The following is a 107789-nucleotide window of genomic DNA, read 5'->3' as shown; positions in this document are numbered from 1 at the left end:
CAACTCTCATTCCAAGCCTGGGGTGTGGGGGGGAGTCTCCTTGTCTTTTGGAGGTTCCTGTTGGGAGACTGGAGGGTGTGTGTGTGTGTGTGAGTGGGTGGGAAGCAGAGCCCAGGGGCCAGAGAGACACATGTCACTAATTTCAGTTCTGCCCTAGATGGCCCGAGATAGCTTTGGGACTTCCCAGAGTGGAAAGACAAGCTGGTGGATGGGGGGGCGGGGTGGGAATCGAGCAATCGGAGGCAGTTGTGGATCTTGAGGACCCCCTCTCTTCACCCCAGCAGGGCAGGGGGAGCTCTGGTAAGCCAGATTGAGCTATGTGTGCATGCCTGTAAACACTCCTCTCTCCCTGAATTCCACAATAGACCCATCCAGGACTTCCACTTAGCCAACCATAACCCAAAATCATGGCAATATAAGTACCTGGGTCCGTTCTGCCCTTCTCCCCCACCCCCAAAAAATAAAGCTTTTAAGGGTACAACTGAGAAAGATTTCCAAGATGGGAAGATTTCCAAGATGGCCAGGTGGATGGGCTTTCCTTTGTTTCCAGGCCATAGGATAAAACACAAGCTATAGAAACAGCGTTCCTCCAACAATAACTAACTAACTAGCTAAAAAAATAAATAAAGGGCTCCAAGCCAAGTGCTGGTTGCTCACACCTGTCAACCTAGCTACTCAGGAGGCTGAGATTTGAGGATCACGTTTCAAAGCCAGCCTGGATAGAAAAGTCTGTGAGACTCTTATCTCCAATGAATGACCCCAAAAAAAAAAAAAAAAACAGAAGTGGAGCTGTGGCTCAGAGTGGTAGAGTTCTAGCCTTGAGCAGAAAAGCTCAGGAATAGCACCCAGGCCTTGAGTTCAAGTCCCACGACTGACCAAAAAAAAAAAGGTTCCACCTTCACAGTTCCCCCAAGATTGTCTCCAGCAAAGAAGGGAAGCCGGGCAGAGAGTGGGCAGGCTGGCTAAGACCCTTTGCCTTGGCCCAGCCAGCAGGTTGTCAGGCCCAGGGCAAATAGGAAAACGGCCCCAAGCAGCGGGAACACATCTGACCGGACCCCGTGCTGGGGAGTTGTGAAACTCGCTTCAAACCCCCAAACCACAAAAACGGCCGATTTTTTTCCCAGCTCTGTTCTCATGAGCTCCACCTCAGCCGAAAGGTCCTCCCATGTTTCCATCTGAACCAAGCCGGGTCGGCCATCCACAGAGGGGGACAAGAAAATCCCAAGAGCCACCGAGAGCCTCCCCCACTCTTCCCCATCTCCTCCATTAGCTGCTTGACAAACACAGAAGATGGAGAGAGCATGCGTGCCAAGTCCTGGCCTTCTGGAGAAAGCCATGATCAGGATGCAAAGGGGAGAAGAAGCTACGTTGCTTCTAGCACATTTGCTGGGGAAGAGGGTGGCTGGAGGTATAAGGCCAGCAGGTGGCTATTAGGGAAAGGACTTTCCATTTTCAGAAACAGCCACAGCAGGGCTGGGAAGGTGGCTCAGTGGTAGAGCGCTTGCCTCGCATGCCTGAGGCCCTGGGTTCCATTCCTCAGCACCACATAAGCAGAAAAAGCTGGAAATGGCACTGTGGCTCAAGCAGTAGAATGCTTGCCTTGAGCTGAAGAGCTGAGGGACAGCACCCAGGCCCAGAGCTCAGGCCCCATGACAACAACAAAAAAAGAAAAAGTCACAGCAATGTTCCTTTATTTCCTCCCACCACAACCTGTATGGTACAGGGAAAGGATACCTAGCTCTGGGTTCTCCCTTGCTCCAGGCCAGGTTACAGCTGGAAAGTAGGCTCTCACCAAACAAGAGCTCTCCTGGCCCACTCAGAGATGAGCAGAGGCCAACTTACACCTATCATCTTAGCTAATGAGAGACTCTGAGATCCTGAGGATCGTGGTTCAAAGCTAGCCTGGGCAATAAAGTCCTTCAGACTCCATCTCCCAAGTAACCAGCAAAATCCCAGGCTAGAGGCATGGCTCTAGAAGTAGAATGTCAGTGCAGCCAGTAAGTGGAGCAAGTACATGTGGCCCCTGAGTTCAAACCCCAGTAATTGCCTGGCTCTGGTAGCTCACAACTGGGATCCAAGCTACTCAGGAGGCTGGGATCTGAGGATCGCTGTTTGAGGCCAGACGGGGCAGACATAATCCAAGAGATTCTTACATCCAGTGAACCAGTGAAAAGCTGCAAGTGGAGGTGTAGCTTAAGTGGTAGAATGCCAGCCTTAAATTAAAAAAAAAAAAAAAAAAAGCCACCCAAGAGAGTGAAGCCCCAAGTTCAAATCCTATTACTGGCAACAACAAAAAAATAAAACAACAACAAAATCCAGTAGTACAAAGAGGGGTAGGGGGGGGCTACCTCTGGGGAGTCCTCGGAGAGTCTTCAAACTGCATCTCCCTGCCATTGAGAATATGGCAGCCTCTCTGCTGGTCTGTCTCTGCGTTCCACCCTTCCTGCTTCCTCTCAACGACGCCCTGCCCAGCCCCCCCCATGCTGTCATCACCCCAACCCTCATGATGCTCCAATGGCCTGACCAACTCCCAGCCCTGCCATCCTGTTCCAGGCTGCAGAGCACCTAGCCATTCTCCCTTAGCAGTTTTTATTTTTGCTCCAGGTTGGCGCTCTACCACTGGAGCCATACCTCCACTGGTGGTTTTTGCGGCTTCATTGGAGACAAGAGTCTCACAGACTTGTCTCACCCTGGGATTGGCTTCAAATTGCGATCCTCACCCCTCAGCTTCCTGAGTAGCTGGGATTACAGGCATGAGCCACGGGTGTCAGGCCTCTTTTAACGCTCATAAAATGTCCCCTGTTTGAACTGTGGTGATGGGTAAGACAGATCTGATTGGCCTGGGGTCACTACTCGAAGTAGAACCTGGAATAAACACCACCACCAGGGTCCAGAGAATCCTGGGGCATGCAACCCAGTGGAGGATGTATTCCTGGATTCAGTTCACCATAATCTGATAAAGAAGGAAGTGACACAGGACCGCATGCTCTATGTGTGTGTGTGTGTGTGTGTGTGTGTGTGTGTGTGTGTGTGTGTTGGTGCGAGGATTTGAACCCCAGCCTGGGCACCTTCCCTTAGCTTTTCCACTCATGGCTGGAGCTCTACCACTTGAGCCACATCTCCATTTGCAGCTTTTTGCTGGTTCATGAGAGATAAGAGTCTCACAGACTTTCCGGTTGGGGCTAGCTTTGAACTGTGATCCTCAGCTCTCAAGCCTCCTGTGTAGCTAGCATGCCAGGCGTGAGCCGCAGGTGCCTGACTCAGGACACACACTTCGAAGGCAGAGCACAAAGCACGCTCTGAGCCCTGGTGGGGGGGGGGGGGAGTGTGTAGCTCAATACTCAGGCACACTGGAATGTTCTAAGGAAGAGACTGGAAAGCTGGGTGACCCCGGATGCGTGAGGGAGGGGCTCCAGTGAGTGATGGGCAAAAGGACACGCTTGTGGAAAGGTGGAGCACAGAGGAGTGGAGAGGCCCAGAGTGGCAAGGCTAAGAACCTTGACAGGTATGGGAGCCATGGGCAGGGCAGGCAGGCGCCCTGGGTGACAATGTTGGGGTGAACATGAGCACTGGAGGAAAGTTGGGGGGTGATGAAAATAGCCAGGCATAGCCTTGTGCCAGTGGCTCACGCCTGTCATCCTAGCTACTCAGGAGGCTGAGATCTGAGGATCCCAGTTCAAAGCCAGCCCCAACAGGAAAGTCCCTGAGACTCTTCTCTCCAATAAACCACCAAAAACAAAACCAGAAGCAGTGCTGTGGCTCAAGGGGTAGAGTGCTAGCTTTGAGCAACAGAAACTCAGGGAAAGCACCCAGTGCTCTGGGTTCAAACCCTAAGACTGGCACACAAAAAGAAAAGAAGAGAAAATAGCCAGTCTCGTGGCCATCAGCTAGGGTCACCCAAGAGCAGCCATCTGGTAAAGAATGGGGTGGGATTTTGAGGGGAAATGGCGACAGGCAGGAAAAGACAAGTTGAAAGAATGAAGTGGCCAGCTTGGTCAGATGAGCCAGGGCCAAAGAGACGTGGGCGTGTGTGTGTGTGTGTGTGTGTGAGAGAGAGAGAGAGAGAGAGAGAGAGAGAGCATTTACATAGGATGCACACATGTCAACATGGCTCCCGCCTGGCCCTCAACTCATCTCCAACCTCAGCCCCCCCCATCCTGTGTCCCCCACAGCCTCACCCCAAGCAGGACAGGGACGGTAAAAAAGACTTGGTGTTGCAATTGCATTTCCTCTCGAACCCAGGGCCGCCAGAGATTAGCTGGGAGCCCCCCATATGCACGGAGTGATAACCACCCCCCACAGACACACACACTCCCTCACCCCGTTTCCTAATCTCTGATTCATTTCTAACTGATAACAAGACAAGACACTGAGAAAACCAGAGCTGCAGGTCCTGGGCAGCTCCAGCCAGCCGCTTGGTGGGTCTCTGGACTACGGGATAGACAGACAGACAGACAAACCATGTCAGAGAGAGAAGAAGAGATTTCAAAAATAATAGATGGAGGATATGGAGAGTGAATACAGAGAGAAGGGAAAACAAACGTGAGAGGCAAGAGAGATAATAAGAACAGAGTGAGGGGACTGGGAAGGTGGCTCAGGGGTAGAGCGCTTGCCTTGCATGCATGAGGCCCTGGGTTCGATTCCTCAGCACCACATAAACAGAAAAAGCCAAAGTGGCGCTGTGGTTCAAATGGTAGAGTGCTAACCTTGAGCACAAAAACTTAGGAACAGCACCCAGGTCCTGAGTTCAAGCCCCACAACCAGCACACACACACACACACACACACACACACACACACACAGGCCTACCTACAGATGGATAAGGAGCCAGGGAACAGCACAAATTGACTGAGGTCAGGGCAAGAAATGCATGCCCAGTGGGTCTCAACCTCCCAGTGTCCAACGTATACACACACCCTTATTAATCAGGGGGAGCCCAGAGCCTCAGCACCCCAGGATGAGAGCCTGGGATGGGGTTGCACCTGGTTGACTGCTTCTCACCCATGGGTCCCCCAAAAGTGGGGTTCAACCAAGCCATCAAGGACAGAAAGCCACTGGGGTTCATTTGGACCCTGGCAGAGACTAGGGGTTGAGTTGAAGTGGGATCCGTCGGATGACAAGGAGTCCAGAGTCTGTTCTGTTCTGTTCTGGTAAGAACGCAGGGCACACCTTCAATGAGAGGGAGCTTGAAAGATGCACTCAGTCCCAGGCCTGGCACACTGAGGTCAAAGCCTGGTCCATGAGGGTGAAGAAAGGGGAGGGGGGTCCCTAGCCACCAGCCTGCCCTCTCCATCCCTGGATCACCCCAACAGCAAAGACAAGGGCTCAGACAGTTGCCTCCTGATGGTGTCAGACGCTGGGCAGGCTCCGACCTTTCTTGAGGAGAAAAGGAGGTTTCTAGAACAGCCAGGCCAGGGGTTGTGGGCTCACCCGGAGGGGAAGGGACCGAGCTCTCTGGGGAGACGTTGTCTGGATGTTCAGAGGAACTGGCAGCTCACAGAGGAAAAGCACCAGGCACATGCTGAAAGAGCAAGAAGGAATCAGCACATAGAGACTCACGCCTGACATCCCAGCTCCTCGGGAGGCTGAGATCTGAGGATCCATGTTCCAAGCCAGTCCATGAGACTCGGTCTTCAATTAACCAGTGCAAAGCCAGAATGGAGGTATGTGGTTCAAGTGGTAGAGTGCTAGCCTTGAATGAAAAAGCTAAAGGGGGGGGGGGGGAGGAAGGAAGGAAGAATGAAAGGGGGAGAGAGAGAGAGAGAGAAGAGAGAGAAAGAGAGAAAGGAAAGTGAGTGTTAGAAGGAAGAAAGGAAGGAGGAAGAAAAAGAAAGGGGAAAAAAAGGAAGGAATGGGCTGGGAATATGGCTTAGTGGTACAGTGCTTGCCTAACATGCATGAAGCCCTGGGTTCAATTTCCCAGTATCACAGAAAAAGCCAGAAGTGGTGCTGTGGCTCAAGTGGTAGAGTACTAGCCTTGAGAAAAAGAAGTTCAGAGGCAGTGCCCAGGCCCTGAGTACAAGCCCAGGACTGGCACAAAAGGAAAAAAAAATGAAGGAAAGTGAAGAAAGGAAGGAAGAAGGAAGAAAGGAAAGGAGAAAAGGAAAACAAAGGAAGGAAGAAAAGAAGGAAAGAAAGAAAGAGAGAGAGAGAGAGAGAGAGAGAAAGAAAGAAAGACAGACAGGAAGAAAGAAGAAAATAAAGAAAGACCAAAAAGGTTGGAGGGAATCACAGATTCTCAGATCCTGGGAGACCTCACCCAGGCATCAAGTTCTGGGGGGTCCTAAGCAGGGGATGGGAAGTTCTATTAACAACCCGCACATACACCAGGGCCCAGTCCCCAGCCCTTGCCTTGCCTGGCAGGGACTTCTCTGCCCCAGGCCTCATGCCCAGGTCTGCTCCCCTCTCCCCCTCCGGGGCAGGGGCGCCGCCCCGCTGATTTGTCATGCCCTCCCCAATGCCCTGACTGCCAGCAACCACAGGAAGCGCTGCCCAGGTCAGCACTTCCCTTTTCTGAAATCTGCCCCCAGCAGTCTGGTGGCCGGGCAGCCAGACTTCCCATGCATCCCCCCCACCACCACCGGGGCTTCTTCCCACCCGTCACAAGTGGTTTTGTTCCTGAGCTTCCCTGGGCAGAGGTGACCTTCTTACCACAACCACAGATCAGTTATTTATCAGAACAGGAAAGATGGCACCCGAGATACGTCCTCACCCCACCCCAAGAGGGCCTGACCTGCTCTAACGACCACGCGCCCGGGTCCCCACATCACACAGGACCTGGCAGCCAATCACAAGGGGCAGGGGTGTGGCTGGCACGTGCCAGCAGGGCTGCCCTGGTGTGGTGGGCTAGGGGAACCAAGCAGGAGGCCTCGTGGGCAGGTAGGGAGCATGTAAGGGAGTCAGGAGAAGGGGGGGGGGGCTCAGATGAAGCTCTATGGGCCACTGGAAACAGTCAGGGCATCTAGTAGCCTTTGGTTGAATAAAAGCTACCCTCGCTGGGAGTTAAGGGTAAGGAGGGCAGCTAGAGGCTCATGCCTGTCATCCTAGCTACTCAGGAGACTGAGAGCCGAGGATGACAGTTCGAAGCCAGCCTGGGTAGGAAAATCTGAGAGATTTTTTTTTTTTAAATCTCCCATGAATCACCAGAAAGCTGGCAGTAGAGCTGTGGCTCAAGTGGTAAAATGCCAATTTTGAGTGAAAAAGCCAAGGGACGGTGCCTAGGCCCTGAGTTCAAGCCCCAGGATGGGCACAAGGAAATGAAAAGAAAGGAAGAGAAAAGAAAGAAGGAAGGGAAGGAGGAAAGGAGAAGATTGTATTGGGCTAGACAGAAGAATCCTAATGAGCCCCTTACATCTCAATAAACCTGCTGTAAACTACAAATAGGTGTTATGGTCTAAATGTGTCCCTCAAAAACTCCTACACTGGAAACTTAATCCCCAGATTCCCGGTGCTGATATGAGAGTGAGCTCCTTGGGGAATTTTAGATGAGTTCATGAGTTCGAAACCCCCCTGGAAGACATTAGTCCAGAGTTGGCAGGTTGGCAGGAAAGCCAAGACCATGCTCTTCTTGAACTGGGCAAGCCTCCAGAACTGAGAGCCGAAGAAACTTCTGGTTTGTCTGTTTCTGAGACAGGGGATCTTGCTAACTTGCCCAGGCTTTCAATCCTCTTGTCTCAGCCTCTTGAGGAGATTAGAATTACAAACAGTGCACCACTGGTGCCTGGCTTCAACCTTCCACTTTATCAAAATACCTCATCTCTGACACTTCATAAGAGAACGTGCACTAAAACAATACTGTAAGCAGAGATCACATTCAATACACCTCACCTGCAAATCTATCATCGCTTTTCCGAATGGGACACGGGAAAGGCTCGATTCTTTGCCCTCAGAATCCTAGGATTTGTCGGGAATGGGGGAGTATTACAAGGGAGCAAACACACCTCATCCTGCGAGCCCAAGAAAAGATCCAAATTCAAAATTGTGAGAATGATTGCTACTAGGTACACATCACTCTGTTGTAAAGTAGAAGTAAAAAAAGACACATTGCAAGTCATACCATGGTAAGCCTGAATGTGTGTGTGTGTGTGTGTGTGTGTGTGCGTGTGCTCTGGCACTTGGGTTTGAACTCGGGGCCTGAGTGCTGTCCCTTAGCTTTTTCACTCAAGGAGGAACTCCACCACTTGAGCCACACCTCTAATTCTGGCTTTTTGCTGGTTCATTGGAGATGCCTGGAACTCTGCCCCCAGCCGCTGGGAAATGTCACACACCTCTTCACCTGGACCCCAGCCCCTCCCCACCAGCCACAGGTCCTTCTTCAAGCAAGTTGCTGGGGACAGGCCAGGCAAGCCCCATATCATGTGCCTACTTCTTTTCCAGGCTCAGGAAGGAGCCTCGAGGGGGTGCTCCGAGTCCTCTACCCACATCCCAACCTCTAGAAAGCCTGAGCCACATCCCCCAACCCCTCTGTAAGCAGGCCAAGGATCTGACCTGTGCACAGGCCTGCTCTAAAGCCAAGGGCAGGCCCAGGCCAAAACTACCCGCAGTGGGCTGAGCTCCCCCCGCCCCTTATTCTGGGAAACTATGGGGAAACCCTTCCATCTGAAGTCCTCTGTGCCAAGGGGGCAGATGGATGTACTTTTCTGTTTCCTCTCAAAGCCTGGGCTAGAGCCAGCCTCCCCCCCTCCAGACCAAGTCAAGGATTGGGGGAAACTCTGATAGGTTCAGAGGTCATGGTGCATGGCCAGGTCAGAGGTCAAAGGTTGGCTGACAGCAGCCAGGGAGATATTGATTGGATGGGGGGAAGAGGGGGTTGACAGAATTTTGTCCCCTGTCAAGGACATAGGTGGGTGGTCAGCACCCGCCCACACAGAGCGGGCTCCATGAGATGAGAAGATGAGGATTCAGAGCCCCAGATCCCTACGACAGTAGAAAACCAATGGTCATACAACTATGTCACCCTTGAGGCTGATACACTGGAGAGTCAGGGCCTGCCTGGTCTGAGACTCCGGCAGCCCAAAGACAGAACTGGGACAGGAGTATCCTCCCCCTACATCCCGCCCCCCCTGCCCAAATCACCCCAGAGAACCTAGGCCTCAGAGATATCTTCTACCTATTCCTGCCTGGAAGAGAGAGAGGGAGATCTGTATCTAAGTGTATTTGTGTTTGCTTATGTTGCATGTGTGTGTGTGTACTTGCGTGTTTACTGCTTATATTATCTATGTATGTATGCATATATATATATATATATATAATTTATATATTTGGGGGGGGGGGTAATGTGCCAGTACTGGGACTTGAACTCAGGGCCTTATCTCTACTTCTAGCTTTTTCTTTTTCTTTTTGGTGGCTTACTGGAGATAAGAGTCTCCAAGACTTTCTTGCCTCGAGTTGTCTTTGAACCTTGATCCTTAGGTCAAGCCTCCTAAGGAACTAGAATGACAGGCGTGAGCCAGCAGCACCTGGCTGTGTTTATGTTAGTTCTGTGCACCAAACAGGTGAGCGTGTTTGTTGGTGTGTGTTTGTGGGTCCACTTGTAGACTTACCTGCATTTGTGGGAGGTGATGTGTCTATTTGCATGCATTGGCATGTGCTTGGACCCCTCCAATTCTGACCTGGCCCCCCTCCAAGTACTAACTACAGAGACATTGCAGCTGTCTGTTGGAAAGGCTTGGTTTAGACTTAGCCAGAAATCCTTACCAAGTCCCTGTAGCCCTGGCCCTGGCAGCTGTCCTGGAGTTAAGGGCTTCGAACCAGTGTTGGCCAACTGGCAGCATGGCCAGAGGGCAGCTCTGTTCCCCTGGGAAGACGTGGCGGCTCCTGGCTCAAAGCGTACCCAGGCTGGAGGTCACCAGCCTCAAGACAAAGGAATGTGGGTTCACTTGATTTGGCCAAGCCTGGCTGGGATGTCTCCTAGCACTGACCCCTACTGGCCATATCAGGTACTGCAGACCAATTCTATTAGCCCTAGAGAAAAATGGCTGCCTTCTTTGCTCTTCTCCCTACAGGGAGCAGAAGATGGAGCTGCGTCTGTGTTTCTCAAACTATGTTCCAAGGAACCTCTGAGGGTTCCCTCAGGTCCTTTCAATGTGAGTCTCAAAATTGAGGCTCATGACCCTAACCCTCCATCTTTAAAAAAAGGTGTTGAGGGGCTGGGAAGGTGGCTCAGTGGTAGAGCACTTGCCTTGCATGCTCGAGGCCCTGGGTTCGATTCCTCAGCCCCACATAAGCAAAAAGGAACAAAAAAGCCGGAAGTGGCACTGTGGCTCAAGTGGTAGAGCGCTAGCCTTGAGCTGAAGAGCTGAGGGACAGCGCCCAGGCCCAGAGTTCAGGCCCCACGACCGGAAAAAAAAAAAAAAAAATTAAGAAAAAAAAAGGTGTTGATTTTTATTATTATTATTATTTTTTTTTTTTTTTTGCTGGCTTTGAACAGTGATCTCAGATCTCAGCCTCCTGAGTAGCTAGGATTACAGGTGAACTTTTAACTCTTACGAGTCTGTTTCTCCCAGTCAAGTCTCTTATTTTCCAAGTAATTAAATGGGGTTTTAGTGCACTAGTAACATAATAATCTTGTAAAAGGTATACAAAGTCATTTGAGGGGATACTGAATAAACCAAAAGGAGGTGAGTTCTGATTTAAATCCTGTTTGGATCTCTGTCCCCTAGCTATTCCTGAGGTAGAGAAGAGGAAGGATCAGAGTTCCATGCCAGTTTAGCCAAAAATAAATAGGTACATAATTAGATAGATAAGTTAATGAATGAGATTCCATCTTGTCAAACCAGTGAGGCAGAGTTGTATATAGTTGTCATCCCAGCTATGGGAAATGAAGATGAGTGGGTAGAAAGATAACAATGCAGGCCAGCCCAGGACAAAAATGACAAGACCCTGTACAAAAGTAAGTAAAACAAGAAAATCCTGGGCTCAAGTGGGAGAGCATCTGCTTAACAAGAACAAAGCCTTAAGTTCAAAATTGAGTACTAGTCAGGTTCTCAATTACAGCTCATGCCTATAATCCCAGCTACCCAAAAGACTGAGATCTGAAGATCATGGTTCAAATCCAGTCTGGACAGAAAAGTCTACAAGACACTTATCTCTAATGAACCACCAAAAAGCCAGAAGTGGAGTTGTGGCTCAAGTGCTAGAGCACTAGCCTGGAGCAAAACAAAGCTAAGGGACAGTGCCCAGGTCCTGAGTTCAAGTCCCAGTATTAGCACACGCACAAACACACATACACATACACACCCCAATTTAATTAACCAGTTCCTCTTGGAGACCAGAAGAGGCAAGAAGGAGAGACAAGGCGGTCCCCAGAGCTGGATAGGAGAGGCAGGAGAGGCCTGGCCTGGCCTTGCAGTCCCTCCTGCAGTGTCCCCAGTGCTACACGTGGACCAGACCACAATGCCCGTATCCCATACCTAGAAGTGTCTGCCTATGACCATTAGCAAACTGTTTTAGATGTATCCATGGCTTCAGGGTCATGAGGCCAGACAGATCTGCCTTGGTCGGTCAGTGGCTCTCAAGGTCAGCCACTCTCAAGGTCAACCTAAATTGGCTGAAGAATTTCCCCTGGGAACGGCTGGGGGTGGCTGGCTCTATGGGAGATGGAGGGATGGTTGAGACCAACTTGTGCCCTGTGCTGCCCTGGTCAGTGAGGTCAGAAGGGATGGGCAAGTCTTCTCTTTCATCTCACTCATTCATTCATTCACTCACTCATTCATTTATTGCTCTGAACCCGGGGGGAAGTGTGTCTCGGTAAAACACAGCAGACCGGTTTGTGTACAGCTCCGTGTGGGCAGGGGCAGAGATGACAATCCACATAAAGAAATGACTTTCCAGTGGCAATTGAGAAGAAAAGCAAGACAGAGAAAGCTCTCCGGTGGGGACGGGGTGGTTTTCAGTGAGAAAGCACCTTCAGATGATGACCTTGGTTTGACAAGTCCCCTGGAGGGAACCACCCCTTGAGGATGTCTGAGGGAAGATTTCAGGCACTGGGACTAGCAAGTTCAAAGGCCCTGAGGCAGAATCCTGCTGGTGTGTGGGGTCAGGTGGCTGGAGCCAAGCAGGTGACAGGGAAAGCCACTGAGGCCGTGAGCAAGGCTCCCAGGGGACTGCATGAGCTCCAAAAGGTCGTTGATGATATTTGGACTTGCTCTCAGATGGGGTATGGAAACACACCCCTGGGGCAGGGGGGTGGTGGTGGTGGTATGTGCTGACCTTGGGAAACTGAGGCAGACAGCCCTCCCTGACTACAAATTTTTTTCTGTGTGTGGGGGTGGAGGGGGGGTGGACTTGAACTCAGGGCCTAGGTACTGTCTCTTCACTTTTCTGTTGAGCTACAGCTCCACTTCTGGCTTTAATGGTGATCCATTGAAGCTGCTAAGAATCTCACAGACTTTCCCACCAGGCTGGCTTGGAACCGTGATCTTCAGATCTCAGCCTCCTATATAGCTAGATAACAGCTGTGAACCTCCAACTCCCAGCTCTTAGTTTTCAATTGTTCCTCAGGGCCAAGGAGTTCTTAGGACCCTGGGGCAGGTGAGGGACTGGGGAGGGGGGTGTGGGGGTGCTACTTTCCCACCCCTTCTGTCCTCTGCCTGGCTCTTGTGTGGGCAGGGGCTGGGGACATTGCTGTCAGATGCCCCGCAGACTCACAAGCACCCTCTAATCAGTAAGGAGTGAGATTATACAGGTAATGCACAATTCTGGCCCCTCACCTGGTGGGGGGGGGGAAGGGGGGGCGCGGTCCCTTTCTTGGTATATGGTCCTCTGGTGACATCTAGTGGTAAGATTTACTACTGCATTCTCTGTTCCTCCTCCTCCGCCCCCACCCCCACCTCAGTCTGCAAACTGGGGAATGTCCCTAGAATGCAAAGGCACCCTCTGCCCTAGGTCTCCAAACCCACAGCCTCGTTCTCACGATCCTCCTCCTCCTCCTCCTCCTTGAGGCTGATTCTGAGGTGCCTGCTCCCACAGGCACACTCTTACAATCTGGCCTGTCTTGGCCCACCTACACATGCGCACACACAGTAAGGGTTATTTGGGGGAGGGGGTGTCCTCAGGATCTGAAGAGAGGGGCTCTGTACTCCCAGGCCTGCTGTAGCCGTCCTAGAACTCAGCCCAGCCCCAAAGGGAGAGGGGAGGGTGATTTTACAAGACTAGCTGGTCCTGGGAAGAAAGGCTAGAACAGAAGGGCCCGTGGGTCATCTTAGGTTTTTGTTGTTCTTTTCTTTCTCATCCATCTCCTTCTAGCCAGGCTTCTCAGCTACTGTTAAAAATCAAACCCAAGCAGAATCAGGAGTTCAAGGTTAACACTCCAGATAAAGGTTGCGCCGGTCATCCTAGCTACATAGGAGGCTGAGATCTGAGGATCATGGTTCAAAGCCAGCCTGGGCAGGAAAGTCCATGAGACTCTTATCTCCAATGAACCACCAGAAAACCGGAAGTGGAGTGGTGGTTCAATTTTAGTAGAGCGCTCGCCTTGAGCTGAAGAGTGCCGGGATAGCACCTAGGTCCAGAGTTCAAGCCCCACAACCAACCAAAAGAAAACCAAAAAGATGAAGGTTGCCAAGCCTGAGTGAAGTGGAGGAGGAATCAGCCGGGCTTATGCAAATGAAGGGCCCCCCTTCCCACCCATTTTTCCTTTTCCAGGGCTAGCCAAGCTCAGAGCCTCAATCCATATATTGGCCAAGAACAGATTGAGCCAAGGCCAGGCTGCCTGCATCACAGAGAAGAGCCTGAGGAACTAGGGGAAAGGCCAGGTAGGGCGACTGTGCCCAGAGCCCTGCCAACTGAGGCACAGGGCACCCATGGCCAGCAGTTGGTGACAATGCTGGCAGGCTTGAGCCCAAAGTACCACTGGCTTGAGGAGCACCCTGAGTTCTGCCGCAGGCTTTTCAACATCTGCCCTCACAGACACGAAAAAACGGTGAGAATCACTGCCCCTGTTAAACTTCAGCTGGGCTGGGTGTGCTGGTGGCTCACGCCTGTCATCTCTAGCTACTCAGGAGGCTGAGATCTGAAGATTCCACGGTTCAAAGCCAGCCCAAGCAGGAAAAATCCATGAGACTCTTATCTCCAATGAACCAAATGAAAACCAGAAGTGGAGCCGTGCCTCAAAGTGGTTAGAGGGCTCACCTTGAGTAGAAGAGCTCAGGGACAGGGTCCAGGCCCTGAGTTCAAGCCCCACAACTGACCAAAAACATAAAGCTCAGTTGGAATCACAAAAGCAGGAAGACCTGAGTGTATTGCTTCTCAGTTCTGAGGGACAAGCCTCTCAAGTCTCAAGTTCACCCTCCACCTTGTCTACTATAGATTCTACGGTGCCAGTTTGGAGGGGGTTCATTCACTGATGCCCCCTTTTCCTGTCCCCTGCCCCCTACCATCCTCAATCCTGAGCTATGCAGAGGAGGTATGCCCAACACCGCAGGTCAGAACAGGTTGCGGTCTCTGCCCAAGGGTGCAGCAAAGCAAAGTAGGCTGAGAAATGGCCTGGCACCAGCAGTTCCTTACCTATGAACTCTAGCTTGACTGCCTGGTCAGCCTGCTAGGCAGGCTTAAGGGTGGATGAAGAAGGTGGCAGCCATGTAGCCTTAAAGGCTCACGATATGACCATCCCGGCTCCCTTATGAAAATATTGACTGAGTTCAGTGTGTGTGTGTGTGTGTGTGTGTGTGTGTGTGTGTGTGTGTGTGTCCTGGGGCTTGAACTCAGGACCTAAGCTCCATCCCTGAGCTTCTTTTACTCAAGGCCAGCACTCTACCACTTGAGCCACAGCACCACTTCTGGCATTTTTTGTGGTTGATTGGAGATAAGCATCTCATGGACTTTCCTGCTTGGGCTGTCTCCAACCTAGATCCACAGATCTCAGCCACCTGGGTAGCTAGGATTACAGGCATGAGCCACTGGCACCTGGCATTTGTCCCTGAGCTCTTTTTTCCCCCCTCAAAACAAGCACTCTACCACTTGAGCCATACCTCTACTTCCAGCTTTTTGGTGGTTCATTGAAGAAGAGTCTCTGAGACTGTTCTGCCCTGGTTGGCTTTGAACCATGATCCTTGGATCTCAACCTCCTGAGTAGCTACGATGACAAGGTATGAGCCACTTGTAGCTGGTTTGGGGTTTATTTATTTATTTATTTTTACCTCACTCTATCCTTCAGTTTTCCCTCCTTTGAAATGGGCAGATAGCTGGCCTAGCATCTGGCCTCCCTCCTCCCTCCCTCCCCTCCACCCTACCCCACAGCCTTACTCGGGGCAGGATCCAAATTACTGGAGCCCCACCCATCAGCAGGGAGCAGGCAGGCCTGGATTCCTGCAGCCTGCCCTATAAAATGGCAGAGATGACACCATCTGCTCCAGAAAGACCTTCCAGAACACTCGACTCTAGGGACCCAAACAGAGCAGGGTGGCCCACTGACTCATGGGGTGGAGAGAGCAGATTCAGCCCTCCCCCCTCCCCAAAGAACAGAAGACACCCTGGACCCAGAGAGGGGTGGGCCAGGAGAGAGCCAGGGACTGCTGGGTGGGTCTCTTCATTCATTCATTCATTCATATTTAGAAGTACTAAAATTTGAACATGGGACTTCAATCAAGCACTCTACTACTTATTAATTGTTTGTTTGTGCTGGTTCTAGGGCTTAAACTCAGGGCCTGAAAGCTATCCCTGAGTTTGTTTTTTGTTTTTTTTTTTTTTGCTGGTCGTAGGGCCTGAACTCTAAGCCTGGGCGCTGTCCCTCAGCTCTTCAGCTCAAGGTAAGCGCTCTACCACTTGAGCCACAGCACCACTTCTGGCTTTTTCTGCTTATGTGGTGCTGAGGAATCGAACCCAGCGCCTCATGAAAGCAAGGCAAGCACTCTACCGCTGAGCCACCTTCTGAGTCCCTCCCTGAGCTTTTTTATTCAAGGCTAGTACTCTACCACTTTGAGCCACAGCACCACTTATGGGTTCTTTGCTGGTGAATCCTGCCCAGTCTGGCTTTGAACCTCAATCCTCACATCTCAGCCTCCTGAGTAACTAGGATGATAAGTATGAAGCACTGATGCTTGGATCCCCTTTTGCTTTTAGTTTGTTTCAAACAAGGTCATATGCTTTTGCCCAAGGCTGGTCTCAGACAAGGGGTTCTGTTACCTCCACCTCCTGAATAGCTGAGATGGTTTGAAGCCAGCCTAGGCAGGATAAGTCCCTGAGACTCTTATCAAAACTTAACCACTGGGAGTAGGAATGTGGCTCGGTGGTAGAGGGCTTGCCTAGCATGCATGAAGCCCTGAGTTCGATTCCTCAGTACCACATAAAGAGAAAAAGCCTGAAGAGATGCTGTGGCTCAAGTGGTAGCCTTGAGCAAAAGAAGCTCAGGGACAGCACCCAGACCCTGAGTTCAAGCCCAAAATGAAAGCCAGGAGTGGAGATGTGGCTCTAGTGGTAGAGTAATAGCCTTGAGCAAAAAAAATAAAAACAAAGCAAACAGCTCAGGGACAGCACCAGGCCCTGAGTTCAAGCTCTGGAACTGGCACAAAACAAAACAAAAGCTGGGTACCGGTGGCTCATACCTGAAATCCTAGCTACATCAAGAGGCTGAGACCTGAGGATCGTGGTTCAAAACCAGCCAGGGCAGGAAAGTATGTGAGACTCTTATCTCCACCAGAGATAAGAACCACCAGAAAACTGGAAGTAGAGCTGTGGGCTCAAAATGGTAGGGTGCTACCCTTGAACAAAAGAGTTCAGGGACAGTGCCCAGGACATGAGTTCAAGTCCCATAACAGACCGAGAAAGAGAGAAAGAAAAAAGAAAGAAAGAAAGAAAAAGAGAGAGAGGGGAAAAAAAGAAGGGAAGGAAGGAAGGAAGGAAGGAAGGGGGGGAGGGAGGGAGGGAGAAATGAATTCCCCAAGCTCTGTACCTAGCTGTGACATTTCTTCCATTCCCGCGGTGCTGCTGAGCCACTCAGCTGCCCCCGCGGTTCCCAAGCTCACCCAGGTGAGGATCTGAGCCCAAGGCCCTGTCAGAGCCCCTGCCCACCGGCTGGCTCTGACGGTCCTGGCAGGGCGTCTCCACTCAGTGAGAAAGGCTGGGCCATCAGATAAGGCCTTGGCCCTCCCCATCCTGTCACCCAGCCACCTCCCAAGTCCTCCCCAGCCCTGGCCCAGGGCAGGTGTGCAACAGGGAGTAAGTTTCACTCCGAGGTCTCTATGGTTTCACTATGAGTTGGCTGTCCCAGACCAGCGCCCACAGGCCGGGGCCTCTCCTTTATACCTGAGTCCCAGCGTCTGATTGCAAAAGCCAGCCTGGGCTCTGGCAAGGTGGCTCTCAGACTGGTTTCCCCAGCAGGGGCTGGATCCTGATTCCAGAAATCCCAGCTAACGCTTCTCTGAACCCTCTCCCAAACCCAGCAAAAGCCCAATTCTTTAACACCACCTCTCCTCCCCCTAAAGAGGCAGGCCGCTAAACTCTGGGCCCAGATACTGGGGGTTCCAAGTCTGAGGGGGTGTGCTTCCCCCTGGTGTCCATTTTTGGAATGGCAGGTGCCCTCTAGGTAATGGATGAAGACCCAGGGAGAGAATGTCCTGGTTTGAGACAGAGGCCTAAGCATGTGCTAACTTCTCCACGGAATGAATTCTCAGTCCCCAGCACCAATCATCAAGCAGCAGCATTGAACTGATCAGGATGAGCCTGGCCTACCCCAACCTGGCATCCCCTCCCCTCCATTTTCTCTATGAACACAGAGGTCTTAGGCTAAAAGCCAGACCACAGCCCGATGTCAGTCTATAAGCCATCAGAGCAGGGAAAGAGAGAGATTCAATTTTCTCAGACATCCTGTCATCCTAGGAGAGTAGTTAATGGGATCAGAGGGGCACTTGTGGCTCACACCTGTCATCCTAGCTACTCAGGAGGCTGAGATCTGAGGATCATGGTTCAAAGCTAACCTGGGTAGGAAAGTCCGTGAGAGTCTTATCTCTAATTTTTTTTTTTCAGCCATGGGGCTTGAACTCAGGGTCTGAGTGCTGTCCCTGAGCTTTGTATGTACCAATACTGGGGCTTGAACTCAAGGCCTGGGCACTGTCCCTCAGCTTTGTTTCCCCCCCCCCCCCCCCCAGGATGGTGCTATAGTGCTTTGAGCCATAGCTCTACTTCTGATTTTCTGGTGGTTCATTGGCAACAAGAATCTTACAGAGTTTCCTTCCCTGGGCTGGCTTCCAACTACAATCCTCAGATCTCAGCCTCCTGAGTAGCTAAGATTACAGGAGTAAGCCACCAGCACCCAGCTCTTATCTCCAATTTTAACCAGCAAAAATCCAGAAGTAGAGTTGTGGCTCAAGTAGTAGAACACTATCCCTGATGGAAAAAAAAAAAAAGCTGAGGGATGGTGTCCAGGCCTTGAGTTCAAGCCCCAGTACTGACATACAACAACAACAACAATAAATGGTATCTTCTTTCCTTTTTAAAATATCCCAGCTGGGCTGGGAAGGTGGCTCAGTGGTAGAGCACTTGCCTTGCATGCATGAGGCCCTGGGTTCGATTCCTCAGCACCACATAAGCAAAAAGAAAAAGCCAGAAGTGGCGCTGTGGCTCAAGTGGTAGAGCGCTAGCCTTGAGCTGAAGAGCTGAGGGACAGCGCCCAGGCCCAGAGTTCAGGCCCCACGACCGGACCCCCCAAAAAAAAATATCCCAGCTGGGCACTGGTAGCTCTCGCAAGTAATCCTAGCTAGTCAGGAGGCTGAGACCTGAGGATCATTGTTCAAAGCTAGGCAGAGCAAGAAAGTCCATGAGATTGTTTTTGCTGTCGTTGGTGGTGGTGGTGGTTGTGGTGGTGGTAGTGGTTGTGAGGCTTGAACTCAGGGCCTGGGCACTATACCTCAGCTCTTTTGTTCAAGGCTGGTGTTCTACCACTTTCAGCCACAGCTCTACTTCTGGTTTTTAAGGAGTTAATTGGAGATAAGAGTCTGAAGGGAACTTTTCTGCCAGAGCTGGCTTTGAACAGTGATCCTCAGATCTCAGCCTTCTGAGCACCTGGGATTATAGGCATGAGCATCAGCACCTGCCCCTGAGACTCTTATCTCCAATTAGCTACCAGAAAACTAGAAGTGGCATTGTGGCTCAAAGTGGTAGAGCACTAACCTTGAGCAAAAGAGGTCAGGGAGCCTGTAGTTCAGGCCTATAATCCTAACTAGTCAGGAGGCTGAGATCTGAGGATTGCAGTTTGAAGCCAGCGTGGGCAGAAAAGTCCCTGTGAGACTCTTATCTCCAATTAACCACTCAAAAAATAGAAGTGGCACTGTGGCTCAAGTGGTAGAGTACTAGCCTTGAGCACAAAGAGGCTCAAGGACGGTGCCCAGGCCCTGAGTTCAAGCCCTACAACTGACCAAAAAAAAAAGTCAGAGACAGTGCCCAGACCCAGAGTTCTAACCCTACAACTGGCAAAAATAAAATTAAAAATAAAAGTAAAGGCACTCTAGATATAGCCATTAATTAATTAGTCTTCCTGTGGGCACCTCACTTGACGCTGCAGTAGACCTGGACAGCTCTGGATGGAATCTAGAGGACAGCAGCGCTGGTTGGGGAGAAATCCGCTGTTAGCCTTAAGGGAAAACTGGGGTGTGCAATTCATTGGTGTACAGGTGTGTGCTGAAAGCAGTTGGGAGTCTGGAGACTATAATAATGTGCTCCACTAGAGGGAGCTGCTAGCGGTGGTATTGGGTAGCCCAGAAATCCATTCTACAAATAGCCATTCTACTGACACTGTCAGACCTGGACAAGGTTAGGTGTTTCCTGAGGTGGATGTCACACCGTGAAGAGCCAGAATGTCACCAGATTTTTTGGATGTGTGTGCCAGTCCTAGGGGCTTGAACTCAGAACCTGGGTACCATCCCTTAGCTTTCCCTCTCAAGGCTAGTGTTCTATCACTTGAGCAACACCTCCTCTTACAGTGTTTTGGAGATAAGAGTCTCATGAACTTTCCTGTCCAGGCTGGCTTTGAACCATTGATCCTCATTACAAGTGTGAGCCACCAGTGCAGGGCTCTTTTATTTATTTTTTTAATTTTATACTCAACTGTTTTGTTTGTCAATGACAGTGTTATGTCCTTTGTTTCTCAGCCTCAAACCTTCTGAATTCTTTTTCTTGCTTTATTACACTGGCTAGGACCTACAGTACAAGTGTAGGTACAGAATTGGGGTCAACTTCCTTTCTTGTTTCCAATCAGTGGCAAAGGATCACACATTCCACCATTAAGCAAAGACCACAGCTACAATGTTTCTGTCTGGTTCTGTTCCTTAGGGATTTGATTTTTTTTGTTTGTTTTTGTTTTTGTCAGTCATAGGGCTTGAACTCTGGGCCTGAGCACTGTCCCTCAGCTCTTCAGCTCAAGGCTAATGCTCTACCTCTGCACCACTTCTGGTTTTCTGGTGGTTTATTGGAGATAAGAGTCTCATGGACTTTCCTGCCCAGGCTGGCTTTGAACCTTGATCTTCAGATCTCAACCTCCTGATGACAAGTTTGAGGCCCCAGTGCTCCCAACTAAGTCTTTTAAGTACTGGATGATTGGTATTTTTGTTGTTGTTGTTGTTGTTTTGGGTTTTTTGTTTTGTTGGTTTTTTTTTCATCTATGGAGAAAGTCCTTTGTTGCTTTCTGTTCAGGGAAGGGAGGAGGGAATCGTACCAAACAGTGAGTTCTTTTTATTTAAATCATTTTTCTTTTGTGCCAGTACTGAGATTTGAACTCAGGGCCTGGGCTCTGTCCCTTCGCTTTATTTTCCCCCCTGTCATAGCTGGTGCTCTATCATTTGAGTCACAGTTCCACGTCCAGCTCTTTAGTGGTTCATTGGAGATGAGTCTCTCAGATTTGTTTGCTTAGGCTGGCTTTGAACATCAATCCTCAAATCCCAGCCTCCTGAGTAGCCAAGATTACAGGTGCTGCCCCCAGGACCCCCCAGCTCTACTTTGTGGCAATCTCAATAACCAGGGCCGGGGACTGCTCCCTCCCCAGCCTGAAGGAGGCTCCTTTAAGAAAACCCACAGCTCCCAGCGTCTCTGGGGCGGGAGGCGGAGGTCGCCAAGAATGTCCAGCTTTGACATTGAGAGCGCAATGCAAAGAGAAGCTTGGCCCAGTGGCCTCTCTCTCTCCCCCAGCGCGTCTACCCATGGGGGCCTCCACACCCCAGTTTCAAAGTCCTCTCCTGCGTGCAAAACTACAGGATCCCATTTCCAAAAGCTCCCGTTCCTGGATCTGACCTCAGCCTTCCTACCATCCCGAACCCCTCCCTTACCCCTGAGGTGGAGGGGGATCCCCCTCCCCAAAAAAATCAGGAAGCTGAGATCTGGGGGGGGGGGGGAGAAGAACCCGGCAGGGCCTCATCCACATGCAGGGGACAGCGTGTCTCGGTGGCCGCCAGGAAGAGACAAAGGCTGTTCCGCTGCCGGCCTTGCCAGCCTGCCATCCCTGGTGGCCCTGACGCTGCCCTCCCCCTTCTGTCCTTAAAGGTTGGGCAGCACAATCCTGGTGGCTTCCTGGAGGAGGCAGTGTATATACACACACACACACACATATAATATGTGTGTGTATACACACACACAAACACACACATACACACACATATATATTTATATGTCCTGGGACTTGAACTTGGGGCCTGGGCACTGTCCCTGAGCTCTTTTACTCAAGGCTAGCATTCTACCACATTGAGCCCCAGCGCCATGTCCGGTTTTCTGATGGTTCACTGGAAATCAGAGTCTCACAGACGTTCCTGCCTGGGCTGGCTTTGAACCACGATCTTCAGGTCTTAGCCTTCTGAGTAGCTGGGATGACAGGAACGAACTTGGTGCCCAGCCCAGGCATCTTCAAGTGTCCTTGGCCACCTGCAGTACAGCAGGGACCGAGCCCAAGCTCCAACTGTGACGTGTGGCCAGGAGTCTGCGGTTGGACCTAAGGGTAGCTTTAAATCAGAGCTGGGTGGGATTGGGGATGGTGGGTGGGGTGGGGGCTGGGTCCTACTTAAATTCATTCCCATGAGGCCCTGGGGCCTCTCTGGATGGGATGAAAAACTCCTAGGTCTTCATCTTGACCTGTCTCCTAGGCCCTTTTTTGTTGTTGTTCGATGCCAGTACTGAGGCTTGAACTCACAGCCCTGTTTTTGTTTTTGTTTTTTGCTCAAGGTTGGTGCTCTACCACTTGAGGCACAGCTCCATTTCTGGCTTTTTGCTGGTTATCTGGAGATAAAGAGTTTCACAGGGCTTTTCGGCCTGAGGGTTGACTTCAAACTGGGATTCTCAGATCTCAGCCTCCTGAGTAGCTGGGATTGCAGGCATGACCACCAGCACTGGGCCTTTGGGAATTGGTTCAGATGACCTCAAGTCAGAAGACTTGAGGGGAGGCCTCGGTGCCCCTCCTACAGCCACACCCCATCCTCACTCCTCACCAGCACCTGGGGACCAGAGAGCCTGGAGAAAGCTTTGTTGTGCTTTGTGTGGTTTGAGCCTGGGACTCCAACTCAGTTCCCCATGCTTTTGCTCCTGGGCTAGTGCTTCACCAACTGAGCCAGGCCTCCAGCCGCAAGAGGTGCTTTATTTCCCTCCTGTAGAACAGACCCAGTCTCCAAGTTCCCTTTCCCCAGCTCATCTGGGGGGCGGGGGGGGGGGGGGGGGGGGGGGGAGGGTCCTCAAAATGTAAGGAGTGTAAGAGCTGGAGCCTAGCGGACACCCCACACAGCTCCTCCTGCTTGAGGACAGGGAGGGAGTGGGGTGTTGGGCCCTGTCCATATCAGACGGGCTGGGGGCCTGGGTAAACCCCAACTCCCTTCCTTCTGGCAATTGGGAAGTTCTTCCTAGATCTGCCCTCTAGTCTTCCTTCCCTTTCCCCAGCCACGGGGAGGTGGGGGAAGTTCCCTTTAAGGGCAGAGAAGGGGGTGGAGGAGGGGGCGGCCGGCCCGCCCTCCTTCCGCCCCTCCCTGGCCCCTGGCCACCTGGGGAGTCCTGGGGGCCCCGGGGCTGGGTGCCAGCACGCATGCGCGCCGTCGGTGGGGCCCGGTCCCCCCCCTCCCTCCCCAGGCCGGGCTGCCAGGGCTCGGGACGAGCGAGGGCCCCGCAGACCGGCAGCCCGTGGGACGGGTCCAGCAGCTCGGGGAGCCGGGACGCGGTGGGACCGCGACATGACTGACCCCAGGAGCGGGCGCGGGACCCCGGGCCCGGGGCCCCGTCCGGGCAGCTCGGAGCGGGTGGCGCTCAAGAAGGAGATCGGGCTGCTGAGCGCCTGCACCATCATCATCGGTGAGCGGGGACCCCCCCCCCCCCCCGACGGGCCGGGCAGGGGGGCCAGGCCGGAGGAGCGGGCCTCCCCCTGGGAGACAGACTGACTGATGGACAGACACACTCACCTGCAGGGTCCCAGCCTGGAAATTAACCCCAGTTAATTTCTTTCTCCTCCATCCCTAGAGTTGAGCCTCAGGCAAAGCAATTGTATTTATTCCAGGGGTTCTGGGGAGCTGGGGCGCTGGGGTGCTGGGTTGATCAGGTGCTGGGGTGCTGGGGAGCTGGGGCGCTGGGGTGCTGGGGTGCTGGGGCGCTGGGGCGCTGGGGTGCTGGGTTGATCAGGTGCTGGGGCGCTGGGGTGCTGGGGTACTGGGGCACTGGGGTTCTGGGGTGCTGGGGTGCTGGGGTGCTGGGGCGCTGGGGTGCTGGGTTGATCAGGTGCTGGGGTGCTGGGGTGCTGGGGCGCTGGGGCGCTGGGGCGCTGGGTTGATCGGGTGCTGGGATGCTGGGGAGCTGGGGTGCTGGGGTGCTGGGGCACTGGGTTGATCGGGTGCTGGGACGCTGGGGCGCTGGGGTGCTGGGGTGCTGGGGCGCTGGGGCACTGGGGTGCTGGGGCGCTGGGTTGATCTGAGGTACTACTGTCACCTATGCCCCGTCCATGTCGCCTGGTACTTGAGCCCTGGTCTGTTTTTGAGAAAGCAGGAAGGATTGTGAGTAGACTGGCCCAGAGAAGGGAAATGGAGTCACAGCTTATAATTCTGGACAAGGAAAGAGGGGCATGAATGAATGACAGAGGATGATCTGTGTCCCCCCCCCACACACACACAGAGGGAGACTCAGCCTGCCCCCCCCCCCACTTCTTACTCAAGTAAAGGTCTCTTGAATCCTGCCTCCTCTCCCAGAAGGGCTTCTGGGTAAACTGAGAATTCAGGTAGCGGCTGGTGGAGGGGGGGGGAGTGGCTCAAGTGGTAGAGCGCCAGCCCAGAGTGGAAAAAGCCAAGTGTGAGGGTGAGGTCCTGACTCCAAGACCCAGTACAGGAGGGAAGGGTGAAAAGAAAGGAGAGAGAGGGCTGGGAAGGTGGCTCAGTGGTAGAGCGCTTGCCTTGCATGCCTGAGGCCCTGGGTTCGATTCCTCAGCACCACATAAGCCAAAAGAAAAAAAAGGAGAGAGAGGGAGAGAGAAACAAGCCCGTGCCAGGCACCAGTAGCTATATCTATAATCCAAGCTACTCAAGAGGCTGAGATCTGAGGATCACCGTTCAAAGTCAACTGGGCAAGAAAATCTGTAAGACTCATCACCATGTAAGCACCAAAAAAGCTGGAGGTGGAGCTGTGGCTCAAGTGGTAATATGCTGGCCTTGAGCACCCAGGCCTTGACTTCAAGCCCCAGGGGAGAAAGAGAGGAAGGGAAGAAGGAAGGAAGGAAGGAAGGAAGGTTGGTTTAGTGCAGGTAGCTCACGCCTGTCATCCTAGCTACTCAAGAAACTGAGATCCGAGCATCACAGTTTGAAGCCAGCTCCGGCAGGAAAACCTGTGAGATTTTTATCTCCAAATAACTACCGAAAAAGCCAGAAGTGGAGCTATGGCTCAAGTGGTAGAACGTTAGCCTTAAGCAGACAAAGCTCTGAGGCAGAGCTCAAGACCTGAACTCAAGCCCCAGCACCAACACACGCGTAAGAATGAATGAACCATAGTGAGAATTTTCTCCTTCTGCCCCAAGTTCATGAATACTGATTTGTGGGGAATTTGGATTAAGGGAAGGAGCCACAGGGCAGGCCTGGGGCTCCTCCTCTTTCTCTGCCTTCATCCTGGAAGCTCCTAGACCAACCCTGCAGTGTGGATCCTTCATTCCCGGGCAGACTTGAACACACCCACCTCAGATTTGCCCCTGAATGCCCTCCCCCCAGAAGAGCCTTCCTTCTCTGCTTCATTCCCTTCCCCTTGGCATGCCATCTCCCAGGAGTTCATCTCACTCTGGCTCTGGAAGCTTCCTGGCCTGGCTGTCTCTGCCTTAACTGGATTCTAGAAGGAAGGTCTGGCTGGAACTTCACTCTAGGCCCCACACTCTTCTCCAGAGAGTTGTCTCCCAGGAAGAAGAAGGAAGCTTCTGCATCATGAGTCAGCCAAGTAGTCAAGAGACTGACTGTAGCCCAGGCAGGTGCAGGAGAAGAAATAGCTCCTCTCCAGCTGCCTTAATGAAAACTAGTATGTTCACTCTCCCCCTCATCTTCCTCAGCTTACGCAGAGGCTGCCAGGCTTCCGGCCCTTTAGTAAAAGTCCCTGGTGGTGGTTTGCTTACAGTCCCGCCCCCCCCCCCGCCCCCCCCTCTGACTCTTCAGTCTCCTCTTGCTTCACCCTTTCCCCTTGGCCTCCAGAACTTGAAGGCTGAGCTAGGGTGAAGGGTGATTATGTCCACACAGAGAAGCAGAGTTCAAATGACACCCACCCTCCTCCCAGCTGCCCCCCTCCCTCCACAGGCTTAGGGAATGCTGAGGTTGGAGAACTGTGGGGGAGGTTACAGCAAGAAGAAGTTGGATTGGACAGTAGGGGAATGCGGGGGGGGGGGGGGGGTGATCTTCAATTAGGTGACAGAGATGGGAGCCAGATCTGTTCTGTCTCCCCATCCCCCCAAAACAACTCCTCCCAAATGAGCTCTGAGCTCATTTCCCCCTGCCCCTCCCCCGCCCCATGCCACCTTGGCAGTTAGTGCCTACAAAGTACAGTAATGTTCAGTGTGTGTGTGTGTGTGTGTGTGTGTGTGTGTGTGTGTGTGTGTGTGTGTGTGTGCTGGGACTTGAACTCAGGGCCTGGGATACTCTCCCTTACCTTTTCTCACTCAAGGCTGGTGCTCTACCTCTTGAGCCACTCCTCCAGGTTTTTTGGTGATTCGTTGGAGATAGGAGTTTTATGGACTTTCCTACCCAGGCTGGCTTTGAGCCAGGATCTTCAGATCTCAGCCTCCTGAGTGCTTAGGATGTCAGGTGTGAACCACCAGCACCTGGCCCTCTCATTACAAATTTTAAGAACAATTTCCCTGTAATCTAGCTTTGTGTCTTGCCACTTGCACTCGCTGGATTTGTTCTATCCAAAACTTCTAAGCACGTCCTCTCAGAAGCTTGTAATAATTTGTGCCTGTCCCATCTTAAGAAAGATGGAGCTTTCCAGAAAAGAGAGATGGCAGGGCAGGCTACAGGCAGGAATAAGACTCCATCCAAAATGCATTTACACAGTACTAGCTTCCAAAACAAGCAAGATTCTTTTTTTTTTTTTTTGCCAGTCCTGGGGCTTGAACTCAGGGCCTAGACACTGTCCCTGAGCTTCTTTTTGCTCAAGGCTAGCACTCTACCAGTTGAGCCACAGCGCCACTTCTGGCCTTTTCTGTTTTTGTGGTACTGAGGAATCGAACCCAGGGCTTCATGCATGCTAGGCAAGCATTCCACCACTAAGCCACATTCCCAGCCTGCAAGATTCTTTTATCTTCAATTAACCAGCCAAAAAATACCAAAAGTGGAGGTATGGCTCAAGTGGTAGAGCACCAGCCTTAAGTAGAAAAAGCTAAGGGACAGTGCCCAGGCCCTGAGTTCAAGTCCCAGTAGGAACATGAAAAAGAAGTCGGGTACCCATGGCTCACACCTGTAATCCTAGCTACTCAGGAGGCTGAGATCTGAGGGTTGAGGTTCAAAGCCAGCCCAGGCAGGAAAGTCCATGAGACTCTTATCTCCAGTTAACCACCAAAACACTGCTACTGTAGCTCAAAGTGGTAGAATGCTAGCTTTGAGCTGAAGAGCTTAGGCAGAGACAGCACCCAGGACCAAAGTTCAAGCCCCACGACCGACAGAGAGGGGGGGGATGGGGGGAGAGGAAGAGGGAGATAAAGAGCAGGATGCTGGTGGCTCATGCCTTGTGATTGATCCTAACTAATCACGAGACGGAGACTTGAGGATTGTGGTTCAAAGCCAGCCCAGACAGGAAAATCCATGAGACTCCTGTCTCCCGTGAACCACCTAAAAATCAGAAGTGGAGCTTGGTTTTATCTCATTTGATTCTCCGCTAGCACCTGGAAGATGGGAAAAATGTACCCATTACACAGGTGCAGCAACTAAGGTTGGAAGTTAAATAACACCCTTGGCAGTGGTGGGCTTACGATTTGGGACTCCATTCAGATTCAAGTTTCTGTGCAGTTCCCTTCACCCTGCTCTGATGCTGAACCAAATTGGGGCCCAATTCAGAGAGGCCTTGATTGGGGGGCGGGGGGAAAGGGGAGAGGATGGAAGGCTGAGGACCCCAGCCAACCGGAGTAGACTCCAATATGGGAGTATGAATAAACAGACAGCTAGAGACATGGACTTTGCAAGCCATGTAAATAGAAAGGTTTCTAGGGGTTGGAGGGTTGTCTGAGTTAGTAGAGCACCAGCCAATGAGCAAAAGGGTCAGGTACCAACTTTGAGTCCCCATCTCAAAACAATCCCAAAAAAGGCTTCTCAAACTGACTTGGGGCCTGGGGCCGGTGGCTCATGCCTGTAATCTGAGCTACTCAGGAGGCTGAGATCTGAGGATTGTAGCCCAGACAGAAAAGTCCCCATGAAACTCTTATCTCCAGTGAACCACTCAAAACATGGAAGTGGAACTGTGGCTCAAGTGGTAGAGCTTTAGCCTTGAGCACAAAGAGGCTCAGGGACAGCACCTAGGTCCTGAGGTCAACCAACAAAACCAAAAAAGAAACCTTGCCCGGCACCGGTGGCTCATACCTGTAATCCTAGCTACTGAGGAGGCTGAGATCTGAGGATCACAGTTCAAAGCCAGCCCAGGCAGGAAAGACTGTGAGACTCTTATCTCCAATAAACCACTCAGAAAACTGGAAGAGATACAGTGGTTAAAGTGGTAGAGCTCTAGGCTTGAGCTGAGGAGCTGAGGGACAGCGCCCAGGCCCAGAGTTCAGTCCCCACAAATGACAAAACAAAACAAAACAAAAACTGACTTGGGGATCTCAGCCATCTGCCACGCAGGCATCATAAGTAAGAGAGGGTGTCAGTGGGTCTGCTACCCAGGTTCTTCCTCCAGTCTTTTCTTTTCTTTTTTCTTTTTTTTTTTTGGTGTCAGTCCTGGGATTGAACTCATGGCCTAGGCACTGTCCCTGAGCTTTTTCACTCAAGGCTGGTGCTTTACCATGTGAGCCACAGAGCCACTTCCGGCTTTTTTCTTTTTTGCTTATGTGGTGCTGAGGAATTGAACCCAGGGCCTCATGCATGCAAGGTAAGCGCTCTACCACTGAGCCACCTTCCCAGCCCCTGAACCTCATCTTTCTAGGAGTGAATTGTTGCTCATCTAGCCTCAACCAGGTCCTTGCCTGGAGTCTCCAGCCCAGTCTGTCCTAACAGCATGGACCTCTGCAGACCCCTAGCCCACCTCACCAGGACCCCAAGGATGCATAAAACTACATAGCCTCAAACTCAGGTGCTGGTAGCTCACATTTATAATGCTAGCTAGTCAAGTAGCTGGGATCTGAGGATCACAGTTCGAAGCCAGCCCAGGCAAGAAGGTCTGTGAGACTCTGATCTCCAGTGAGCCACCAAAAATGCTGGAGGTAGAGCTGTGGCTCAAGTGGGAGAGTGCTAGCCTTGAGCAAAAGAAGCTTAAGGACAGTACCCTGAGTCCAATTTCCAGTACTGCCACACATGCAAATAAAAAAAGAAGGAGGAAGAGGAGGAAAAGGGAAAGAAAGAAAGGAAGGAAGGAAGAAAGAAAGAAAGAAAGAAAGAAAGAAAGAAAGAAAGAAAGAAAGAAAGAAAGAAAGAGGGAGGGAAGAAGGAAGGAAGGAAGGAAGGAAGGAGAAAAAAAATAGACAGTGGTAGCTCACGCCTGTCATCCTAGCAACTCAGGATGCTGAGATCTGAGGATCCTGATTCAAAGCCATCTTGGGCAGGAAAGTCAGCGACTCTTATCTCCAATGAATCACCAAAAAGCTCTAAGTGGAGGTGGTTTAAGTGGTAGAGTGCTAGTGTTGAGCAAGAAAGCTCAGGGACAGCAATTAGATCCCGAGTTCAAGTCCTAGGATTGACACATTAAAAAAACCACAAAACCCACCAAGTCTTCACCATTGCTTACAAAGATACACACACACACAGACACACACACACACACACACACACACACACACACACACCTCAAACCCACCCACTCTCTGGTCCCTCATACCCCCTTCTCCACACTGTGTCTGCCTTTGAGACTCAGTTGCCTGATTCGATGTCAGAGGAGGCAGGAGGGCCAGAAGAGGGTGGGGAAGGGGCTTGTCCTCCATTAGTCAGGAGGGGTGGGGTTCAGGGAAAGAGGGCAGGAAAGAGGAAGATTCTGTCTAGAACATGTTCACTATTATTTGTTGAGTAATTGCACTTGATTTTTTTTTTTTTTTTTTTGTCGGTCATGGGCCTTGAACTCTGGGTCTGGACGCTGTCCCTGAGCTCTTCAGCTCAAGGCGAGCGCTCTACCACTTAAGCCACAGCGCCACTTCTGGTTTCCTGATGGTTTATTGGAGATAAGAGTCTCACAGACTTTCCTGCCCAGGATGGCTTTAAACCGAGATCCTCAGATCTCAGCCTCCTGAGTAGCTAGGATGACAGGTGTGAACCACCAGCGCCCAGTTTTGTGTTTTGGTTTTTTTTTTGTTTGTTTTTTGGGTGTTTGATCATGGGGTTTGAACTCTGGGTCTGAGCACTGTCCCTGAACTCTTCAGCTCAAGGTAAATGCTCTACAACTTGAGCCACAGCGCTACTTCCGGTTTTCTGGTGGGTTTTCTTTTTTGGAGATAAGAGTCTCATGAACTTTACCTGCCCAGGCTGGCTTTGAACTGCAGTCCTCAGTTCTCAGCCTCCTGAGTAGCTAGGAGTACAGGTGTGAGCCACCAGTGCCTGATTGCACTTGATCTTAACCAAAAAAATAAAGATGGAGAAGCGACATCGGCTAGTCATTTTCTATAAGGGCTGAGTTTTACAGGAGAGGTTCATGTTAAAGATATAAGTTTGGAGACTTCCCTCAGAAGCCAGGAGCCAGATGATGTCCCCAAGCGGGTCATTGTAGGAAGAGAAGAAAAAAGGTCCCACACTGAGTTTGGAAGTCAGATGAGATGGAGCTATAGGCAATTATTAGGAGACTTAGACTAGAGATCAGGTACAGGAAGGAGTTTCCATATATCAGTTCTGCTTTTTTGGTTATGGGGCTTGAACTCAGGGCTTGGGAGCTGTCCCTGAGCTCTTTTTTTTTTCCTGCTAGTCCTGGGGCTTGAACGCAGGAACTGGGCCCTGTCCCTGTGTTTCTTTTGCTGAAGTCTAGCACTCTACCACTTGAGCCACAGCACCCCTTCCAGCTTTTTCTGTTTATGTGTTACTGAGGAATTGAACCCAGGTAGACAAACTACCACTAAGCCACATTCCCAGCCCTGACTCTGAGCTCTTTTGCTCAAGGCTAGTGCTCTACACTTTGAGCCACAGCCATTTCCGGTTTTATGGTGGTTCATTGGAGATAAGTCTCATGGACTTTGCTGCCTGGGCTGGCTTTGAACCTTGACCCTCAAGTCTTGGCCTCCTGAGTAGCTAGGATGACAGATGTCAGCCACCAGTACCTGGTTTGATTCCTGCCTTTCAAGCCAAAGAAAAGTGGGGACCTCCCAGACTCTGAAAGATTTTAGCTGTTCAAGCTAGGGTTCTTGGGTACCCTGGGAGGTGAGGTCAACAGAAGGAAGTCAGGGTAAGGGTGAGGATCAAAAGCCTCATGGCTTGTGATGCCAGACAGGGTCAAAACATGGCCACCTTCCAGGTACCACAGAAGTGGGCAGAGGCCAAGGCGATGTTCTTGCTTCTGGAAAACCAATGATCTGGGGAGAGGGAGGCCAGGACCCTATACCATATAAAGGGACTTCCCATCTACTAGAATCAGACCAGCTCTCTGAGGTGTTGAGCTCAGTGGTTCTCCCTAGCAAATGGGGAAACCGAGGCAGACGAGATGACCAGTGTTGCCAGGATCCTGGCCTCCCTGTCCCTCCCTCCCTCCCCCTCTCCCTCTCCTCCTCCTCTTCCCCTCCCCTCCCCCTCCCTCTCCCTCTCCCTCTCCCTCCCTCTCCCTCTCCTTCCCTCTCTCTCTCTCTCTCTCTCTCTCTCTCTCTCTCTCTCTCACACACACACACACACACACAGAGCTCAGGAACAGGTGGCTCACTCAGCAGACCAGCAGACTCAACCTCCATGGCCCACCTCCTTGACCTCCACAGTCTGCCTCTGCCTTCCAGAAATAGGTCAGCTGGCCCAACAGAGCCCCAGGACACAATAGCCCCTTTCTTTGTTTTTGCCTCTGAGGAACTGGGTAAGCTCCATCAGGCCAAACATCTTAATGTGATCAAAGTTATTCGGCAAAGGCTTAAGGAGAAGGGCAGGAGGAGGAGACTGGGGGAGGCCTGCAAATGGGGGAGACACACTTCCTATACCCTCCTTGCCTGGAAGAAGGAGATGGGGAAACTCTACAGGGAACAGAGAACAATTGGCCCATTGGGTGGATGAGAATGTGGAGGCCAGCTGGACACTGAACTTCCTGGCTGCCGTTTAGACATCCAATCAGTGGAGGCCTCTGGACCCTGAGCTTCCTGGCTGTCATTCAGACACCCAATCAATCAGGCAGAATCTCCTGGTTTGGCCCATCCTATATCCCCAACCCTGGGCTTGTCATGTTCATCCTTTTCTTCTAATTGAAGGAGTTCTTAAGGGATGAGCTGATTACTGCTGACCCCCATGGGGTCTGAGCCTCTCCCTGCCAAGCACTAAGAGGTATTAATGACAGCTCAGCAGGTGCCCGGGGTGGGGGGGGGCAGCTCTGTCCTCAGGAATCTCTCTGCGAAGCCTCAATTCATGCCACTCACCCCAGCCCACCACCCCAACCCTCTGTGGATGCCCACAGAGCCTCAGCCACCCACATCCAGAGTGGCCAGGGGACCATTAATGGCTTTCTTGAGATTTTTTTTTTGGTCGGTTATGTCTTGAACTCGGCCTGGGCGCTGTCCCTTAGGGCAAGCGCTCTACCACTTGGGCCACCAGCGCCACTTCCCTTTCCCGACATCTTTAGCCACAAACCTGGGGCAGCTGCTGGAGATGGTGCAGGTCCAGAAAGAGCGAGAGAGAGAGAGAAAGAGAGAGAGAGAGAGAGAAAGAGAGAGAGAGAGGGAACCTCAAAGGACCTCAGAGACACTGGCTAACACCCAGAGATCTTTGAGCCACGTGGGGAAAAAATTCTGAATGGAAGGCTGAAGTCACGTGTCTAAAACAATACCCAATCTCTCACCCTGTCTAAAGTCTCAAGACAGACAACCCGGCACATGGCTAGTGATTTGTCTTTTGGGATCCCAGTCCCGGAAGACTAACCTGTGATTCTCATACCTCTGAGAGCCCAACAGAGTGCATTATTTATAAGAATGGGGTCTCTCCAGAGTGGGTAGCTTGGGGCTCTCAATTTTCTCCTCTCTCCCCGCCCCGCCCAACCAATTCTAACATCCCAACTTCTTCTAAGGCCACCCAGCCCCCATCCTCACCCCCACCTCTCCCTTGTTGGCTTCCAACCTCACTGGCTGTGTGTGTGTGTGTGTGTGTGTGTGTGTGTGTGTGTGTGTGTGTTTTCCTTTCTTTTGGCAAATTGTGCTCTACCAGGTCCTGAGAACGGCTGTCTGCCGGACAGTCAAAGGCCCTTTAGCAATGCCAACAGCCCACCCAGGGTCCTGGGCTCCTCTTTGCTAGATCTTTCTCCAGGAGGGAAAAATAAACAGCCGAAGGACACAGTTTACCTTGGAGTATGGAGGCATAAGAATAATTTCCTTCTTATCTGAATGTATTTAGGACTCCTAGGATGTGACCAGAAAAACAAGTGGAATGCAATGGCTGTCTCCAGACTGGAAATCTGTGTCGGCTGGGGCTGGGGGGGGGGGGGGGAGGTCTGGGACAGGGACGGGGAAAGGGGGGGTGAGTTTGGTCGTCGACCAGGAGTGAATGCAAATTAGCAATGACAGTTGTACCCTTGTCCAACCCTGTCTGTAGCCTGGCAGGTGGAGGGGACAGGCTCTCCCAGAGCCTCTCCAGGTAGGGGGAGATTACTATTCTACCTATCTGTGTGTGTGTGTCTGTGTGTCTGTGTGTGTCTGTGCCTGTGTGTCTGTGCTGGTACCAGGACTTGAACTCAGGGCCTGGGCACTTGTCTCTTAACCTTTTCACTCAAGGCTCTACCACGTGAGCCATACCTCCACTTTGGCTTTTTTGGTGGTTCATTGCAGATAAGAGTCCCATGCAGTTTCCTGGGTTGGCTTTGAACTGCCGTCCTCCGGATCTCAGCCTCCTGAGGAGCTAGGATGACAAGCTGAACCACCAGTGCCAGGCTTCCTCCTCCCCTTCCTCCTCCTCCTCCTCCTCTTCTCCTTCTCCTATTTCTCCTTTTTGGTCTGAGACTAGGACTTGAACTCAGTACCTGACACTTTTGCTCATTGGCTGGCGCCCTACCAACTAAACCATGCCTCTAACCTCAAGGGTTGGTTATGTCTTTTCTTTCTATCTTTCTTTTTTATGGGGACACCATACTTTCTCCTGGGGTGGATATGGGGGTACTGAGGAACTCAGGACCCACTCCAGGCAGGAGGGCCTGGCTGGCTGGCTGAGGTGCCAATTTCCATGCCAAAGACTAAAGAGGGACCAAAGATGAGTCCAAAATGATCCTTTCACCCACTGGAGGGGCCTACAGGCCACCTTCCCCCCCCCTCTTCCCCCCCCCTCTTCCCCCCTCCTCCTCTCCCTCACTTTATGTCCTGACTGCCTCTGCACCCCCTCCCCAGCCCCAGGAGGCCGGGCCTGACATCTCCCATCTCTCTCCACAGGAAACATCATTGGCTCGGGTATCTTCATCTCCCCCAAGGGGGTCCTGGAGCACTCGGGCTCTGTGGGTCTGGCGCTCTTCGTCTGGGTCCTGGGAGGAGGTGTGACAGTGCTGGGATCCCTCTGCTATGCAGAGCTGGGGGTCGCCATCCCCAAGTCTGGAGGGGACTATGCCTATGTCACTGAGATCTTCGGGGGCTTAGCCGGGTGAGTGCGGGGTCCTGATGAGCCGCGGACCCCAGTTTCCTCTTCTGCTTCCCATGTCACTGGGAAGTTTTGGAGATAAGGGGAAAAGGGGGTGGAGTGGTGGAGTGGGTGCCATGACTGTCCCTGGCCCCCTGGTATCTCTCCCTCCCCCCTCTCTCTTCACCCGCCTCCACCTCCTACGGCCCTGGTGTCAGCTCAGGGGTTTAAATTCGGGGGCCTTGCCCTTGGTCTGGCTCATGGCTGGTGCTCTACCACTTAGACCACGACTCCAGTCCAGCATTTGGATGGCTAACTAAAGGTAGAGCCTCTCAAGACTTTTCTGGCATTGAACTGTGACTCTTCAGGTCTCAGCATCCTGAGTAGTGAGAGTGACAGGTTGAGTTATGGAAGTTACTGACACCTGGCCATCTCTATCTACTTTCATTTTTATTTTATTTATTTGTGCCAGTACTGGGGTGGAGTGGGGGTCAACTCAGGGCCAGAGTATGCTCCCTTAGTTTTTCAGTCAAGCCTGGTGCTCTACCACTTGAACCATGTCTCCCATACAGCATATTGCGGGTTAATTGGAGATAGAGTGTCCCAGATCTTAGCTTCCTGAGTAGCTAGGATTACAGATGTGAGCCACCTGTACCTGGCTTTGGTCTCCTTTTTTTTTTTTTTCCCCAGGCTTGTGTCTGGGCACTGTCCCTGAGCCTCTTTGACTCTACCACTTAAGCCACAGTGCCATTTCCAGCTTTTTCTGTTTATGTGGTACTGAGGACTTTGAACCCAGGGCTTCATGCATGGTAGGCAAGCATTGTGCCATTAAGCCACATTCCCAGTCTCACCAGTCTCCTTTAGAGATCCCTCAGCTCCACTCTCCAAAAAAGATCTGTCCCTTAGCCAAGTGCTGGCTAATCCTAGCTGCTCAGGAGGCTGAAATCTGAGGATGGCAGTTTGAAGTCAGCCTGGGCAGGAAAGTCTGTGAGACTCTTACCTCCAGTAAACCAAGAAAGAAAGAAAGCGAAGAAAGAAAGCAAGAAAGCAAGAACGAAAGAAAGAAAGAAAGAGAGAAAGAAAGAAAGAAAGAGAGAAAGGAAAAGGAAGGAAGGAAGGAAGGAAAGGAGAGAGAGAGAGAAAGAAAACCAGCCAGAAGTAGAGTTGTGGCTCAAATAGTAGAGTGCTAGTCTTGAACACAAAGCTCTGGGATAGCGCCAAGGCCCTGAGTTCAAGCCCCAGGACAGATACACACACACACACACACACACACACACACACACACACACACACACACACACACACACACACACACACACACACACGAGGGAAAAGATATTTGGGTCCCAGTCTTTCCCCAAACCTGTCCAGGATCTCCACTCTGCCTTCTGGAACTCTGCCAGTCCTGCCAGCCCTTGGCTGCTGATCTCAGTACAGCCCGGCTCCCAGGCCTAGGACAACAAAGCCAGCCACTGCCATTGCGACTCTTCTTTCCTTGCAGATTCCTGCTGCTCTGGAGCGCTGTCCTCATCATGTACCCTACCAGCCTGGCTGTCATCTCTATGACGTTTTCCAACTATGTGTTGCAGCCTGTATTCCCCAACTGTATCCCCCCTGCCACGGCCTCCCGCATGCTCTCCATGGCCTGCCTGAGTGAGTGCATGCTGCTCCCAGCTGGGCCTCTGTCCCCTTAGTCCCAAGGATCCTGTCCATGATGCCAAATGCCACAGGGTGTGGGGACAGCAGTGTGTGTGTGGGGGGGGGGGTGTTCACCAGCTACCAGTTGGGCGCTGGTGGCTCACACCTGTAATCCTAGCTACTCAGGAGGCTGAGATCTGAAGATCGTAGTTCAAAGCTAGCCTGGGCAGAAAAATCCATGAAACTCTTATCTCCAATAAACCATTCAGAAAAAGCCAGGAGTGGCGCTGTGGCTTAAGTGGTAGAGTGCTAGCCTTAAGCACAGCACCCGAGCCCAGAGTTCAAGCCCTAGGACCAGCACACATACACACAAAAAGACTGGGATTCATCATAGGGTCCCCCACTTCAGAGTCCTCCCCCCACCCCCCATTTTCCCTCCCCAGTGCTCCTGACATGGGTGAACAGCTCCAGCGTGCGCTGGGCCACTCGAATCCAAGACATTTTCACAGGAGGCAAGCTGCTGGCCCTGTCACTCATTATTGGTGTTGGCTTCATCCAGATCTTCCAAGGTAGGGCCGGGAGGCAGTGTGGGCAAGGGCTGAGTGTGGGAGACTGAGCTGACCTCTAACTTCTGGACTCCTCTTCCCCCCACCCCCTTCATCCTCCCAGGTCATTTCGAGGAACTGAGGCCCAGCCACGCCTTTGCCTTCTGGATGACACCTTCCGTGGGGCACCTGGCCTTGGCCTTCCTCCAGGGCTCCTTCGCTTTCAGTGGCTGGAATTTTCTCAACTATGTCACTGAGGAGTTGGTTGATCCTCGAAAGTGAGTAGGACATCCAGGAAGAGGCTGGGTGCCGGTGGCTGACGCCTGTCATCCTAGCTACTCAGGAGGCTGAGATGTGAGAATCACAGTTCAAAGCCAGCCCGGGCAGGAAACTCCGTGAAACTCTTATCTCCAATTAGCCACCAGTACACTGGACGTGGCGCTGTGGCTCAAGTGGTAGAGCACTAGCTTTGAGCTGAAAAGCTGAGGGACAGCGCCCAGGCCCAGAGTTCAGGCCCCATGACCGGCCAAAAAAAAAAAGAAAAGCCATCAATTAGATTTTACCCCTTGGGCTACAATCTGGTGTCTGTACCCGCATCTGAGGTTCTGAGAGGCAGAAAGCAGTGTCTGTGTCCCTCGGGCATCCATGCTGCACCCTCCATCCCTGGACCCCCTGCAAATCAGAGCATGACACTGACACACTGCGTTCACCATTCCCAGAAACCTACCTCGTGCCATCTTTATCTCCATCCCACTGGTGACCTTCGTGTACACCTTCACCAACGTCGCCTACTTCACTGCCATGTCTCCCCAGGAGCTGCTGTCCTCCAATGCAGTGGCAGTGGTGAGGGCCCTCCCCCTCCCCCGCCCCTCCCACCCCCGCCCTGTATCCCCCCCCCCCCCCAGTCCTTTGCCTTCACCTCCCACTCCAGCCTCACATCCGACCTCTCTTCTGTACCCTCTCAGACCTTCGGGGAGAAACTCCTGGGCTATTTCTCATGGGTCATGCCTGTGTCTGTGGCACTTTCTACTTTCGGAGGGATCAATGGCTATCTGTTCACCTCCTCCAGGTGCCTGGGCTTTGGGGGGGGAGGGGAGGCAGGTGGAATGCATGGGCTATACCAGGAACCACGGGAGGGAAATGTAGAATGATGAGTCCATTAGTCTGCTGCCAGTGTCTGATCCCAACTTTGAACAGAGGAAGCCAGAAGGCCAAGGAGGGCACCCCGGGGCTCACGCCTGTCATCCTAGCTACTCAGGATCGCGACTCAAAGCCAGTCCCCAACAGACATACACACACAAAGCAAGAGGGAAGCAGGCTAGATGAAGGGAAGGACTGCCCAGTAAGGCTGGTAGGACTTAGCGTAGGGGGGAGCTCAGAGGTGATAGCTGCAGAGGGACATCAGATAGAGACTTGAAACACAGGACTTAGCCACCAGGGAGCACTAAGGCCTAACTTCATGGCCTTTAACCGTTTCTGCCTCCATCCTTAGGCTGTGTTTCTCTGGAGCCCGAGAGGGCCACTTGCCCAGCTTGCTGGCCATGATCCATGTCAGACGTTGTACCCCTATCCCTGCCCTCCTTGTCTGTGTAAGTTGGGATGGAGTAGGGGGCAAGGGGGGGGGGGAATACCCAAGTCAGGCAGGATGTAAAGCCTGGACTGCCTGGCCTTAGGGTTGGGTTGGGACTTCCTGGGGGAGGGACTTCCTGGGGAATAATGGGCTACTGGGCCATGATGGATGGGGCCGGGTGGGGTGTGCCAGGCCAGCCATCAGCCCAGCTTCTCTCCCAGTGCGGGGCCACGGCAGTCATCATGCTTGTGGGAGACACGTACACCCTCATCAACTACGTGTCCTTCATCAACTACCTCTGCTACGGCGTCACCGTCCTGGGCCTGCTTGTACTACGTTGGAGGCGCCCTGCACTGCACAGACCCATCAAGGTAAGGCTTTGGGGGGGGGGGATCCCCAGCATGGCTGAGGTGTTGGAAACCGTCAGAGCTATTCTTTTTCTGAGCTGGGTACCAGGAGTGGGCATGAGTGACAATTCACATTTGTCACATGCAGGGCTTGCCATGTGCTGACATGATCACTCTTATGTTTAGGGAAGAGCTTGTGACACTCCAGATCTACAGATGAAGAGCACACAGGGTGCTGAGGATAAGAATTGGCACTCTCGTCCGGCTGAAAAAGCCAGAAGTGGTTCTGTGGCTCAAGTGGTAGGGCACTAGCCTTGAGCTGAAGAGCTGAGGGACAGTGCCCAGGCCCAGAGTTCAGGTCCCACGAAAACAAAACAACAAAAATGTGCCGGGCGCTGGTGGCTCACGCCTGTAATCCTAGCTACTCAGGAGGCTGAGATCTGAGGATCGAGGTTCAAAGCCAGCCCGGGCAGGAAAGACTGTGAGACTCCTATCTCCAATAAACCACCAGAAAACCGGAAGTGGCGCTGTAGCTCAAGTGGTAGAGCGCTCGCCTTGAGCTGAAGAGCTCAGGGACACCCCCCAGGCCCAGAGTTCAAGCCCCATGACCGACAAAAAAAAAGAAAGAATTGGCACTCTCAATCCCGCGGGAAAACGGAAAACAAATCCAGCCGGGCACTGGTGGCTTATGCCTGTTATCCTAGCTATTCCTGAGGCTGAGATCTGAGGATCACTGGTCGAAGCCAGCCTGGGCAGGAAAGTCCATGAGTCTTACCTCCAATAAACCACCAGAAAACTGGAAGTAGTGCTGTAACTCAAGTGGTAGGGCACTAGCCTTGAGCTGCAGAGCTGAGGGACAACGCCCAGGCCCAGAGTTCAAGCCCCATGACGGAAAGAAAGAAAGGAAGGAAGGAAGGAAGGAAGGAAGGAAGGAAGGAAGGAAGAAAGAAAGAAAGAAAGAAAGAAAGAAAGAAAGAAAGGAAGAAAGGAAGAAAGAAAGAAAAAAGCCAGATATCGTGCTGTGGCTCAAGTGGTAGAGTGGTAGTCTTGAACAAAAGAAACTCAGGGACAGTGCTCAGGCCCTGAGTTCAAGTCTCAGGACTGGCAAAAGAAAAACACCTCTATTTACATATAGTGTGTGTGTGAGTGTGTGTGTGTGTGTGTGTGTGTGTGTACGTACGTACATACATGTGCATGCATACATGTGCTGGCCTTGGGGCTTGAACTCAGGGCCTAGAGACCATCCTGTAGCTTTTCATTCAAGGCTGTTTGTCTGCCATTTGATTCACAGCTCTACCTGCTGGCTTTTAAAAAATAATTCATTGTTATTATAAAGGTGATGTACAGAAGGGTTACAGTTACATAAGTCAGGTAAAGAGTATATTTCTAGGGGCTGGGAAGGTGGCTCAGTGGTAGAGCGCTTGTCTTGCATGCTTGAGGCCTTGGGTTCGATTCCCCAGCACCACATAAGCAAAAAGAAAAAAGCCGGAAGTGGCACTGTGGCTCAGGTGGTAGAGCGCTAGCCTTGAGCTGAAGAGCTGAAGGACAGCGCCCAGGCCCAGAGTTCAGGCCCACTACTGGACCCAAAAAAAAAAAAAAGAGTGTATTTCTAGCCAGGTGCCGTGGCTTACACCTGTAATCCTAGCTACTAAGGAGGTTGAGATCTAAATATCACAGTTCAAAGTCAGCCCGGTCGGAACAGTCTATGAGACTCTTAACCTCCATTAAACCACTAGAAAACCAGAAGTGGTGCTATGGCTCAAGCAGTAGGGTGCTGGCCTTGAGCTGAAGAGTGCAAGGACAGCACCCAAGCCCAGAGTTCAAGCCCCACGACCAACAACAACAAACAAAGGATACATTTCTTTTTGTTGTTGTTGTTGTTGTTCCTGGGGCTTGAACTTTGGACCTGGGCGCCATCTCTGAGCTCTTCAGCTCAAGGCAAGCACTCTACTACTTGAGCCACCGGGCCACTTCTGGTTTTCTGGTGGTTAACTGGAGATAAGACTTTCCTGCCCATGCTGGCTGGTTTACAAGTGTGAGCCACCAGCACCTGGCCAAGAGTACATTTCTCTTTGGACAGTGTCACCCTTTCCTTTGTTGTCTCCCATCCCACTTAAAAGTAGTATAGTTCATTTTCAACACAGTATCCAGTGAGTACTACACTTACTGGCTTTTGGCTAATTAATTGGAGATAAGAGTCTCACGGACTTTCCTATCCAGGCTGGCTTTGAACTCTGATCCTCAAATTTCAGCTTCCTGAATAGCTAGGATTACATGCATGAGCCATTGGTGCCTGGCTTACATATATCTTCGTAGGCACACCGCATGTAGAGTTCAACACTGTAGAAATTACTGAACTCCCCAACCATTCAGACAACTGGTCAACCCATGATCTGGTGGCTACATACTCTTCTAGATTCGTGTCCAAAAGGCAGACCCCAGCTCCTAAGCAAGCAACTCAAAGAGACACGTTAAGGTAGGTATGCAGGAGAGATGGGATCTTGCCTGCATCATCCACACTCCTGTTTGCTATTTCCCCAGGTGAATCTCCTCATCCCCCTGGCGTATTTGGTATTCTGGGCCTTCCTGCTGGTCTTCAGCTTCATCTCAGAGCCCATGGTCTGTGGTGTCGGCATCATCATCATCCTCACAGGGGTACCCATTTTCTTCCTGGGTGTGTTCTGGAGAAGCAAACCAAAGTGTGTGCACAGACTCACAGGTGAGATGGGCAGCTAGGCCTCGGGGCCTAGGGCTTCAAGAGGGGATCTTCCCCCAAGTAGGTTCTCCCCCAAACTAAGTTGATAACATAGAACCCAACCCCACCCGCCACCCCCATCCTCCAATGCCTCTGAGATGTCACTGTAGTGTCATGAACCCACCAGCAGAGGGCGCTGATGATCTCCACCTAAGGGGATTCTCTCTCCCACATGGGGCCGCCCCTTTGCAGAAGCATCAGGCTCCTAAAGTCCACCTGTCTGTCTGTCTGTCTCTCTCCTCAGAGTCCATGACACACTGGGGCCAGGAGTTGTGTTTCGTGGTGTACCCCCAAGGCTTGCCAGAGGAGGAGGAAAATGGCCCCATGGGTCAGCCCTCCCCACTCCCTGCCACCAACAAACCCTCCAAAACACAATGAGACATTTATAGAGACGGGAGGCGGCTGTCTCTGTTTACACGTTGTTTATTGAGGCGATGTTTTTTTTTTTCCGTGTGTGTGTGTGTGTGTGTGTGTGTGTGTGTGTGCAAAAATCCCCCCTCCCAGAAGAACAAAACAACCAACAATAACAACAAAAAGAAAGATGCAGTTCTTTCTAGAGGCCCTGTTGTTTAGGAAGCCCGGCTGATATAAACAGGGATTCCTGCCTTAGCATTGTTACCCTGTTAGCTTTTTTTTTTTTTCCCCCTTGAAAAAGGCCTAGAAATAAAACAGGGCTAGTTGTTGCTTGTGCTCAGGGGGGTTGCTGGGGGGGGGATTCCCCTTGGGGATTCATCTGAGTGACAGGCAGTCCTATGAAGCCTTGGTTACTGGACAGGTGTCATGGAAGAATCAGCCCTGGGTGGGGGTGGGGGGATTAGAGGGGTAGATTTGTCACTTGACCTAAGGCTGACTCAAATCTCAAAAGAGACAGGATAGGAAGCAGTGTGGTCTGCTACTCCCCCATCCCTCCGTGCCAGCCTGACCTCAGGCCTCTCAGATTTCCCAGATTTCCATCGGGGACACAACAGCACCAATGCCCATGCCCAGCCTTGTCTGGGCCATGGGCTTACCACTGTCAGTTGGGACCTTGGTCTCTATGACCCAAGGACCTCACAGCTTGCAAGGAGACCCCCAAAGTCCTTTCCCCTGTTCACTCATTCCCTGCCCTGCCCATTAACATCTGAGATACACACACACACATACATACACACACACACACACACACCATCGTAGCCAAAGGGCAAAGGGCACCAGCTAGGTCAACCTATATTGGACAGAAGCCCTTCTTAGCCGAGATCTCTAGGGCTCAGTGTGCTCACTGCAAATGAGGGACCCCCCCAACTCCCATATGTTCCTGTCACAGCTCATGACCCAGTTCTGTGGGGGCCCCAACCCCACAGGTTGATTAAAATGGGCAGCATGTCTCTCTTCTCTCTCTAGAAATGGATTCCAAGATTTGATTTGGGGGGAGTCACACAATGTGAGACTTCTACGCACACACCCTCAGACCCCCAAAGTACACACGGGACTTCCTCCAAAGACAAGCTTGTCACCTTACATTCTTTCCCTGGCCAGCTCTGCAGACCTGCTCACCAGGCCGTGCCCCTTAACTTGGAGCTCAGCGCATACTGATCGTAGCTTTGCTGGCAGAGGGCAGCCAGCCCCTCCCTGGGCCACGGGGGGAGGACCCCTTCCCCCTCTCTCTGTAAGAAAGGACTCAGAGGCAGGGTAGAAATGACTGTGTATTCCCTGGTTCCAAAGCATGGCTGTGGCCGTCACCCACATGTCCGATGGGTCAGCAGACCAGGAGAGCATCATCGTCACTGGCCTCCGAAGTTGGGGAGCAGGGTGGTGGGGGGCTCCTGCAGACCCCCAGTGACTCTGGTGAATGGGTGCTGCTGCTGCTGCTGCTGCTTGTGGCAGTGGGAGCCTGGGGCTGGGGATCCCGGGCCAAGCAGGGCTCAGGAGATGTGTCCACGGGGCCTGGGCTGTCAGTGACAGACTCCCTGGGGGCCTTTATGTCCTTGTCTGCAGGTGTACGCTCTGAGTCTTGTAAGCCTGAGAGTGAGGAGGGCCCCGAAGAGCCCACCTCTGCTGTATGGCCAGGGCCAATGGAAGGTCCACCCCCAGCTACCTGGGGGCTGCCTGTGTCCGTCTGGGGTGCAGGGGGATCCGGGGCGACCCCTGATGCTGGCTGGAGGAAGCCATCGCCCAGTACTGTCTGGGAGGTGCGGGCAGCCGTCAGCAGCGGGATCTGACCCCGAGGCGCCCGAGGCCTGTGGAAGAGCCGATTCCAGAGGCGGCCCAGCCTGCGTCGGGAGGGCCCCCTCCGAGAGGCGTGCCTTCGCATCTGCCGCCTCATGGCGGTGCGCAGGTTCTGTAGCACGGAAGCCTGCGGGTGCGGGGTGGGGGGTGGGGAGGGTGGCAGCTAGAGTCACTCAGGGGTCTGAGGTCAACCTGTGCCTCCTTCATCTGGCACGGTAGCTCCCCACCCCCTCCCCCCAGATCACTGCAAATGAGGCTTTTTCCTCTCTCCCTCCCGGACCAGCCTAGCCTTTGAACTCTGGCAGGAAGCCTGGCCCTGCAAGAGGGGAGGGAGGTGTCACACACAGAGGCCCCTCGGGGCTTACCTGGGATGCGCTGTAGACAGGAAAGTCTTCCACGGGTGGAATGAGGCCCTGAGCGATGAGCTGACCGTAGGAGGGAGGTGCCTCACGCCGCACAAACTCCGCCTCTAAGCGTGTCATCTGGGTCTCAAATGCCCTGAGGACAATGGACAGAAGGGGAGGGTTGCTATGATAGAGCTGTCCAGAATGTACCACAGGAACAGGACTCAGGGAACTCCTCCCCACCCCTCCATCCATACATTAAGAGATGACCAAACCAGGTGCCTGTGGCTCACACCTGTCATCCTAGCTACTCAAGAGGCTGAGATCTGAGGATCGCCATTGGAAGCCAGCCTAGGCAGGAGAGTGTGTGAGACTCTTCAGGCCAATGAACCATCAAAAAGCTAGAAGGGGAGGTGTGGCTCAAGTGGTAGAGTGATAGCCTTGAGTGAAAAAAAAAAAAAAAAAAGCTAAGGGAGCCAGTACTGGTGACTCACACCTGTGATGCTCACCACTCAGGAGGCTGAGATCTGAGGGTCATGATTCAAAGCCAGCCCAGGCAGGAAAGTCCGTGAGACGCTTATCTCCAATGAACCACCAGAAAATACTAAATGGAGCTGTGGCTCAAGTGTTAAGAGTGCTAACTGTGAACACAAAAGCTTCAAGACAGACCTGCCTCCCCCCCAAAAAAAAAGAAAGCTGAGGGATAGGGCTCAGATCCTGAGTTCAAGCCATAGAACTGGCACGGACGTGCACATAAACACAAGATGCCTAGTCCTCCAACAGGCACAAAAGCAATTATTTAAGATTTACATTGGGCAGGGACTGTGGCTTAGTGGTAAGAGTGCTTGCCCAGCATGCATGAAGCCCTGGGTTCAATTCCTCAGCACCACATATACAGAAAAAGCCAGAAGTGACACTGTGGCTCAAGTGGCAGAGCAAAAAGAAGCTCAGGGACAATGCTCAGGCCCTGAGTTCAAGCCCTAGGAATGGCCAAAAAAAAAAAAAATTTGCTTGACCTAAGCCAGCCACTGGTAGTTCATGCCTGTCATCCTAGCTACTCAGAAGGCTGAGATCTGAGAATCCCAGTTCAAAACCATCCCAGGCAGGAAAGTCCATGAGACTCTTATCTCCAATGAATACAAAAGTGGAAGTGGAGCTGTGGCTCAAAGTGGTAGAGCACTAGCCTTGAGCCCAACAACTCAGGAACAGTACCTGGATCCTGAGTTCAAGACCCAGGCCTGCTCTGACTGGTGATTTTTGCAGACTACCGCTGGGCACACAATAAGCCCAGGGCCCTCTGCCAGGACAAAACCACCCCCACGTGGCTGGTCCCCACCTGTATTCTTGAGTCCGCAGGGAGTAGAGCTTGAAGGCGCAGCCCAGAGCGATCACAAGCAATAGGCCACACACCAGGCTGCCTATGAGAGCAGCTGTGATGACCTTCCGGGGGACGGCAGCCAGGCAGCCGTGCTCATCGCTGCCATCCTGGCAATCCTCCTGGCCGTCACAGCGCCATGTCTCAAAGATACACAGGTTGGTACCACAGTGAAAGGTACCTGGCTGGCAAGAGAAGCAGTTTTTCTCATCGGCACCATCGGGGCAGCTTTTCTGGTTATTACAGCGGTCGGCAGGTGCATAACACAGCCCACTGCCACCTTCACAGGGATACTGATCAGGTGGACAAGCCGGGCATCCCTGTTCATCCCGGCCGCTGGCACAGTGCCACCAGCCATCACAGCGTTGTGGTTCGGAGAAACAGCCCTGATCGCCGGAGCCATCCTCCGACTCACTGCTGCCCCCGCATGGCTGTTCCCAAGGCAGGCAATAGCCCTTGACTTGGTAGGTAGCGTTGAAGCCGTGGCCAGCGCTGCGGGCGCGGGCGTGGTAAGCCACAGTGAGGCGACCCTGCGCGGCCTCCAGGCTCACAGGCCGGTGGTTGCTACGGTAAGACAGGGTCTGAAGCAGGCGGTCCCCACGCTCACCCAGGCCTTCGTACACCTGCACGTAATCGTCATAGCCCAGCCGAAGCTCCAGCTGCAGCAACACGCGCCGTGGGTCCTGCGTGTCCACCAGCCAGGTGCAGTGTAAATCTGAGGGCCCGCGGGCGGCACCAAACAGGTCTGGCGAGGCAAAGGAGCCATAGAAACTACCCAGCCGCCGGCCACAGGCCAGGTCGGGACAGCCAGCCTCGTCAGAGCCGTCTCCGCAATCCTGAGTGCCGTCACAGCGTCGCTGGGCTGGCAGGCAGCGTGTGGAGCGGGCCCCGCTGCAGGGGAAGGTGCCCCCGGGGCACAGGCTGCCCGGGGGCTCAGAGGCGGGCGCCGAGCAGTTGCCTTCGTCTGAGCCATCTCCGCACTCGTCCACGGTGTTACACTGCCAAGGGCCCGGCAGGCATTTCCCATTGTCACAGCGGAACTCATCTGCCTGGCAGGTCACCTGACCCAGCTTCCCTGGGGGTGGAGATGACAGAAAGGGGGCAAGAAGCAGTCAGGAGGAGGGCAGCGCCTCCCTCTAGCACACAAGACCTGGAACCCCAGAGCTACCCCCACCCCATTCCACCCCTCCACCAACCCCAGCAGGGCCCTGGGCAATGGCAGGGCCATGGAGCTAATGGGATTTAGGGTCAGTTCTATCCTTGATCTGAGATTGGGGGGGGGGGGGGGGGAGGAGGTGGAGGGGAGGAGTCTTTACTAAAGCCACACCCACCCATGAAATGTGAAATGGGGCTCAATGACATAAGGAGGTTCTAATCTTGACAGTTCCACTGTCAGGCAAGGCTAGCACCAGTGGCTCATGCCTGTCATCCCAGCTACTCAGGAGACTGAGGATGGAGGTTCAAAGCCAGCCTAGGCAGGAAAGTCTGGGAGACTTATCTCCAATGAATCAGTAAGAAGCTGCAAGTGGCACTGTGGCTCAAGTGGTAGAGTGCTAGCCTGGAGCAAAAGCAGCTCTGGGACAGCGCCCAGGTAGCCTTAAGCCCCAGGACTGGCAAAAAAAAAAAAAAAATCCAGGCACTGGATGGCTCACACCTGTAATCCTAGCAACTCAGGAGGCTGAGATCTGAGGTCGTGGATCCAAGCCAGCCTGGGAAGAAAAGCCCATAAGACTCTTATCTCCAGTTAACTACCAGAAAACAAGAAGTGGAGCTATGGCTCAAAGTGGTAGAATGTTAGCCTGGAGCAAAAAGAAAAAGATGGGCCAGGCTGGTCAGGGAGCTCCTGCAGGGAGTAGAATCTTTTTTTTTTGGTCCAGTCATGGGGCCTGAACTCTGGGCCTGGGCCCTGTCCCTCAGGTCTTCAACTCAAGACTAGCACTCTACCACTTGAGCCACAGCGCCACTTCCAACTTTTTTCTTTTTGCTTATGTGGTGCTGAGGAATCGAACCCAGGGCCTCAGGCATGCAAGGCAAGCACTCTACCACTGAGCCACCTTCCCAGCCCCTCCTGCAGGGAGTAATAGAGGCAGTGAAGACTATTGCCTGGAAGGTCCCATCTTACCCCCTCAGCTCCACAAACCTCGAATGTAGGAGAGACGGAAGCCCTGGGCCTGGCCGGAGCTTGAGGCATCCGAATGGAAGAAGATCCACACATGATCACGGGCAGAGATGAAGGCGGGTGGGATGGCTGAGCCGCACAACCGGAAGGCCTCCTGGCGAGGGGAGGCTGCTGGGCCCAGCAGCAGCCAATCCAGGGAGCACTGGTGAGACTCCTCCACATCAAAGTTACGGAAACTGTAGGCGAGGGGCAAAGGCGGGACCATGGTACAGGTGTATGAATAATTCTGACATCGGTGGGTGACCAAGGTCCCTCTTCTAGTGGGTCAGCAGGGACAGGGCAGCCCAAGCTTCCAGCCTTAATTATGACATGGTAGCCAATGCTGAAGTTGTATAACCCTGGACCAGAGCCATGACCCAGCTTCTGTGGGGAAACTGAGGCACAGAAACTAGAACCTTGCTCCTGTTTGTTATACTGCCCGAACCATTGCGATGGCCCTATGGCAGAAGGGAAGAAACTTAGACACAAAAACTAGGTCAGGGGCTGGGAAGGTGGCTCAGCGGTAGAGCGCTTGCCTTGCACGCATGAGGCCCTGGGTTCGATTCCTGAGCACCACATAAATAAAAAGAAAACAAGCCGGAAGTGGTGCTATGGCTCAAGTGGTAGAGCGCTAGCCTTGAGCTGAAGAGCTGAGGGACGGCACCCAGGCCCAGAGTTCAGGCACCATGACCAGACCTCCCCCCCCCAAAAAAAAAAAAAAAAACTAGGTCATTATCTGCTCCTGTCTGTTGTTTCCTGGACTAGAGTCACGGCTTTGTGGCTCTGGGGGAAACCGAGGCACAGAAACAGGACATTGCTTCTGCTCATTGTACTCCCTGCACCATATCCATGGCCCTGTAGTGGTGGAGGAAACTGAGGCACAGAAATTAGGACATGGTTTGCTCCTACAAGTTATGCTCTCTGGACCATTAGCCATGGCCCTGGGGGGAAACTGAGGCACAGGAATGGAAACATCATTTGCTCGTGCCCGTCATGGCCCTGTCCTTTGGGACCGTGGAATAATTAGACCCGGGGGAACTTTCGGATGTTGGCATGTAGAGAAGGTACAGCTGCCAGAACCCATAGTGTGTTCTCAAAAACATGTTGCCATCTGGTCATTTCATCCTGCTTCCCTCTCTGCCTTCTTCTAGGGTTTGAACACCAGCTCCAGCCTGGATCCCTTCCTGGCTGAGATCCCACCCTCATGGTCCCTTGCGGGGAGCCCTGCTCAGGGCTCATGCCACCCAAGCCGGAAGCCACCTGCACAGCAGAGGATGCTACACAGAGCCACAGTCTTTAGGATGCCTTCCTAACAGAGTTGAATGCCTCTGACAACCCACTACCCCGAGAAAGAGGCTCAGGACAGAAAGAATCCAGTCAGGATGCCAGGCCATGGAGGCCCAGCGATCTGGGATACGGGGTGGGGTGGGGGGCGGGCCATACAATGCCATGGACATTCATCTCTCTACATACCTAGCCACACCCACACAACAGCCCTCCACACCTGCTGCACTCACTTCCACATCCCACATCCAGTATGTAGGATTCCCTCACTAGTTTTCCCCTCTCCTTCCTTCCTCTCCACCCTCCCCGTTCCCCCCCCCCCCCCCCCCCCCCCCCCCAGTCCTGAGGTTTTAACTCTGGGCCTGAGTGCTATCCCTGAGAGCCTTTTTGCTCAAGGCTAGCATCTACCACTTGAGGCACACCTGGATTTCCAGGTTTTTCTGTGATTAATTGGAGATAACAGTCTCATGGGGGCTGAGAATGTGGCTTAGTGGTAGAGTGCTTGCCTAGCATGCAGGAAGCCCTGGGTTTGATTCCTCAGTATCACATAAACAGAAAAAGCCGGAAGTGGCACTGTGGCTCACGCAGTAGAGTGCTAGCCTTGAGCAAAAGAAGCTCAGGGACAGTGCCTAGGACCTGAGTTCAAGCCCCAGGACTGGCAAAAAAAAAAAAAAAAAAATCCCAGACTTTCCTGCCTGGGCTGGCTTCGAACCGTGATCCTCAAATCTCAGTGACCTCCTGAATAGCTAGGATGACAGGCCTAGGTCACTAGTGCCTAGCCCTCCTACTATTTTTTTGGTGCAAGTCCTGTGACTTGAACTCAGGGCCTGGGCACTGTCTCTGAGCTTTCACACTCAAGGCTAGTGGTCTACCACTTGAGCCACAGCTCCACTGCTGGCTCTTTGATGGTTCACTGGAGATAAGAGTCTCTCATGGATGTTCTAGGCTGGGCTGGCTTTGAACTGTGATCCTCAGGTCTCAGCCTCCTGAGGAGCTAGGATGACAAGTGTGAGCTACCACACAGGTGTGGTGCTCAGCTATTCCCCCATACCCTGTTTACCTGATGGTGATCATGTCCCCTCGGTCACCCTGGATGTACCAGCTGCAGTTGGTGCCCGGTGGGTAGTTGAGAGGCCAGGCTGGGCTATAGATGACACCACGCCGTTCTGTGTGTTGTTCCAGCTTCCCGCTACAGGCAGCTAGGGGGGAAGAAGAGGCTGAGAGAAGCACAGCTCACCTTTGGGTAGGAAACAGGTTTGAGGGTACTGGAGCCCTCTCTTCCCTATACATGGTGTCTCCTATGCTGACATCCAGTCCAACCAGGGCTGGCCATGGCCTAGGGCAAGGCTGTGACTCAAGCGTTCATGGAGCTGAGCACTGGGAGCTCACTCCTATAATCCTAGTTACTCAGGAGGCTAAGATCTGAGGGTCTTGGTTTGAAGCCAGGCTAGGGTAGGAAAGATCCAGAGACTCTTAACTCCAATTAACCACCAAAAAAAAAAAAAGTGGGAAAGTGGAGCTGTGACTCAAGTGGTAGAGCACTAACCTTGAGCAGAAGGAAGGAAGGAAGGGAGGGAGGAATCTGATGACAGTGGGCATCTCATGCCAGTGACAGAGAAGAAGGGGACAGTGGCTTCCAGGGATTCCCCTCACGGGAAGTAAGAACTGTGGTACAGTATTAAGGCGGGCTGGGCAGGCAGAGACAGCAGGGCATGTATTTGGCTGTTTGGGACCACAGAGGTGTGCTGGTATCACGTGCAAGGGATGGGTGACAGATTGCTTCTGTCCTTAGTGACCAGCTCAAGTGGAAAAAAAAAAAAAAAAAGGATGAGTGGGCACTTTCATGAGCCTGTGTCCTTCTTCCCTGGCCCAAAGAATCATTAAATCCTCCTGAGAGAATGCAAGCAAAGCCTGATGAAGCACAATTTGTAGATCTGATTTCCCGACTACCTGCCAGTGTAACCTGACCACAACCAGCCTGAGCCTCACCTCAGGCATTCTGGGAAGTGGTCAGGCGATCCGGCAGCATAATCTTGCCCCACCCTAGGAGCCGAGGTAGTGGCCGAGATTAAGGGGGCAAAGCCTCAGAGATTGCTCAGCCATTAAGAGAATCTGAGGCCAGTGAAGGCCGAGAGGAAGGTGGAGGCCCATTCCTCATCACAACTCCTGTGTGAGGCACTAAAGAGAAATTCCTAGCCACAGAACCATGGTGGAGAGCCCCATGCCAGAGTGGGGAATCACAGTCCTGAGGGATGAGCCATGAATATACCCCACACTAGAGACGGTTTAAAAACAATCCAACAAGGGGCTGGGATGGTAGCTCAGTGGTAGAGTGCTTGCCTTGCATGCATGAGGCCCTGGGTTCGATTCCTCAGCACCACATAAGCAGAAAAAGCCAGGAGTGGCACTGTGGCTCAAGAGTGGTAGAGCGCTAGCCTTAAGCTGAAGAGCTGAGGGACAGTGCCCTGGCCCAGAGTCCGGGCCCCATGACCACAACAAAAAAAGAATCCAGCAAGCTGGGTGTTGGTGGCTCACGCCTGTCATCCTAGCTACTCAGGAAGCTGAGGTCTGAGGGTCACAGTTCAAAGCAGGGTAGCCCAGGGCAGGAAAGTCCATGAGACTCTTGTCTCCACTAAACTAAAAAAAAAAAAAGAAGAAGAAATGGCATTGTGACTAGTGGTAAAATGCTAGCCTTGAACAAAAGAAGTTCATGGACAGAGCCCAGGCCCTGAGTTCAAACCCCAGGACTGGCACATACATATACACACACATACAAAATCCAAAAAACTAGATGCCAGTGGATCATGCCTGTAATCTGAGCTACTCAGGAGGCCAAGATCTGGGGATTGCAATTTGAGGCTAGTCCAAGCAGGAAAGTCTTTAAGACTCTTATCTCTAAATAATCACCAAAAAAAAAAAGGCCAGAAGTAGAGTTGTGGCTCAAGTGGTAAAGAACTAGCTTTGAGCAAAAGAGCTCAGGAATAGTATCCAGGCCCTGAGTTCAAGCTCTAAGATCAGTACAAAAAAATAAAAACACCACAATCTGACATAGGCAATTTTCTCTCCCAGGCTCTATAGAAAGAAAGGCTGACTTAAGGCTCAGGTTTCAAAGATGTGAGCCCCTCATCTCCCTGACCTTACTCTATCCTGGCCACAGATACCTGAGCAGGGCAGAGCCAGTCTGTCCTGGATGGGAAGTTGGGCTGTCCTTTGTGGCTTGAAAAGGAAGAGTCCTAGGACCAGCCCAGCTCAGCACAGACTGGGTCAGAGGCCAACTGTGGAGAACTATGAAGGTGATTAAGACCTGGTATTCAGGACACTAGCACTGGGCCTTATCAGCTCCCCATCCTGTAACCATCATCAACCAGTATTGGCCCCTCCTAGGTCCCTGGTCCTGACACCTGAACTCAGACCCTAAGCAGAACCAGAAGCCCTAGAAAACGTGGCCAAACATCTTCTCACTTCACACTCACATCTTTTTATGAACTCAGGGCCTTGCATTCTTGCTTGGCTTTTTCACTCAGTGATGGTATTCTATTACTTAAACCACACGGCTCCACTTCCAGGTTTTTGCTGGTTAGTTGGAAATGAGGGTCTCTCAGATTTATCTGCCCTGACTTGTTTGGAACTGCAGTTCTCAAATTCCAGCCTTTTGAGTAGCAAGGATTACAGGCGTGAGCCACTGGTGCCTGGCACTAGGTATTATTTTAACTCAGACAAGGATTTGATGATATCTCATGGCCCTGAGGAACCCTGTAATCAGCAGCCCACAGGAGTCCCAGTCTGCCATTGGTACTTTGGGCCCTTTGGAGTTTCCATGGCTACCATGCTCTAGATACCACACTAAGACTTTTGCTTTAATAGCTCACTGAACTCTAACCAGCAGGCCTGAGAGTCTGGAATCTCACCCATTTTACAGAAGAGGAAACTTGAGGCCCAGGAAGTGGAAGCTCACAGAAGACCAAACAGCTTCCTTATAATGCAGAAAAGATGCTCAAGGTCTGATATACCCAACAAGGGGATGGAGCCAGAACCAGAAGGCAGGCTCTCAGAAGTCACTTAACAGAGAAGGGCCAATCAGCAGCAAGAGGGGGTGGGGAATTACTCACCTAGGGCGGGAACTGCGCTGCTGAGCCTCCCCGTGAGAAAAAAGTTCACTAGGAGAAACACAAAGAGAGATCAGAAGGATCCGGGTACGTGCCCTGGGTCAGAGGCAGACCTAACAGAGGCACAGGACAACACAGACAAATCTAAGGTCTGTCTCCTTCATCCCAGAAGGCAGAGCTCAGAGATCTGCCAGACACTCCCTGCCATCCCAAAATGGCTTGGATGAAAGAGGCTAGGATCCAAGGACAGTCACAGGACCCACCCTGCCATACCCACAGACCCCACTGTAACCTGGTCATAACACACCAGATCATCACACTCCTGCTCTACAACTTGGGAATGGGTGTTCCCACAGGCTTGGGGGCCACAGGCCAGGTGAGGAGGTCATATCTGTCAAGAGGCCATGCTGGTGGCTCACACCGGTAATCCCAGCTACTCAAGAGGCTGAGATCTGAGAATCTCCATTCAAAACCAGCCTAGATCAAAGCCAGCCTAGGCAGGAAAGTCCGGGGAGACTCTGTTCTCCAAGGAACTACCAAAAGGCCAGAAGTGGAGCTGTGGCTCCAGTGGTAGAAAGTTAGCCTTAAAGAAAAAAGAAAAAGCTAACAGACAGCACCCAGGCTCTGAGTTCAAGCTCCAGGACCAGCTCCAAAGGAAAAGGTGGTCCTTATCAGTGACATCGCAGGGTGTCCCCTAGTGACCCCAGCCCTTTCAGGGTCTCCCTCCTCCATCAAGGTAAATAAAGGAGCCATGTGAGTTGGGGATTTAACTCCTTCCTCTTCCCATACAGAGTCCTGGGAACCATGAACAAAAAAAAAAAGAAACTCCTGGGCAAAGAAGGAAGAACCTTTCCCACTCTGGAACCCCCCCCCCCAACACACACATGCACACACATACACACACACACACGCCTACCCTCTTGGGTCTAGGAAGACACAAAGGGAAAAATATGACTCCTTGTGACAGCTGTCTCCTTCCCTGGCATCCTCCTCTACCAGCCTCATCTTGAGACACCCCCCCCCTCCAACTCTGACTAGCCAGCACCCCACCCCTTGACTCCAACTCCAGGTCTTCAGGGTGGGAGACAGCCAGCTGGGCTTTGTGTGAAGCTCCAGAGGGGCCAAGCTGATCAGCGACAGGCCAGGTGGGAGCCACAGCCTTGGTGCATGGCACAAACGTGTAGCAATCACAAACCCCAGGGGGGAACCACTCTGCTTCTGGGGTCACCCCCCTTCCCCCAATACACATACACACACACCCCCCTCTTTGGTAGGCCTCAGGCCTGAGATCTCTGCCCAGACCCATTGTAGGAGCCAGGGCCCTGGGGGGGGGGGGGTAGGGTGGGAGGGAGACCCAGGCAAACTCTAGCATCTAGGTGGGAGAGGGGGAGGAGGTGTTCCAGCTTGGACGCGGTCTAAGAGCTGCAAAACCGGGGTCCCCGGACCTCGCCAGGCCTGTCTGGGCCCCACTCACCCAGGCAGACGACAGCGAGCTGCGCCCGGGGGCCCGGGGCTCCCTCCGGCCCCCCGGCTGCCGGCTTCTCCATGCCGGAGGATGGGGGGCGGGGGATGCACAATGCGGGCACCGCCTCCTGCTCTGGGGCTCGGGCTCCGCCGCTGGGGGCCGGCCCGGCGGGGGCGGCGATGGCCCGGGCGCCGGCGGCGTCTTTGTGCGGCGGCGGCGGCGATGGTGGTGATGGTGGTGCAGGCGCGCGCGCGCGCGCTCGCGGGGCCACATCGGCCGGCCACGGCGTCACGGGTCCCGCGGGGGACTCCGCGGTGACCACCAGGGATGGCCCCCGGCCTTCCAATGGCCCCGCTCCCCGGCTGCCACAGCGAGGCGGGCAGCCTGGGCCGGGGGGACCCTGGGCGCATCCATGTCCCCCCCCAACCCACCACCACCACCACCACCACGGCCTCCCCAAGCGCACTCGTGGACACCCAGCCCCTAGTGAGTCTGCCTGTCTGTCGGTCTGTCTTCCGTGTCTGTCGGTCCTCCCGTCCCTCCCCCACCCCACCCCCTGAGCGCGCCTGGGGACCACGTGATGCGCCTGGCGGAGCCGCAGTGGCGTCGGCCGGGCAGGGCGGAGTCGGCCGGGGGGCGGGGGGGGGGGGGTGCGCGCAGGCCCCGCCTCGCCTCGGGGTGCTGGACAGCTCCATCCATGGGGTCTGAAGGGCGCAGTGCCTTCTCCTAGACAGCCTGGAGGAGGGGGGAGGGAGAGGGGGTGCGGAGGGGGGCGGGGGGGGGGGAAGAGGTCCCTGGTCTGTGGATGGCATGGCTGCTCAGGAACTGGTGTCTTCCAAGAGCCAGAAGAAGAGGATAGAAAGGTGAGAGACTAGCACTATTTCAACATGCACACGTGTTGGGGCGCCTGTGGCTCAGGCCTGTCATCCTAGTTACTCTGGAAGTTGAGATCTGAGGATCAAGGTTCAAAACCAGTCCAGGCGGGAAAAGTACATGAGACTCATTTCTCTGGTGGAGAGAGCACCAGAAAACTTTGAGTGGTTGACTAGAAAGTTAACTATACATCCTGGGTGGGGGGGTGGGGGAATCCAGAAATCCCACATCTGGGTGTTAGCCTAGTGAAGGAAGAAACTATTTTCTGTCAGGCATGGGTGGCTCACCCCTGTAAATCCTAGCTACTCAGGAGGCTGAGATCTGAGGATCATGATTCAAAGCCAGCTCAGGGAGGAAAAGTCTGTGAGATTCTGTTAGATTATTTGGACTTTGCCAGAAAACCACACAGACGTCCAGGTAGAGAGAACAAAGAAAGGGTTATTGCCAGGAAAGGGGCCGGGAAGACCCCTTCTCACAAGGGAGAAGTGAGAACTGCCAGCTATTGTCTGGGGTGACCTAAATAACCTACTGAGGTGTAGGAGGGGCTAGAAGGGGTTAGGAGGCAGAGACCCTGGTGTGGATGTGAGGACCAGGAGCTTCATCATGGCAGACCAGGATTTATGGCTGCTGCCCAAGTAGTAGATACGTAGCTCTGCAGCTGCCCAAGGTCACTCTAAGGGGCTCTTGCTGCCTTATTTGGTGATAGCTGCCCCAGAGGAGTGCCATCCCAAGGCAAAGGGGGGTTGGGTTGGAGGCTGATTATGTACTGCCTTTACTAAATGGGCCTAGTGTTGCAGAAAGGGAGCATGCTAAGCTGTGGAAGGGGGAAGGAGAGGGCTAAGTTATTGGAAGGGAGCTCATTGGTCTAACAGATTCTCTCTCTCTCTCTCTCTGTTGGTCATGGGGCTTTAACTCTGGGTCTGGGCACAGTCCCTCAGCTCTTTAGCTCATGGCTAGCGCTCTACCACTTGAGCCAGAGCACCACTTCTGGTTTTCTGAGTGGTTTATTGGAGATAAGAGTCTCACAAAGTTCCCTGCATAGGCTGGCTTTGAACCACGATTCTCAGATCTTAGCCTCCTGAGTAGCTAAGATTATAGACTGTGAGCCACCGTTGCCCAACAGCTAACAGATTCTTATCTCCAACTAACCAATAAAAGGCTGGAGGTGTGGCTCAAATGCTAGAGTGTTAGTGTTCGCCTTGAGCACAAAAATTCAAGGACAGGGGCTGGGAAGGTGGCTCAGTGGTAGAGCACTTGCCTTGCATGCTTGAGGCCCTGGGTTCAATTCCTCAGCACCACATAAGAAAAAAGCCAGAAGTGGCGCTGTGGCTCAAGTGGTAGAGTGCTAGCCTTGAGCCGAAGCCCATGACCAAAAACAAACAAAAAAAGAAAAACAAAAAACCTCCCCTGAGGGAGAGGCCTTCATCCATGTTGAACCTTTATGCAACAAACTCCTACTTAAGGCTTTCATGCCGGTGCCTTGCTTCTGAGTTTCCATGTACAAGGCTAATGGCTCTCCCATTTTGAGCCACAACTCCACTTCCAGTTTCCTGGTGATTCACTGGAGATAAGAGTTTCATAGACTTTCCTCCCCAGCCTGGCTTTGAACCGTGATCCTCAGATCTCAGCCTCTTGAGTAGCTAGGATTGCAAGTGCGAACCACCAGCATCAGGCTCTGACTTTTTTTGTGTGTGTACCTATCCTGGGCTTGAACTCAAGACCTGGCACTGTCTCTGAGCTTTGATAGTCAAGGTTGGTGCTCTACTACTCGAACCTCAGTTCCACTTTTGGCTTTTTTAGTGCTTCATTGGAGATAAGCATCTCACTTTTTTTTTCTTTTTTTTTTTGGTCATGAGGCCTGAACTCTGGGCCTGGGCACTGTCCCTGAGCTCTTCAGCTCAAGCCTAGCACTCTACTACTTGAGCCACAGTGGCCACTTCCGGCTTTTTCTGCATATGTCATACTAAGGAATTGAACCCAGAGCTTCATGCATACAAGGCAAACACTCTACCACTGAGCCACCTTCCCAGCCCTCACAGATATTAACTTGGTGAGCCTGGGACTGCTATCCTCAGATCTCCGAGTAGCCAGGATTATAGGCATGAATCACAGTGCCAGCCTGAAATTCTAAACCATGTGCTTGTTTTTGAACAATCTAACTCAAGCCTGCTATTTCCCTTAACTTCGTTGCTGTTGTTTTCCCTCCTTCCTTTCTTCATACACACTGGTAACACCTCTGAACCTGTCTGGGAGGGTGTGTGTGTGTGTGCATGTGCGTGTGTGCGCACACGCACTGTTACTGGAGCTTAGATGCTTGTTCCTTAGCTTTTTCACTCAAGGATGAGCACTGTATTACTTGAGTCACAGCTCCACTTGTTTCCTTCTTTCCTTCCCTTCCATTCGCTCCTTCCCTCCCTTCCACTTTCCCTCCATCCCTCCTTTCCTTCCTTGTGGTTAATTGCTGATAAGAGTTTTATGGATTTCCCTGCCTGGGCTGGCTTAGAATCGCAATCCTCAGATGTCAGCCACTTAAGTAGCTAAGATGACAGGCGTGAGCCACTAGTGCTCCTGTTGGATTTGACCCATGGCTATCCTAGGGAAATACCTTGAAATCTCCACCTCCGCACCCTCAAAGTCTTGGGTATGATGGCTCTACAACAGGTCCCCTGCATGGTTGCAGCCACACACCCTGCCCAGGCCTTGCTGTCCACCCCACCCTGAACAGTTGAACAGAGCCTTCCAGGATCTTCCACAGTTGGGGTTCAACTGCATTGCCACACGGCCACACTGCACTCTTAGCTTTCCCTCTGGTCCGCACTTGACCTCTCAGGGCCTGCCATCCACCTGCAAAGAAGTCGAGGATTGAAGAAGGAATTCAGTATTATGTGGAAGGCTTGCCTGCATTCGACATCCCAGGAGACCCACGCCACGGGCAAAGGCAGGCGGGTATGTATGGCTGCAACCTCTCTGTTCCCTTTCAAGGTCCAGGTTCACGATCTGGAGATTCAAGGTGGGGGAACTGTGTAGCTTGCCAGGCCACGCAGAGATTTCGGGTTAAAAGTACTTTTCCGAGTTCACCTTCGCATCCCCAAAGTAAGGAACAGTTGGAATATATGGAAAGCAAAAGCAAAACGCAACGAGAAAGCTTGACGCTCAAGCCTAGGCACCGCTGGGATTCGAACCCAGGATCTCCTGTTTACTAGACAGGCGCTTTAACCAACTAAGCCACGGCGCCGCCCGCGTAAGTACCGCGAGAAACGATTCCCCATCTCTAGTTACCTCACGAATCGCACGCATGCGCACAGCTAGTCTGCCGCCTGTGACAGGCGCATGCGTGGGGGGGGGGGGGTCGTCTTTGACTCTTGAACACGCCAAGGGTGGGAGGAAACCCCAAACGCCGGAAGTTCTGTCGTGACGTCATGGTCCCGCGACAGCCTCCCGCGCACTGTCTCGTCGCGCCAGCATCTCTCAGGAGTCGTCTGAGCCGGGTGTGGACGTTTGTGTGTTGGTGCTGGGAGGTGAGATGAGGTGGGGGGGATTCCCCCCACCCGTCTTGGAAACACCCCGCTTCCCCCCAGCGCGGCTAGCCTTCAGGGGCGTCCTGCTCGCTCTCCGCAGGCCCTCGGCGGGATTTGGCGAACGACGGCGCAGCCCTGGGGAGCTCCAACTTCCATTCGGCCTCGACTCCTCGCGGCGAGTTTGCGTGTGTGTGTGTGTGGGGGGGTGCTGATGGGCCCCCAGCAACTACGGATTTCATGGGCCCAGGCTGCTGGCTTCGGGTAGCAGCACAGGACCAGCTTCCCTTCCTGCTTCCCACAGGGCCCCCTAACATCCGCACCCCGGCACCTACCCACTTCATCCCAATGCTGAGACCTCCGCAGGAATGTAAGGTCGATGCAAAACAAAGATGCATGGGAAGGGCGCCCCACTAGTATTTGTAGCTGCTCAGCCAGGGGGACAGAGGCTGTCATGTACAGTCTGTCCATTTTCTTTTTCTGTGTGTGTGTGTGTGTGTGTGTGTGTGTGTGTGTGTGTGTGTGTGTGTGTGTGTGTGTGTGTGTGTGTGTGTGTGTGTGTGTGTGTGTGTGTGTGTGTGTGTGTGTGTGTGTGTGTGTGTTGGTCCTGGGACTTGAACTCCGGCCCAAGCGCTGTCCTCTTTCGCTCAAGGCTAGGGCTCTACCACTTTGAACCCGTAGCTCCACTTCCGGTTTTCTGGCGGTTCACTGGAGATAAAAGGCTCACGGACTTTCCTGCCCGGGCTGGCTTTGAACCACGATCCTCAGATCTCAGCCTCCTGTGTAGCTAGGATGATCAGCTTGAGCCACTCATTCCTGGTGCCGTCCTTCTAGAGACGGGAAAGAGCACGGGGAAATGGCGCCTGGGAAATAGCGGCCAAAAATTCACAGAGACAAATATAGCATGAGTAGTTTGATTAAAAGCATGAAGAGAAAGAGGGAGTTAGGTTGATAGGGATACGTTGTCAACTTGGGAAATTGCACAATGAAACACACACACCCCCATACTGTATAACTAAGCAAATAAAAATACCACATAAGCACGTTTTTGCTTTAAGCTTTATACTTCAATCATAAACTGCAACGTTTTAGTAAAAGTAAAAAGAAAAGATCGCTCTCTCCCTTTGACCCTGTCTCCTTGCCCAAATATTTAATGTGCTCCAGAATCACAACAAATATATATACATACACATGTATGAATTGGCTTATATCAGATATATAAGGGAGCACAGATATACTTTTCCCTCCATAGAAAAAATCAAACTATTCATTTGTGGAGGTTTTCTTCCAAAAGTAAGTAATGAAGTTAATTTGGAAATACTACTTAATTCTATAGAGTTAATTTTATTTGTGGGTAGTACATACTGTGGTTGTAGTTGACTTTCTTCCATGAATGAGCAAGGCATAAATTTTACTTTGAAAATTGAATTGTGTAGCGTGTTTCCCATGGCTCACACCTGCAATCCTAGCTACTTCAGGAGGCTGAGAAGTGAGGATGAGGTTTACATCCAGCCCAAATAGGAAAACGTGAGAGATTTATCTTCAATAAACCAGCAAAAAGCTAGAAGTACAGCTGTAGCTCAAACTGTAGAGCTCTAGCCTTGAGCAGAAAACCTAAGGGATAGAGCACCATCCCTGAGTTCAAGCCCCAATATTGGTAAGGAAAACTGAGTAAGCCAACTTGAATGTTAGCTATCAACCATCTTTATTCCCACTGGGGGGATGGATCTGAGCATGGCACCTATCCAAATAATGAGCCCCCAGGTCATGGTGATTATTGGTACATGGCCAGTCTATTAGCAGACAACGGATACTTTACAAATAACTTTGAATCAAGTTTTAAAATGAATCGAAGGAGACAGGCACTGTGGCTCCTGCATCCAAGCTACTCAAGAGACTTAAGATCTGAGGATCCCAGTTCAAAGCCAGCCCAGGCAAGAAAGCCTGTGAGATACTTATCTCCAGTCAACCAGCAAAAAGCCACAAGTGGAGTTGTGGCTCAAGTGGTATCCCACTGACCTAGAGCAAAAAAGCTTATGAGGGCTGGGAATGTGGCTCAGAGGTAAAGTGCTTGCTTTAGCATGCATGAAACCCTAGGTTCCATTCTTCATTACTACATACACAGAAAAGCCAGAAGTGGCACTGTGGCTCACGTGGTAGAGTGCTAGCCTTGAGCAAAAAAAAAAAAAAAAGCTCAGGGACAGAGTCCAGGCCCTGAGTTCAAGCCCCAACACTAGCACTAAAATAAAAAAAAGCTATTTCAACGATTGACATGTAAGTTTGTTTACAGAGAAATCTATGTTTATTTCCATTTGAAAATTAAAGTAATTGACCTCAGCCAGGGGTGCTGTGGGCTGGTACAGCGCCACATGCCTGGAGAGCCCTCCAGGCGAACCCCAGAAGGCTTCCTGCAGCAGGACCCCTCCACCTGCACAACAAGTGGCCCATGCTCCAGTCACTCAGGACCCAGTGGCCATCAGTCGGCCTGGCAGTTATCTTGTGGTGAAAAAGAAACCTGGGCTTGGTCATCTTCTTCTTCCTCCTTCCGGCAGAACATACACTTGGTGAAAATCTCAGAGGGGCTGTCACTTTCACTGGAGAAAGGCTTGTCACATTGTTTGCACTGACATAAAAAAAATACATTTTTTGAAGTAGAGAACACATGCTGGTCAGGCAGGGGATTAGAATTCTCCCCTCTCCCACCTCTAATTACTTTTGACGTAAGCCCCCAGGGTGCACACAGTGGGTCCCCAAACAAAAACAACCCTGGTTTTCCCTCCCTCATCCCTGCCAAAGCAGGAATGCAGCCTGAGGATCCGAGGACCATGGTGGTAGCAAGCAGGGCCTGCTATGGCTCCCTTGACCAGAGCTGCCTGCCTCAGACCTGGGCTCTTCCATACACACACACACATACACACATACCTGGGCTCTTCCACACACACACACACATACACACACTCCACCTCAGACACCCACAGGCTGTTCCTGCTGCTGGGAAATCCCTTCCCTAAATATCTTTCTGTCTCACCCCATTCCTTATGTCTTCCAGTCTGTACATGTTTCCTCAATGAGGAGATATTTCCTAGACATCCTTTCAAATAGCTGGGGTGTGGCTCAGTGGCAGAGTCAGTGTCCAGCATGGATCCTTGGGTTCCTTTCCAACCACTAAGATAGATGATTGATAGATAGATAGATAGATAGGACCTTGGCCCTCTTGCTTTTCCTTTCTTGCACTTTTATTTTTTTGTCAGTTGTGAGGCTTGAACTCAGGGCCTAGACACTGTCCCTGAGCCTCTTTGTGCTCAAGGCTAGGGCTCTACCACTTGAGCCACAACACCACTTCTGGTTTTTGAGTGGTTTAATTGGAAATAAGAGTCTCACAAGGACTTTTCTGTCCAGGCTGCTTCGAACTGCAATCCTCAGATCTCAGCCTCCTGAGTAGCTAGGATTTACAGTCATAAACCACCAGCGCCCTGCGCCTTTGGATGGTCCTAGGGCCTGAACTTGGCCTGGGTACTGTTCCTGAACTTCTTTTTGCTCAAGGTGAGCACTCTACCACTTAAGCCACAGCATCACTTCTGACTTTTTTTTTTTTTTTGAGTAATTTATTGGAGATAAGAGTCTCAGGGAGTTTCCTGCCTAGGCTAGAATCACAGGTGTGAGCCACCAGTGCCCAGCTTTTCCTTAGCTTTTTTCCTCAAGGCTAACACTCTTAACATTTGAGCCACAGCTCCTCTTCTGGTGTTTTGCTGATCAATTGGAGATGAGTCTCATGGACTTTCCTGCCCAGATTGGCTTTGAACCTTGATCCTCAGGTCTCAGCTTCCTAAGTAATTAGAATTACAGGCATGAGCCACCGATACCTGGCCATCTTATGTCACCTTTATCCACAGCAGTGGTCTCCATGGGACTTCCTACACTCCCTTAGAATTGAAGCATCCATAGGATATGGTTATATTCTCAGTGATCAAAAAAGGTTTAGTCCCGTGAGTAGCTTAGAGAGGGTGACTGAAAACCTGCTCAGGCCTTCATTTTACCCAATACCAACCTGTTTCATCTTCAAGCCCATAGCTTTTTTGGAGTTTATCACCATAGGAATTTCATCAATATCTTCAATATTCCACAGTCTCATGGTCCTATCCTAAGACAAGGTCAGTGGTAAGGCCATGCTCCCAGTGAGGCTGTTGTACAGCTGTACATGGTGAAACATTCATGAGTAAAAGAAGCACATTGTTAAACCACAAAAAGACATGGACAAGCTGGGTGCCAGTGGCTCACAATTATAATCCTAGCTGTTCAGGAGGCTGAGACCTGGAGGATCATGGTTTGAGGCCAGCTCAGGCAGAAGAAGCTGATTTTTAAAAAAATCTCAAGTGAACCAGCAAAATTGCCTGACTGGAGGCACAACTCAGGTGGTAGAGCATCAGCCAGGAACAAGCATGGGAAGATAAAGCCTGAGTTCAAGTCCAAGTATGGACATAGGAACAGAAAAATTGGGAACATTGGGCTGGGAAGGTGGCTCAGTGGTAGAGTGTTTGCCTTGCATGCATGAGGCCCTGGGTTCGATTCCTCAGCACCACATAAGCAAAAAGAAAAAAGCCAGATGTGATGCTGTGGCCCAAGTGGTAGAGCGCTAGCCTTGAGCTGAAGAGCTGAGGGACAGCGCCCAGGCCCAGAGTTCAGGCCCCACAACCGGACCCCTCCCCCCCCCAAAGAAAGAAAAATTGGGAGCATGGTATTAGATGCTTGTAATCCCAGCTACTTAGGAGGCAGAGGCCAGGGAAAAAACAAGACCCTCTCAGGAAGATAAGTAAGCAAAAAGGATTGAGGGTGTAGCCCAAGTGGGTCTCCTTTCTCTCTACATGAGTAGCCCTTATAGTTCCCCAATTGTGTATAACAGCCAGACCCTGGGCCATTCTCCAGGTGGGTGGGTCACAGAAACCAGCTGGCCATCTTGGTCTCTGCACCTCCCATCTGAGCTGATGCTCATTCTCCGAAGCCCCTTGTTGGCCTCACTCCCCGACAAAGCTCAGTCTTCAGTGACACTCAGTCTTCAGTAACACAATTGTGGAAATAGGTGCTTCACACACAAGGGCTTACCTTCGTTGTCTTCCCCCTAGCTCCCAGGGGTACACATGAACTAAGCCCTCCTCGGAAGGTTTTGAGTTTTTGTTGTTTGTGTCAGTGCTGGGACTTGAACTCAGGGCCTGAGCACTTTCCCTTAGTTTTTTCACCCAAGGCTAGCACTCTGTCAACTTGAGTCACAATGCTCTACTTGTGGCTTTTTGGTGGTTAACTGCAGATAGGAATCCCACTGATTTTCCTGCCCTGGGCTGGCTTCCAACTGCAATCCTCAGATCTCAGCCTCCTGGGAAGCTAGGATGACCAGTGTGAGCCACCAAGTGCCTGTCTCCATCCTGCCACAGTCTCCAGAGTACTGGGATTACAGGCACCTGGTCTGCCAGGAGTTTTACACTTGGGAATAAACTTTAGCCGTTGTCAGTTCTGATCAGTGTGCCAAATGTTAGAAGTCACTTGGGGCTTGGCAGCTTTGTACCTTTGAAGCTGACAGGATCCATTTGTTGCTACTACTAACTGAAACATCCATCACCCAATCAGTATGACCCTGAAAAGATAAAAATAGAAATTTAACAAGGACCTAGGGGGAAAAAAAAATGCCTTCATGAAAACAGGATAACAAGCCAGGCGCAGTGGCTCACGCCTGTAATCCTAGCTACTCAGAAGGCTGAGATCTAAGGATCACCATTCAAAGCCAGGGCAGGAAAGTCCAGGAGACTTATCTCCAATAAAACCACTCAGAAAACCAGAAGTGGTACTGTGACTCAAGTGGTAGAGCGCTAGCCTTGAGCTGAAGGACAGGTCCCAGGCCCAGACTTCAAGCCCCACAACCGACAACAAACAAACAAACTCAGATGCTGAATTACAGTGGCCTTTGTACCTTCAGGGACAGCTTCCGGTAGCCTTCTCCCACATCCCAGATAGCCACGGTGTTGTCCAGCCCTCCAGAAATGAGATAAGAGTCTGCAATATAGAGTTTCAGATGAAGTTCGCCTCTGTGCTATGGGTGTGTGTGTGTGTGTGTGTGTGTGTGTGTGTGTGCACAGATCTGGGGCTTGAACTCATTCATGGCCTGAGCAGCACTGTCTGAGCTTTTTCACTCAAGGCTAACACTCTACCCCTTGAGTCACAGCTCTGTTTCTGACTTTTTTTTGTTGTTATTAGTTCATTGGAGATAAGAGTCTCCCTGACTTTCCTGTCTGGGCTTACTTCAAATTACTATCCTCAGAGCTCAGCCTCCTGAGTAGCTGGCACAAGCATGAGCCACCAGTGACTGGCTTATCTGTGGAATTTTTGTGTCTCTACCACTGATCACTGGGACCCCCACCCCCTTCCCTAGGTGGCCCAGCGAGTCCCAGCAGTGACCAGCAAAGTTGTGATTTACAGTAGTTAACCTTCATGAAGTTACTGCACACGCCGAATTGGCAAATACTGATGGATTGCTGACTGGGTTAGATTCATGCAAACATACGCTCAAACAGATCCTCAGATCTCAGCCTCCTCAGTAGCTGGGATTACAAGCATGAGCTATCGGCACCCACCTTGGAATTTTCCATCACAGGAGTTAGTACATTTCTTTCATTACTTAACCCATATTAAACTGAGTTTGTGCCACTTGGAAACTTGTGTCTCAGGATGCCCCACTTGAGTTTTTGGTCCTCATGTGGTTAAAAAAAAATCCACTATCACTGTTGGAATCATGGGAAATCCCATGATTGATTTCTTTTTCTTCCTTTCTTCCTTTCTTCCTTTCTTCCTTCCCTCCCTCCCTCCTTCCTTCCTTCCTTCCCTCCCTTCCTTCCTTCCTTCCTTCCTTCCTTCCTTCCTTCCTTCCTTCCTTCCTTCCTTCCTTCCTTCCTCCTTTCTTTCTGTTTCTCTCTCTCCCTTTCTCTCTCTCTCTCATTCTTTCTTTTTTTGCCGGTCATAGGGCCTGAACTCTGGTCCTGGGCACTGTCCCTCAGCTCTTCAGCTCAAGGCTAGCGCTTGAGCTATCACTGTCCATTCTTAGCTTGGTGTCTGTGGCTCATGCCTGTAATTCCAGCTACTTAGGAGGCTAAGGTCTGAGGATCAAAATTCAAAACCAGCCTAGGCAGGAAAGTCTGTGAAACTCTTTTTCTCCAATGAACCACCAAAACAAAACCGGAAAGTGGAGCTGTGGCACAAGTGGTAGAGCACCGGCCTTGACCAGAAGAGCTAAAGGGCAGCACCCAGGCCCTGAGTTCAAGCCCTCGGACTAGCACAAAAACAACAACAACAACAAAATATCAAGATGTCTTCTAGGTATTAGCTACTCACTGTCTGTGGCAAAGTGACAGCAGCTCACGGAACCTTCGTGGCCCTGCATCAGAGTGACACAAGCTCCCCGGTTCCGGAAGTCCCCTGTGTGCACATTCCATATTTTTAAGCTTTTGTCCCAGGAAGTGGTACATAGGAAATGACCACTGAAGGTGAAGCAGCAGTTTGAGATGGCATTTAAGTGTGCCCTGAAACACAGACAGGGGGAGGGGTCCATGCCTCAGGGAGGACCAGATGTTGAGAGCGGGGTGTGGGGGAGGGGATGTCATTCCATCAATCAGTCCAGATGTGAATTGCTCATGTGCTAATGGGAATATTGTGTGTGTGTGTGTGTGTGTGTGTGTGTGTGCGCGCGCGCCAGTATTGGGACTTGAACTCAGGGCCTGGGCATTGTCCTTTAGCTTTTTTTAAAGTACAAGGCTGATGGTCTACTATTTGAACCAGATCCAATTAAACTGGTTAATTGGAGTCAAGAGTCATGGACTTTCCTTCAGATCTCAACCTCCTGAGTAGCTAGGACTTACAGGTGTGAACCACTTGTGCCTGGCTCCTTTCCTCCTCCTCCTCCTCCCCCCCCCCCCTTTCCATTATGTGGAGTTCATTTTGATAAATATTATTTTCTATGATCAGAGGCACATAGGCATTGCACCTTTGTGTTCCTCTCTTAAGAGTATCCTCCTTTGGTCTCACTGTGTGACTGCCTACAGTCCTGTATAATTTATCATGTCCCAGTGTATGTTAGATCTGGCTTCCACATATGAGAAAAAAAAAAACAAAACATGCACCATTTGTATCTCTGAGTTTGTCTTACCTCACTTAACATGATTTGCTCTAGGTCCATCCATTTCCCTGCAAGTGACTTAGCATGATTCTTTCTAATGGCTGTGTAAAATTCCATTGTGTACCACACTTTTTGGCTCCACTCAGCTATTGTAGAGTTTCTGAGCTGTTTCCATAGCTTGGCTATTGTGAGTAGTGCAGCAAGGAACATGGATGTCCAAGTTACAAGTGTCTACAGTATCCTGGTTTGTGATGTTCTGGGTAGATGCTCAGGAGTGGTATGGCTGGCTCTTTTTTTGTTTTGTTTTTTGTTTATGGTGGGTCGTGGGGCTTGAACTCTGGGCCTGCACAGTGTCCCTGAGCTCTTCAGCTCAAAGCGCTCTACCACTTGAGCCACAGCACCACTTCCAGTTTTCTGGTGGTTAATTGGAGATAAGAGTCTAATGGACTTTGCTGCTGGGGCTGGCTTTGAACCGAAATCCTCAGATCTCAGCCTCCTGAGTAGCTAGGATTACAGGTGTGAGCCTGGCTCTGGCTCTTCTTCTTTTAAAGGAAAAAAAAGTTTTAATGCTTTTTCTTTTAATTTTACTTATTTTTGTTTGCTTTTTTTAAAAAAAATTGTCATTATAAAGCCGACAGAGGGATTTTTATTCTTTTTTTTTTTTTTTAATGTGGTACCAAGGAATTGAACCCACGCCCTCAAGCATGCTAGGCAAGCACTACCACTAAGCCACCTTCCCAGCCCTCCTCCTTCTTACTTCTGGATGGTGAACAGTGTGGACTGAGTTGTGACATCCCAGATCTTGATACATCTGTCCAAGGAGACAGATGCTATCCTGCGGCTCTCGGGGTCAAAGCAGCATGCTGTGATGGACCTTCTGTGGTGACCTGCGATACGGGGCAGGAACAGCGTAGGCGGCAGTGCGCACGCAGACATTGTTTTGTTTGTTACAAACCCCAGACTGAAGGGAAAGGACTAGCCAAAGAGATTCAGCCGTAGTGCTAACTATGCCTTTCTCAAGTCAGGCTCGGCTTTCATCCTGTAGTTGTTTTTATTTTTATTTATTTGAGGTAATGCCTCTATGCCCAGGCTGGCCTAGACCTAGAACTCCTGTTAATACTGTCTTGAGTAGCTAGGAAAACAAGTAAGTGCCACCAAGCCCAGGTTTGCCTCTTCTGATGGCTTCTCAAGCCAAGCTGGCCTGAATTGCAGCCTCCGGAATGACTAGGACTATAAGCCTGAGCTACTATGCCCAGCTACAATGTAGTTCTTATCATGATGGTTTTAAAAGTTGACAAGGGGCCATCCGGGTGATAGATGGGGCAGAGCAAGGGACAGGTGCACACTCACGTTTCACATGAATCACGGTGGTGATGTCTTTCGCATCCATGATGCAGATCCCATTATCCAAATCTAGGGCTGAGACCACGTATTTACCATCAGGTGAAAACTTACAGGACAGGACAAAGGTGTCGTATCTGACCTTCCACTGAAACAGGAAGGTCCAGTGAGTTCTCCTGGGATAAGCTCTCCACCCCATTAGAACTTACTGTTTTTTCATTCATGTGCTTGCCTCCGTGATGAACTTCGAATGAGATCAAAGGATCTCTCTTCCTGCCCAGGAATGGGTCTGGACTGAGATCCTATTTTTTTTAACCCTTCAATAGCTGGAATAACAGGAGTGCTCACAGTGGCTATTGGTTGAGATGGGATCTTCCAAACTTTTTTTTTTTTTTTTTTTGGCCACGCTGGCCTTGAACTGTGATCCTCCTGATCTCAGCCTCTCAAGTTTGATTAACTTCATTTAAATTTAAAAAAGGACAGAGGAACAGGAACAGAAAGAGTGCTGGAGAATAGGCAATAAGTTCATGGTAATGAACAATTTATTCCTGTGCAAGTACATGATTTTTTTTGTGTGTGAGGGTACTAGAACTCAGAACTAGGTGTTGTCCCTTAGCTTTTTCATTCAAGAATGGTTTTCTACTACTTGAGCCACAACTCTACTTGTGGCTTTTTTGGTGGTTAATTATAGATATGAGTCTCACAGGTTTTCTTGCCTGGGCTGGCTCCAAACTGTGATCCTCAGATTTCAGCCTCCTACGTAGATAGGATAAGAGGCATGGCCCACCGGTGCCCAGTATGACTCATTTCTAATGCTTACAAAATGTCAGGAAGGACAATCTGGGACTAGGTTAATAAAAAGAAATGACAGAAACTGGGTGGCGGGTGCTGATGACTCACACCTGTCTTCCTAGCCACTCAGGTGACTGAGATCTGAGGATCAAGGTTCAAAGCCAGCACAGGCAGGAAGGACCATGGGAATTCTGTCCAATGAACCAGTTAAGAAGCCAGAGTGGAGGTGTGACTCAAGTCATAGAATACCAGCCTTGAGAGAAAAGCTAAGGGACAGTGAGCAGGCCCTGAGTTTAAGCCCCAATACTGGTGCAGGCACGCGCGCGCGCGCACACACACACACACACACACACACACACACACACACACACACACACACACACACACACACACACACACACACACACACACACACACACACACACACACAGGAACAAATTAGGAAAGGCTCAGAACACTTTTTGTCCCGTTGTCTCAGCCCTATTTTCTGACTAATCTAATCCAAAAGACTCAAAGGAGAGCCTGGAATGTAAGTCCACCCACACCCTCAGCTTCTTCCTGTGGATCCAAACTTTTTATCTTTCTAGCAGCATCTTCAACCAGCAGCTTCTTCCCCAGCGGAGGGCAGAAGGGGCCCGTTTTTTGCAGGTATGGCCACTGGAGGGCGCCATCACACCCCTGTCTGAATGGCTGAGAAAACTGGAAGACCCAGGGCTTTCATAATGTTCCCTAATGCTAGGTGCAGCCCGAAGCTACACAGTCAGAATCCCTCGCTGCCGCCACAACCAGGCTGGGGCCAGCCATACCTACCAGCAGTTTGCCAGTTTCAGTGTCCCAAACCCTTACTGATTTGTCATAGGATGAGGCGACAACCCTGGAAATCAAATAATAAATACAGGGTCTTAAGCAACGATGGGACTTAAGGCTTCTTTCTCTTTCTTTCTTTCTTTCTGCTTTCTTTTCTTTCTCTCTCTCTTTTCTTCCTGCCCCCCCCTCCCTTTCTTTTCTTTTTTCTTGCCAGTCCTGGGGCTTGAACTCAGGGCCTGAGCACCATCCCCGATCTTCTTTTTGCTCAAGGCTAGCACTCTACCACTTGAGCCACAGCTCCACTTCCAGCTTTTTCTGTGTATGTGGTACTGAGGAATCGACCCAGGACTTTGTTCATGCTAGATAAGCACTCTACCACTAAGCTACACTCCCAGTCCTTTGAGTTTCTTTTTTTTTTGGGGGGGGGGGGGTCCGGTCGTGGGGCCTGAACTCTGGGCCTGGGCGCTGTCCCTCAGCTCTTCAGCTCAAGGCTAGTACTTGAGCCACAGTGCCACTTCCGGCTTTTTCTTTTTTGCTTATGTGGTGCTGAGGAATTGAACCCAGGGCCTCATGCATGCAAGGCAAGCGCTCTACCACTGAGCCACCTTCCCAGCCCCTTTGGGTTTCTTTTTATCTTCCCTTTTTCCTCCTTTTTTCAGTACTAGAGTTTGAACTTGGGGTCTTGTATTTGCTTGGCTTGCTTGACTGGCACCCTTAAGCAACATCTCTCTCCCCCTCTGGCCCCCTGCCAGATTTTTGCTGGTTATTTACTTGGCCAGTCGTGGGACTTGAACTCAGGCCTGGGCACTGTCCCTGAGCTCCTTTTGCTCAAGGCTAGCACTCTACCTCTTGAGCCACAGCACCACTTCTGGCTTTTTCTGTGTGATACTACTGAGGAATTGAACCCAGGGCTTCATGCATACTAGGCAAGCATTCTACCACTAAGCTACATTCCCAACCCTATTTATTTATTCTTTGTGCTGGTACTGGTGCTTGAACTCAGGGCCTGGAAAAGGTCCCTCAGCTTTTATCCACGCAAGGCTGGAGCCACAGCTCCACTTTCCAGTTTTGGTGGTTAATGGGAGATAAGAATCACATTTCCTGCTTGGGCTGACTTTGAACCACAACCCTCAGATCCCAGCCTCCTGAGTAGTGAGGATCACAGGCGTAAGCTGCAAGTATTGGGTTTTACTGTCCTCTTTGACAGCAATCTCTGTAAATCATTAGGGTTGTTCAGTCTCCTCCCTGTCTGGTTCACATCTGACTTCTTACAGGAAAATGTTTTCATAGACAGCTCATTCTATTCGGAAATGGTTTTCTGTGCAGTTAGTGAAAGATAAACAACTGTACTGGTGTGATTTGGATATGAAGTGTTCCCCAAAGAGGATCACATGTTGAGGTCTTGGCCTCTGGTTTAATAGGCTTCTTGAGATATGATTGGACCAGAGAACTCTATCATTATCAATGGTTTTAACCCAATGATAGACACATAATTTTTTTTTTTTTTTGACGGTTGTGGGGCTTGAACTCGGCCTGGGCACTGTCCCTCAGCTCTTCAGCTCAAGGTGAGTACTCTACCACCAGAGCCACAGCGCTGCTTCTGGTTTTCTGGTGGTTTATTGGAGATAAGAGATCTCATGGACTTTTTCTGCCCAGGCTGGCTTTGAACTACCATCCTCAAATCTCAGGCTCCTGAGTAGCTAGGATTACAGGCGTGAGCCACTGATGCCCGGCTTGGACACATAATTTTTGGGTGTGCTAGTATTGGAACTTGAACTCAAGTCCTTATGTTCTTACTTAGCTTTTTCATCCAAGGTGGGTACTCTACCATTTGAGCCACCCCTCCATTTCTGGCTTTTTGGTGGTTAATAGGAAATTAAGAGTCTCACGGATATTACTGCCCCAATCCTCAGATCTCAGCCTCCTAAGTAGCTAGGATTACTGGTATGAGCCACTGGTACCCAGCTTATATTTGCTTTTGTTTTGTGCCAGTCTTGGGGTTGAACTCAGAGCCTGGGGTGACACTGTTCCTGACATTTTTGTCCAAGGCCAGCACTCTACCACTTGGGCCACAGCTCTACTTTTGGCTTGTTTTGAGTAGTTTATTGGAGATGAAAGACTCATGGACTTTATTGTCAGGCTGGCTTCAAACCATGATCCTCAGATCTCAGCCTCCTGAATAACTAGGATTACAGGCGTGAGCCACCAGTGCCCAGCTCATATTTGCTTTAAACAAATATCTGTCACTGACACCTGAACTGCCCTCCTGCTGACTCACCCTTTCCTGGCCAAAGTAAAACGGAGGAAATGTTACCTTTTGCTGTCAGCTGTGACGCTGCACTCTATGACAGGAGCTTTGGGGCTTTGTTCAAAATTTCGAATCACAATTCCATCAAAAGCATCCTTAAGTGAATGGGGGAGAGAGGAGAGAGAGAGGGCAGTCAGGGCTATGCCCTTTCCCTTCATCCTTCCCCACCAGCCTTTCCTTCCCTTCCCGTGCCTTCAGAGCCAAGTTCATGAATCCCATGTCCTATGGCTCTCACTCAGCTCCAGAGAATGGATGGGCTTTCCGACACCCATCACCCCTCCCCACACCAAAGCTGGAAAGGCACCTCCAACACCCACGGTAACTGTGGCAAACTTTATGTACAGATCCATAGGAACGAGAGCAGAATAGCAATTCCCATTTTCCACTAGGCAAATAGTCTTTGGAGACTTGAGCAACATCTCTCAAGAACTCTGTGTGTGTGTGTGTGTGTGTGTGTGTGTGTGTGTGTGTGTTTGTGTGTGTGTGTGTGTGTGTGTGTATGCTGGTATTGGGGCTTGTGTGTGTGTGTGTGTGTGTGTGTGTGTGTATGCTGGTATTGGGGCGTGTGTGTGTGTGTGTGTGTGTGTGTGTGTGTGTGTGTGTGTGTGTGTGTGTATGCTGGTATTGGGGCTTGAACTCAGGGCCCCGTGTTCTCACTTGGCTTTTTCATTCAAGGCTGGTACTCTACTAGAGCCACACTTCCACTTCCAGTCCCAGCTTTTTGCTAGTTTTTGGAAATAGTATCACAGTTACAAAAAAAGAAATGTACTTTTTTTTTTTTGCCAGTCCTGGGGCTTGAACTCAGAGCCTGGGCACTGTCCCTGAGCTTCTTTTGCTCAAGGATAGCACTCTATCACTTGAGCCACAGCACCACTTCTGTTATTTTTTTTTTTTTCTTGTGAGTGTGGTACTGAGGAATTGAACCTAGGGCTTACTTGCATACTAGGCAAGCATTCCTACCACTAAGCCACATTCCCAGCCCAAAAATGTACTCTTTACCTGACTTATGTAACTGTAACCCCTGTATACATCACCTCTACAATAACTATATATATATATATATATATATATGTGTGTATATATATATATATATATTTATTTAAATCTCATGAAGTTTTCTATGAAGGCTAGCTTTGAATTGTGATCCTCAGATCTCAGCCTCCTTAAATAGCTAGAATTACAGGAGTGTTATTACAGTGGAGGACCATCCATTTATAAAGCCAAATTAGCCAAGGGAAAAGTGCTGGGGGCAACATCCCAAAGAGGGCAGGTATGGTGTTCAAGAACCGTCCTCTTAGCCAGGCACTGGTGGCTCACGCCTGTAATCCTAGCTACTCAGGAGGCTGAGATCTGAGGATCACAGTTCAAAACCAGCCTGGGCAGAAAAGTCTGTGAGACTCTTATCTCCAATGAACCACTCAAAAATGGGAAGTGGTGCTGTGACTCAAAGTAGTAGAGTGCTAGCCTTGAATTACTAGGCACAGTTCCTAGGATCTGAGTTCAAGTCTCATGACCAACAACAAAAAAGTCTTCCTCTTCATTGGGTACTGGAAAGACAGACTGGAATCCAGCCACCCCAGTTAGTAATGTTGCTCTATAGATAAAAAATGTAACTGTAAACTAAGATGTATTACCTGGAGGCCTGCGGCATATGCCTTGGGGCCAGCTAATGGAATTGACCAGCATCCATAGTGTTGGGTCTGGTTCAGTATACAACAGTGTCCTCATGTGGCCAAGAGAAGGAACAGCATCCATAGACAATTTCAGCCAGCACCTATGGACTCAATTTTAAGTAAGGATACTGGCCAGGCTCTGAATGAATGAGGACAGGGTTCCAATAAATAGTTAGAAAAATCTAGATGTAACCATATATAGTTCTGGGTTACAAATGCAGTATTTCTGCATGGTCCCTGATTCTGTAAATGAGTCACTATGTGGAAAAAAAAGATGCGACCCCCCTCAACATTTTTCACAGTCATTTACTCTGTGGTGGTAAAGGGACAATGAATTTTTCTTTGTTTGTCTGTTTGGCAGTACTGGGATCTGACCCAAAGAGACAGAAAACACATGAGTCCTATTGTTCAATCAAAAAGTTGAAAAGTAAAACTACTCAGGAGGCTCAGATCTGGGTATCATGGTTTGAAGCCAATCTGGGCTGGAAGTACATGAGATCTTTATCTCCAATGAACTACCAAAGAGCTGGAAGTGGAGGTGTTGCTCAAGTGGTAACATGCTAGCCTTGAGTGGAAAAGGCTAAGGGACAGCACCCAGGTCCTGAGTTTAAGCCTCAGTACTCAGTACTGTCACCAATACAAACAAGCAAACAAAAAAACACAAAAGACAAGCAAAACAAAAACCAAAGAAGTGTCTATAAGATGTCTATAAGACATTTTAACCCCAGAAACTAACCTACCCACAATTTAACAGTGCGGTCAAAGGAGGCACTAACGATCTTTGTGTCATCCATACAGAAGTGACAGGAACTCACAGCATGCTCATGCCCAGCCAGGATTTTATATGGGACCTGTAAACAAACCAACAAAACCAGTTCAAAACTAGGATACAAGGCTGTTACACAAAAGGCAATTCCTATTTCTTTTTGCAGAGCTGAGTATCAAACTCAGGGCTTTGAACTTGCTGGGCAAACACTCTTCCACTGAGCAAAATCCCCAACCCTAGCAATTGTGTAGGGAGAGGAAAAAAAAAAAAAAAAGCAGGTGTTGGTACCCATGCCTATAATCCTAGCTACTCAGGATGCTGAGATCTGAGGATCACAGTTGGCAGGAAAGTCTGTGAGACTCTCATCTCCAATTAACCACCAGAAAACCAGAAGTGGAGCTGTGGTTGGTGCTAGGCTTAAGCAAAAAGAATTCAGAGACAGTGCCAGGCCCCAAGTTCAAGCCCCACAACTGACAAAAGAGTGTGTGGGGGGATTAAAATATTCCATTTACAAAAGCATCCACAAGAACATGTAGGAATAAATCAAAGCAAGTGGAAAATTTGTACTTTGAATATTACAAAATACTGCTGAGAGAAAGACCACTGGGGTGGCTTATGTCAGTAATCCTCACTAATCAGGTAGCTGCTAACTGAGGATCTGGGTTGAACGCCAGCCAGGGAAGGCAAGTCTGTGGAACTCTTTATCTCCCACAAACCACCAATAAAGCTAGAACCATGGAGCTGTGATTCCAGTAGTAGAGTGCTAGCCTTGAGTGAAAAGTGAAGGGACAGCGGTCAGGCCCTGAGTTAAAACAAACACAAAAATAAAATGTAGCAGGGCACTGGTACCTCACACCTGAAATCCTAACTACTTAGGAGGCTGAGATCTTGAGGATCACTATTCAAAGCCATCGTGGGCAGAAAAGTATGTAAAAAGTATGTAAAACACACACACACACACACACACCAGCCGGGCCACAGCACTGTGGGCGTGGGGATGCAGTGCTGTCTGTCTGTCTGTCAGTCTGTCTGTGGGGGGTGCTGCGGGCTGGGGTAGGGGCACAGCATGGCCCCAGCATGCAGATAAAAGCCACATTGACACCCCTCCCCCCCTCCCCCCTCCCCCCGCCCCCGTCCCCGAATCCGATCAGTCACTCGTGGGCTCTGACCTTGGAGAGGGGCTGGTGGTCCCCCCAGTTTATCTCAGGCTCCTCCTCGTCCTGGTCCTCGGACAGCCGAGGGCACCTGTCCAGGGACACCGGGTCGTGGGTGTTCAGCATCCTCTCCCGATGGCGGATGTCCGGGAGGGACATCCTGAAGTGGCCCAAGGCCCTCACCAGGGGCCCCCAGGGCACCTTGTGGCCCCTGGGTGGCTCCTGGGTGGCGGCCTGGGTCCTCCAGCCCCAGGTTCGCTCAGGGAAGATTGGGATCTTCCTTCTGCGCGGGATGCGCTGGGGGCTTGGCGGTGGGCGAGCCATCTTGGACCCTGTCTGGCGATGCCTCTCTTCCCACACAGCTGGCAGGGGGAACGGTGGCCCCGCGCGCCCCACCTCGGCCTCCCTCCCTCCCCGCCCCCGCCCCCTCCCCAGCCCTTCAGGGCCACGAGCTACCCCGGGGACCTCCCCCCCTCCCCCCAGGGAAGATGATCTGAATCGCAGCCATCAGGCCACTTGAAGGAAAGTGGGTGTTTCCATAGCCTGGTGGGCTGTGCACCCCTGGAGGAGGATGAGCTTGAGGATTAGCAAGGATATGCAGCAAAACTGGGTGAAAATAAAAAAAGCCAGGCGCCAGAGGCTCACCCCTGTCATCCTAGCTACTCAGGAGGCTGAGATCTGAGGATCATGGTTCAAAGCCAACCCTGGCAGGAAAGTCTGTGAGACTCTTATCTCCAATAAACCAGTAGGAAACAAAGTGGTGTTGTGGCTCAAGCAGTAGAGTGCTTACCTTGAGCTGAAGAGCGCAGGATCAGCACCCAAGCCCAGAGTTCAAGCCCCACAACCGACAAAAATAAAATAAAAAATCAAGGTGCTGGGCTGGGAAGGTGGCTCAGTGGTAGAGTACTTGCCTTGCATGCATGAGGCCCTGGGTTCGATTCCTCAGCACCACATAAGCAAAAAGAAAAAAGCCGGAAGTGGCACTGTGGCTCAAGTGGTAGAGCGCTAGCCTTGAGCTGAAGAGCTGAGGGACAGTGCCCAGGCCCAGAGTTCAGGCCCCATGACCGGACCCCACCCCCCCCCCCAAAAAAAAAAAAATCAGGGTGCTTTGTGGCCTGTAGTTCTAGCTTCTCAGGCGGTTGAGATTTGAGGATTGAGGTTCAAAGCCAGGCAATACAGGGAAGTCAGACTTTTAACCAGCAAAAAGCTCTAATTAGAGCTGAGGCTCAAGAGGTAGAGTGCTAGCCTTGAGCACAAAAGTTCAGGGACAGGGGGGAGGGGGGGTTTGATTGGGTGGGGGGGGAGGGGGGAGGGTGGGAAGGGAGGTGAAGGGTAAACAAAGGAGGAGGCTGCAATGCTTGGTAAGAAATGTATGCATTATCCTGCCCATGTAATTGTAACCCCTCTGTACAGTATGTTCTCAAATAAAAATAAAATTAAAAAAAAAAAAAAAAGTTCAGGGACAGTGCCCTGGCGGAGTTCAAGCTCCAGAACCAACACACGCATGCACAAGCGCGTGCACACACACACACACACACACACACACGCACACATGCACACACACCCTGATGCATGGCCTCTTTTTCTTTTTTTCTGTAGGTCCTGGGGCTTGAGCTCAGGGCCTGGGCACTGTCCCTGAGCTTCTTTTGCTCAAGGCTAGCACTCTGCCACTTGGGCCACAGCACCACTTCCAGCTTGTTCTGTGTTTGTGGTACTGAGGAAATGAACCCAGGGCTTCATGCATGCTAGGCAAGCACTCTACTACTAAACCACATTCCCAACCCACATGGCTTCTTGGATGAGTTAGGACCCTCTGCCTTCTTTCCCCAGTGATGGGGATGTGACCCAGGGCCTAGCACACACTAGGCAAGCAACTCTTTGGTGTACACCACACTGTGTTTTGTTGTTTTATGCAGTTCTTGGGCCTTGAACTCAGGGCCTGGGCACAGTCCCCCAGCTCTTCAGCTCAAGGCTAGCACTCTACCACTTGAGCCACAGCGCCACTTCCAGCTTTTACTGCTTATGTAGTACTGAAGAATCGAACCCAGGGCCTCATGCATGTCCAAGGCAAGCACTCTACCACTGAGCCACCTTCCAAACCCACTTCTAGATTTCTGCTCTTTAACTAAAGATAAGATTTTCACAGACTTTCCTGTCCAGCCTGGCTTCCATCGTAAGCTTGCATCCTCCTGAGTAGTTCAGATTACAGGTATGAGCCATGGGAGCCTGTCTGAAAGCCTTCACTTTTAATTTATTTTTCAAATTTCCAGGAAATTAAAAATTCAAGAGGAAAGGAGAGAAAAAAAAAAAACCCATCGCAAACTCCAGTACTTTAATTAAACTGTTCAATCTGAATTTTTCACTCTGACATGAAGTGAAGTTAAAAATAGAAATCAATTTCCGCAACCTTTCAACGCAGCCTTTGAAAAGTCAAGATTTAAAAAAAATTATTTTACAGCAGGAATTTACATATAAATACAATCTGTACAGTGTATTAACTGAACAATCCATGGACTTCTATCAGTGACAAGATGGGTTCCGGAGAGAAGCTGGGGTAGAATTCAATTACTGTCTTCTTAGCGGGAGACATTTCAGCCTGAGAAAGGTAACAGAAGAGGGCTGGTAAGTAGATGGAAACTAAAAAGTCAAACAGCTCTGGGAGGGCTAAGTGTGCCCACTGAGTTACAGAGGAATGTCCCCACGTAGAAAGCCCAGGGGACAGCCACCCGCTATGACACAAAGCTTAATCTGGATTTTCAAGCTGAATAAAAGCATTCAGAGACCCACTAACCCACATCTCTCATGAGGACCATCTCTTGTGTGTATGCCAGTATTGGGGCTTGAACTCCAGGCCTAGGTACTGTCCCATAGCTTTTTACTTAAGCTTGATGCTCCACCACTTGAGCCACAGTTCCACTTCTGGCTTTTTGATGGTTAACTGGAGATAAGAGTCTCATGAGCTAGGTGCTGGTGGGTTCATGCCTATAATCCTAGCTACTTAGGAGGCTTGGACCACAGCTCTCCTGCCTTTGGTGGTTAATTGGAGATACGAGTCTCACAGGCTTTCCTGCCCAGGCTGACTTTGACCTGTGATCCTCAGATCTTAGCCTAATGAATAGCTAGGGTGACAAGTGTGATCCATAGGTGCCTAGCTGGAAGATTAAAACTCTGTAAATTCTGGGGGCTGGGAAGGTGGCTCAGTGGTAGAGCGCTTGCCTTGCATGCATGAGGCCCTGGGTTCGATTCCTCAGCACAACATAAGCAAAAAGAAAAAAGCCGGAAGTGGCTCTGTGGCTCAAGTGGTAGAGCGCTAGCCTTGCGCTGAAGAGCTGAGGGACAGCGCCCAGGCCCAGAGTTCAGGCCCCACGACCGGACCCAAAAAAAAAAACACAAAAAAAAACCCCCCCAAAACTCTGTAAATTCTGATCAATATACAGATTTCTTGTTTATGGTGTTATTTCTGTGGACACACACACATCCAGTATTCATTAAGTTTTCCAAGTCTCAGAGACCCCCCCCCAAATCTCCTGTGGCTTACCGTCTCAGCAGTTCTTGGGGTGACAGGTCTGAGGTCCCTTCTTCATCGCTCTGGCTGTCACTTGTGTCAGAACTCTCAGAGCCGCTATTTTTCTCTAATTTTTTATTCTTCTGTTTGCTTTTGTGTTTGTGCTTTTTATGTTTCTTTTTCTGGGAAAAAAAATTTTTAAAGGGAGGGGGAGATCGCAACGGGGAAAGAAACAGGTATTTTCCCAGCATCTTGGTTTGGCATAGTGGAAAGCCAACCCAGGTTCTAGGACTGTGGCTCAGGGGCAGAGAGCACTTGTGAAGCCAGCTCCGAGGAGGGGATGCTAACTCGGGCTTGCACTTAGTTGTTAAAGTCAATCAGAAACTAGGAAGGGCCAGCACTGGTGGCTCACACTTGTAATCCTAGCTACTCAGGAGGCTAAGATATAGGGATCCCAGTTTGAAGGCAGTTTTTTTTTTTTTTGTTTGGTTGGTTCATTGGAGATAAAGAGTCTTGTAGACTTTTCTGCACTAGGCTGGCTTCAAATCTGCATCCTCAGATCTCAGCTTCCTGAGTAGCTAGGATTACAGGTGTGAGTCACCAGTGCCTGGCTTGGAAATATTCAACCTTTAGGTGCCTTTTTTCAAATTATCACACACACAAATTTCCAAGTGCAACACACACACACGTTTATTTTAGTGCTTGAACTCAGGGCCTGGATGCTGTCCCTGAACTTTTTTGCTCAAAGCTAGCACTCAACCACTTGAGCCACAGCTCCAATTCTGACTTTTTTTGGGTAGTTAGTTGGAAATAAAAGTCTTATAGACTTTCCTGCCTAGGCTGGCTCCAAACTGTAATCCTCAGATCTCAGCCTCCTTAGTAACTAGGATTATAAGTGGGAGCCACTGGCACCCAGCTTTAGATGTATATTTTCCCAAAATAATTAAATTTCACAAACTAAAGTATACTGAGCTGAAAGATAAAAGCAAAGCTTGGGGGACCTAAATGCAGTACAAGACCTGTGGCCCTAACTTGGTGGGCAGCCCCTTTTCTGGGGCTCCCTTCACCCCCAACACCCCTCTCCTCTGACCCCCCTCCCCAACCACACCTGCAAACACTCACCTTCTCTTTCTTTCGTCTGTGTTCTTTCTGGGACTTGTGTTTATCTTTGTTCTTTTTCTGTTTCTCCTTCTGAGGTATCTCAAGTTTCTGACGTGCATCTGAAGAGCAAATGTGATAAACATGTGGCCCAATTATAAAAACAGGAATGTTTCATCCTGGGTTCAACTCCTACCTGGCTGATAAACCAAAAAGCTGAGTGAAACATCCCATAGTGCTTTACTTCAGAAAACACTAGAAACCTTACCATCAGACCTGTGCTACCCAGACCTGGGCTGCCCTAGGCTTATCTGCCAGAGCAGGTCAGTTTGGATGGTATCAGATCTTCTGGTCTCAACACCAGCTCAGACTTCAAAGCTGAATCTTGTCTCACCAGCCAAGGTTACATGATTAATCGCTCCAGACCTCATTTGCATAGCTATGAGATTCCTTTTGTTCTTGGGGACATACAGGATGGATCTGGGACCAGGCACAGTTCTACAACCCAGAGTCTGGAATATGTCACCTCTTCTGTGTATCTTTGTCTCTTTACAAAAAAAACTTTTTTTTCCCCCCAAGAATTTGTCTTTTTGGGGCTGGGAATGTAGCTCAGTGGTAGAGTTCTTGCCTTGCATGCATGAGGCCCTGGGTCCAACTCCTCATAAGCACCACATAAGCAGAAAAAAGCCACAAGTGGCACTGTGGCTCAAGCGGTAGAGTGCTGGCCTTGAGCTGAAGAGCTGAGGGACAGTGCCAAGGCCCACAGAGTTCAAGCCCCATGACCAACAACAACAAAAGACTTTATTTTTGTTGTTGTTGTGGGACCTGAACTCTGAGCCTGAGCGCTGTCCCTCAGCTCTTCAGCTCAAGACCAGTGCTCTATTGCTTGAGCCACAACACTTCTTCTGGTTTTCTGAGTGGCTTATTGGAGATAAGAGTTCCTCGGCCTTTCTTACCTAGGCTGGCTTTGAAATGCAATCCTCAGATCTCAGCCTCCTGAGTAGCTAGGATTACAGGCCTTGAGCCAGTGGCACTGGCAATGTCTTTTTTTTTTTTTTTTTTAAGAAATCGAAAGAATATAATGTGCCAGGTGCCGGTGGCTAACACCTGTTATCCTAGCTGCTCAGGAGGCTGAGATCTAACAATTGAGATTCAAAGCCAGCCCGTGCAGAAAAATCTCTGAGATACTTTTTTTTTTTTTTTTTTTTTTGGGGGGGGGGGGTCCAGTGGTGGGGCCTGAACTCTGGGCCTGGGCGCTGTCCCTCAACTCTTCAGCTCAAGGCTAGCGCTCTACCACTTGAGCCACAGCGCCACTTCCGGCTTTTTTCTTTTTTCTTATGTGGTGCTAGGGAATCGAACCCAGGGCCTCATGCATGCAAGGCAAGCGCTCTACCACTGAGTCACCTTCCCAGCCCTTCTCTAAGATTCTTATCTCCAGTTAATCACCAAAAAACCAGAAGTGGTAATGTGCCTCAAGTGGTAGAACACCAGCCTTGAATGAAAAAGCTAAAGGCCAAGCCCTGAGTTTGTCAATTCTGGGACTTGAATTCAGGGCCTGGGCATTATCCATTAGCTTTCCTGTTCAATGCTGGTGCTTTACCACTTGAGCTCCACTTCTAGTTGTTTGCTGGTTAATGGAAAATAAGCGTCTCATAGCTGGGTACTGGTGGCGCATGCCTGTAATCCTAGTTACTCAGGAGGCTGAGATCTGAGGATTGTGGTTCAAAGCCAGCTCGGGCAGAAAAGTCTGTGAGACTCTTATCTCCAATAAACCACCAGAAAACTGGAAGTGGTGCTGTGGCTCAAATGGTAGAGGACTAGCCTTGAGCTGAAGAGCTGAGGAACAGCGCTTAGGCCCAGAGTTCAAGCCCTACAACTAACCAAAAAAAAAAAAAAAAAAGAGAGAGAGAGACTCATAGGACTTTTCTACCCAGATAGTCTTTGAGTTGTGATCTTCAGATCTTAGCCTCCTGAGTAGCTAGGATTACAGGAATGAGCCACTGGCTTAGATTTGAATTTCTTTGTTTTTTGTTGGTCATGGGGCTTGAACTCTGGGCCTAAGTGCTATTCCTCAGCTCTTCAGCTCAAGGCTAGTGCTCTACCACTTGAGCCACAGCGCCACTTCTGGTTTTCTGGTAGTTTATTGGAGATAAAAATTTCATGGCCTTTCCTGCCCGGGCTGGCTTTGACCTGTAATTCTCAGACCTCAGCCTCCTGAATAGCTAGGATTACAGGTGTGAGCCACCAGTTCCTGGCATGACTTTTTTTTTAAGACAAGTGGTCCCAAACTCACGATCTTCCTGCCTCAACCTCTTGAGTGCTGGGATGACAGATGTGTACTAGCAAATCTGACTTTGTAGGTGACAAAATTTAAAGATGCTCAGGACCCTACCAGATATCCAGGAAAGATGTAAAAGAAACCAGTTGAGGAAGTGGCACTGTGGCTCAAGTGGTAGAGCACTAGCCGTGAGCACAAAAAGATTCAGGGACAGCAACCAGGCCCTGAGTTAAAAAGCCCCACGACTGACAGAAAAACAAAACAAAACCAATGTAAAATGTATATTGCCAGGTGCTGATGGTTCATGCCTATAATACTAGCTACTCAGGAAGCTGAGATCTGAGGATCACGGTTTGAAGCCAGCTGGGGCAGAAAATCCCCATGAGATTCCAATAAACTACCCCAAAAAGTTGGAAGTGGTGCTGTGGCTCAAGTGGTAGAGTGCTAGCCTTAAGCAAAAAGAGGCTCAGGGACAAGTGCCCAGGCCCTGAGTTCAAACCCCAGGACCAGAAAAAAAGTAGATAAAACCAGTTGAAAGATCTCTGAAGGTATAAAGCAATGATCATCATTCAGCCACCAGGAAGAAGTGATTAGTTTCAAAACAGAACATGTGGATAAATGCTGGTGTCTCACATCTGTAATCCTAGCTACTCAGGAGGCTGAGATCTGAGGATCATAGTTCAAAGCCATCCCAAGCAAACAAATCCGTGAGATTCTTATTTCCAGTTAATGAACAAAAAGCTAGAAGTGCAGCTGTGGCTCAATTGGTAGAGCACCAGCCTTGAGTGAAAAAGCTAAAGGAGAGCCAGTGGTCCCAAGTTCAAGTCCCAATGCCAGCAGAAAAACAAATAATGAAGGGACATACATGTGGGTGGCTTCAGGTTGGATTAGATGGGAGTGTAGACACGCTGTTAGACTGGCAGATGTATCAGGAGGTATGTGTGGTACAAGCAGGTGAACCAAGGGGATCTGGACTCACTGGGGCAGAAGACAGGGGGCAGCCGAGGGCCAAACTCTTCTCGTTCATCTATCTGCATCTTCTGTATCGGGAAGGGAAGTGTGAGCTCCTGGGGTTCCGGCTCGCTGGCTGAAAAACATAAGGATACTCATTCATCTGCTAGTCTTGATGTGTGTCAGAATCTACTTCAGGTTTTTTGCCAGCACCGGCAGGTGCGTGTACCAAGGGACATGTACGCCGGGTCTCTGCCAGCTGGAGAGACCATACACATCCCAGAGGAAGACTTAGCTGAGAACAGATACAAAGATACAGTCTTACATACAGACACACAGGACAGAAGACCCTGTCCTCTACCAGAAACTTGGATGGTTTTTGTTTTTTTTTGGGTCCCGTCGTGGGGCCTGAACTCTGGGCCTGGGCGCTGTCCCTCAGCTCTTCAGCTCAAGGCTAGCACTCTACCACTTGAGCCACAGCGCCACTTCCGGCTTTTTTCCTTTTGCTTATGTGGTGCTGAGGAATCGAACCCAGGGCCTCAGGCATGCAAGGCAAGCGCTCTACCACTGAGCCACCTTCCCAGCCCCTGGATGTTTATTTCATGAAAAATATTAACAATGAGGTATAGTGGAACAGGGCTGTCATCTCTGCCTGGACTACAGAAAAACACAATTGATGCAGGCCTATGACTATAATCCTAGCTACTCAGGAGGCTGAGGTTTGAGGATCTTAGTTCAGAGCCAGACAAGACTGGAAAGTCTGAGACATACAAATACATCCTCCCCCATATATCATATATGATATATAAAATATATATGAAATTCTTATAGATATGAATATGAATATGTGTCTCATGGGCTCATATATATCATATATATATCAGAATATGATAAACATATAAATATACATGAGGAGCTGGGAAGGTGGCTTGGTGGTAGAGTGCTTGCCTAGCATGCATGAAGCCCATGGTGCCCTCAGCACCACATAAACAGAAAAAGCCGGAAGTGGCACTTGGCTCAAAGTGGTAGAATGCTTGAGCAAAAGAAGCTCAGGGACAGTGCCCAGGCCCTGAGTTCAAGACCCCAGGCCTGACCTGACCAAAATATAAAATGAAAAAGAAAAATAAAAGCCAGAAATGGCACTGTGGCTCAAGTGGTAGGAAGAGCCCTAGCCTTGATCATAGAGACTCAGGGACAGAGTCCAGGCCCTAAGTTCAAGCCCCAGGACCAGTAAAACCAAAACAAAACAAAAAACCAACCAAAAAAAAAAAAATACATGGTAAGCATGCATATATATATATATGCATATATACGATAAACATATATATGTGTGTATGCATATATACTTATTTATATGTACACACACATACATATGTTTTTGTGCTCAAGGCTGAAGCTCTACCACTTGATCAAAATATCCATTTCTCGCTTTTTTTGCTGGTTATTTGGAGTCACAGGACTTTCCTTCCTGGGGCTGGCCTTGAACTGTGATCCTTAGATCTCAGCTTCCTGAGTAGCTAGGATTACAGGCTGAGCCATTGATGCCCACCTAATTCCCCTGATTTGTGAGGACAGATGAAGTGCCAGCAGCTGCCCCTTAGACCTTCAAGCCTGAGAGATGAACATACCCGGTGCTGTGGAAGAGGTTTCCTCCACGTGGGTTTCTTGGGGAAGTTGGAGGTTGGCCTCCACGGCCCCCTCCTGATTGTCCTCACTGTCACCTTGCTCGTCTTCGGAAGATGAGGACTTTTCATCTGAGGAGCTGGCAAAGATAGCCCTGAACAGGTCCATGGACGGGCGCTTGCCTTCCTCCTCAGCCTGCGACTCCACATCTGGATTTGTGGTCTGTGTTACATTGAAGAATAAGGAATGAGTAAGCAAGGGAGTGGGAGCCATGTGGGAACACACAGACACAGACATACACACTTAGAATTAGGCTCATGTGTGTGGGTTCCCAGAGCCACACACTGCCTACCTAAATGAAAACACTCATAAAACCGTGTGTGTGTGTGTGTGTGTGTGTGTGTGTGTGTGTGTGTGTGTGTGTGTGTGTGCGTGTGTGCGTGCGTGCGTGCGCGCGCGCGCCTTTCCTAGAGTCTTGCACCATCCCTAACCTTTTTTGGCCAAGGCTAGTGCTCTTACCATCCAAGACAAACCTCCACTTCTGGTTTTTCGGTGGTTCTTTCTTTCTTTCTTTCTTTATTTTTTGTTTTGTTTCGGTGGTTCTTTAGAGATAAGAGTCTCACAGACTTTCCTGCCCAGGCTGGCTTTAAATCATGATTCTAAGGTCTCAGCCTCCTGAGTAGTTAGGATGACAGGGGTGAGCCACTGGCACCCGGCTACAACTTTTATTATTTATTTATTTATGGTCAGTCTTGGGGCTTGAACTCTGGGCCTGAGTGCTGTCCCTCAGCTCTTCAGCTCAAGGCGAGCGTTCTACCACTTGAGTTATAGCGCCACTTCCAGTTTTCTGGTGGTTTTTATTGGAGATAAGAGTTTCATGGACTTTTCTGCCCAGGCTAGCTTTGAACCAAGATCCTCAGATCTCAGCCTCCTGAATAGCTAGGATTACAGGAGTGAGCCACTGACGCCCAGCACAACTTTTATTTTTTGTGGGGTTTTCCTCCAGTGGGATGAGGAGCCAGAGGCTACCCTTAGAAACTGGTCATTGGAGGCCCAGAAAAATGAAGTCGAGTGCAGTTGCCTCTGTGTTGTCTTCGAAAGCCTGCCCAAGTCTTCAGAGTCCAATACTAAGGGAGAGAGTCATGGTAGCGCATACCTGTAATCCCAGCATTTGGAAAGCTGAGGTGGGAAGATCTTGAGCACAAGGGCAACCTGGGCTACGTAGTGAGATCCTCTCTCAGTGGCTCACTTGACAACTATATTCAGTCATTTATATATTTGCCTGTGATTTCCTTTGCATTCAACAGCACAACTTAAGGACGGCGATCAAGTCCTATTGCAGTCCTTCAGCCCACCAAGAAATAGTACATTTTGCCTTCTTGCCCTTCATGCAAGGTTTGCTATTGTACCCCCCCCCCCCCCCCCCCCCCCCCCCCCCCCCCGAGTAAAGCCAAGGTCATGGCCAGCCAGGCAGAGACACAGGGAAGATCCAAGTACCTTCTCGGAAAGTGATGCTGGAGCCTGTTCTTCCTCTTTCTTTACAGGGGGACAGGATTCTTGTTTAGGAGGGCCCACTTTTGATCTAGCCAAACTTAAGAATTCACTAATGGAATCTTCTTTCTTTTCTGGCTTAGATGTGTCCCATCGGGATGGTTTCCTGGATTCTGAAAGGGCGGGCACAGATAAAACATTAGGATCAGCAAGTTTTCCACAATGGTGTTCTCAAGGGCTCAGATCTTCGGCGAAGGGCTGGGAAGGTGGCTTAGTGGTAGAGTGCTTGCCTAGCATGCATGAAGCCCTGGGTTTGATTCCTCAGTACCACATATACAAAAAAAGCTGGAAGTAGCACTGTGGCTCAAGTGGTAGAGTGCTAGCCTTGAGCACAGAAAGGCTCAGGGACAGTGCCCAGGTCTTGAGTTCAATCCCCACGACTGGCCAAGAAAGAAAGAAAGAAGGAAGGAAGGAAGGAAGGAAGGAAGGAAGGAAGGAAGGAAGGAAGGAAAACTGCTGAACCCTTGATGGGCCAGCATTGGGCAAAACACTAGAGATGAAGCGACACCAGAAACAGATCTCCCACCCCACATGGCATGCAGGGAGACTGTTAGCACAGGAGTAGTTTATGGATACTGAGTCATTTCCTTCTCAAAGGAAGAGTCAGCACTATGTATAAGATTAGAGTTCTACCACCTTCTACTTGTGTCTTTGTAACATATAAAGATTGAGGTCCCAGACAGCACAGATCCACGGAAGTCCTACTCACTGTCAGAAGCACAGTGTTCTGGCACTTTCCCAATTGGTTCTGGAGTGGAGGGCAAGGACGAGGTCTCTGGGAGTGTCAGAAAGTTGAAGACTGAGTATTTGTCACGTTTCACTCTTGGTAAGCCAACTAATGTGGAACTGGGGATTGCAAAGAAATAAAGAGGATTTTCTTTTTGGGTATGCTTGCACTAGGACTTGAACCTAGGACCTGGATATTATTTATTGGCTCAAGGCTAGTGCTCTACCACTTGGGCCACAGCTCCACTTTCAGCTTTTCCCTATCCAGGCTGGTTTCAAATGGTAATTCTCAGATCTCAGTCCCCTGAGTAGCTACAATGAGAGGCATGAACCACAAGTGCTGGAATAAAACTGGCTATCTGGATATAGGATTTGTAGCAATGAATTAGCCAAGGTTAAAAGAAATTTGCAAAACTGCCAAGTCCCATGTGTTACAAGAATATTCACAGAGGGAAAGGGAATTTATGAGAGTATCTAAGCAAAAAGTGAGCACTAGCCAGGTACCAGTGGCTCACACCTGTCATCCTAGTTACTGAGAAGGCTAAGGACTGAGGATCACAGTTCGAAGCCAGCTGGGGCAGGAAAAGCTCATGAGACTCTTATTTCCCACTAAGCACTACAAAGACAGAAGTGGATCAGTGGCTCAAGTGGTATATCAGCAGCCTTGAGCAAAGAAGCTCAGTGACAGTGCCCAGGCATTGAGTTCAAGCCTCAGGACGGACACCAAAAAAAAAGAAAGAAAGAAAGAAAAAAAAGTGAGCTTTATCTTGGAGAAATATGGCACATGTCACCATCGAGGTAGATTTATCTCACTTACTTGGGATAAGGGTCTGGGACGTTAAATCGTTTACACAGAAGCTTGTCAGGGTGCCACTCAAATGTGTCTCGGGTGAGCTTCCCAAACATCTTCATCTTCACAGCTGATTGTTTGTCATTGACATCATTCTAGGGAAAGACAGCATTGTTTTATCAAGTAGCCATGAAACCAATTGGATTGTAAATAAGTTACATAATAAAGTTACATAATAAAACTTCCAGCAGCTGCCTAGGTTGGTAAAAGAGATCCTCATGTACATTTTTTTCTTAAGTACTTTGGAAGCTAAAGCAGAGCAGTGTTCTTTTATTCTGTTATGCCATCTGTATTTTAATAATTTTTGGTGCTGGTACTGGGACTTGAACTCAGAACTTTGCATTCTTGCTCACCTATTTTTTTTTTTTTTTGGGGGGGGGGTTGGGTTGTGGGGCTTGAACTCTGGGCCTGGGCGCTGTCCTTCAGCTCTTTAGCTCAAGGCAAGCACTCTGCCACTTAAGCCACAGTGCTACTTCCAGCTTTTTCTGCTTATGTGGTGCTAAGGAATCGAACCTAGGGCCTCATGCATGTGAGGCAAGCACTTTACCACTGAGCCACCTTCCCAGCCCCTTGCTCAGCTTTTTCACTCAAGGCTACCTGGCATTCTACTATTGAGACACAGCTCTGCTTTCTGCATTTTGGTTGGTTCACTGGAGATAAAAAACAGAGTTGCCTGCCTGGGCTGACTTTGAATCTCAATCTTCAGATCTCAGTCTCCTGAGTAGCTATTATTATTAATTTTTTGTTCTTGTTGCTGGTCCTGGGTCTTGTACTCAGGGCCTGGGTGCTGTCCCTGAGCTTTTTTGCTCAAGGCTAGTGCTCTATCACTTTGTACTACAGCTCCATTTCCAGTTTGGGGGTGGTTAATTGGAGATAAGAGTCTCATGGATTTTTCTGCTTGGGCTGACTTCAAACTGTGGTCCTCAGATCCTAGCCTCCTGAGTAGCCAGAATTACAGGCAAGTAGCGAGAATTACAGGTGTGAGCCACTGGCACCCAGCTTAGCCGGTGTCTGGGAGGGAAGCCCAGTCATTAGAACACGTGCACTGCATGTGCAAAGTCTTGAGTTCAATTCCTAGCACTACACTAAAAAAAAAAACACAAGTAAAATGAAATTCACCAGGTACAACTAGGATGGTGACAGACCTCTTGGTCTCGAGGGACTTCCACTTGATCCGAGTCATCTTCTTCTTTGGCATGGGTGAACCTGGAGGATAAGGTGGAGTGGGAAGAGACATACAGCTGGGCTGCCCGGGCAAACTCTTCCCGCTCACGGCCCCGTTCCCACTCAGTCATGCTGGGGTCCAGGCAACGTTCCAGAGCATCTGGGGAAAGGGGAGAAAGACATTGTTTTACTTCTGTTGGGGGTGGGGGAAAGAAACATGAGTTGGGCACTGGTGGCTCACACCTGTCATCCTAGCTACTCAGGAGGCTGAGATCTGATGTTCGAGGCTGAGATCTGATGTTCGAGGTTTGAAGCCAGCCTGGGCAGGAAAGTCTATGAGACTCTTATCTCCAATGAACTACCAAAGAAGCAGAAGGGATGCTGTGGCTCAAATTGACAGAGTGTTAGCCTGGACCAAAATAGCTCAGGGATAGCACCATGGCCAACAACAACAAAAAACAAACTTGCAATCTTCCTGCCTCAGCCTTTGTGCTGAGAATACAGGCGTGTACCACACAACCCCACTGCTCTTGTTCTGTACAGTCTAGAGCCAGGGCCTGAAAACTTTGCAGCAATAAGCAAATCTGGAACTGGAGAGACAACAGGGAAGAGCCCCATTCCACCTAGATCTTGCACGCACCTTTTTGCCCCTTTTTCATATGCACTAAGTACTCTTCGTATCGCTTTTGCTTTTCTGGATCTTTAGCAAAAGGTTTGAAGTTGCTGGCTCTTGGGGCTGTCCCGCTGCCCCAGGCTGTGTGCCAAGATCGGTCTCCGCCGTCTGGTGAGGAGAGCTGGGCTCTGCTGCCTGAAGCATTCTGGGCCAGGCTCCTAGCTTTGAGTTGAGCTGCTTTCAAGTCAGTTGCCTGCTTCATCTCTTTGATTCTCTCTCTATCTTTTTGGGATAGAAACTCTAATACTGAAGTAGCAGAGCCTAAATAAAAACAGGAGTAAGACATGACAGGAGGATGAGACAAGTCTTTTTACATTTTTCTGAACATCCATATTCAACATTATAAACTTACATAATTAGAGACTAGGATGTTACGTGAAGTGTTTCATTACTAGCCTTGTATCTATTCCTGTGAAGTAGACAGTAATAAAATTATGAGACTCCTAGTATATAATTGAAAAAATAATAGAGGCTAAAATTTGGACATTTATAGGCTGGGGGTGTGGCTCAGTGTGGGGGCGTGCAAAGGCCTGAGTTTGATCTCCAGCACTGGAAAAAGATAGAAGTACTCGGGAAGTTGATAACTGAAGATTCCAGTTTGAAGCCATTTTGGGCAAACAAATCTGAAAAACTCTTACCTTTAACTAACCAGTAAAAACTGTAGGTGGAGCTGGGAATGTGGCCTAGTGGTAGAGTGTTTGCCTAGCATGCATGAAGCCCCAGGTTCGATTCCTCAGTACCACATAGACAGAAAAAGCTGGAAGTGGTGCTGTGGCTCAAGTGGTAGAGTGCTAGCCTTGAGCTGAAGAGCTGAGGGACAGCACCCAGGCCCAGAGTTCAAGCGCTATGACCAAAAAAAAAGCTGTAGGTAGAGGTGTGACTCAAGTGGAAGAGTGCCAGCCTTGAGTGAAAAGGCAAAAAAGAAAGAACGAGCCGGGCGCTGGTGGCTCACTCCTGTAATGCCAGCTACTCAGTAGGCTGAGATCTGAGGATCATGGCTCAAAGCCAGCTGGGCAGGACAGTACATGAGATTTTTTTTTTTTTTTTTGCCAGTTGTGGGGCTTGAACTTTGGGCCTGGGCACTGTCCTTCAGCTCTTCAGCTCAAGGCTAGCACTCTACCACTTGAGCCACAGCACCACTTCTGGCTTTTTTCTGCTTATGTGGTGCTGAGGAATCGAACCCAGGGCCTCATGCATGCAAGGCAAGCAATCTACCACTGAGCCACCTTCCTAGCCCCAGTACATGAGTTTATTTATTTTTTTTTGGGGTCTGGTCATGGGGCCTGAACTCTGGGCCTGGGCGCTGTCCCTCAGCTCTTCAGCTCAAGGCTAGTACTCTACCACTTGAGCCACAGCACCACTTCCGGCTTTTTTCTTATGTGGTGCTGAGGAATTGAACCCAGGGCCTTGAGCATGCAAGGCAAGTGCTCTACCACTGAGCCACCTTCCCAGCCCCCCCAGTACATGAGATTTTTAACCCCAATTAACCTTCAAAATGCTGGACATGGAGCATGGTAGAGCTCTAACCTTAAGAGAAAAAGGTAAGGGACAGTGCCTAGGCCCTGAGTTCAAGCCCCAGGACTGGCAGGAAAAAAGAAAAGAAAAGAAAACATGTAAAGAATCTTATTAGGAAATCCACACCTTTCTACTTCGACTTTGACAAGACAGATTATTCTAAATGTGATGAATTCAGTGTCACCCAGGGCACTTACCTTGGACAGGTGTCTCTCCCAGCAGTTCCCCCCGCTTGGAGGCATTCAGTTGGTGCCTACTATGTGTGCCTGGATCATGGACTGCCTTTCCTGATGAATCTGATAACACCTGAAGCAGGTGTGAGTTTTCAGAAGTTGCAACTACTACGGGTCTGAAATAATGCACCGGCCGATAGTCTCTTGGCAACTCAGGGGGTGCATAAATCTTAACAAAACAAAGTGAAACAAAACTCAGAAAACACTGGCTACAGGAAGATCATGTTAGATTTAACCCCTGAACAATGTAATCCCACCCCTTTCCAAGATGAGGCTCAGCGGGTAGAGAACCCTGGATCTACCTGGCCAGGTGTCTATTTGGGCCTAACAGGGTCACCAGAGACACACTGGTCCAATGGTCACACAGTTTGAACTTTGGCCCTATCACTTATCCTACAAATGCAACTATGTCTGTTTTATTATTAATTTATGTATAGATGTATGTATGTATATATGTATTTTTGCTAGCACTGGAGCTTGAACTCAGGGCCTGGGTACTGTTCCCTAGCTTTTTTTGCTCAAGGCTGGCACTCTACCACTTAAGCAATTCCTCTACTTCTAGCTTTTTGCTGGTTAATTTGAGGTAAGAATCTCAGATTTATCTGCCCAGGCTGTCTTTGAACTTCAATCCTCAGATTTCAGTCTCCTCAATACATAGGAGATTACAAGTGTGAGCTATCAGCTTCTTATCTTTTCCTCCCTCCTTCTTTCTTTCTGCCTCAGGTTCTTGCTTAGCTTTTCTTGCTCAAGGCTGGTGCTCTACCACTTGAGTCTATACCTCCACTTTCAGTTTTTCTGCTGGCTATTTGAAGTTAAGAATCTCTTGGATTTGTCTGCCTATGCTAGCTTTTTTCTTTTTTTCTTTTTCTTTTTTTTTGCCAGTCCTGGGGCTTGAACTCAGGACCTGGGCACTGTCCCTGAGCCTCTCTGTGCTTAAGGCTAGCACTCTACCACTTGAGCCACAGAGCCACTTCCAGCTTGTTCTGCTTATGTGGTACTGAGGAATCAAACCCAGGGCTTCATGCACACAAGGCAAGAACTCTAAGCCACATTCCCAGACCCTTATCTTTTCAATTAATATAGTAACTGACATTACATAGCAGCACATGTTTTAAGCCCCAAACTAGTTTAAAAGATTTTTTTTTTTTTGGGTCCGGTCGTGGGGCCTGAACTCTGGGCCTGGGCGCTGTCCCTCAGCTTTTCAGCTCAAGGCTAGCGCTCTACCACTTGAGCCACAGCGCCACTCCCAGCTTTTTTCTGTTTGCTTATGTGGTGCTGAGGAATCGAACCCAGGGCCTCAGGCATGCAAGGCAAGGCAAGCACTCTACCACTGAGCCAACATCCCAGCCCTAAAACATTTTTTTTTTTTGATCCGGTCGTGGGGCCTGAACTCTGGGCCTGGGCACTGTCCCTCAGCTCTTCAGCTCAAGGCTAGCGCTCTACCACTTGAGCCACAGCGCCACTTCCGGCTTTTTTCTCTTATGTGGTGCTGAGGAATCGAACCCAGGGCCTCAGGCATGCAAGGCAAGCAAGCACTCTACCACTGAGCTACCTTCCCAGCCCGTAAAACATTTAGTATAAAGGTTTTCTTACTTTCTTAGAAGATAAACGTTTAGAAGCCAAGGAAAATCCATCCAAAATTTTGCCAATGTAGCGAAGATCTTTCTCTGGTTCTATAAAATGATGTCACCGATTAATTGCCAACGTTGAGAACAATAAAGGTAAGACCAAAGATATAAATAGTACTTGACATGAGTGATGTCACTCCAAGGGCACAGTACCAGGGTGACAAAATGGTAGGCAAAGCCCTCACACCTCTATTGACACAATGACTTATTACCCTGCCCACAGCACTCTCCGCTGCTTAGCTGTCCAGACAGGAAGCCATGGCTGGCTTCCCAAGACAAGTACTTCCACAGTGTCTCTCTCTCCCTCTCTCTCTCTCCCTCTCCCTTTCTCTCTCTCTCAATCTCTCTCTCCCTTCCTCTCTCTCTCTCTCTCCTTTCTGGTTCTGGGGCATGAACTCTGGGCTTTGACACTGTCCTTGAACTTTTGTGTTCAAGGCTAGTGCTCTACCACTTGAGCCACAGCTCCACTTCCAACTTTTTTTTTTTTTTTTTTTGCTGGTCGTGGGGGCTGAACTTTGGGCCTGGACACTCTCCCTCAGCTCTTCAGCTCAAGGCTAGTGCCCAACCACTTGAGCCACAGCACCACTTCCGGCTTTTTTCTGCTTATGTGGTGCTGAGGAATCAAACCCAGGGCCTCATGAATGCAAGGCAAGCACTCTACCACTGAGCCACCTTCCCAGCCCCAAATTCCAGCTTTTTGTTGTTAACTGTAGATAAGAGTCTCACATTCTTTCCTGCCTAGGCTGGCTTTGAACTGTGATCCTTAGATCTCGGTCTCCTGAGTAGTTAAGATGATAGGTGGGAGCTAGCACCCAACTTCCTCAATGTATCATTATAAAAAAGGACCCCAGGTCCTGTGGCGTAAAAGCTTTCAAGAAAAACTACACAGAGGTTAAGTATGGACAAAAATAAAAACCATAGCTGTAAAAATCACTTCTCACACTTCATGAAAAGCCTCCTCAGGGAGGTCCCTCCGGTTGCTTAGCAACCATCCAAATAAAACACAAAAGATAACCCACAACCGGGGCAGCCCGTAATCTAATCCATGACAAATTAAATGTGCCTCTGTCTTTTACAAATGAAATTCTAGCAGGTGATAAAGATCACAAAGGTAGGAAACTGAATAACCAGTGCCCTCTGGCTGGCTCAAAGCAGGAAGACTGGGCACTGGCCATGGAGACAAACCCAAGAACAAAGGTCCTATAATCCAAGCACTTCCTGAACAGATGGCTATGTCAGCAGTCTATACAGGAAGCCTATAACAGGTTTTTGTTTTTGCTAAAAGCACTAATGCTCTACTTGGCCCATGAATTAATGAAAAGCAGGGTTGAAATTAGGCATCTCAGAGCTAGGCAATGGTGGCTCATGACTGTCATCCTGGCTACCTCAGGAGGCTGAGATTTGAGGATCAAGTTTTGAAGCCAGAAAAATCTAAGACACTCTTATTTCCAATGAACCAGCAAAAAGCTATAAGTGGAGCTGTGGCTCAAGAGGTAGAGTACCAGCCTCGAGTGAAAAACTTAAGGACATCACCCTGGCCCTGAGTTCAAGGCCTAACAAAGGTACAAAAGAAAAAAAAAGGAAAACTACATAGTTCAGACTACAGATGTGCTGGGTGCTGGTGACTCATGCCTGTAATCCTAGCTTCTCAGAAGGCTGAGATCTGAGGATCACAGTTCAAAGCCAGCCCAGGCAGGAAAAACCATGAAACTCTTACCTCCAATAAACTACCAGCACACCAGAAGTGGCCCTGTGGCTCTAGTGGTAGAGCGCTAGCCTTGAGCTGAAGAGCTGAGGGACAGTGCCCAGACCCAGAGTTCAAGTCCCATAACTAACAACAACAACAACAAAAGACTACAGATGTTTGGCCCTGGGGGCAGGAAGAAAGGCAGCTGCAGGAGATGGGCCACCACATGGCAGGACCAAGGGATGAAGGCTTACAGATAGCAAAGGAGGGAGTACTCAGACTTTATTGGGGAGAGGTAGGAGCCAGGATATAGATTATCATAGGGTCCAGGATATAGAATACCAGCAAGATTTAGCTTTAAAGGCAGATTTAAACTTCTCTGGTATTTTTTTTTTTTTTTTTTGGGGGGGGGTCCGGTGGTGGGGCCTGAACTCTGGGCCTGGGCACTGTCCCTCAGCTCTTCAGCTCAAGGCTAGCGCTCTACCACTTGAGCCACAGAGCCACTTCTAGCTTTTTTCTTTTTGCTTATATGGTGTTGAGGAATCGAACCCAGGGCCTCAGGCATGCAAGGCAAGTGCTCTACCACTGAGCCACCTTCCAAGCCCTAAACTTCTCTGTTTTTGTTGTTGCTGTTGTTGTTGTTGTTGTGTGTTTGGTCCTGGGGTTAGAGCTTTTTTGCTCAAGGCTAGTACTCTACCATTTGAGCCACAGCTCCACTTTCAGTTTTGGGTTTTTTTTTTGTTTGGTGCCTAATTGGAGATAAAGAGTCTCATGGGTTTTCCTGCCCTAGTTGGCTGAGATCTCAGCCTCTCAAGTAGCTAGAATTACAGGTGTGAGCTACCAGCACCTGGCCTAAACCTGTTATACACAGTATTAACTCTTTTTTTTCTTTTTCTTTTTTTTTTTTTTTTTGTCATGGGGCTTTAACTCTGGGCCTGGGCACTGTTCCTGAGCTCTTTAGCTCAAGGCAAGCACTCTACCGCTTGAGCCACAACACCACTCCTGGTTTTCTGGTGGCTTATTAAGAGATAAAAGTCTCACAGACTTTTCCTGCTCTGGCTAGCTTTGAACTGCAATCCTCAGATCTTAGCCTCCTGAATAGCTAGGATTATAGGCTCGAGCCACCAGCGTCCGGCACAGTATTAACTCTTATGAGATTGACCTATTGCCAGTCGTTTAGGTAATGAATTCAGGATGCTTTGCCGGTGATATAACTAATGTAATTAATGATTAACATGTACTAGTAGAGACATCAATCTTATCAGTTCTTTCTTCCTGAGATTCTGACACTTAGTACTACCACTCGGTACAGCCTTCTGGAATTACCTCTTTGATTTTTGTATTGCCTGGGCGCTGTCCAGCCATAAAGCCCATCACCAGGTTCCTCATCCTTCAAAACTGTGTCATACTTAGACAGAGTTTCTGTGGCATAGATATCATCATCTTCCTCTTCCAGGGCACCTACACCAAAAGCCTGCAAAAATAAAATAAAATAAGGGCACCAGTGAGTGGCTCACGCCTATAACCCTAACTAGTCAGAAGGCAGAGATCTAGGGATCGTGATTCAAAGCCAGCCCGAGCAAGAAAGTCTGTGAGACTCTTTTCTGCAAGTAAGCACCTAAAAAGCCAGAAGTGGAGCTGTGGCTCAAGTGGTAGAGGCCAGCCTTGGGTGAAAAAGCTCAGGGACAGCGCCTACGCTCTGAACTCAAGTGCCAAGACCAGCAGTAAATAAGTAAATCAAAATAAGGTTTCAGACTTAGTGATTACTGGATCTAGGGTATAAATCATTGAAAGATAAAGTTACTTTAAGAAGGTGACTGAAGGGCTAGGAAGGTGGCTTGGTGGTAGCGTGCTTGCCTAGCATGCATGAAGCCCTGGGTTCAATTCCTTAGTACCACATTAACAGAAAAAGCTGGAAGTGGTGCTGTGGTTCATGTGGTAGAGTGCTAGCCTTGAATCTAAGAAGCTCAGGGACAGTGCCTAGGCTGAGTTCAAGCCCCAGGACTGGCAAAAAGAAAAAAGAAAAAAAAGAATGAACGTGATTGAAGCAGGAAGATGGTGGCTCACACCATTAATTTTAGCTACTAAGGAGGCTGAGATCTGAGGATTGAGGTTCAAACCTAGCCTGGGTAAGAAAGTTTGTGACACTTATCTCCCATAAATCACCAAAAAGCCAGAAGAGGAAGTGTGGCTCAAGTGGTAGAGTGCCAGACTTCAGAGAAAAATCTAAGGGACCAGTGCCAAGGCCTGAGTTCAAGTCCCAGTGCTGGCATACATGTGTGCTCATACACACATACACATACACACACAGGCGTACACAAAAGAATGTGAAAGCAGTCCTCACACTGAGAACACACAAACTCCACCAAGAACATCCCCACAGAGTCTCTGCAGTTCATTCGTAAAATCAGGAGAGGGTGCTTTATGAGCCTTTCCAAATGACCCTAGGATTCATGCCCATATGTTCCCATATGGAACGCGCTAGTCGTTCCACATTCTGTGAATGCATTCCTAGAGGGGTCAGAGTGTACGTGGGAAGCACCATCATTTGTCAGGGACTCCAGCCTTAAAAAAACAGAAACACTTTTACCTGGCCTGAAATTCCCAATTTTCTTCCTTTATTCGGTTCAACGTCTCCAATAAGATGGCCGGCCCCCTCAGAGCCTCCACCAAAGAGATTAAAATGCTCCCTTGAACTTCCAAACAGTGCTTGGTGGGGATCCAGGCCCTTGTAAGCCAGTCCGTGGACATTATCTTTGGGTGTGAAATCCACAGGGGTGACGTCTTTAGGGGCAAAGGTCACATCATCAGGCAAGTAGTCATCGTCTTCGTCCTGTTTCCGGTGTGTAAAATGGGATTAAGGTGAGTGTATAGCACAGAGAGATAACCTGTGAGATTATTTTAAAATACGGTGATTAATCCCAAACAGAACAATTATCAAGCTTGCATCCATGCTGTTATAAATGACTAAACCACATCCCTGAACAAATGATACAAACACAAACAACTCCACTTTAAGAATCTGAATGAACAGGTGACTCATGCCTGAAATCCCAAGTTACTCAGGAGGCTGAGACCTGAGGATCATAGTTCCCAGCCCGTCGGGGCAGAGAAAGCCTGTGATACTCTTCTCTCCCATTAAAACCAACAAAAAAGTCTGAAGCAGCTGTAGCTCAAGTGATAAAGTGCTCATCTTTTTTTTTTTTTTTTTTTTTGGCAAGTCCTGGGGCTTGAACTCAGGGCCTGGGCTCTGTCCCTGAGCCTTTCTGTGCTTAAGGCTGGTGCTCTACCACTTGAGCCACAGCGCCACTTCTGGCATTTTCTGTTTATGTGGAACTGAGGAATGGAACTCAGGGCTTCATGCATGCAAGGCAAGCACTCTACCACTAAGCCACATTCCCAGCCCTAGAGTGCTAATCTTGAGTGAAAAAATACAAGAGAAGGGAAAAAAAAAAAAGAGAGAGAGAGAATCTGAGCAGGTTGAGGCTATAGCTCAGAGGCAGTACAATACGTGGCATGCATGAGGTACTTGGTTCAATTTGTGCGTCCACCCCCCCCTCCCTGACCTGATGCTGTTGCAGAAAAAAACATTAACTGACATAACATGGGCATGGGATCAATTGGTACCAATGGGCCCTCCTAACGTGTCACAATCACAAAGTAACAGGTTCTGCTGAAGTGATACCTCAGAGCCTTCAGAGTCTCCAGGGGGTAAGGCACAGCCGTAGATTTTTACTCCAGGATCTATAAAAGAGGTTGCAAAGGCATTAGTCATGAGTGACCAGACCTATGGACATTTTACAGGGACACAGGGCTGCAGAGGTCAGAGATGGGTCACCAGGAGACTCCCATCCCAGGCCCTGCCCCACCCACACTGACAACAATACTGTGTTGTTCTAATACCATGGAGAACTTCAAGGAAATCACACTGCCCTAAAATACTATACGCAGTTGGGCACTGGTGGCTCACACCTGTAATCCTGGCTATTCGGGATGCTGAGATCTGAGGATCACAGTTCAAAGCCATCTGAAGCAAGAAGAGTCTATGAGATTCTCTTATCTCCAACGAACCAGCAAAAAAAAAAGTTGGAAAAGGAGCTGTGGGTTGAGGGGTAGAAACATCTGCCTTGAGTGAAAAAACTAAGACAGAACTCAGGCCTACAGTACTAGCACCAAAAGTATATAAAGTTTTGAAACATACATATCTCATTGACCCAGCAATTCTGCCTCTAGAAACATGCAACCATTACAGAGTAGGCTATAAGCTGGGTATCATGACTGTAACCCTAGCTACTTGGGAGGCTGAAGTCAGAGCAGCCCAGAGAAGTCCCCATCTCTATGGAGGTAAGCTGGATGCAACAATGCACACCTGCAATCCCACTAACAATGAGAAGAAGTAGATAGCACATCCAGGCAAGACACGAGACCCTATATAAAAAACCATCAGCAAAAAACTAGGCTGGGCCAGGCGCGGTGGCATGCGCCTGTAATCCCAGCTACTCGGAAGGCTGAGTCCAGAGGATCGCTTGAGTCCAGGAATTCTGGGCTGCAGTGCACTATGCCGATTGGGTGTTGGCACTAAATTCGGCATCAATATGGTGACCTCCCAGGAGCAGGGGAACACCAGGTTACCTAAGGAGGGGTGAACCGGCCCAGGTCGGAAAAAACTAGGCTGGGAGCATTGTCATATCAAGGGGTAAAGTGCCAGTGTAGCAAGCATAAGGGCCTTGAGTTCAAATCCCAATACTGAAGAAAATTAAAAAAGAAAGAAACAAAAAGGAGAAGAAAGAGAACAAAGAGGAGGAGAAGAGGAGGAGGAGGAAGAGGAGGAGGAGGAGGAAGAGAAGGACTATAAGAGGGAGTTGTAGCCAGGCACATGTTAATCCCAGTACTTGGGAGGCAAAAGCAGGAGGATGAAAAAGTCCAAGTCAGCATGACCTACACAGAGAGACCTTATCTCACAAAACAAACACACAAACATGCTATAGAATTAAATTAGTAATGGTCTGTAGACATACCAGGTTTTTGTCTGCGTGGCCTTCTCTTGACTCGAGGACCAACTCCTTGTCCTTCCTTCCAACCCATTTTTCTTAGCAATTCAAACCCAACAGATAACCTAGGAGACCAAGGTAGGCATTGGACATGAACTTCTTTTACAAGGCCAGCAGTAGCAGCAGCAGGAAGCAAGCGGCATCTGCTTCTGGTCTCATCTTATCTGGGCTCACCCATCCCCCATGTCACACTGCTGTGACACAGCAGGTGTAGCCACAGCTCCCTGAGCTTGGGCACCGAAGAGCTGGGAAGTTCATCAAAAGTCTCTCCCTCTCTCTCCCAGGCCTTTGGACAGCCCCTGTCTAGCATATGTCTTGTGCCAATCTGAGGCTGCCACATCAAGCTACATCCTACCACAAGTCCCCTGGAAGAGAACAGAGAGGTGTGGGGAAAGAAAAGGTAGAATGAGATAGGGAACCTCAGCAGCTGGCCAGGCCAGAGGCTGGGGCTCCTAAGCCCTTTAATAAGGATACCTTAAGACCTCTTGGGCAAAAGCCCTTTATGTCAACTTCTAGTCTAGGAAAGATTCTCTTGGCTTGCTGTCAATCAACTCCAAGGTAAGACATTACACACACACACACACACACACACACACACACACACACACACACACACACACACACACACACACACACACAGCAAACTCTCCTCACTTTGCTGGTGTTACGAAGTCATCGAGCAGAGTGGCTCCAGGAATGGGGGCTGTTGCAGCTACCAGTTGCCTGGCTTTTTCTTGGATTCTGTCTTTGGTTTTGGAAGCAAAATCATCTGTGGTGACAATTGCTTTAGGTGCTATCCCAAATTCACTAAGATCCTTCAAAAGAAAGAATGCACACAGAATTCCATTATTTGGAGGGATGATGTGTCACATGGCTTTGTTTCTTTTTCTTTTCTTTTTTATTGGGGGGCGGGTGGCGGTGCCTAACCTGGGACTTGAACTTAGAGCCTGGGTGTCATCTCTGAGGTTGTTGTTTTTTTTCAAGGCTGGCCCTCTGCAACTTGGGCCACAGCTCCACTTCCAGGGTTTTGGTACTTAACTGGAGATAGGAGTTTTACAGACTTTCCTGCCTGGGCTGGATTTGAACCTATATCCTGACATCTCAGCTTCCTGAGTAGCTAGGTTTACAAGCATGAGCCACCGGCACCTGGCAAGTTTTGTTTTTTTAAAAAACAAATCAGCCGGGCACCGGTGGCTCACGCCTGTAATCCTAGCTACTCAGGAGGCTGAGATCTGAGGATCACGGTTCAAAGCCAGCCCAGGCAGGAAAGTCTGTGAGACTCTTATCTCCAATAAACCACTGGAAAACCAGAAGTGGCGATAGAGCGCTTTCCTTGAGCAGAAGAGCACAGGGGCAGCGCCCAGTCCCAGAGTTCAAGCACCACTACCGACCACAAAAAAAAAAAAAAATCAATGGCTGGGAATGTAGCTTAGTGGTAGAATGCTTGATTAGCATGCATAAAACCCTAGGTTTGATTCCTTAGTACCTTAGTACTTTACCACTTGACTGTGGGTCAAGTGGTAAAGTGCTAGCCCTGAGCAAAAGAAGCTCAGGGACAGTGCCTGAGCTGAAGAGCACAGGGACAGCACCCAGGCCCTGAGTTCAAGCCCCAGGATAGGCAAAAAAAAAAAAAAAAAATCAAGTCAGGCCCTGGTGGCTAACGCCTATAATCTTAGCTAGTCACAGGAAGCTGATCTAAGGATTGTGGTTCAAAGCCAGCCTGGGCAGGAAAGTCACTGAGCCTCTTATATCCAATGAACCATCAGAAAATTGGAAGTGGCACTGTGAATCAAAGTGATAGAGCACTAGCTAGCCTTGAAGGAAAAATGCTCAGGGATAGCACCCATGCTCTGAATTTAAGCCCCACAACCAAGAACAACAAAAATAAATAAATAAAATTTAAAAAAAAAATCAACAAGCCGGGTACCAGTGGCTCAGGAGGCTGAGATCTGAGGATTGCAGTTCAAAGCCAGCCTATGCAGAAAAGTTCCTATGAGACTCTCCACTTAACTACTCAAAAATGAGAAGTGGTGCTCTGGCTCAAGTAGTAGAATGCTAGCTCAGGGGCAGTGCTCAGGTTCTGAGTTCAAGCCCCACAACCAATAATAACAACAGGGGCTGGGAAGGTGGATCAGTGGTAGAGAGCTTGCCTTGCATGCATGAGGCCCTGAGTTCAATTCCTCAGCACCACATAAGCACAAAAAAAGCCGGAAGTGGTGCTGTGGCTCCAGTGGTAGAGTGCTAACCTTGAGCTGAAGTGCTGAGGGACAGTGCCCAGGCCCAGAGTTCAAGCCCCACAACTGACCAAAAAAAGGGCAAGTTTGATGGACGCTAGTGACTCATGCTTGTAATCCTAGCTACTCAGGAGACTGAGATCTGAGAATCAAGATTCAAAGCCAAGCCCTGGCAGGAAAGTCCATGAGACATTTATCTTTAATTAACCACTAGAAAACCAGAAGAGTCTGCTGTGACTCAAAGTGGTTAGAGCCCTAGCCTTGAGCAAAAGAACTCAAAGACAGAGCCTAGACCTTAAGTTCAAGCTCCATGACTGACCAAAAAAAAAAAAAAAAAAGGAGTCAAGTTTTACATATCTACCTCTTCATCCATAAAATCTTCAGGTCCAAGGACAGATTTGTCTGCTCTGTTCTGTCGCGAAGACACAAAAGTTGAGGGTGTCCATCCTAGAAAGAAAGTGGTTCAGAATTTTACAATCCTATATAGCATTCTGGTTTCTGACTAGGCCATTAAGTAACATGCTGGGACTTGAAACTCAGCTACTGCCCATCTTGCTGTGTGGTGGACATCAATCACTTCACATCTGCTCACATTAGTCCCTCCCACCAGCAGACAAAGCTCAGTGCACACCCAGAGGTTTCCTCTCAACTATTAAGAAATAAGCTGGCAGCAATGGTGGCTCATGCCTGTCATCCTAGCTACTACTACAGTCTGAAGATCAAGGTTTGAAACTAGCATATCTTCAATTAATCAGAAAAAAAAAAAAAAAAAACAGAAGTAGAGTTGTGGTTCAAGTGGAAGCGCACCAGCTTTGAGCAAAAGAAGCTAAATAACAGCACAAAGCCTTAAGTTTAAGCCCCAGTACTGACATAAGGGGGGGAGGGGGGAAGATGGGAGGGGTTGGAATCATAGGTATTTCAACCATTTGCTCTGGCAGTAGAACAGTTGCTAGTGGGAAAATCTTACCTTCTTTTGAGCCAACGGTATTGAAGTACCCAGCAGAGAAGCCACCACTAAAGGCTCCATGGAACCGTTTATACCTTCCTTTTTCATCTCTTACTGTCTGGTCCTGAAGAGGAATGGGTTTCTTTGGCCTTTCACCTGGAAATAAAATAAATAAACCATTTTGTTGTTGTTTAAAAAACACTTAAACATAAGTTGGGCACGGTAGCTCCCACTTGTAATCCTTGTTACTTGGGAGGCTGAGATCTGAGGATGGAGATTTGAAGCCAGCCTGGGTAGACAAATCTGTGAGACTCTCATTTCCAATTAACCAGCAAAGTGGAGGTGTGGCTCAATTACTAGAATACCAACCTTGAGCAAAAAAAGAAAACCCAGTCAGGTGCTGGTGGCTCATGCCTGTAATCCTAGCTACTAAAGAGACTGAGATCGGAGGATCACAGTTGATGCTAGCCCAGGCAGAAAAGTCTCAGTGAGACTATTATCTCCAATTAACCACTCAGAAACCAAAGTGGCACTGTGGCTCAAGTGGGGTAGAGAGCTAGCCTTGAGCAAAAACAGGCTCATGGATAACACTCAGGCCTTGAGTTCAAGCCCCAAAACGGACAACAAAACTCAGAAAATTTTAAAAAAGCCAAATGAGAGCTCCAGGCCTTGAATTCAAGTTACAGTACTGAAAGAATGAGGATAGAACTTTTATTGACATGCTCATAAAAATGTATTTTTGCGATGGGCTGGAAATGTAGCTTAGTGGTAGAGTGCTTGTCTAGTGTGCATGAAGCCCTGGGTTCGATTCCTCAGTACCATATATACAGAAAAAGCCAGACGTGGCACTGTGGTTCAAGTGGTAGAGTGCTAGCCTTGATCAAAAGAAGTTCAAGGACAGTGCCCAGGCCCTGAGTTCAACGCCAGGACTAGCAAAAAAAAAAAAGGCATTTTTGGCAGGCACTGATGGTTCACACATGTAATCCTAGCTACTCAAGAGGATGAGATATTAGGGTTGAAGTTTGAAGCTAGCCCAGGCAGGAAAGTCCAAGAAACTTTAACCTCTAATAAACTACAAAAAACAATCAGAAGGGGGCTGGGAAGGTGGCTCAGTGGTAGAGTGCTTGCCTTGCATTCATGAGGCCCTGGGTTCGATTCCTCAGCACCACATAAGCAGAAAAAGCTGGAAGTGGTGCTGTGGCTCAAGTGGTAGAGCACTAGCCTTGAGCTGAAGAGCTGAGGGACAGTGCCCAGGCCCAGAGTTCAGGCACCATGACTGGCAAAAAAAAAAAACAAAAAACAATCAGAAGGGCTGGGAAGGTGGCTCAGTGGTAGAACGCTTGCCTTGCATGCATGAGGCCCTGGGTTCAATTCCTCAGCACCACAGAAGAAAACAGAAAAAAGCTGGAAGTTGTGCTGTGGCTCAAGTGGTAGAGCGCTAGCCTTGAGCTGAAGAGCTGAGGAGCAGAGCCCAGGCCAAGAGTTCAGTCCCCACGACCAGACCAAAACAAAAACAAAAAACAATCAGAAGTGGAGTTGTAGCTCAAGTGGTAGAGTGCTAGGTTTTAGGTCATTTCTGGCCATGGAAACAACAGCAGGGGGCTGGGAAGGTGGCTCAGGGGTAGAGCGCTTGCCTTGCATGCCTGAGGCCCTGGGTTCGATTCCTCAGCACCACATATGCAAAAAGAAAAAAGCCGGAAGTGACGCTGCAGCTCAAGTGGTAGAGCGCTAGCCTTGAGCTAAAGAGCTGAGGGACAGCGCCCAGGCCCAGAGTTCAGGCCCCATAACCGGAACCGCCCCCCCCCCAAAAAAAAAAAGAAACAACAGCACGGTGATAAAGGGTTGCTTTTGAAGACTAGGAGCTTTGAGGTCAAATTCTCCTCCTTTACTTATTACTTTTGTGGTCTTGGGCAAATTACTTAATCTCTCAAAGGCGTAGCTTCCAATACTGTAACTTTAGGATGCAAGAAATTCAGCATGGCTTAGAAATGCAGTACACACACACACACTCCACTTCTGCCTGTGTGCCTGGCATGAATACTCAGGTAAGGCAGGGTTTCTCAGCTATATGGACAGTTTGTGCTGAATAATTCCTTGTTGTGAGATGTGCTGGGGGCTGGAAGATAGTTCAGAACACTGCTGATCTACAACACTAGATGTCTGTAGCATGCCTCCCTCCCAGCCACCCATAAGTCTGATACAAAGATGTCTGTAGACACTGCCCATTGTCGCCAGCTGAGAATGACTGGTTTAAAATAAAAGAAGGTGGGTCCTGCCAGTACAATACTGGTTTTGCCATTCTCAATGTACTCTTGATCTAGAAGGAGATCCAGAGACATCTCAGTGTAACAGGTGGCTATAAGATGATGAGGGTCAACCACTCCCCACAGGGCACCTAAGGAGAAGGCGCCATCTCTAACCACAGAGCTAGGGGAAAAAATCATAAGAAGAGGTGGCATTTTAACCAGACTTTGTTGTAATTACTGCTACTAATAACAACTAATTCCTTCCTTATCAGGGATATGATAAATTAAATCATGAAGGTACTCATTAAGTACCTTCCCTGAGGTCCACAGTTAATAAGCACAAAGAAAAACCAGATCTCAACTCTGGTCTCCAAGCCAGGTATGGTACCCACAATGTTCCCTTTCTTATTTGCTGATCAAATGTTCACTGAAGGAATCACCAGTGGCTCATGCCTGTAATACTAACTACTCAGGTCCTGAAATCTGAAGTTCAAATCCAGTCTGGGCAGACAAATCCTTGAGACTCTTGTCTCCAATTGACTAGCAAAAATCTGAAAGTAAAAAGGTATAACTCAAAGTGGGAGATTATCAGCCTTTGGCAATAAAGCTGAGGGACAGTGCCCAGGTCCTGAGTTCAAACCCCAGGACCAGCAAAACAAAAACATGTATCATATATGACATATTATGCATACATATGTTACATCTATATCTATATTCTTTAGTATATCTATAGCCAGGCGTGATGGTGTACCCCTCCAATCCCAAACAATCTGAAAGATGAGACAGGCCAGCCTGCACTACATGGTGAAGCCCTATTTCAAAGAACAACAAAGTCAATCTCCTTATTATGCCAGGACACAGCCCCTGTTTGACCCCTGTGACAACTATCTTTTTTTTTTTTTTCTGGCACCATCTTTTCCACCCTCACCAATCCTGTCTATCCCTCTCTTTGCCAAACTGCCCCTCCCTTGAGTATCCCCTCCATCCCGTATCTTCGCAGGCCAATTTTTCTTGCGGGCTGGTCCTGGGGCTTGAACTCAGGGCCTGGGGCGCTGTTCCTGAGCTTTTTCAAAACTCAAGGCTAGAGATCTGACACTTGAGCCACAGCTATACTTCTGGGCTGGCTGGGCTCTGTGTGTGTGTGTGTGTGTGTGTGTGTGTGTGTTATCTACCACTTGAGCCACAGCCAGCTACACTTCTGGGCTGGCTGGGCTGCGTGTGTGTGTGTGTGAGATCTACCACTTGAGCCACAGCTACACTTCTGGGCTGGGCTGTGTGTGTGTGTGTGTGTGTGTGAGAGAGAGAGAGAGATCTACCACGTGTGTGTGTGTGTGTGTGAGATCTACCACTTGAGCCACAGCCAGCTACACTTCTGGGCTGGCTGGGCTGCATGTGTGTGTGTGTGTGAGAGAGATCTACCACTTGAGCCACAGCTACACTTCTGGGCTGGCTGGGCTCTGTGTGTGTGTGTGTGTGTGTGTGTGTGTGTGTGTGTGTGTGTGTGTGTGTGAGATCTACCACGTGTGTGTGTGTGTGTGTGTGTGAGATCTACCACTTGAGCCACAGCTACACTTCTGGGCTGGGCTGTGTGTGTGTGTGTGTGTGTGTGTTTAAGTGGAGGTAAGACTCTCACAGATTTTCCTGCACAGGCTGGTTTCGAACCACGATCCTCAGATCTAGCTTCCTGAGTAGCTCCAGCGCTCGGCTCCAAAGCCATCTTTCCCCCCTTCGTTTCAAGTTTGAGGGCACACGTCCTCTTTCCTCGGGGGCGGGGAAATGGGGGTGTCTTGGGGAAGAAGCTGCTGACCATCCCCGGCTCACACAACCACCATTTTTCTGGGTCTCTGATCCCCAACTTCCAGAACAGCCAGCAAACCCGAGAGAGCAGCTGCTGTGATCCCCCGGCCGCCTCCCTCCAGACCCTGCCCGCACCTTCTTCCAGGGGCTCTAGGCCCGTGCCATAGCTGACCAGGTCTTCGTCGCTGTCTGCAGCCGCCATCCTGGCCTCTTCCGGGCCCCGCCCCTTCGCTACGGGGGCCGACGGCGGTCAAAAGACGTCACAGTTTTTCTCCTCCGCGAACCCAAAGGATGCTTTTAAGTTTAGTGAGTTTGTCTGAGTGTCTATCCTAGTTCTGTTCAAAAGGTCCAGTGGGAAGTGAGTTCCTTGGGCGAGCTCTCTCCCTGAGCTTTGTTTTACGTATTTTCTTTTCTTATGGCTAGTACTATTTGTGCTACAACTCCACTTCTGGCTTTTTCTGGGTAGTTATTTGGTAACAAGAGTTTATATAGACTTTCCTGCTCAGGCTGTTTTTGACCTTTGATCCTCAGATCGCATGCTCCTGTATAGATA

At 50.0% G+C, this 107789-nt stretch overlaps 4 protein-coding genes and 1 non-coding gene across 5 annotated transcripts; 1 reads left to right on the top strand and 4 right to left on the bottom strand.

Moving 5' to 3' along the window:
- The first annotated feature begins 23081 nt into the window (after positions 1–23081).
- Slc7a10 (solute carrier family 7 member 10) lies at positions 23082–41842 on the top strand. The gene is made up of 11 exons (XM_042668152.1): positions 23082–23247; positions 34124–34328; positions 35806–35957; positions 36386–36511; positions 36612–36765; positions 37207–37330; positions 37453–37556; positions 37980–38076; positions 38279–38428; positions 40946–41123; positions 41404–41842. The coding sequence occupies exons 1-11, from the start codon at positions 23130–23132 to the stop codon at positions 41535–41537; spliced, it is 1542 nt and encodes a 513-aa protein (XP_042524086.1). The 5' UTR covers positions 23082–23129; the 3' UTR covers positions 41538–41842.
- Positions 41843–42822: 980 nt separating this feature from the next.
- Lrp3 (LDL receptor related protein 3) lies at positions 42823–54182 on the bottom strand. Its single transcript, XM_042668151.1, has 7 exons — positions 54106–54182; positions 52635–52682; positions 49586–49724; positions 47224–47438; positions 45045–46158; positions 43730–43862; positions 42823–43491 (listed from the first exon to the last, which is right to left on the bottom strand). Exons 1-7 carry the CDS (start codon positions 54176–54178, stop codon positions 42895–42897), a joined length of 2319 nt encoding a protein of 772 aa, XP_042524085.1. The 5' UTR covers positions 54179–54182; the 3' UTR covers positions 42823–42894.
- Positions 54183–58130: 3948 nt separating this feature from the next.
- On the bottom strand, positions 58131–58204 carry Trnat-agu. The gene has a single exon. It is a non-coding gene; the product is annotated as a tRNA-Thr (tRNA).
- A 2738-nt stretch (positions 58205–60942) lies between these two features.
- On the bottom strand, positions 60943–75804 carry Wdr88 (WD repeat domain 88). Its single transcript, XM_042667760.1, has 11 exons — positions 75496–75804; positions 74301–74411; positions 71894–71982; positions 69583–69646; positions 67990–68128; positions 67397–67526; positions 65859–66046; positions 64444–64526; positions 64042–64110; positions 62533–62625; positions 60943–61107 (listed from the first exon to the last, which is right to left on the bottom strand). Exons 1-11 carry the CDS (start codon positions 75802–75804, stop codon positions 60961–60963), a joined length of 1422 nt encoding a protein of 473 aa, XP_042523694.1. The 3' UTR covers positions 60943–60960.
- Positions 75805–77797: 1993 nt separating this feature from the next.
- Positions 77798–107451, bottom strand: Gpatch1 (G-patch domain containing 1). The gene is made up of 20 exons (XM_042668197.1): positions 107372–107451; positions 103215–103349; positions 102609–102694; positions 100668–100828; positions 99981–100078; positions 98648–98706; positions 97553–97795; positions 96289–96436; positions 93241–93320; positions 91612–91816; positions 89867–90160; positions 89208–89386; positions 88030–88157; positions 87196–87332; positions 86433–86599; positions 84941–85157; positions 83341–83448; positions 80108–80205; positions 79019–79167; positions 77798–78076 (listed from the first exon to the last, which is right to left on the bottom strand). Exons 1-20 carry the CDS (start codon positions 107436–107438, stop codon positions 78046–78048), a joined length of 2790 nt encoding a protein of 929 aa, XP_042524131.1. The 5' UTR covers positions 107439–107451; the 3' UTR covers positions 77798–78045.
- Between the last annotated feature and the right edge of the window lie 338 nt (positions 107452–107789).

The sequence above is a fragment of the Dipodomys spectabilis genome, unplaced genomic scaffold (assembly GCF_019054845.1).
Source record: "Dipodomys spectabilis isolate Male_0828 unplaced genomic scaffold, ASM1905484v1 ptg000422l, whole genome shotgun sequence".
Lineage (NCBI taxonomy): Eukaryota > Metazoa > Chordata > Mammalia > Rodentia > Heteromyidae > Dipodomys > Dipodomys spectabilis.
Note: the sequence above shows the minus strand (reverse complement) of the source record. Positions and strands in the feature narration are given on the sequence as shown.

What these genes read in the sequence shown, in the direction of transcription:
- Slc7a10 (XM_042668152.1), top strand. Translation starts at nt 23,130, where the DNA reads ATGACTGACCCCAGGAGCGGGCGCGGGACCCCGGGCCCGGGGCCCCGT. An exon ending in CACTGCACAGACCCATCAAG is followed by an intron (nt 38,429 to 40,945) that starts GTAAGGCTTTGG and finishes CTATTTCCCCAG; the next exon opens with GTGAATCTCCTCATCCCCCT. An exon ending in GTGTGTGCACAGACTCACAG is followed by an intron (nt 41,124 to 41,403) that starts GTGAGATGGGCA and finishes CTCTCTCCTCAG; the next exon opens with AGTCCATGACACACTGGGGC.
- Lrp3 (XM_042668151.1), bottom strand. Translation starts at nt 54,178, where the DNA reads ATGGAGAAGCCGGCAGCCGGGGGGCCGGAGGGAGCCCCGGGCCCCCGG. An exon ending in GGGGACATGATCACCATCAG is followed by an intron (nt 47,439 to 49,585) that starts GTAAACAGGGTA and finishes CCTCGCCTACAG; the next exon opens with TTTCCGTAACTTTGATGTGG. An exon ending in CCGTCTCTCCTACATTCGAG is followed by an intron (nt 46,159 to 47,223) that starts GTTTGTGGAGCT and finishes CTCCACCCCCAG; the next exon opens with GGAAGCTGGGTCAGGTGACC.
- Wdr88 (XM_042667760.1), bottom strand. Translation starts at nt 75,804, where the DNA reads ATGGCTCGCCCACCGCCAAGCCCCCAGCGCATCCCGCGCAGAAGGAAG. An exon ending in CTGTCACTTTGCCACAGACA is followed by an intron (nt 64,527 to 65,858) that starts GTGAGTAGCTAA and finishes TCTATATTGCAG; the next exon opens with ACTCTTATCTCATTTCTGGA. An exon ending in GGATCCTGTCAGCTTCAAAG is followed by an intron (nt 62,626 to 64,041) that starts GTACAAAGCTGC and finishes ACCTTGTCTTAG; the next exon opens with GATAGGACCATGAGACTGTG.
- Gpatch1 (XM_042668197.1), bottom strand. Translation starts at nt 107,438, where the DNA reads ATGGCGGCTGCAGACAGCGACGAAGACCTGGTCAGCTATGGCACGGGC. An exon ending in TACCGTTGGCTCAAAAGAAG is followed by an intron (nt 102,695 to 103,214) that starts GTAAGATTTTCC and finishes CTTTCTTTCTAG; the next exon opens with GATGGACACCCTCAACTTTT. An exon ending in AACCTCTTCCACAGCACCGG is followed by an intron (nt 83,449 to 84,940) that starts GTATGTTCATCT and finishes TATGTTTTTCAG; the next exon opens with CCAGCGAGCCGGAACCCCAG.